Raw genomic sequence first — 144,179 nt, 5'->3', positions numbered from 1 at the left:
TGGTCTCATCACGGCCGCTCAAGGCCAAGGTAAATCCTTGATTTAGGTTTTGAAGAAAAAATGTTCAAGATCTTCCTTCATCTTTGAGGGGTCGTTCTTTGGAAACTTACTCTGTAATGCTTCCCGTTAATACAAGATTCCAATTGTTTTCCATTTATTCCAGGAACATAGAATGTTTTGATGAATGTAATAGTAACGACGCTAACTAGAATACACATTAGAAGTCTCATAATCAATGAAAAGACGGTAATAATTAACTCAATTAAATAAGTATATTTATAAACATCAAAATTTTCCACCAAGATGTGATCTAGTGTTTCTAGACGCAGATTATATTGTTAGGGTAATAAATTGAGGAGCAAAAGCACTTGCAGTTCATCACCACATTCATTTCAACCTTAATTGATTGAGTAAGCCTTTAAAATTTTTCATGTCTTTTGTCATGTTTTGATTGTCCCTGTATTTCATTTTCACAAATTGTTTGACAAGGTGCATTTTATGTTTAGGAGTTTTCTTTTGAATCATAAATTTAAGCTTGAACCAGAACTCATGTGTTTGTGTACCTCACCACATGCTCAAAGAGACTTCTATCAATATACTTATGAATAATGATCATAACTTTTCAATTCAGAAGCTCTCATTCTTTATCAACATTCTTCATTAGCTTCATGTTAAATGATCTTCAATAATGGATTTTCAACGTAGCAATAATCAATCAACATGAACATATTTTCATTGTGTGAAATGACTCATTTCATGTAAATGCCATAAACATGCTCTCTAGTACCAAGAGAGTTTTGATACCACTATGGGAAAATGGGAAACAAAAGTTTCTCACTATTTATATAGCTTAAAACAAACTTATAATATAATGAGGACGATAATAATAATAACAACAACCCTGATGATAATTTTAAGAGAATAAATAACATTTTTTTAATGTGAAAAACTTACTTAATGAGATAAAAATAAATCATGAAACCAATAACTAAATGTAAAAGTAGAATCATAAAATGATATCTTTAAATAGTACAATTTGATACAGATTTATCTTTCATTATTAGTTTTTTTACTCATAAGATTATTTATTAATTTATGAATGTCTAATATACGTTAAAAATATATATTTTAAGATAAAATATATTTATTGCATCTTACTTCAATTATCCTTAAACTAATTTATTAGAAAAATAGAAATTTATTTGAATATCTTATTGTTATTTAATTGGAAGTTGAGAGAATTTGGTTTTGGTGATATAAGGAATGGATGGCTTGGTTGACGGCTAAATATTATGTGAGCAGTTTGGGATAACAACAAAATGAATGATAGGAATTGATAGAGTAAGTAAGACTCTACAATCAGTTGTAGGAAAAACAAAAACAAAACTCTTAAAATATGATAAAGATGAAAAAGAAAATTATAACACAAATTAAATCAGAATTATTATCATTTTGTCCATCATTTCATACCAGAACGAAATTATTCTATTTTAGCTTCTTTCACATTTGAAAAGCTTAAATAGGTTAATGTGGACTAAATCGTATACAAGTTGCGGGCTAATAAATCTGATTTCTTCCATATCATTTGAGACCTCGAAAACAAGTCTATTAACTGACAACGTGAATTTAAAAAAAAATGAAAAAAAAAATTCTACTATTTTAATCCTAAATTTGACCATTTGATATAAACCACGATTTAGTATAATTTAACAATTATAAGAAAAAATTAAATATTAATGATTCAAACATATAAAATAATAATATATTAAAATGAATTACGAAATAAAATTTGGATTTGTATTTCTAAATATATGATATTAAAGAAATAATGAATAAAAAATTTAATAATATTCAACATATAAATAATAAAAATTAAATAAAAATGTAAGGTAGGTCTGTATGGACTCACGGACTTAAATGTCCAGCTCTTTTCACATTTTTTCACGGCGATTTTCAGGTCGGCCGAGACCGATACGACGTGTCTTGTATTATAAATTGTATCGATTCATAGATTTATAAATTAGTCTATTATATAAAATAACATTTATATTTTAAAAATATTATAACAAAATCTTAAAAAATATATTTACTTAAAAGCATGTCAAAATGATTCGACCCATATTTCCTACATAAAACCGATTTAAAAGTTACTATCCAAGAAATATAAACTATTTACCACCTCTAAACATGATTAATATATCAATTTATGCCTAATGTTTAGAGTTTAGACATCATAAAGTTCACTCTAAAATGTCAAAATCATAAAAACTAGGCAAAAGATTATTGGTCGATTTATATTTAAAATAAATAATTTAAACTCTCAAAATACACCATAAAATGTCTAAATCCAATTTAAACACGGAACACAACAGGACCATGTCTTCGCAAGTAGGTAAAGCTCACTTTTAAGCTTTAGAAATTATGAAGCTTAAAATTTCCAACGCTTATCCTCATTTTCTTTGGACACACACACACACACATATATATACCATTTATATTTTAAATCAGAAAAGTAAAATAATAAATTAGAAAAAAATTAAAAATATATATATATATATATATATATAATTATATTATGCTTTAAGTTTGTTATTTAATTATTATCACCACTATTTAAAGCATTTGACTAGTAAAATGATTAAACGTCTTTTGTAGCATTAAGGGGTGCTAACAAAAGTGTCAATATTGATTAGTCGATGGTTGCAACGACGTGAACAGAAGGTGGTAGCAGAAAGATATTTAAAACATACATGTTATGGAGGTTAAATAAGAGGTCCCTCTGAATGCTTCCATTAGTTGGAAAATTAATCACTGAGAAACAAAAGAGGATGGGCACACCGAAGATAATAACTAGAGGAAAAAGACAACACACGACCTAGCTAGCTACTAGAACCAACAAATTACATATTGCATCCTCAACATATCTATGCACAACACATGAAACCAGAACATTAAAAGACACAACCACCAGCCTTCCATCTTCATCCTTCAAACCATCAACAACACCAAATTGGATACAAACACTAAGGGTAAAATTCCACATACCACTTCTGTCACCACCCACTTCTTTCCCCACCCTCCATATTTCTTGTTCGCACCACTTGATGGTGTTCCCGTTGCAGAACCTGCAGAGAATTTTCAATCCCCCACATCGTTAAAATCAATCAAAATTATATTTTTTCAATGATTCCATGATTTTGATCCCCGTTTTATGTAATCGGATTCTAAAACTCCACACCCCAATTAATGCAATCAGTTTACTGTGAGGGTATCTCTAGTCTACATGGATCGCTAACACAGCAACAGCAAAAGCTAAGTTTTTTTATGAGTATTTTCTATTGTAATTGTGGTTGTGTTGACTGATTTTGTCTGTATATAAAGAATGCAGAAAACTGTATTCACAACAGCAACTACAGAAGAATGGGATCAAAACTGGATTATGCATAATAAAAGTGAATGAAATAGTATATATTTACCAGCAGGGCCCGAAGAAGGGCTAGTTTTGTTGGTCTGGGCTTTGTCAAAGCCTTCAAACACCTTAGCGTCGGGGGAGTTAGGTTGCAAATGCAAAAGATCTGAAACAAGAAATAAAGTTTCAAAATTTGGCAGGGGCACGTAAGAAATGAAGGGTGATTCATAGATTACAATACGTATGCACAAAAAAAAAAAGCGTAAAAACTGACCGACACACTGAGTTATGTTAGTGGGTGTTTTGCAAACTTCTGGGAGTTTAAGAGCGAGGGTAACGTTGATCTTGAGGCCAAGACTTGGGTCATCACGATCCTTGATGAGGACGCAGAGGCACCTCTTGCTCTTGTCGATAACTTGTTTAAGACCAGAGCAACAATCCATGGTGGGGGCTGAGGCTTCGCCACTGGCGTAGGTGAGACAACCAACGAGACCAACGAGTTTGTCCGTACAATCTGCTCTGTCTTGGTTAATATCGGAGGTTGCAAAACCGACCAAAAGGAGCAACAGGATTGAGGAGAGTATTAGATTGGTTGAAGCCATGATTTTTTTTCTTGGAGATGCAAAAAGAAAGAAAGAAAAAACCAAAAAGGACACAGAAAAATGGGTTTGTGGTTCTCCCGTTCTTTCTAATGCTGGTGAGCTTGCTCACTGCTCTGCTCTGCTTGCTTCACTGTTGCAACTTTATCGCACCTTCGTATTACATAGCTTTGCACCCATTTACTAAAATTGAATAGCTATGCCATGTTTTAATTCAGGTAATAAATGCCAACAGATACTTCTTGCGTTTAAAAATAACCCAGTAGTTTTTTTAGGTTAAGTAGGGTACATGAATGGTTGAGGAAAAAATATATATATTTTTTTAGTATTTTATTTGTGTTTTTTTTTTTAAAGTTTTGAGTATTTAAAGTGTTTTGTATTCTTATATAAATAATTACCAATTGTTTTTGTTGTTAATAAAATCATCTTATTGTTATTTTTGCCTTTTATTTTTAACTCATGGATTCGTCTTTTTTTTTAATTTAATTTGTTTTTTCAACTTGTTGATCATTTTACTACTTTTTTTTTCTTGAAAGACTAGTTAATTGATGAATTTGGTGATCATTTTACTATTTTTTCTTCCACGACTTGTTAATTCATGAATTTGGAGATATTAGAATAAAAATATACGTAAAGATATAGAAATAAAATTTGCTTATTTTAATATTAAATGTTTTAATATAAATAATTTTATTATTTTAAAACACATAATTTTTCTAGAAATATTTTTTTAAAGTTTTTTAACTTTTCTTTCTCTAAGAGTTTTTTCTCTTTATTTGTCTGATCGAAGAACCAATATCATAACATTGATTTTTGTGACGAATTCTTCAATTTAAACCAATCAATTTCTTCATTTGTGGAAGTTGAGTTTCAGTCTTTTTTCTTGGTATTTTTTGTTATTTGTTGCACACGAGCCTTTTTCTACTTGCATGCATTTTTTAAGTCTTCTATATGAGTCTTTGTTGATCATTGATTATACTGGTGTGCCCTAATCGTATTTGTGTTGTTCGTAAGGGATTTGGGATTCCGTGGAGCAATTTCATCGGTCTTTCAAGTAAGGAAAGCTAATTGCATTGTTTTTAAGTAATAAATACCTTAAAATGTCTAATTTTATGATTGTATGGTGAATTTGAATGATTGATCTGTGTATGGGTGTGATGTGTTGAATTATGGTTAGGTTCTTAAATTGCATGAATTGATTGTACGATGAAATTTAGGAATGTTGTCTTATTGGTGACATATGAGATTATTCGAGTTAACGAAAGTTGTGTAATTCGAATTTAGTATGTTTTGACATATATGTTTGTTATTGGATTGAATTTATAAGGTTGAAATGACATAAATATGGAGAATTGTGTTCTGCAGATATATGCAAACTCGTTGGGCAAAGCCAAAGTCAGAGACTTGGTGGTTGTTGAACGAGAATATACTTGTTGGGTGAAGTCAAAGTCAGTTACTCATTTGGTGGTTGTCGAGTATATACTTGCTAGGCGTTAAGAGAGTTTGATACTATTTATATATACTTTTCTAGTATGTTTAATGTAGGACTATGTGATGTTAAAATGATAGTTGGTTTATCTGAGAACGGTTAGTAAATTTATGAATAAATATGCATGCGAATAATGATGTGTGAAATTATGATGACGATGAGTTTATCAATGGATATGAGCATTATATGTGTTTGACATAATTTTATGGTGGCGTTTCTTTATGTACGCATTGATGCGGGAGTCTAAATGTTAGAGGTTATCTTGTCGCTCTAATAACCACTCAAGCTTAGGTAGGGTAGAATGTGGTATGTGGTGAGAGGTGTAGGAGGTCCTAATCTAACGAGCTTTTACCTTGATAAAAAATGATAATGAACTAGCTTTATGTGGTAAGATGAAACTCATTAGCTGAAGAGTAGTAGAAGTCACCATAAGTGCAAGACGCCCCAAAATTTCACATCAATGTTTGTATTCAAATAATTAAGTCTAATATGAATATTTAGATGTGATATGATTCTTTTTCTGAACGAGTGATGTATGATAATATCTCTATATTTGTTTTATGAAAACTTTTTTGCACATTAATTTACATTGTTATTTCTTTTAATTTTTCTTGTGTTTTTGTTTGTTTTTATTTTATAATCACTTATTAGTGTGGACATGTGAGGGATAGGTGTTGAAACATTTATGGTAAAAAACAATGCGTTATACTTTTTTTTATCATTTAATGGTTTTCTTTAATTATTTTAGATATATTTTATTATTACGATTTTTAAAAATAATTATATTAATATTATATATATTCCAAGATAATATGTTTTTTTATCAGTTTTATAATATCTTATTTTATTTTATCAATAGTAAAATATTACAATACACAAGTTAAAGACAAGAAAGCAAAACTAACAACTAACTTTGATAAAGAAATCAAACCATACAGTACTTGGACAAAAACAATAAATATTTCAACTAATCATTACAAATTTTTTAATAAAAACTCAATTAAAAGAATATAAATTTATAAAATATTAAAAAATTAGTTAAATTTATTAAAATTATTAAAATCTAAAATTTAAATATAAATTTAAATTTCACATTTATTAAGTAGAGATGAGAAAGTTAAATACATGCAAGAAACAAATTCCAAAAATTGATTCAAAATTTTGAATTAAAGTGAAGTAAATTTCTTATTTATATATATATATATATATTATTAACTCTATCTAATAATTCCATCATTGGAAAAATTAAACCAATCGGTATTTTTGTTTTCTTATAATTAGAAGTATAATTTGGGTACAACGTATTAGCTATTTAAACTGAAATTCTGTCTAATGCCTTTTTAAACATTTGTTTTTTTTTTGGGATTGTAGGAATTAAATCTAAAGTATTTTATTAACAAATTGAGACATGGGGAAAATACTTTGACACTTCATGAATTTTACATAAAAGCTGATCAATTCTATCAAAATCAATAAATAATAAGAAAGGTTATTGTACCTTTAAAATCTAGACATTAAAAGGGTTGGCAATTAATATTAGATAATGAAACAGGATTTCAGCATTAAAGACGAACAAGAATAATGAAACAATAAATAAATTTAAACTCAATTGGTGCAGTGAACGTCTAGAGAACATCCGTCTTCTTTCCTTGTTGATCACAATCATCACTGAAAGATGTTCTTGACAAAAGGATATTTATTATGATTATAATATCAGATTAATAACTATAATTTTATTAATTTTCTTTTCTACCTATAACTTTTAAACTCTGTGTGTACAATAAAAAATTATCCGAATTTAAAATACAGAATGTTTAATTTGAGTGGGTATATTTCAAAAATGAAGTCGGTATTAATTAAAGTATGCTACAGTACAGCTACGGCATACAGATTCACTGCTGTAATACCTGTTATAATAAATGGTTGTCAACTGTAAATTACTTTACTCGCCAATATCCAGCATGTGCAGCTTTAATTGTAATTTTATACTATATATATATATATATATTACTTAATTTTTAATCATGTCTAATTGTATTAAATTTTTATTTAAATATTTATAATTTGGCTTGTTATTTTGCAATTTATATAAATATTAACTCTATGATTGCATATATGTGAAGTTATTTCTTAAATGGCATGAGTTGTTATACTAGTCACCAAATCTTAGAATTTTAGAATTTGTTTAAAAAATGTCTAATGATGACTTAGGTGACTATATGTTGCTTAAATAATGAGAGTTTCTCATAAGAGAAAATTGATGTTATGTTTGTTTTGTTTTAATCCTTGACTTGGGCTTGAGTGTCTAAACTTTCTTTTGTGTCATCATTATATATAGTAACAATGAGACCTTTGTGTCAGTTACTTTGGTAATAGAGATATAAAATTCAATTGTTTTTTTGAATTTGATTCCTTTAATAGGTTTGAAAAGCCCTTTAAGATGGAATTTACATTAATCACAAGATAGGTGGTGACATTAAAGCATAAGTACTGTTTAATAAATATATGATCCATTCAGTTGGGTGTTAAGTTGAGCGGTGGATTACGCAAATGACTCAGAGAGATATGTATCATTCATTCATAATAAAAATGGTACCTTATGTCCACCACTGTCCCAGTTTCATTTAAGTAATTTCTTTCACTTAAATACAACAAATAAACAATTATTATATTTAATGAAGGTAGATATAAATAAATTAATTTCAATTACTTTACTTTTATTTAATATTACTGCTGTATCCGCATTTTTTTATTATACTTTCTTATAATTTTTATAAAAATAATAAATATAGAGAGAGAACTTTTATTTTGTGTGTAAAAAAGTAAAAAAGTAAAATAATTAAATATATTATTTATTGTATATTTTTATTAAAGCTATGTTGAAATTAAAAAGTAATTATATGAAATAAAGCATTTTAAACACTTGTAGTTTAATTATGTATTTATTTAAAATGTAAGCAGTTAATTATTATTTTTCTAATATATGGAGAAGTTTCTTCTCTTATGTACTTTTTGTTGCTTAGTTTAATATTTTTTATTTGGTGTCTTTCATAGTTTTATATAGGAATTTCACAATATCAAAAGAAAAATTGTTATATATTATTTTTAAATTGTTCTATTAATTTTATATAATTTCATTCTTTTATATATATATATACATAGAGAGAATAAATATAATATATAAAATTTTAGAAAATGGTATGTTAAAAATGGTAATAGTTTAAAAATAGTGAGACTCAATTATTTTAGTGTTAAATAGTTTATTTATAAATAGTTTTATTATAATCGAGTTTCATTATTTTAAAACGCATCATCTCTCTAGAAACCACTTTTTTAGAGTTATCTACCTTCTCTTTGAGAGTTCTAACTTTTGAGTCATCTCTTTGACGATCAGGAGGTACCTAATTGACTATAACAACGAGGTCTACGTTTCTACCCGATCAGTTTCTTCAATAGAGCAAATAAGTTTAAGCTCATTTTTCTCTTTTCATTCTTAATTGAGATCATGCTTAATTATCTCTTGTTGCATGTGAGTTGTAATGTCCTTTCTTAGTTTCTTGTTGATCAGAGGTCCTAAAGACTCTCTCTGATCTTTGTTTAGTGTTTTGTAGGCGTTTCTAGAGTTTCTTGAAATCTAAGCAAGGGTTTGGTGTTTATAGAGCTCCATTACTTCGGTGTAAGGTAAGGGAAGCTAGATGTTTTATCATTAACTATAATTGTCTTGCAAGTTTAGTGGTTGTTTGCTTATTAACTTGATTGAGTATTAATTTGAGTAATTATGTTATTCTAGTTCAACTATATGTTTATGATATTATATTGTATGATCTATGTTTGATATAATGAAATTGGATGTCTTTGTTGTCTTGAATGATGTAATATGAATTTTTTTTATGTTGGAAATTTAATTCAAAGTGTTTGAAGGGAAGATGGATCAAATACTTGGGTGATGAAGTTAAAAAGATAGGTTTTGATAGGTGAGTTTGAGGAATAGTTGTCAGGGTGAAGAAGCAATTGTTTTAGGGCTGTTATTTGGTCATTTGTAACTTGTTTGGGATGAGAATTAGTTGATATGTGTGTTAGAATGGAGTTATAATTATTTTGGAGTATTTATAAAGTTGTTTAAGTGTATTTTTGGGAGTTTGAACTAGTGAGATTTTGAATTTTAAGTCTTGTGTCAAAATGGTCATTTTAGACAGTATTGGTAAGTCATTTATGACTTGTTAGAGTCTTTACGTTAATAAAAAAATGAGCTAGAACTTGTAGAATGAAATTTTAGTCTCTAAAGTGAGGTTTAGGTTAATTTAGATTGAAATATTGTGGTAAAATAGTTTAAATACATTTGTTTAAGTCCATTTGAGTTTAGAATACAATTTATGAGTGTTAGAAGTTGAGAAAGATACATAGAATAGGTCATGAGTGGTTGAAGGGTGCAAATTATGTAGTTTTAGTGTTGCATAATTATGCAGTCTAGCTGAAGGAGTGTATTCTAGCTGAGCGAATGTAGTCACTGAGCAAGCAGAATCCATTGTTTATGTATTCACTGAGCGAGTCATGGTGGCTGAGCGAAAATATTAGATTCTCAACTAAGTTTTTATATATTTTCTTAAAGTGTGTTCAATGTATGTGAGTGTTTGAATGACTGATTAATAATACTTATGGTTAAGTATGAATTGATTTATAATATGAATTGGAAACAAGATTATGTATATGATTATGAGAGGGATATGATGATGATGAATATGTGGTTGATTGTGTGAATGGTATTGATGGACGTATTTCCATGATTTTCGTGGAGGGATTTCATGTTAGTGCCATGTATTGTTGTTGTATGAATGTATGGAGTTTTGAACTGGTGGTCTATTTCGACACTCTAATGATCATCAATTCTCAAGTAGAGAGGGGTGATACATGTGGTGAGAGTAGCGAGAGGTCCTTATCTCTAGACACCGGTCAGGACCATAGGCAACTGAAATGGATTAGCCTTGTATGGTATCTTGGTGTCAGCCAACTATATTATCATTACAAGTGCCTAAGCTACCAATAGTTCGACATTCATACTGTATCCGGATGGTCAAGTCTAAGTTTGTGACATGTTTAGGATGCATGTTTATCTTGTGTGTGTAATATAATGTATGATGTAATTTTCTTTGATTAAGATGAATTGTTTATCCACTAGCTTACCCTTGTTTTTGTGTTGTTTGTCTTTGGGTATGTTTTCTCTTTTGCAATGATAATCTAAATGATGTGAGCTTAGGATGACATCTTTTAGGAAATTCAGAGTTTAGTTGAGAGAAAAGCAACATGATAAATAGTCTTTGGTCCATTTAGGATAAGATCTCTTGTTCTAGTAACCTCAAGTTTTTTTGTAAGTTCCTATCTAAGTACACCTTATTTTAGTAGTTTTATACTACTAAATTGGGATGTTACATAATATTTTGGTTAAACCATTTCCGCAGTCCCTATTTATGTTGGGTTTTTCCAAATAGACCCCTTTCTTAATTTTTTTCCTCAATTGGGTCCTTAAAAGTGAAAATTTGACTCAATTGACTCCGGTCATTAAATTGAGTTAACAGGGTAAAGTTTTTTATGACCTGACAGCTTGACATGGTAAAATTTTAATATGTGGCATTAGCACAGGTTGTTACGTGGAGTTTCAGGCATGACGTTGCTACTGATCAATGATTCTTGTGTGTTCTCGATCTGGTTCCTTGCAGATGGTGATGGACATGGCTTCGTGACGCGATTTGGAGGTTCAAATGGGGTTCGCGAAAAAGGGTTCATGATTCGTGGCAACGCTCGCGAGTTGAGGTTTTTGGTTTTCGGGTTTTGTTGTGTGTAGGTTTCATGGCGACGAATGGAAGCAGTTCTTGAGGAAGATGATTCGAATGTCCGCGAATTGTTGTGGCTGTTGACGACAATGATTTGCGATGAAGAAGTTGCTATTAGAGGTTTGGTGCGTTTTGCGATTCTTGTGAGAGAACATAATTTGCTCGCGATTTAGCCTCGTCTCTCTGGTTCGCGATTAGGGTTTTAAAATTTTAGAGGACGAGATGTTGATGGCAGCCTAAAGGAGATTTTGTGGCGGCCTTAGCACAAACGCAATTTAGGGTTCATTTGCGTCTGATTTGGAGTTTTTTTATTCTGCAGGTTTTTCACGAAGATGATGATTTGTGGTTGCAGTAGCGACAACATGGTGTTTGGTGGCGTCATGAAGGTTGTGCGGTGGCAATGGAGCATTTACGGCTGACAGCACATTCGCGGCTGACGACGAGGTGGATGAGGAATGGCGGTGAAATTCCACATAACAACCCACGTATTAAACATTTACCGCATCAAGCTGTCACGTCATCTAAAACATAACCCTGTTAACCCAATTTAACGGTAGGAAGCTAATTGAGTCAATTTTTCACTTTTAAGGACTTAATTGGGAAAAAAATTGAGAAAGGGATCTATGTAGGAAACCCAACATAAATATAGAGTACAAAAGTGGTTTAACCTAATATTTTTAGACAATTTCAATAAAATATTCTGATTTTTATAATAAGTATATTATGTAGAAAATAGAAATTTTACTTTTTTATTTTATAAAATATAAAATGTTATAAATTTAACTAAAAATTTTAATGAGTGTGAAATTATGTAATTTTTCTTATATTTAAGTCTACGTAAATTAGGAAAATTTGCGATGTTTTTTAATTGTAAACTTTAAAAGTCATTTTTCAGTTAAGTTCAATTTTTATATTTAAAAACAGTTTTTATTTTAAATAAATTAGTTTAGAAATGTATATAGTATCTATATAAAATTCACAGCGATAGTAGTAATATTGTAATAATAATTGTACGGTATACGTTCAAGACCGGACGGTTAACACTAAGTACCATTCGGTCCATGTGCTATATCAATTTTGGGCCATAATTGGATTGATGTTTAAGTTATTACTGTTTAAATCATTATTGGACCAAAAGTCCAGCGGACGGTTAAAATAATCAAAGATATCTAATTAGAGATATTGATAAAGTTGTTTATGAGTAACTAATTGAATCTCTAGGTAAGCTTGTTTTTATTTGGTCTATGAAACACTTATAAATACAATGACAGGGCCAAAAGTCAGGTACGTTCAACTCACACTCTACGAGACTCAAATACTCAATTGTGATAAACAGTTCATTAAATCACTCCTAACTTGAGCATCGGAGTGCCTTTTGTAGGTACTTCCCCCCACTGATCAAGTATACAACCGAGCGGAGCAGGCGACAATCGAGCGAAGTAGGTGACAACCGAGTAGTCCAGACTGACAGTGAGCGGTTCAGACGATCCAAGCGTTCAGAAATAAGATGGATAGGTCGGAAAGGTTAGTCTCTCGGTCCTGAACTAATCCCTACTGAAACATTTTGGCGCCCACCGTGTGAACAGTTTTAAAGTTCCTTAATTTCCTTCTGCAGGCTGAAGACGAGGATCCTTCTCCTGTAAAGCTTCCAGATATAGTATTGATATGTTCACGAACCGAGCGGTCATGTTCATGACTCCGACTGCAGCTACGATAGTGCCTCTGATACGACCGTTCGAGGCTTCTGCACCGGGATTTTTCTCTGAGGGGCTTCTTGTTCGGTCTCTCTCTCTTTCTACATACTTTTGGAGGAGGCCCGCTCGGACGAGTCTCTCTATTTCATCCTTCAATCGATTGCATCCTTCAATCAACGTTTTTGGGCATATGTTTTTTTTGGACTGTAAGAAGTTCGGTATTAAGGGCTTCCTCGATAACTTTTGTCCTAGGTGCACTAAGGGTGGTATAATGATCATACCTGAGCGTCCGTTTGGAATCCCTCTAAGGAGGACCTCCATTTTTTTCGTTATTGTTGAACAATCGTTTTCCTTCTTTTTTGTTCCCGTTCGCAAAAGCTTCTTGTTGTTGCTTTTTCCTCGAGCATCTTATATCTTCAATACGAATAAACTCAGCCACCCTCTCCTAGAGCTCGTCCATAGTTTTAGAGGGTCTCGCATACAAATTTTCTGAGAAGTATCCCGCTCTCAGACACAAAGGTAAATTTCTAATGATGAAAGTATGGTTAATGTCTTTGACCCGTCGAGCGGTTTCGTTATACCTTTTCATAAAGGCTCTCAGAGATTCATCCTTCTCCTGCTTGGTATTTACTAGTTTTGCAGGTGTTAGCTCTTGTATTCGATTGAATGCATATTGTCTCTCAAAAAGGGATTGCATAGTGGCAAAACAATCCACTGTATTTGGAGGAAGGGTGTTATACCATGACAATGTCTCTCCCTTAAGAGATAATGAAAAGGCTCTGCACATAACTGGATCACTACTCGTGTAAAATGCCATTGCATTGACAAATGTCCTGATATGATCATTCGGGTCTGTTGAACCATCATACTTATCCACTGCGGGAGGATTTCTTTCCGGCATAGGAGTTTGCATGATTGCTGCTGTGAATGTCAATAGACTGGAAAGTCTTACGGTTTGCAGAGGTGTCGGTTCTCGGCCGTTCCGATTTCCATTTGGGTTACCGTTTGGATTTCCGTTCGTGTTACCGTTCGGATTGTCGTTCGTGTAGCCGTTCAGATTGTCGTTCAGGTTTCCGTTCGTGTAGCCGTTCGGATTATCGCTCGGGTTGGTATGGTGGGATTGCTCTTGGTTGTGGCGAGTTTCATTATTGTTTTCGCCATTGTGGCCCCGTTGGGCCGATGACGCTGAGTGCGGTTCGGACTGTTCTTGTTGAGTTCGTTTGAATCTCAGTATCACAATCTCCTCTTCGTGTTTTCGCTGCATCTCCTACTGAGCCCGGGTTTGTGCTGCTTGCAAGGCTCGTGTCTGTGTTTGCATTTGGGCTTGCAATTGTGTTATCAGATCTCTGGTGGTCTGCTACTCCTCCATGTTTCTCGTTGTCACTATTGGGTTTCTTCAGCTGCTCTCGGCCCCACGGTGGGCGCCAAAATGTTTCGGTAGGGATTAGATCAGGACCGAGAGACTAACCTTTCCGACCTGTCCTCCTTACTTCTGAACGCTTGGATCGTTTGAACCGCTCGCTATCAGTCTGGACCGCTCGGTTGTCACTTGCTCCGCTCGGTTGTCACCTGCTCCACTCGGTTCTATTCTTGACCAATGGAGAGAGATACCTGCAAAAGACACTCTAACGGTCAAGTTAGGAGCGATTTAATGAATTGTTTATCACAGTTGAATATTTGAGTATTGTAGAATTATAAGGAAAACTTTTCTAGAGTAGTTAAAATGTTAAACGAAACTATAGGAGGAGTATTAGGACATATATGAGAATGGAGACAAGACACATAAGTACAAATTTATCTATGTCTTTATACTCAATTAAAAAAAATTGGATATTATTCATGCACATACTTACTCATTCAATACGTGAATTTTTTTATTAAAATTGGAAGGAGTTCAAATAATACTCACAAAAATGAATTTATTTTTCATCCCTAATTTCACATGTCTAGAAATATTTTAATGGAATATTCTTTTAAAATATTTTAAGAATATGTTTTAGAAAATTTTCTAAAAGTTCTATTTTTTTCCAAATGTTCTAAAATGAGAAAGAGTTTTATAGCATTCTACAAAAATAATTTATTCTTGTCTATTTTGGCGTAGGCTTTTATCAAGTTCCTCTTCTATCTCATTAACTTTAGACCTTACCTCCTATACGTCTTTCCTTAAAAGTTTTAATTATAGAGGTGACTCAAAATAAGCATAACAGATTTATAATATGAATAGACATTTTGCTGATTTTTCGTGTCGAGATGAAGCTTCCTACTCGTATGAAAATAAAATTTAAAATTTAATCTTTTGAAAAAAACTTTAATTTTATATGTTTCAATAAAAAATATAAATATATAGAATTAGATTTTAAATAATTTTCAACTATTAATATTTTTTATAATAATTTAATTTTAATTACTTAATATTTTAATATTTAAATCACTAATAATAAAGTACAGTAGAAACAGGACTGCAGGGGTTTTGGCAGTTGTATCAAAAACTGCTGTAGAGTACACATGGGTGAAGTAATAATGAACGCTGAAACTAAAAGGCGTTTTAGTAAGAAGTTTTATTATAGTATGACTCCTATTACATTATAGTGAAGAGTTTTTCATGGATATTCTGAATCTTGTTTGTAGGATCTTGTTGAAGGATCCAAAGCTTCTAAATGCAGAAAACTTGCCATAAAAATCCATCACCATGGCCTCATCAGAACCTCATAATCCTACTGCTTAGTATGTTATAACCTTCCATTGTATACAAGATTTGGTGTATAAAACCTTGGGCACTCTTAAATGATACGCTTATATATATTGTTTTGTACTGATTAGAAGTATATAAATCAATTTTAAAGTTACCAATGTATTTTATTCTTCTACATAGCATAAAAATATGAAAGAATGAGATATTCGTTATACTAATTTCGAATCAAATAATATATTTTAGTCTTTTGCATGATTTACCAAAGGTGTGAAATATTGTTAAGATTTTTTTAAGGGGATAATGTATTTAAACTTCAATTATAATTCACAATGAATTAAAATAGTTAATAGAATATTATCCGCTATTTTCCTTAGGCATGCTTAAAAAATCTTTTTCATTTAGGAGATAAAAATAAGAAAAAAAACTAAAATTAACTTCTTTTATCTTAAAATTAATTTATACATAATTAATTTATAACAAAACTCTTTTTAATTAAGATATAAGTTAATTTTAACATTTTTGAAAAAAAAAACTAATTTTCTCTCTACATCCTGTTCTTCTAAACATAAAAGTTAACAACTTTCAATGCAATTTCCTCAAACATGTTTTCGAAATAAAAATCAAAATTCCAAAATGATTTTTCCAAAAAAGTTCAGTCATTTCTAACATATGAACCAAAGAAGAATAACTTTCAAGAGACTCAATGGAACTTTTAAAACAAGAACCAAAACAAAACTATAAGATGGAGCGAGAAAGTGATGACAAGAAAAAATTTAAGTTACTTCGTAAAATCTTAAAATAGCTCATGATATAACAATTCAAATGCTTAATATCATATAGATTTAAAAAGGGAAATATAAAACGGAAATAAGAGGATTCTTCAAGTTAACACTCAAGAAAGCAAAATAAATTTAAAATACGACCTGAACCAGAAAAAGAAAGGAGTATCAAAACAGGAAATTCAAAACTGATCACAAACAAACTAGAAATAAACTATAAATCATCAAATTGTACATCTAAAAAAATGTAAGGTTCTTCATTTATAACAATCATCAAGCTATAACAAAATGATCGTTTAAGTTTTGCATACTCCTCTAAAACCATGATGCATAAAACACTTGACACTAAAATTTCATGGAGTCTCGGTCTCAAGAGCATCTGTATTATCTATCAAAGTAAAGGGTCATCTGAATTATGCAGAACGCTACAAGACTGCAATGGCATGATAATCTTCCACCTGGTGGGTGGTGGGTATGATTACACAACAAATCCTCTGCATCATAACTCGAGCATTACCCGATGCTTCCAGTCCATCATATCTTTGGACAACTTGAGAATGAGAAATGATAGGGATTTTGTATAACTCCAAAAATTAGACTGTATCAAAGTATAAATACACATACACAAATCAGATCACTTAATAATTACACTCTAAAAAGCAATATAATATGATTCAAAATCAACAAAGAAGAATTTTAATGAATACAAAGTCTTGTAGCCAGACTTTCATATAAGTGGTGGTAGAATTTTCCACAAAACACGTATTAGTCATATCTCAGACAACTCAGTATATTTAGACTTCATCAATTGTAACTAAAATAATAAAAATAACTGGAGAGAACACACTTGCCATAGCTTCTTCGAACAACCCCTTGACTAGATCAAACAACAATGTAGTTCAGTAAAACAATAAAAGAAAGATGGAAATGGTATTAGTTATCCTTAACACTCTGTCAGTGGTGTTTCAGAGTAAGCTTGGAGCATAAGAAACTAAAATTTATTATAAATTAATTTACTAACCATAACTTCTTAGTATCTCAGCAAATTACATTTACAATCAATCACGTTGAATAAATGACAGATATAGATGTGGAATGTTTTTTCTTACTACTCCGCACGCACCACTAGCATACAGTTACCGTACTTCTATGACAAATAAGTTTGCACGCAACTGGTTTAGTTACAAATTACAACCTCCAAGCAATTTTGACTAAAGAAACAGGTTACAATAAATTATCGTGTGAGCAATGAAAACAGTTCACGATACAAATCAAACACGCCATAGAAAATGCTTATGATATGATAGGAAAGGAATAGGGACATCAAAAGTATCATAATATGCAGTTTAAAAGCTTTTAGTTGGCCCTGAATAACATAAGGTAATATTTTAAGGATTAAAACAAATATATGCAATAAAGCAAACCTACCATTATTGAAATGTTGGAATTTATATATAAAACCCAAATTCAAGTATTTTAGATCAGCATACACTTCTTTTTCACCGAATAAAAAATGTACAACTAAACATACATGTTTAGTCTGCTGCAGATATAGGATTTCATTTCACTGTACCAAACATTTTGTAACTCATCAAATGTATACGAAAAGCAATATATGAAGTTGTAGGTCTCATCAACAGATAATTTGTACCTCCGTAATGCAAAGACACTGAAACTAGAGCACAGGGACAAAATTCACTCAACTCTCTAGATAAATAAAAATATAGTAGGCAGTTGAGCAAGTCTATTTGATTTGTTGAGAACACAGTTGCAATTTGATATTTATAATAACATAGTATACAACACTGATACAAATTAATATAGAGATCTCACTCTTCCCAAGAAATAGCATTCTACCTGGTTCAAGAAAAGCTGCTCCATAACTAAAACCCTACACAAGTTAGATCCTCAGCCAGTGCAGATCATGCAATAGCAGACCTCAAACCGTATCTAAGAATAGATACAAAATTCCATTAAGCAGCTTGAAACGTAATAGATATGTCTCTGTGACACAAAACCGCCAATGCAATAGGAACTAAACTTATGAAAACCATGCCCTATGTAAGCATACTTACAAATAAAACAAGTTAAACAAACTAGTAAAGTCGACAAGGAAACTAACATTTTGGCCTATCTCTCAAGTGCCATTTTATCCTTGGCATTTTGTCGTTGCCTCTCTGCGATGTACTCGAGGAGTCTCTCAGCTGTTTGAGTCATCGAATCAAACATTTCTTCTGTTTCATCTATTATCTGTTTGGGGAAGTGAATTTCCAAGAAGTCAAGCCACTCACCAAGTGTCATCTTATTCAAATCAGGCCAATTCCTATCATCTTCATTCGAATTCCCCTTTTCTTTCCCATCACAAGCCTCTTTCCCACCATTCCCATCTTCACCTTCTTCATCCAATTCCCTCTCTCCAGCAACAACCATCTTTGTCTTCTTCTCAACATTCCCAGTTTTCGCAGTCACTCCACGCGTGTTCTTCGAATTCCGTGTCCCGCGCGCTTTCTTCGGTTCCTCCACCACCGGATCATCCAAATTATCATCACCGGAAACAGAAACCAGAACCAAACTCGGATTCCGCGTACTCTTCTGCTCCTCCACCTTCTCCGCAAGAATCAAAATATCAACACTCGATTCCTTATCCAATTCCCTCTTTCCAGCAACAGCCATCTTCGTCTTCTTCTCAACATTCTCAATTTTCGCAGTCACTCCACGCGTGTTCTTCGAATTCCGTGTCCGACGCGCTTGCTTCGGTTCCTCCACCACCGGATTATCCAAATCATCATCACTGGAAACAGAAACCACAACCAATCTCGGATTCCGCGTATCCTTCTGTTCCTCCACCTTCTCCGCAAGAATCAAATTATCAACACTCAATTCTTTAAGCACACTCCGTCCTCTGTTCGACTTCCGCGTAACCCTCGCGGGAGGATCCACGCACTCAGATTCCACGTCCACTACACTCGCCTCGTTTTCATCAACGCTCTGAACCTGACTCTTATCCCCATCCTTCACTCCCCAACCTTTTTTGCGGCCGCGTTTCTTAACCGGCTGAGAAGCAGCCGGAACCGGAGCCGGAGCTGGAGCTGGAGCCGGATCGGTTCGACCGCGGCGCGTGGGGTTCCGTCTGGGGGGTAGAGCGTGTTGTTGTTGTTGGGAAGGGAGAAAGATGACGTGGATGGAGGTGAATTCTCCGATCTTGATGGTGGAGTCGTGGTGGAGAGCGAAGGGAGTGTTCGGGGGAATATGTGAAGTGTCCAAAACGGTGCCGTTTGAGGAGTCTAGGTCGCGGAGCATCCATTTGCCGGATTCGTTGAGAATGGAGAGGTGTTTGGAGGAGATACCAGGGTCCTTAATGGGGAGGGTGTTGCCCTTCACGATCCGCCCAATTCGGACAGCGGATCCGGGTTTGAAGTCTAGGGTTTCGCCTTGGCGAGGGCCTTGCAGAATTTCCAGTCGCAGAATCGGAGCTTCTTCGTCCATTTCAAAGTGACTAAGCGATTTGAGTGAATCTGCACAAACAAAACACTCACCACACTCTTCTCCCGCCCACGCAAACTTCAAAATTATTCAAACCATTATTTTAAACATTCTATATTTACCTGCATATAATTAATATTAAGATTAAAAAATAACATGTAAATATGAAAATGTTTGTAGTAAAATATAAAATTAATATAATAATTAGTTAGTGTTCGTAAATCAAACAATATTTTTATATGATTAAAATTTAAAATTAAACTTTTAACTTATATATTATAAAGTATGTATATATTTTTTATGATAATATAATAATTAATATTATTAATGTAAACAAAATCATTGTTAATTAGCATGTATATTTGTATTTTTTAAATATTTGTAAATTAATTAAATTAATGTATAAGAGAAAAATAATGAAAATAATAATAAATAATTAATTGTTATTATTAGAAACAAACTATAAATATAATAAAAAGGTAAAAAGAGAAAATAAAGAGAAACCGCAACAGTTTTATATAAAATATTTTAAAATAACAATTTTATTTAAAAAAATCAGTTAATAATTATAAAAAATAAAATCTAAACAAAAGTGAAGTAACATATCATTTTAATAGTATAAAACTATTAAAACAAAACGTTACAAAAATGATAATAGAATAACTCAGTAAAATAAGTCTACTACAAAGAAGATGTCCACACATGTAGAACCATGTAATTATATATATGTTTCATCCATTGGAACAACTGAAACCATGTCCTCTTTAAGCTTACACCACTTAGAGTGATCATTGTAAAAGAAAAAACACAAATAAACAAGCAATACAAAAGCAAGAGTAAACTAATATACAAAGAAATCAACATATTACAATTTAATATAAGAAATCATATATCAATATTCACAACATCCCATCACACACTTGATCATATCACAACTTAACCTTTCCACTCAATAATCCAAATCCAATTGCTGAAGGATTGCACTCATGGTAGTATTTATATCTATGCAAAGTCATAAACAAGGGTCACACGACCTACTTACCCATGAGGTTAATCTTCCCTTACACGACCCAAATGGCTAGGTTAAGACCTTCTGTCATTCTCTTTGCCACCATATTCACTCAACATGAGTTAAATGTTTGGTAGAATATCAGGATATCTTCTCTCCAAATTATCAAGCATTCACCACACTTTCTTTACCATATAATCTTTCCTTGAGATTCTTCTCACAACACCCATATTTCATTCTCACAACATACTCATCATCATCATATCTATCCACCATAAACACACATATAAACATGTTCACAAATCATAAATATATGTATACACATCTCCATTAATCACCTTATAACAATCATCACATACTCAAGGTATTATAAGAGTAAAATCATTTATAATAATATGGAAATAATAATCACACAATAATACAATTTTCTTCATAGTAGTTTGATACACTCACTAGATACGGAAAACAGTCTAGAAACCCTCACCAACAGCTCTGAAAGGATCCAAAACCCCCAAAATGACTTAAAGAACATCCAAAACGCATGTTTGGAACCCCAAATTCGAGATTCCCCACAACTTAGTTATTGTTAGACAACTCCTCACCATATGACTCTTACCCATACGATCTCTTACAAGATGATCTCCTATCCCAAACGATCTCTTACCCAAACGACTCATTGTTAGACGATCCCTCACCAGAAAAATTTTACCCAAATGATCTCTTACCAGACGACACTTACTTAGACGATCTGTTACCAGACGATTCCTCACCAAGCAACTTTTACCCAAATGATCTATTATACCTAGACGATCTTTTACCAGATGATCCCTTACCCAGATGATCTCTTACCAGACGATTTATCAGATTTTTGTACAATAAGAAACCAACTAAGCCCCAAAACAATTCCCAAAACTACAGACTTTCCCTTAAACCATGATCTTAGAATCTTACTTGTTAAAACTTTCATTTTTATGCCTAAAACATATTAGCTCAAACTCACTAAATTTACATTTACAAATTCATCAATAAACAAATTTTAACAACGGCAAGCCAGACACCCAACATGCATCAATTTTCAATTCAATACACCACCTTTCTTATGCACCTAATGATACCAAATTTCACAATTTAATTAAAATTTGCAACTCAATCATCACATCATCATACAAACATTAAATATTACATGCATACCAAATCCAAACCAAACTAACTAACTTCCCTTACCTGGTTGACGCTCAAACGATTTTAAGAATTCTAAAATTCCTTCAACAACTCAAAGATCTCTATTTGCTCCTACAATTCATGATAATTTGATCATAATATACCCTCAGTGTCACTAATCAACAAAGAATCTTTAGAGAAGACTCAAACCCAAAAAAAAGTGAAGAAATTTAAGGAAGAATGGTAGAAACCAACTTACTCTATAACTGAAATCAATCAACTAGAAATGAAGATCCCGTCCCAAGGAACCCTCACTACTACAAAAAGGTACATAGATAGCGCTTTTTTTTATCATAGATAGCGCTATCTATGTGTGCGCTATCTATTGTCAGCCACCAATAGATAATGTAACACCCCTTACGGAGTGCCACTAGAAAATAACAAAATCCAAAATTTTACGCCAGTTTTTTTTTTAAAAAAAAAATTACATTGCAAAACTAAACCATCAAAAGTCTAAGCGTCTTACAACATAAGGTTAAAACCTTACAAATATCAAATTCATTATTCGAAGACATAAAATTACTTTAAAACATGATAAGTCCCCTATGGTTATTCCCATAACTCTCGTCATGCTACTTCATCTTTGTCTCATCTACAACGCCATCTACTCCCGTACAAGTACGATCACCGTAGCTGGAACCACAACCACAAAAGGAAAGGTTGAGTAACTAAGAACCTAACATAGCATATAATTTCAATATCAAAATATCACAACTTAGATTATCCTAGTCACAACCTTACATTACAACGCAATATTCAACTCATAACTCAGATCATCACCAATCAGACTATCAAAGTCACAATATTTATAACTCAGATCATCACCACTCAGATTATCAAAGTCACAATATTAATACCTCAAATCATCACCACTGAGACTATCAAAGTCATAATATTACAACACATCACAGTATTAAACTCACGACTCAATCATTTACTCAAGCTTTTGTTGTTTCCTTGAATTTTGTCGTACCAAACCTGTTTCGCAAAACAGGGCGATTCTAGTCGTCTTCCATCGCAACTTCAGACCTATCTCCCCGACTCCTCAAGGAATTACGAGTAAAAACTTCGATTAGGCGCACCCACCGAGCACTATACTCACACGAACCAAAGTCATTGGGCGAGACATCCAACCCTCTCTAGTCCCCGCGCACGAGGAAAGGGTGACACTCGAACCTCAGTCTCCGCAGAGACTCAACACAATATCGTATCGTAATACGAACACCATCGATTCGACAAAAATTCTAAGGAAATGACAAAACGCTTGCTCTCACAATTTTACCATCACAACCATCACCATCATATATAAAGTCAACTAAATTCATTGACTAATAAATAATTAAATAACTTAATTTAATTATTTATCCTACTGCCGTGCCCCTCTAAAATTACTAATTTCACACTTCCATTAACTAGAACAACATTTCTAGTGCACCCCCACTTTTTAATTAATACCCAACATCAAAGAAAAACATAATTCTAATACACCCTTTTTTTTTTCTTTAAACACACTCCTCTCATTCTCGTAATTCATTTTTTCCTCTTCCAACAATGGAAGAGAATTCTCAATACCCTCTTACCCACACTCTTGGTCAAAGAGTGTAGATAAGTGCTCCCAACGAGTAAAATTGAATGTTGTCCACACTGCCCTTTGTTTGTTATTTTACTCATAAATCTTTGTACATAACTCCAAATGAGTTGATTTCTTTTTTTATTGGAAACTAGACTCAAAAATATTTCTTTGGACACCAAACTCGAAATTTTTGGACAACAGGGCTAGCTGCAGTAAAATTATTAAAATCGGAAATTTAATCTTTGCTCTGGTATGCTTTGCTTTGACCTTTGATGACTATTTTGCTCATTACTCTCTCTACCGAACTCCAATTGAGTTGATTCTTGATTTTTTGGAAACTAGACTCAATTATCTTTCTTTGGATACAACACTCGAAATTTTTGGACTACAGGGCTAGCTGCAGTAAAATTATTAAAATTGGAAGTTTAATCACGCTCTGGTATGCTTTGTTTGACCTTTGATGACTATTTTGCTCATTACTCTCTCTACCGAACTCCAATTGAGTTGATTCTTGATTTTTTGGAAACTAGACTCAAATATCTTTCTTTAGACACAAAACTAGAAATTTTTGGACTACAGGGCTTGCTGCATTAAAATTATTAAAATTGGAAGTTTAATCACGCTCTGGTATGCTTTTCTTTGACCTTTGATGACTATTTTGCTCGTTACTCTCTCTACCAAACTCCAATTGAGTTGATTCTTGATTTGTTGGAAACTAGATTCAAATATCTTTCTTTGGACACAAAACTAGAAATTTTTGGACTACAGGGATAGCTGGAGTAAAATTATTAAAATTGGAAGTTTAATCACGCTCTGGTGTGCTTTGCTTTGACCTTTGATGACCATTTTGCTCATTACTCTCTCTACCGAACTCCAATTGAGTTGATTCTTGATTTGTTGGAAACTAGACTCAAATATTTTTCTTTGGACACAACACTCTGAAATTTTTGGACTAGGGTGACTCTTCGTTTCTCTCACCAACTTTGGACACAACACTCGAAATTTTATCCTTTTCAATTGATTTTAGTTTTAACTTTTTAGATTTTTATACATTCATATAGTGTTATTTCATTACCTTTTCTAGTTGCTCTTGTGAAACATATATATGGTCAGTTTAGATGAATGGGTACTAAAACTTTATAGTCTTGGAGATTATTATGTTTAACAATTGATCCTTTCATCCTGTCCTTCTTGAAGGTTGATAGATTGACTGCTAATTTGAGTTCCCTGTTGTTTGCGGGATATGGCAAATTGAATAGAGCAGAGAAAATTGAATGGAATAACCTGTAAAATGAACTGTATAGAAATTTGTTTTAATTTCTTTCGTTCATGATTGAATTTTTATGTTAACTTTTGGACATTTTGCCCATGCAGGGGATTCTCATATGTTCATGCTCTGTTTGTATCATTTGCGTCATTTTTCTTTCTGGTGTTATCAGACATCTTCAAAAAAAATTTATCCCTCTTACATATTTGATGGCAGCACCCTACCTTGTATTCTCAATCACGTCACTAAACTAGTTAGAAGAGCAATCCAAGAAGCTCACTCTCTGACTAAAAAGGAATATAGAGGTTCTAAATTGGAGGACGTTCTTCCTTCTATGACTTCTGATATTTACATTGTCAATTTTTATACAAAAAATGGAAAGATTGGCTTCATCAAAATGAAAAAATTAAACTAAATTGGCAATATCAGTAATAATAACGTGTTGGAGTGATAATAACATCTTAATAGCCGTTATCATCATTGCTAATTTCACATATATTTAATTTATGTTAGATAAATCATCACCTGAAAACTGAAGTAGGAAAGATATCAGGGGACGTTGTCACCATGCTCCTCAAGTATGTAACTAGTGTGAAGAATTAAATATTGGTGCTGGGAACTCTCAAGTTATGCAGAATAATATATTTCCTTCATCTTGTGTTTATTATTGGTCTATATTGTAGTGGAGATAGAGTATTGCCTTCTTGCTATGATATGTGGTGTCTTGTTGTCATGTAAAATTAATTTTTGATTTGTTAAAATAAGCGGTTAAGAATTTATAGACATGCTTATATGTATCACCACTTTACCATCCAAGGATCACTTTCTCAGTTTATATTGAGTAAAGCTGGAACCAATGATTTGTTCTTTTGTAAACACCATCATATTCTCCTTTCATTTCTTTTTATCTCGGGATGTATAGGTGTTGCTTGTGTTGGAATATTATTTACTTGTGCTGGTAAGCTTGTTTTAGAAATTAGTAGGGAAATTTATTTCTTCTTGAACAATACTAAAGTCAAAGTAGGAATCCCAGGGCCATCAGTATATTGTCACTGATGACAAAGAAAGACCAAATTCTGGTTAGTAACTTGCTAATCGATTCAAGTTTATATATCTTGATATTTAAGTGTTGTTTGATGAATCAGTCGTGGCCAATTTCCATGTGTTTTTATTATTATTATTTTATTTAAAATGTGGTTATGTATGATGTGAAGATAAATGTCTCATAATTTTTTCTAAAACATCATGGTAATTAACACCATGATATTGTGTAAGGTGAATGTAGTTATCTCTTAAAGTTTTGTAATTGGTTGAACGTATGGTTATTTATTGTTTTTTTTTTGTTGTAGAACTTGAGAGAAATCTTCTTGATGCACATGTAAATAACAGTTTAAAACTAGATGTATAACTTAGTCTTTCGTTATTGGTACATCTTATTAAGCATTAATGGTTAATCTGATATATACTTCAATGTTTTCAGGTATGTTTCTATTATAGAAAGTGAAGGACTTGAGATATCAATCACCACTTGATATATACTTCAATGTGCACAGGTTCTCCTGTTTAACCTTTTTTCTGTTGTTCGAAGAGCTGCTTGGCGTTGCGTTTGGTATACGATTCAGGTGCACCATTATCTCATTTTAATTCTACTACTGCCAAAACATTTATAAGCATTTCTTTTTTAAAATTTCACTTGCCAACACAGTTGAAGAGGTAAATTGTATTCTTTGTATGTTTCAGAGTATTGGTTTTTATCCTGAGTTAGATTTTTATTATTGTTTCTTAATTTTATTATTTTGATTTTGTTGTAGTCGTAAGACTTCTTTCAGACTTGAGTTTTTAAGATTTGAGACAAAGAGAGGTTCACATAATCAAAGAAGGAGTTTGATGCCCCTTGCTTTTAGACGAATAATTGGCAAATGTTCTGTTTCTTGTGCTAGGGAACAAGATTGACATCCACATACTGCATCAGGCAACAAGATTGACATCCATATACTGTATCAGAAGAAGAGTTACATTAGCATTTAAGTCTAATACAACTAGTGATGTTAGATGTCACGGTTTGTTTTTGTAGAAGTTCTCTTGTCAAGGGATATTTTCTTTTTGAAACACTTCATTTTGTTGTAGGGGCTATGTATAATTTTAAGGAACATAGTAACAAATCTAGTGATGTTTTCTTTTATATTTTTTCCAACTATTTTCTCTTGTCTCTTTAACTTCTGATATGATGATCTTGGTTGACAAATATTAAAATAGAGAAAAAAGTATCTAAATTAAAATTATCATAATTTGAACTTTTATATCAGTTAGGAACAATAACAGGTAAAAAAATTTTTTTTGGCATAGGTCTAGTGAATGCGGTTAGATCTTGCTAAAGAAAATACAAAAAAGATTTGAAAACTTGTGCTATATTTGGTGTCTATCTTGTAAGAATCATTGCAAAACCATAACTTTGTTGTATTTTGTTTGTCATCATAAAGTCTTTATGAATACCGAGATATTGATCCTATGTGTTACCATTTCTCTTGTAAAAGAAACACTTTTTTTTTCAGTTATGCAGTTATTAGTCTCAACTTATCAAGATAATGGGAAGCTAAAAAGAATATAAAACTGAATGAGAAAATATTTTAAAAAACTTAGCTTCTCATAAAATTAGCTTATTCTCTTAAAGGAAAATATTATAAACAATCATAAAGTAGATTTTGCATTTCTAAAAAGAATACAAAACTGAATGAGAAAATATTTTGAAAAACTTAGCTTCTCATAAAATTAGCTTATTCTTTTAAAAGAATAACTTAGGTTTTTCCTTGTGCACCTCAAAATTCTTGAGCATCTCCCCTTTTTAGAATATATTGAGGAATGGGGTGTCTTAGAATTTTATAGGTAGTAAATCCTCTGTTTTAGCTCCCTATGATTGTGAACAATTAAAAAGATTTTGTTTTTATGGCCTTTATTTTCTTGCATCCATAATTTTTCTTTAAGGACATTGTATATAGTAAACTAGTTAATATAACGCGTGAACTTAAAAGATTTTTTAAATGATCACAGGAGGAATGGTTACAAAGAGGGGCTCTTTTAGTTTGTTAGATTTTTGGAGGAATGATAATGAAGAATGGGTTGTTGAAAGTATGAGAGCAGTGTTAGAGGGAAGAGGAAAAAGGAATGGAGGTGAGGAGTTGTGGTTGAGAATAAGGTGTGAGAGGAGTTGTAGTTGAGTTAAATGAGGAGAGTGGATGATGTGCTTTCGGGTTTTTTAGATGGAAAAGGAAATTAGGAAAATCTTTGCATAGGGTACATTCCAGAGGGGGTTTCTTTTGTTGTATAGATATTTATGTATATGTTGGGTGTGGGTTCTACATAGGAAGGAAAAAGGGAAAAAGGGAAGAAGGTATTATTTATCATTGACTGCAAGGGTGGAAAACTCTCTGCTTGGAAGAATGTGTATTTTTTTTTACTAAAGTGGAGAAGATGTGTAGGGTCCACCACTATTTATTGGTTTTGGAAGGTTGTAGGCAGAGGAGTGAGTTCCCCATGGTTCTTGATTGGAAGAGTGAAAGCTATGTTTAATTTTCCCATATACATATGACTTATATATAAGGCACGAGTACTTATCAGGGGAAGAAGAGAAGAAATGTTAAATCATTGAATGGGGCGTTAATGTTGAGTGATAATTTAATACATAGAAAGGTGGAATATTTTACTTGGTTTTGACGTGTATTTGTCAGGGAAGGGAAGAAGTATGGATTAAACTGGTATGTATGTAAGTGTGGGGTCACGGGATTAGATTTTTGGGAGAGAAAGAGGTCCTCTGTGCTGAAATCACGTACCAGCATTGTTGGAAAAATATAAATACATAAATTTTCATTTACGGGTAGCGGAAAAAGTAGGAAGAAAGTGTTCTTATAATATGTATTGTATGATATTCGAGCCGAATGGTTGGTATTCAAGATCGATCAATCTATTTAGGTTTAACGCTTGTCAAATTAAGTTAAATGATATTAGATTACAATTGGATCAGCGTTTAAGTGATTGGGTTAATAGTTCAACAGAAAATAAAATAAATCAAAAATATCTCATTAAAAATATTTATAAAGTTGTTTATGAACAACCAACTGGATTTCTAACGTTTAAAGTAAGTTTGTTTTTATTTTATTAGGCTTGAATCAAATCTATGAGACAACTTATAAATACAGATCTAAGACTAAGAGTAAGGTACGTTCTATCTACATTTGATACCTAAAAACATTCAATTGTTGAATTATGAAATCTTAACTTATATTTTGGATTTTATAATTATAAACTATATTCATTTTATATAGTTTAGAACTATATTTTTTGAATAATCTAAAATGTAAATTATTATTTAAATAATAGTTATTTTCCATAACAATAAACATGTAACGCGATAGTATATTTTGAAATATTAATTTTCTCATTCATCTTTTCATTGTTCTTATTGTTGTCGGAATAGTTGTAGAAAGTTTTTTACTTCAGATTTTGTTGTTTAGTTTATAAAGCGTTTTTTTAGTCTTTTACTTAAAATGACTATCATTATTAATTATTTTAGATGATTTGAAGGATGAGAAACAGTAATACATTTCAAAATTTAATTATGTTTTCTTATATTATTTTTTAAATTAAAAAGTTAATACATATAATTGAAAATAAATCTAAAAATCATGAGTAATATTATAATTTATTTTGTGTTTAAATTTTTCAATATTAACACTAGAATTGATTTAATGAAAATAATCTAAATATTTTAGTTGACTCATTTTAAAGTTGATTTAGTCTATTAAATTAAAATTACTTAACGTCCATCTAGCGAAAATAATCTTTAATCAATATTATATAGTTTTTAAGTGTTTATGTGGTTTAAGTCGACTTATCTAACTCCATTTATTTTGATTGAAGCTACTCTAATAGTGTCCATACTTAACGTTGTCATTTTTGGAATGTAAAACCAACCCTTTTCTTTTGTTAGTGTTAACATTTTCAGTTTTGTGTAAACTTTTAGCTAACAACTTATTGTTTTCCTGTAGTGATTATAAAAATATTATTAAATTTTTTTAGCAATTTTTTAAATAAAATAAAACATTATAAAAATGTTATTAAACTATTTTTAGTAACAGCTTTTTTAATAGAAGTAACAATGTTACCAATTTATATTTAAAAATATTATTACATTATTTATTTTAGACAAAAATACAATATCTATAGGATTATACAAATAAAATTGCATTTAATAGATCGAAATTATGTTCATTAATAATTATTTCCATCATAATCAAAAGTAAAAGCGTAAAAATTAAACTTTATAATATAATATACTTAGTTGTCATCTCTTTTTTAATATATTTAGTTATCAAACTATATATTATTAATATATTTAATTATCAAATTATTGACTAATTTTTAGTGACATATTAATTTAATTTAATTAAGGTTGAATTAAGCTTAAATTTCATATTTTAAAATTAAAGATGTCAAAATAGATTGTAATATGAGTCAATACTGTTTACGAGGAATTTGAATCAGGTTAAATTAGAAAATTTTAGTTTTTTTAAATCAGGGCTAGAGTGAGTCCAACTTACATAACCCACAGGTTAAACATGTTTAAACTGAGTTGAAGGTGGGATGATCTAATCCACAAACAACACTTTATTAGTATTTTACTAATTTTTCATAAGTTTTAATTAAAATTATTTATAACTTCTAATTATATTATTTACAATTTGATTTTTTTAAGTACTAGAATCATGTTCAATAATATTTGAATAATTTAAATATTTAATTTATTTGTTTATCAAATTATATATGTTGATACTTTGTTTTTTAACTAGTATATATAGTGCAAAAACAATATATTATGTGTTTAATATCGAACCACTTAATAGCCAAAGTTAAAAATGACCGGTAGCATTTTTGTAAATAATTGTAATTATTAAACGTTGTTTAGAATTGTAATTCGACGTAAAATGATATAAAAAGGTCGAATGTCCAGTGTTAGACGTCAAAATGTTAGTAAATTCAATAAAAAATTGAGCGGGAGATTGAAAATTCATTCACTTTATCTTAGCGTGCGAAACCCTCTTCTCGGCTCAAACTTTTCTCCAGCGAAATTTGATGACCATCACATGTAATATTTTTTTCATTTGATACAAATGCATGTTAATTAACTATTTTATGTATGATTTTCGTTTGTTTTCACCGATTATTTATTTTCGTGTTCTTGTCCTTCATAGGTGCATTCTGCTTTCTCTCTCACTGGTGGCAACACTTTATTCTAATGAACTCATCTTTTCGAAGGTTAGTTTTCGTTTACGTTTTTGTTTTGAAGAACTTATTTGTTAAATTTATTTATTAATTTTTTTTGAACTTGTTTGTTGTTATTATTTGGTTGAACTTGTTTGTTGTTATTTGATTGAACTTATTTGTTGTTTGTTATTGTTCTTTGTTGTTGATCCTATATTACTGACCATAGTTCATGCTTTATAAAATACCAAAAACTGAAATTTCTTGTTTTTCTGCTTTTCAGGTCTGGTAGAGTTGTAAAAAAGGATCACAATCCATTAAAAATATAAAAAAATTGATTAACGTCATATATAGACAAAATTCGACGTTAAATTAACATCTTCCGATATAACGTCTCCCGATATCGAATTCGACGTGAAAGGCAAAAAATATTTGACTTTGTACGTTGTTTTTGTACTAGATATCTTTATAATAATATTTGGAGAATTAGATAAAACTTTGATTCCACTATTATAAACAAAATGAATCGACTTAATCAATTTTTATTGTACTATAATAAAATTATAAAATAAATTACAAAAACAAAATATTCGTAAGTAAGCAACTCATTAACATACCAACTCGTAATGAGTTGAACCGGATTACAAAATTTTTGACTCACCAAAAAGTGAGTCGGATTTAGTTAATCTATTTTAGCTCAACTCATGGTGAGCCAGTCCTATGAGTCGAGTTCTCTTTGATAATCCTACTCTTAAGATAATATTAGAGTCATCTAAAATCTATCTTATTAAGACTTATTTTTTGTTAGGTTTATGTGTCATATACTATGGGATGATCATTAATTTCTAGTCTTATACTCGATATGTATATATTTTTGCTTGACAGGATATTGGAGATGTCTCACCTTCAATTAAACTTAAAATCTCTTTATTAAGAACCAATAAAAGCTAACTAAGATGATACTTTTTTATTCTCCTTCATAGTCCCATCATCCCTTTTTATCCTTTTACATTCAAATTAAATTAGGATCATTCATAGCCAAATAAAAAAAAATAACAATTAACCACATATATACAAGATGTTATCGAGCTGAGATGCCATTTCAAGTAGAAAAAATCATCTTGGCCTTGATTAAGAACATGATTTAGATAATCAGAAGATTAAACACCCTAAATAGAACATTACATAGGTGACCCAAGATTATGCCTAATGAAAATCAATTGAGGAAAAAACATGTAACATATGTAAAAGAAGACATCAAACTATCTATGATCTTCTGATAGATGAATAGGGAATTAAGATTTCTAAAGAGAAGGTAGAAACAAATTTTAAAGAAGGGAGTTTTAGAGAGATAAAACTTCTTACATAATGAAACTCTTGATTAAAAAATTATATTTATACTGTTGATATTTTTGAAATAAAATAATGAAGTATCATTATTTAAAACACTCTACCACATCTAATATTCAATTTTTTAGGGTTTTGAAAATTATATTTTTACATTATTTCTAACAACAAAAATTTTCGTACTAAAAAATTCACTCACCAGGTATAAAGAAAAGATGCTTCCCACATCCCTTCTTATAACAATCACCTAAATGTGACCGAGATACTACTCCAAAACAACATGACGAACTAAAAACATTGTCTCTGCGTTAAATGCTCTAGTGTTCGATATTGTCAATTGATTTAGCCATTTAAAAAATGTGGATGATTGGTTAAATGAAACACAAGCATAAAATAAGACGCGATTTAATTTTACTATTAAATTGTCTAATTATTTCTTAAAATTTAATTTATTACCTAAAGTAAAATTATAAAATTAGTTGTTCTATATATCACATTTTTTAATTATGATAAAAAGATTATTTTTTATGAACACGTGTTATTTTTTTAAATTTCATTAATTAAGAGGTTTTGTTTTGTAACCTCCTCATGTTTGTTTTGTTTTTTTTTGTCTAAATTTTGTTTATCGATTTTATCCTTATTAATATAAATTATTTTATCGTAGATAATTGTTATTTATTTTGTAAATAATATTTTATTAAAAATAGTTATATATATATATATACTTGAAGTATGAATACAATGTATAATATTTTATTGTATTAAAATGAAATATGTATAATATATTATGAAATATGATCCGTGTACAAAATTAAAACAACATGAATTTAACCTTAAAGTTTTTAAATAAAAGTACATGCGCATATAGAAAACTTAAAAGGCAATGATACATTGAAATGTATTAACATATGGAATTATAAAAAAAATGAAGTTAAACTTAAAATATTATAAATAAAACTAACTTGTACATATGAATAATTAGATTAAAGTAAAATGCAAATATTGTAAAATGTAATCTCTAAAAAGAATAGGAGTAATATGAAATTGAGGTAAAAAATTTTAAACAGAAAATCTTGTTTTTCATTGCACATGTTATTTAAAATGTAAATAGTAAAATACTTTGTGACATTTCCTGCTATGCGGTTGGTGAATAATTTAATCATAAAATTTTCCTTAAAAAAATAATTTTGATAAAAAAGAAGTATTAATTAAATAATGTAAACAAATTTGAATTTAATTTGAGCATGAATGTAACTGGGGCTTATGTTTCACTATTAAATAGGAATGATAATGTAAGATCATTCCAAATAAAAATTACCTTATTTTATTGTTTAAGTTAAGCAAAACATTTTTTTAATCTTGGGAGAAGAACCCTGTGACTGTAAATTTGGAATCACCTCAGAAATCACCTCCTCCACCACCTCCACGAAGTGTTCCTACTCACAAAAGGGGGACAAAAAAATTAGACGGATTCAGGTTCATTACTAAGTAAAAAATATATGACCTTCCGTAAGTCTATCAATCCAACTTTTGGTTACGCAGATTATAAATTTTAACCTGTTTTATTATGATGAGTCAACCCGGCCTAATCTATTTTTAAGAAACTAATGACAAACCGTTTTGTCATCTAATTTTACCATAGCATTCCTTTATTTATTAACAACAATTAACAAATGTGAAACAATAACTACATATTTGTTTAGATTAAAAAATTATTTATACGAATTTCAATACAAATTAGCTAAAAAAACAAAACTTATTTATCGAATAAAAGTACATTTTAAAACTTCTCTCAGTTGAATCCAATCACATAGAATGTAAATTGTTGAAATATTTAACCATTTCCCTACCCGCCTCCACCAACGCGGGGTTCCAGCACCAATGACATGTCACTCCTACCATGAAAACCCAAAAAAACCCTACAGAAAAGAAAAAGAAAAAAAGAAAAGAAAAGAAAAAAAAGTAGCGTATTCCATTCTATTCTATTCCATTCGAAACTCGCACTGGCTTCGCTCCCCCTCTTTTCTCTCCCTGCTGCCTTCCTCTGCCCACTACGATATCAAACGAGAAAATCTATAATACGATATTCGATTTGTGTTTGATATGAGTGAAATCAAACTAAGATATTAATGTTGCAACTGCCAAGATAATTCTCCAGCAATGTTTGAAGGATTGGTTCATCAGTTGCTTCTGGGTTACCTGGGACGATATTTCAAAGATATCCAGAAAGAGCAACTGAAGATTAGGCTCGGTACGTGATTTACTCCTTGTGCTTCTTCAGTAATTATATTTCCTATTGTTTTGATACTAACCTTTTAGGAGTATGTTGGTGCGTGTTAGAATTACCCTAGTGTTTACGTTGACGCCATTGCTGCTGCCCCTCATTCTTGTGAACTTGATTTCAGTGGAAACTCAGTTTGGACTTCCAATAATATTTATTTGGTCCTCTAACAATATTTTCAACAAAATATTGCCTCAGTGTATAACTTTGACACCAAATTGCCCTTTTGAAAAGCTGAATTTCTGTTTTTAAGGTTGTTGAAGGACCTCTTTGATTTTAAAAATTGGTACTGATGAGTCTTTATGATGCGCTGAGCTGTTCAAACTGATAGGAGTTGTATCTTTGAAAGGCCAAAATGGAGGTTTAGTTGTTGATTCTGTCAGTCTGTGAATCAAAGTTAGCGCTATTGCATAGTGCCAGTCTCTCAGTGGCGAAAGGATGTAAACTTTCCTATATGTAAATGCTTTTTTGTGAGATTTTTCAACTTCACAGGCATTTTGAATTTCAGTAGTTATGCATGTTTGATTAAGGAGAAAGGTCAGCGTACTTACGGTGCATGAATATTTGCATCTTGATACGAATCAACTATTCATCACCTTTTCTTTTTTACTTTTCGTTCAGCTATTCTCATGAAAGAAATTGAATAGTCATGTAAACTTAAATTGTTAAATGAAAAGGAATTGAAGGAGCACAATTAAATTTTAATTAGTCCACTTTCCACTACTTCATTTGTCACTCATTCGTTCATTCAATTGGTGCACTTTATTTGGCTGTTAATTGCTTCGTTTCCATTCTTTCAAAATAGAGGATATAACAACTCAGATATAGCTAATAATTTTGTTTTATGAGACTTAAGTTTAAGTATTTTCCATTTATTTATAGTCTAAAATTATTACATCGAACACTGTATCATCTAAATAATATACTTGAAGTTGGTTTTTGTTGTCATTCGTCTTATGATTGAATACAAATTATGATACATAATGTAAAAAATTAGCATGGGGATTCACAGTTTGATAACTAAGATTGTCTAAATGCATGATGTGCTTCCATTTGGCTATACTATTTCATTTTACTAATCCTTTTAATCATAAATGCTTGCACTTTAAATTAAGAATTTTGGAGAACTGATTTGAGCTGACATTTATTATTGCTCAGAGGAAGTACTACTGGAGAATGTAGAGCTGATACTTGATGCATTTGATTATCTCCAGCTTCCCTTTGCACTAAAACAAGGTATAGCAAACTCATCCTTCTACAAATATATAATAAACAAATGCAGCTCATTTCCATAAAAAATCTGGACCTGTTTTACTATTCCATTATCTTTGTCTTCTATTTATAATTATGCGGTTCTGTTTTTTATTTTTTCTGATAAAGTGGTTGATTGAAATAAGTGGGTAGGAAAATCCTTGTCGGAACTATTTTTCTTTCCTAACATAGCTTGAAAATTTGGCTAGGTCGAGTTGGAAAGTTAAGCATAAAAATTCCATGGAAAAAGCCTTGGGACCCCATTATAATAATTTTAGAGGATGTCTTTATTTCTGCATCACAGCGAGGTGATCAAGAGGTACGTCTTAATTCCAGCATTCTGTGTTCAAGCTTCTTTTTTCAAAAGCAACCTATAACCAATGACTTGTAACCATTAATGAAAAAAACATAGTAAAGGAATTTTTGATTATTAGTTGTCATTTGTAGCCAAACATTTTGTTATATACTTTATTTATTGTAGTCTTTATTAGCTATTCTATGCTGTTGTAATAGTGGAGTGCTGATGCTGTTGAAAAAAGAGAATTTGCTGGAAAAAAGGCGAAGCTAGCAGCAGCAGAGTTGGGAAAATTGTCCAGACGTGTGTGCGGTAAGCCATTTAACTACGATTTGAAGCATTTATGTTCAAATATATTTTATTTATTTTCTATGTAAGAAGGCAAACTATTTCTCAGGCTCCAATAAGGATTTGGATTGTATCAAACCTTGATTTGAGAGATAGGGAATTTATTTGTAAGTTGAATGGAAGGCCTCAAGAAGTGTTTGCGGCTTTTTCCAAAGAAGTAAAAAATGAAATTTTCTTCTGTATGATATCAATTCTTAAGGTCTAACTTCTTGATAAGCTCTTTCTCCCTCTGCCTGTGGCTACACTGCCTTTACATATATTGAAGCCTAATTTTTTATCTGTTGGGATTTTTTTTTTCATATTCATTACATAACATAAGTTCGGTTGAGCCTTTGAGACCTGACTCATGGGTTCATATCCTGTAAACAACCTTTCTGCTTCTTGGGCTAAGGTTACGTATATCTACCATTGTGCTCGTTTTTATTGTTTACTTAATAAATAACAATTAACATTGACATCCTTTTCCATTTTTCCGTGGTAAGTTTCCTTCTTAATTCCAACATATCTTACTAATGAATATTTTTAAGGACTTTTATTAAGCTTAGGTTCTCATGTTAGTGAATGAATTTCAATTTCTTCATTTATACAAAAATCATCTTGGGCTTTCAAAAATATTTGAGCTGAACTAAATGAATTCTGAATTTACTTGTATTAAAAAACTGAATTGTTTAAAATAACTAAATGGAATTGTTATACTAGTTTGATTTTTAACGATTAAATTGTTCCTAAATAGAACTGTTTGAACTAAATTGGACTGTAACTTATGAGATTGGAAAATCTATTCTAAATTAAGATGTGCATTGGTAATAATTCAAACAATTCAGATAGTTCAAGCAATTCTAAAACAATTTAGAATAATTTAATTTGATTCAATTCACTCAAACCATGATGTTATTACCATTATACTATTTAGTTCAGTTCTGTTGATTCCTCTTTAAAATTCAATTTCAGAATAATTCAATTCATGCATTTGCTTAGCCCTAAACTTAGCAGGGAGGGATGCGTAGTGATCAATTGATAGAATGGAGAATAAGGAGAGGGCGTTGAGAGTGTACTGTTGAAGGAAAAGTAGAAATTAATGTAGTTGAGTTGTTTGGTAGCTGTAGGACAGCTGTTTCAGTTGGGAACAGAGGTTGCAGTTAGGGGAACACCTGTTGTGGTTAGTGGGACAGTCCTAGTGGAAAACCTTTATATTCAGTTGTTTGAAGGGGAGAGAAATTGTAGGTTTTTTAGAACATGGTAAGCCCTGTGAGAAAGGAAGTAATTTCCTTTGTTTTTCTTGTATGTTTGGAAGATTACGGAGAAATAATATTTCTTACAAAAAATTGTTTTGTTTTGTTTTTTTTTCTTTTTTCATTTCTTTCGTGTTTCACACCTTCAATTGAAGGTTTCCTATCACTAATACATATGTTATATAGACAAGATTGAGACCATGAATTTTTATTATTTATTGGCTAATCTGTTTGTGTGGTTTTCAATCCCGATAAAACAATGATTTGGGAGCAAATGTTTTTCTGTTGTTGCATATTTTGCTACAGAGGATACTAGGATACAGTATCCTCCATTGGTTTTTTACTTTCCTCTCTTCTTTCTAACAAACATTTGAGAATTTAATAATCTTCCACACGATTAAATTTCAACTTTTGACCTGTTTTCTTGTGCTAATCCATGATCTGGTCAACCTAATATTTGGGTGAAGTATTTGTATATTTGGATTTTATTAATAGTTTTTTTTCTGCAGGTAGTCAAGCTGGACAATCGTTCATTTCTCATGTCACTACAAAGGTACCATATTTCTTTTTTCTCTAGGTATTATTGTTGTTTCTGCCTAGGCTAGTCTGTTCATATCAATCTAGTCTAGTTTGTCCTAGGTGTCAAGGACCAAGCTCCTGTAAGGTTGTGTTATTTAGTACATGCCAGGAATGATTTTCATTTGTAATGTGCCCCTCATTCAATTTTCTTAAAGTGTGGATAGAGCATTTTTTGAACCATTGGGCCAACCAGTCAAACTAGGAACCAGTTTGGTTATGCCCTCGACAGTTGGCTATTGCGAAGGAGTGTTGGTGGCAGCAATTGGAGTTTTGGTTAAGTTGATGGGAGCTTCAATGATGTCAGACGTAATGTGAGCTTCAACGACAAGGATGGTAATGGGAGAATTAACAATAATGATGGGAGTGTTTGGAGAGTAATGGGAGGGTCAGTGAGGGTGATATGAGTGTTGACGATGGCCTGCGACAGTGATATAAGGGTTGTTGGTGGCCATCAGTGGCAACTGGAGAGCAATGGTGGATGTTGCGGTTGTGTTTGCAGAGATGTAGATACAGTTCTGATTCACGTTTATGATCCCTATCAGAAATAGGCTTGTGTTTTTTAAACTCTAAAGTTGGGTAAATGAACCAACCCGAAAAGCCGAATATGATTTGATTATTTATTTCTGTGTTAAAAAAACCAAGTCCACACAGACTCAGTTCATTATCAATTTGACTGACAATCATCCAATTTTGCAAGCAAAATCATGATCTAGCGACAGTTTGCGAAATCTCTGTATTGGCCCCCAAGTTTGCTCGCTTGGTCACCAAAACTCCCAATATCATGCCAGTTTAGGAGTATACTTGCGAATTTGACAACATTGGTTTAACCATTAAACCTTGATCTAGTGCCTTTACCAGTAAAATTTCTGGTTTATTTTTCAAAATATTGGAATAGAGAATATGTATATATATGTAGAATCATATCTGTTTTTAAACTTGATTTTTTAAGAATAATGTAGGTAGCAAGAACCAAAATACTTGGTCACATGATGTACCATGTCAATGACTACCTCTATTTGAAGCACTGTTGTTGCTAGGAAAGGGCGTAGGAATGGTTTCTAAGTTTTTCTTCTAGTATTAATAAACTTCTTATGGCTGTATTGGCTAAGACTTCTGTTTTACTTTTTTTTTTGTTGTATGCATGGTTGATTCCATTTTTTAAGTTTCTTTTTCTGGAACTTGGTACTGAATAATTTAAAAAAAACAAAGGAAGAAGAAAGAGTACAATTCAAATTTATATGAAGATTTGTGCCATGATAGTTGCTATTGAGTTCTGCTTTTGTGGTTTTCTGTTGTGGAAGATATTTTATTCTCCTATTTGTGTAATATTTTATATCTCTTCTTATCAAGCATCTTTTTCTATCTAATAAGACACTCATACTTGGTGCGACTAATGTTCTATGCTGATATTGTTTATGCCTTATTGCTTTTCTTTCAGATCCTTGACAGCATTCAAGTAGACATAAGGAATTTTCACGTATTATACAGTGATATGCAGAATGATATGGTATGTTTATGTTGCAAATATTCCCTTTCAGACCCAGGTCTTGCATGTTGCTTTCAAATCTACATATTTTAAGGATTTGCTTGACTGACAGTTGTTTATTTTTAATGCTTTTCAGGGGCATGTTATGTTTGGTTTAAAGTTTACTAGCTTGACCATGAAGCAAAATCTTATTGGGTAATGCTCTTTTATTTTCGTCTTACTTTTATAATTAGACCTTTTCTTTTTTTGAAGATTTGTAGACAGGTTTTTTCTGGATCTATTTCGGGGCTGTGGAATATTTAGTCTTAATGTTTTCATGATTGTATTCTCGAGTTTGTCATGATATCTCTGGAATATTTGGTTTGAAAGTTGGCTTCATTTATGGTGCCGTACAAAATATACAAGAGAAATTACGGGATATAAATAATTCTGTGTTTTGTACATGTGAGTATTGTTATTTATAATGGAAAAGAGATACTCTTGATAAACATGTAGAACTATATTTATTTCAATACTTATTATTACAACATACTAATGTATTTATAGGAGTAAAAGTTAGGCACCTCCTTAAGTTAGGCACCTCTAAGTTAGGCACCTCCTATGTTAGGCACCCCTAAGTTAGGCACCTCATACCTAAATAATTATAGAAAAATACTTAGTAAGTTTTTCTCTAATTACAACACTCCCCCTCAAGTTGGTAAATGAATATCAATCATTCCCAACTTGCTTACAAGATCTTGAAATCTTCCCTGAGGTAGCCCTTTTGTAAAAATATCTGCTAGCTGAAGACCTGTTGGAACATGAGTTGTAATCATAAAGCCTCTGTCTAGATTATCTTTTATAAAGTGTCTGTCAATCTCAATGTGCTTTGTCCTGTCATGTTGTACTGGATTATGAGCAATGCTTATGGCAGACTTATTGTCACAGTATAGTTGCACAGGACTGTCTATCTTAATTTTAAGATCATCCAAAATGATTTTCATCCAAAGTCCTTCACACATTCCTTGAGCAAGGGCTCGAAATTCAGCTTCTGCACTAGAGCGAGATACTCTGTCTTGCTTTTTGCTCCTCCATGTTACCAGACTATTTCCAAGAAACATACAATACCCAGAAGTAGATTTTCTATCAGTAATAGACCCTGCATAATCAGCATCAGTATATATTTTCATACCTAATGTGTCTTCCCTTTTAAACAACAATCCCTTCCCTGGACTTGACTTCAAGTACTGGAGAATTTTATCAACTGCTTGCATGTGTCTATTTCTTGGATCATGCATGAATTGGCTTACTACACTAACAGCATAGGCAATGTCTGGTCTTGTGTGTGATAGATAGATTAGTTTTCCTACTAATCTTTGATACTGGGTCTTCTCTACAGGAGTACTTTCTTCACTTCCAATTCTATGATTCTGTTCTATAGGAATTGTTGAAGTTCGACATCCCAGTTTTCCCGTTTCTTTGAGGAGATCAAGTACATATTTCCTTTGGGAGATGAATATTCCTTCCTTGGAGTAAGCAACCTCTATTCCAAGAAAGTATTTAAGTTTTCCTAGGTCTTTCATTTCAAATTGAGCTGCCAGTTTTTCTTTTAATGCCAACTTTTCTGCTTCGTCATCTCCTGCAATAATCATGTCATCCACATAGACAAGCAATAGGGTGAGTTTACCTGTAGATGAATGTTTTATGAACAGAGTGTGGTCTCCTTGGCTTTGTCTGTATCCCAAGGAAATCATTGCTTTTGTAAATCTTCCAAACCATGCTCTAGGGGATTGCTTAAGACCATACAATGCTTTCTTTAGGAGACAAACCTTGTTTCGTTCATTTTTCACTTCAAACCCTGGGGGAATATCCATGTAAACTTCCTCTTCCAGATCTCCGTGAAGAAAGGCATTCTTTACATCCAACTGGTGTAAGTCCCATCTAAAATGAGCCGCCAAAGCAAGAATAACTCGAACTGTATTCATCTTTGCCACAGGAGCAAATGTCTCCTCATAGTCAATCCCATAGGTTTGAGTATAGCCTTTTGCCACCAGTCTCGCTTTATATCTTTCTATTGTTCCATCCGCCTTATGTTTCACTGTGAATAGCCATCTACATCCTACTGCCTTCTTGTCTCTTGGCTTGTCAACAATTTCCCAAGTTGAATTTCTTTCTAATGCATTCATCTCTTCTTTCATGGCTTGAGTCCAATGTTCAAGTTTCATGGCTTCTTGGATTGAGGTAGGAATTCTTGTTGTATCAATGGCAGCAATAAAACTTCTATGCTTATCAGAGAGATTGTTAGTGCAAACATGTTGAGAAATGGGATATTTAGCACATGATCTCCTTTCTTTTCTCAATGCAATGGGCAAGTCATCAGTAATACTTACCTCTTCGATGTTGTCTTCAGGGATTCTCACCTCCGGATTAGACAATTTTTCTTGCTCTAGAGTCGAAGTGGGCTGTTTTCTTCTTTCATATTTTTGACCAAAAAATTTGTCTTCTTCTTCATCCTTATTATAGATCCTGATAGTTTCATTGCTCAGGTCTTGGGCATCCTGCGAAGATTGACATGGTAATGACAAGAAGGAGAGTTCATCCATTTCAAGTGTTTTCTCCCCCTGAAGTGGTGAACTGACATAAAAGGACTGTGTTTCATGAAATGTGACATCCATGCTGATAAAGATGCGACGACTCTGAGGATGATAACATTTGTACCCTTTTTTATTAGAAGGATACCCTATAAAGATACATTTAAGGGCTTTTGGATCTAATTTGCTACGATTAGGGTGATGAGAGTGAACAAAAGCAATACATCCAAAAATTCTACTAGGCAGACTTGATATTAAAGGGGAAGAAGGAACAAAAGACAATAAAGACTCTATAGGACTAATGCCGTTTAAGACACGGGTAGGTAACCTATTGATGAGATATGTGGCAGTTAACACTGCTTCCCCCCAGTAAATTTTTGGAACAGACATTTGAAAAAGAAGAGCTCTAGTTACTTCAAGGAGATGACGATTCTTTCTCTCTGCAATCCCATTTTGTTGAGGAGTGTTTACACATGTAAGTTCATGAACAATACCATTATGAGAGAAAAAATTGAGGAATTCATGATTAACATATTCAGTACCATTATCAGACCGAATTCTTTTGATATTTCTTCCAAATTGATTTTGGACAAGATGAAAAAATTTAACAAAGATTTGGAAAACTTCAGATTTATTGTTCATAAGGTATGTCCATGTGACACGAGTGCAATCATCAATAAAGGTAACAAACCATTTTGCTCCAGAAATAGATGCGACAACTGGTCCCCAAACATCAGTGTGAATTAAATCAAAAGGAGAAGTACTCTTTTTATTACTAATAGGATAAGATGCACGATGATGTTTTGATAATTGACAAATATCACAATTAAAAGACTCAACAGACTCATTGGTAAACAAATGGGGAAATAAAGACTTGATAACGTTAAATGAAGGATGTCCAAGCCTTTTATGATGAAGCCATATTTGAGAGTTTGCCCACGTCTCAGATGTAGCTTGTAGACTCAAAATATTTGTTGTGCTTTGGTCATGAGTCTCTAATAGATACAACCCACTTTGCTCCTTAGCAGTTAAAATCGTCTTCCCCGTGGCAAGATCCTGAAAAACACAATGAGTGGAGAAAAATATTACTGAACAATTTAAATCCTTTGTGAGTTTTTGCACAGAGATAAGATTATTGGCTAATTGTGGAACATGTAAAACGCCCTTTAATATAATGGATGATTCCAAAACTATATTCCCATAGCCACATATAGGTATACCCTGACCATTCGCAACAGTAATAAGTTGTTCTTTACTGCTTTCATCATATGAGTTGAAAGACACACGACAAGGTGTCATATGATCAGTTGCTCTCATTGATTCAACCATTGCTTTCAAGCGGTCGAGTTCTTCCTTATAAGCTTTCATGTCAAGATCTGGTGGTGGAGAAACATTAGATTGATTGGTGGCTTCCTGTTCTGAGGTAGTGTGATTTACCCATTTTTGAGTAGGCCCTTTGTTATTCCTCATACGCTCTAGAACATTACTTTTCCCATGGAGTCTGAAGCATGTTTCTTTGGTATGTCCAGATCTTCTACAAAATGAACAATAATCTCCACGATTTCCTGTTTCAAATGACTTTCCTCCAGTATAAGAATCTCCACGATTTCCTCTTTCAAATGACTTTCCTCCAGTGCTCGTTCCTTTGTGGAATCCCTTTCCGGTTGTCATGGCAGAGCCTGTGTTGGAGATCCCCCCATCAAGCATGACAGCTCTTCGAGTTTCTTCTCCTCTTACCATAAAAAATACTTCTGATAAGGAAGATAATTTTTCTCTTCCTAAGATCTGTACCCTGATTGGGTCATACTCTTGATTTAGGCCATGGAGAAATTTAAAGATTCTTCCTCTTTCCACGACTTCAGCATGTGCGGCAGCATCTGTCTTACACATCTTTATTGTTTGGTATTGATCTAATTCAATCCAAAGACCATTCAAAATTCCATGATATTCTGATACAGAATGTGAGCCCTGTTTTGTATTAAATATCCTGCTTTCAATGTCATAACATGCAGCAAAATCCTTTTTTAATGAAAAAGTATTTTGTAAATCATCCCATATCTCCTTGGCAGAAGAATGAAACATGTAATTTCGACTTATCTCAGGAACCATGGAATGCCACATCCAAGTCATAATTAGTGAATCTTCATTGTCCCACATTAGGAAGTTTGAGTCATCTGGTTCTGGTCCTCCACCATCTATGTGGTCTAGTCTTGAACGACCCTTGAGAATCCTTCGAATGTACTGGCTCCATTGTAAGAAATTCCGCCCATCCAACCGATAGGCACCTATCATATTTGGAAGATCATTAGGACCCAAAGGAATAAATTTTACCTCAGACATCCTTGGGAATGCAATCTGGGGACCCTATCTGCTGACGAAACAGTGGAAAACGGTGCCGGACAGCGGCAAACGGTGCCTGACAGCGGCAAACGGCGCCTGGACAGCGGCAAACGTTGTCGACAGCGACAAACGGCGCCTGGACAGCAACAAACGGTGTCTGGACAGTGACAAACAGCGCCTGGACAACGACAAACGGTGCCGGACAGCGGCACAAGGCGTTGGACAGCGGCACAAGGCGTCAGACAGCGGCACAAGGCGTCGGACAGCGGCAAAACAGCCTGGGCAGTGGAAAACAGTGTGGGCTACACAAAATAATATGGAGCAGTACTTCAAAACTCAGATTTACTCCGATCTGAGCCAAAATGGGTTGTCACCGGCCCTTGTAACGGAATGAGGAGGCTCCGGCGACTCCTTCTGTGACGTCGGCGGCGAGTGGGTCTCGCCGGAACTAGGCGCGTGGGCTACACGCGCCGGCAAGGCTGGTTGTGCGTGGCGGCGCGTGGCGGCGCGTGGCAACGTCTTCTCCGGAGCGATTTGCAATGTTGTGTTTGCTGCAGATAGGCGTCCCTTTCTGTCCTATCAGTGATTCCAATAGTTTCTGCTACAGTTGAAGTGGCTGGATAGCTGCTGTTGCTGGTGGCTGGTAGCTTATCAGTGCAGCGGAAACAGAGCTCCCAAGATCGGGAGCTCTGATACCATCTTGATAAACATGTAGAACTATATTTATTTCAATACTTATTATTACAACATACTAATGTATTTATAGGAGTAAAAGTTAGGCACCTCCTTAAGTTAGGCACCTCTAAGTTAGGCACCTCCTATGTTAGGCACCCCTAAGTTAGGCACCTCATACCTAAATAATTATAGAAAAATACTTAGTAAGTTTTTCTCTAATTACAACAGATACAATAAGAAACAAAATTAATATCTAATAATAGGAAAATATTTGGTAAGTTATTTCCCTATCAAATCATACTATATCTTCCTAGTTATTATAATCAAATCATATCTCTAATACCTCCTTTCACGCTAAAGCATATGTATCATATAATAAAAAACTTGTTACAAATGTCATTACCTCAAGGTTATTGCTTGAGAGAACCATGTAAGCCCTTTGGTTGTTAGAGCTAATGAGGTAAATAATATCTTTGACACCCAACTCAAGTTGGAGCATATGTATCATGAGTCAAACTTGTAACAAATGTTGGAGGGCATGACATTTGCATTTGAGCAAAACTTGCTTCGATATCTTCAAATCATACCACATCTTTCTATTTAATGTAGTCAAATCATAGCTAATGACATAGTGGGAGAAGCTATGCAAGAATCGTGACGAGTGAGTGAATCTTCTTTTTGCTGCAATACCTCAAACTTTTGGTTTCCTTGATGAGCCGAGTTGTATCACTAGATGAGACTTTCAAAAACCTCAGTAATTTGTAGTGGATAAATGGTATGGGCAGCACAACAAGGATGAGAATGCCAGGCATCTCACATGGATCAAGAATTGGAGGGAATGAAACCACTGCATTGAAAAATAAAGGAATTAGAAACTTGCCATGTTTGGAATATGTGAGGTGAAGAGAAGAAAGGTGTTTTCATTATGGAGGGGTGTATTGCCCAGGGCACTGTTTCCAGAAAAAAATTGAGTTATCATCTTGACTTAAGATGATGAATTGGGGGACATGACGGATGAAAAATCAAATGAGGTTAAGGAGTATTTGGAGAAAAATCAGGAGAACTTTGATCATGAATTTCAACGGTTGGACTTGTCCATCTTTTTGTGTAGGAGGTATGACCCAATCCCACACTATGAAGCTATAGGGAAGAGTGAGGGAAGACTCGTGTTGGTCCTAATTGATTGTGGGGCTAGTCACAACTTTATTTTGGTAGGTTAGTGAAGTCACTCAGCATGCAAGTGGAAACCATGCCACCCTACATCATAAGATTGGGAGATGGAGACAGAAAGCAAATGCAAGGATGTTTCAGGGATGTGAAAGTACAACGGGAAGAATACAAGGTGAGAGAGGTGTCCTTTTTGTTTGAATTAGGAGGGGTGGATCTGATCCTAGGTGTAACACGGCTAGCAAAGTTGTGAAGTAGGTAAGTTGAAAAACTCTAACAACTAATTTCTGCAAACAAGGTTGACCAATTAAGATTAAGGGTGACCCAACTTTGGCTAAATCTCTTGTGACTCCTCAATCTTTGAAGAAAGAAACATAAATTGAGCTTGTTTCAATCATATGGAGAATGAAGAATGTCGAGTTGTAGTCTAGGGATGAAGGGACAAACCACTTGATTGAGAAACAACAGAGTGAGTTGGGAAAGATTCTAAAGGATTGTAAGGGAGTTTTTTTTTTGAACCAAAAGGGTTGCCTCACATGGAAGTTGGTCATAAGATTCCGATCAAAGTTGGTGTGGATCCTATTAATGTGAGACCTTATCTATACCTATAAATGCTAAAAATGAAAATAGAAAAGCTAGGTGGGGAGATGTTGTTAGGGATGGAGAGTTTACGAGTGAAGGAATAAAACATTAAATGCCCAACTGCCTTAACTGCCTTAGCAGTTAGGAAGAGCGGGGTTATTGGTTGTATAAATAGCAAATAATCAATTGTAGTGGGGGGTCGATTGTTTGATTGTAGTCTAACAGGGTTTGTCATCCTGAGGAGGGAGGTTAGGCTCTCTAGAGGGAGGTTATGCTCCCAAACCCAGTCCTTGTAAAGAGATTCGTTTACGGTGAATAATAGCAAAACTCATTCTTTCATTTATGTTTCTATCTTTTGAGTGTTTTCTTGTTAGGTTCCAAACCCAGGATCCTAACAATTGGTCCGACCTGCCGGATATCCTTAGGAGAGGGGTCAAGAACGGATCAAGAAGTGGTCAAGAAAGGGGGAAGCATGGAAGGAAGAGACAATTCTTGGGAAAGGAGGATCATCGAACAGAAAAGGGAGCTAGCATAATAGAGAAGAAATATGCAAGAAATGCGGCAGGAAACCAGAGAACTCTTGCGAGTTCTTGGAGGAAGGGTGTGGAACCAGGAAAAGGGATTAGAAGGCAGTCCAGGGTTTGTAGATGAAGATCAACATACTGTTAACGAGAATCAGAGAAGGAGAAGGGAGTGCTCGGGGGAGGAATGAGAGCGAAGACAAAGGGGGAAAAAATTAAACGCACTAGAAGGAAGAATGGAGAAACGAATGGCGGCAATGGAGCGTCAATGGATGGACGAAAGGCGGAGATGGAGTCGTCAAGGGAGGAAATGAAGGTGAAAACGACGGCAGTTCGACAAGACTCAGCAGCCACACGCTAGGATCTTCAAGAAGTGAGGCGATTATCGGGGGGACGGCACCGCATTCAAGGGGAACTGTCTGACGACAGTCAGGCGCCTGTGAACGCCAATAAGAGTACGAGACGCAAGGACGAAATTGGGGGTGGAGAAGGTGAGCGGTTCAATTGGAGAAAGAGGGTGGAGCTGCCCGTGTTTGAAGGATTAGATACATTGAACTGGATCAATTGGGCGGAGCGATTCTTCGAATTTCAAGGAGTAGCGGAAGAGGAAAAGGTACGATTAGCGTATGTGAGCATGGAGGGGAGCGCTGGCTACTGGTTCAAAGCTTGGAAGGAGAAAGCCAAGAATTGTTCATGGGATGGTTTGAAGGAAGCCTTGGTGATAAGGTTTGGAACCATTGTTGAGCGGTTGACAGCATTGAGACAGACGGGGACGGTGGACGAGTATGTACAATACTTCAAGATATTGGCGGGTCGAACGAAGAGGGTACCGAACAAGCAGCTGTTGGGATATTTTCTTGTGGGATTGAAAGAGGACATCCGGAATCAAGTCCGACAGCATGAACCGCAGGAATGGATGGTGGCGATGCGGATCGCAAGGGATGTTGAGGAGTTCCAGAGAGTTGCCGAACGGTCTGAGGACAAGTATTATAGCCCGTACCGATCGGGAGTGGCCGAGCAGTCTAAGGCCATAGAAGACCAATTGTCTGGGGGACGAACGTGTGGTGAGGTGACACGGTTCGAGGCCAATTGCTATAAACCAAGCAGATCGAAAGTTGCCGAGCGGTCTGAGGACAAGTGCTACAGCCCATGCCGATCGGGAGTGGTCGAGCGGTCCGAGGCCATAGAAGACAAGTCGTCTTGGAGACGAACGAACGGTGAGGTGACACGGTCTAAGGCCGATCGCTATAACCCAGGCCGATCGAGAGTTACCGAACGGTCGGAGGCCAAGCGCTATACCCCAGGTCGATCGAGAGTGGCCGAGCGGTCGGTCGGATCCAAACAAGAGAAGACTGCTGGACCCAACGGGAGAGGCTTGACGAAGCCGAACGGGTTAGCACTACAAGCTGCGAACCCGAGAAAACTGAAGGAACCGAACGGTCCGGAAACGAACGGAAAGAACTGCCGAATCCGAACGTGAAAGGACAGGAGGAACCGAACGATCTTACATTTACAGTCAAAGGCCGAACGGTTTTACACTCAAAACGATCTCCTAGTCATTGGCCGAACGGTCTTACAGTCCAAACAATCTCTCAGTAATTGGCCGAACGGGCTTACAATTGGAATGAAGGCTAAGGAGGGAAAGGTGGAGGGAAGAATCAATGGTCGGGAGAGAAGGATGGATTTTGTGAAGAGGTGGACCAGTGAACAAAAGAAGGGCCTTGCCGTTCGTGAGGCACCTGCAGAGGGGAGAGAACTTTTTGAAGCTTTGAAAGACATCGAAGACCATTTCTTCAGGGATTATAATTCTGGAAAAGAGGTGACCAGAATGTTGGAAGCTTATAATTCTGGAAAAGAGGTGACCAGAATGTTGGAAGCTAATAAAATCCAAGAAGAATGGAAGTCATTGGAGGAGGAATTGCCACCACCCAAACCTCCAGACCTGAGTTGGAGGGCAGTTGCCAGAGGGTTCCATTCATATGAGTACACGATGATGAAGAGGAGCCATGAGATCAAGCCTCCCGTTTCCAACCTTGAGGACAAGGTTGTTCGGCAGCGGGGTGTAATGTTAGGGATGGAGAGTTTACGAGTGAAGGAATAAAACATTAAATGCCCAACTGCCTTAACTGCCTTAGCAGTTAGGAAGAGCGGGGTTATTGGTTGTATAAATAGCAAATAATCAATTGTAGTGGGGGGTCGATTGTTTGATTGTAGTCTAACAGGGTTTGTCATCCTGAGGAGGGAGGTTAGGCTCTCTAGAGGGAGGTTGTGCTCCCAAACCCAGTCCTTGTAAAGAGATTCGTTTACGTTGAATAATAGCAAAACTCATTCTTTCATTTCTGTTTCTATCTTTTGAGTGTTTTCTTGTTAGGTTCCAAACCCAGGATCCTAACAGATGTTGTAATCAAGAATCATACGACCCAACAACAATGCTTATCCCAGTCTTGTCATCTTAATCAAGAACATAGATGGAAGCTGGAGATTTTTTGTGGACTATTGTGCCTTGAATAAAGCAAATATTCTAGACAGGTTTCCAATTCCGATCATAGAAGAGTTATAAGATGAGTTACACAAGGCACAATTCTTCTCAAAGGTAGATTTGAGGGTTGGATATCATCAAGTCTGCATGTATGAATCTGATATCCAGAAAACTACCTTTCAAACTGATCAGGGGCATTATGAATCTTTAATCATGCCGTTTGGTTTTACAAATGCTCCATCCACATTTCAATGAGCCATGAACAGCATAATGTAACCATATCTTCGGAGGTTTATCTTAGTTTTTTTATGACATCTTGATTTATAGTAAAATGTAGGAGGATCATTTGGCATAGCTTAGACAGGTTTTCATGACACTACAACAACATCGGTTTTATGTTAATTGGAAAAATGTGAAGTTGGAAAGCTACAAATCCAATATTTGGAGCATGTCATCTCTCACAAGGGAGGGGAAACGGATTCCCAAACGATATTCGCCATCCTTCAATGGCCTATTTTGAACACCATAATGGCTTTGAGTGGGTTTTTAGGTCTTACAGGCTGCTATAGAAGGTCTATATTCAATTATGGGATGATAGCAAGACCTTTGACACAATTGCTTAAAAAGGGGAATTTTTTTTTTGTCTGAAGAAAGTAATTTGGTTCTGCAGCAACTTAAAGGGGTGATCACCACAACTCTTATGTTGTTACTGCCAGATTTCAGCCAACCTATCTGTATTGAATGTGATGCTTTTGGGAAAGGCGTGGGAGCAGTGTTGTCCGTAAGCAAGAAATCAATATCTTTTTTTAGCAAAGCCTTGGGTGAAGCTTCTTTGACGAAGTCAATTTATGAATGAGAGTTCATGCCTATGGTGATTGTCAATAGCGTGATGGTAGCCTCACCCGAACGATCTGATTGGGGTGGTTGTTGACCCGAACAGTGGCTTCGACGGTGGAAATGGCAGTGCCAACAACGAAAATGACGACGGAGACATCGGAAACAACGATGAAGACGGTACAAATGACGAGAAAAAAAAATGTGTAAATGGTTATCAAGGTACCCTGACTTTAGTTACCATATTTAATATAGTGAAAACTAGGTTTAGGGTTAATCTCCCTGGTGTAGAAAATACTCATAGGATAATATATTTTAATAATGAGAATGTGGACTAAAGTCCAAATACAAATGAATATGTAAAAATAACAAAATTAACATAAGGACTATGTTTTCTTAATTAACATAAAATGGAATATACCAACAACGATAAATAACGGAATCAATATCTAATAATGAGAAATTTTTGGTAAGATATTTCCCTATCAAATCTTATCATACCTTCCTATTTAATGAAATCAAATCATAATTCTGACAATCAAATCATATATCTAACCTCCTTTAAAGTTCAAATTAAATTGTAACATTCTGTTGGTATGGTTAATGTTATTGTTTGAAATGTTGTCCTGTTGCAAATGATTTGACTTAGAGGTGACTTGTTTTTTCTTCCTATATTTCAGGTCTGTAAATGGAAGGATGAGAGTGGGCCAAGAACATAAGATTGTAGAAGTCAAGGGGCTGGAGTTTTATTCCAGATTGTTTCATGGCTCCTTGGACTTGGTAACTATGAACAGTACGGGTGACTCCTACTCAGCAAGCAATATTAGGTTGGAAGGAAAACATTACTATTCTATATTGGCACCATGTGATGCAACCTTAATTCTTTCGGTATGGACATCTTTAGTAGAACCCTCATTCTCCATAATTCCATGTTAACTTTGTATCTTACTAATTGTTGTTTTATTTATGATTTTAAATCACTATTAGAAAATGAACTGTACTTTATATATCTATATCTATTACAGCGAAAGAGAGACAATGTGTATGATGTCCTGCTTATGGTCTCTTTAATTGTTTTTCTTAGTTAGCAATGCAAAGTAGTTGGCATGCCCTGTTACATGATTCAATATCTTAAGTTCTAGCTGTTTTCTTTTGTAATTTACTTGTCCGGATGTTTTATCCCCATGTACTTTTCGGTCAGTAAAATTTCCTATTCTATAGTAATTGTAATCAATGTTGTTTATATTGAGATCCTACCAAGGACTGAGATGGGGTGAAATATTGTAAATTTCAGAATCCTAACACATGGATTGTAGGATCCTATTCAAAATGCAAAATTATATATGCATGAAAAACGATGGAGTTAACAAAAATAACATCTAAATCACAACATTTAACTAAAATTCAAAAACTCATTATAAAAGGATCTCATGCATCGCACAACGAATTGTTATGATAACACAATTATAAATACTAAAACACAATAAAATGGTTCCAATGTACCCAAGCATCAAAACTTGAGGACATTTTTTGGCATGACAAGTTAACTCAGAATATAGATTGAGCTGAGATATAGAAACCAGATCAACATAAGTCAGAACAGCAGGTGAGAGATCAGAATGCTGATGGCCAAAATTTTAATGCAACAGCAGAAGACAGACCTGGAGAGATCAACAAGGGAGAGAGTGAGATAGATTTATGTGTGAAGAAACAGATAGTAGGGAACTTTATCTGTAACGGAACTAGAAGTATAGTTTATTTTTGCAACCTGAATTGTCGAAACCAAACACAACCAAGTTATTCAAATTGGTATTGGAAAGCAAAACTTACTGATTCTATGTTCTAACAAGCAAGATCAGTGATTTCACTCTGACCCAGCATGGACAGCCTCCAAAACACGTAAGATTGTGCGATTTTATGACCTTAGCCACAATTTTGACAACCACTAACTTCATTTCTTGCAATTTTTTGCAAACACTCCAACCTTCTTTTGTATTTACTGTATATTTCCATTAATTGTGCAGTGGAGGTGTTTGCATTCCCCCCCTTATTATTTTTATGCATAACCTTCTGGTCAGTATTTGTTTAATTTATATGAAGACCATGAGAAGCCTTTCTTCCTACTTACGCTTTGCTTTTTATTTTCTTTTCCAGGACAACAGATTGCAAAAGCTTGATGGTAATACTCCTCAGTATTCTGTCACTGCCGAATTGAGTGGCTTGGTTGGTACTCATTTTGTGGACTTTGTCAATTTAACTAAGATGTTGGTATTTATCTTTTTCTGTTCTGCCTGCATTGCTTATATGTAGTTCTAATATTGTCCCCATTTATCAGGTTATATCCTTAGACGAGGTTCAGTTACAGCACATGTGTCTTGTGTGGGATTATATTTGCACTTGTAGATTAAGAGAAAAGTAAGTTCCTTGCCAGAAGCTTGACTTGAAAATATGAGGATAAACATTTGTGTCATAATTGAGTCTGATTACAACAAATAAGAAAATCTCACCTAGTCAATTCTTGTAAGGAATAACTCAATCTTCATAAAGGAAAAAGGAAATAGACACATTAAGCTCATGCTGCACATGTTACAACAGCATGCAATAGTTGTTTTTGTACTTTCACATGATGCATAAATCGTTATTTTTTATAGAAACAAAATAACATTTGTTGAATATAATGAAAAACTATGTATGGATTAATCTTCCTTGTGTTGAATATATACATAGGGTACTCTATTTGTAATAGAAAAAATATTGGCCAAGTCCAAAATAAAAATAAGGAATAATAACAAACTAGGTAAAGATAAAATATAAAGATAAGATAAAAATAATATATCTAACACTCCCCCTCAAGCTTTGTGCATACAAATTGTATGTACCAAGCTTGTTAATAATATAATCAATAAAGACTTGTTGAAAATATCTGTTTCTGCACTCGAGTGACATTAAATTGTTAAGGTTTGGAAAAACGACATAGATGACGAAGTACGAACTCAGAAGACTCCCCTGAGCAACAAATTTGGGAGGTTGTTCCATGTAAATCTCTTCTTGAAAATCGTTGTTGAGGAATGCATTGTTGACATCTAGTGGATAAATAGGTCATTGTTGAAGAGCCACCATGATTATAAATAAACTAAAAAAAGCCATCTTTGCCACGTGAGAAAAACCATATATGGATGGGTCAAACACAATGGTGATAGAAGGGAGGTCAGAAGAGATAGCAGCGGAAGAAGTCATTGATGAATGAGAGAGAGAAACCTTAAAAATCCTACATTCTCCAATCAAGGCACCTGAAAAAGGAAAAAGAGCAACCTCGATGCTCTGAATAGCTGCCTAAGAGGAGACGGGACGTGTGACTACGCACGATGAACCTGATAGAGGAAAAAGAGCAACCTTGACACTCTAAATCGCTGCCTGAAAGGAGACGATACTTGCCACCACGCATGACGGAAAAAGGAGCAGATCCACAACTTCAAAAGGCATCGAGAGTGCATAGGAGCTCCAATGAAGCCTTTGTTGACAGCACGGTGGTTGCCTGGCCAAGACGATCAAAACCGTGTGATTGTTGGTCGAAACTAAAATTCCGGTAGTGGCAGCGGTAGACGATAGCGGTAGATGATGGCACCACTAACAGTGGTAGATGACAGAGGCAACAAAATTTTTTTCCTCAAAAGAACTTGGCTCTAGATGTGACATCCCAATTATATAGAAAGCATATATAATAAAGACGTCCTCATGCATAATATAGGAAAGCAATTGAGTGCAAATAGGATTACAGTCATCCCCAAGGTAAATTCAGAATCTAAGCTTAAACTCCAAAGAGATCTAAAATGTAAGCCAAAAGGGAATTAGTATTTCAGAATACAGAATCAACTAATAACATCCTAGGAGACTAGGTAGCAACATTGTCCTCAACTTCCAAAGCTGTTTCCAAAGGAACCTCCTCGCTATCTGCTCCCATCCAAATGGATGATCATCGCAAGAAGAAACATACACAAGCAATACAAACAAGCAAGGGTGAGCTAGATATAAAAATCATGTTATTCAATCACACACGACATGCAAAAGTCACTCAAACATGGCACATTGACATCACAAGACTCATTACTTTATAGACTGACTCGTCCGGACCGGAATGATTACCGAGCTATGGCGGGTTGTGCACTCGTGGTGGCCTCTACTGCTTTGCAAAGCCGTTGCCAATGGGTTCCACCCTACCACACTCACGAGGTTAGTCCATTCCGTGCCCTGGAGCATACTGGAAACCTCCAAGACTAGGACCTCCTGCTACTCCTCACCACATGGATCAATCCTCTCTACTTGAGAATGAAAGACCATTGGAGCGTCAGGAAAACCCCCAAGACTGAGCTACCATGCAATCATTCCACACATCACCAGGGCTCCACCATGTATCCTCTCCTTGAGGATCATGGAATTACGTCCATGAACCATACTGTCACTTTGAAACTTAACCCAAGACATGAATAATCATAAACCATCATATTATCACAGTGAATCCAACATATCTCATACATTCACGTGCTTCCCTCATAAATCACATCATACTATGCATTCCAAGCAATTGATCCAGTCAAAGATATCAAAAGAAGAGACTTGACCCAACAGGAGTCGCACAGCGCATCCTATTCGCAAGGCGAGACAAGAGGATCTCGCACAGCGCACACCTTAATTCGCTATGCGAATTAAGTCGCAGCATACATCAGACTTCAAACCTCTCGCATAGCGCACCCAGGTCGCTATGCGAGAACCCAGACAGAGACCAACCCCCCCAAAGCTCTCGCTATGCGCCCCACTCGCCCTTCGAATTAAATGGGCAGTGATCCCAGACCACCACCAGTCGCATAGCGACAGGATTCACCATGGCGAGTCCAGAAACAGTGAGCATCACCCTATGGTAATTCACACAGCGCACCAGCTCGCACAGCGAATTACCAAGACAATGAGCACCCTCTACAGGGTCTCGCTATGCGAGACAACTCGCATAGCGACACTGCATAATCTGCAGAATGCGAATTTTGCAGAATCACCCACTTACACCAGTCCTTACCATTTCTAGGACTCTTGGCTAACTTCTAAGACCTCCAATTCGAGTATTAAGTGTAATTATACTTGCCTGGATGATCCTAATTCTCCCCATTACTAATCTGAAGTGATTAAATTCAGTTTTATCTTTTAAAACATCAATTCCTCCAACTTATGGACCCAATTTCACTTCAACCATTTTGCTAAAGACTTTACTCAGTTTTCTGACCATAACCAGTTCTAATTCACTCTTCTAAACTAACCCAACTACCCAATTGGTCACCGGAGAAGAACCTAATGTCTGAACGCATCAAACTCACCTTTGACGCCAGCACATATGACTAGTCACAACTGACTGGACCAGGCCAGGGCTGCTCTATGATCAGGAATGTGCCAACTCAGGTTTTTAAGGTTCTTCTAACCTACCAACAAAGTGCTCTCACAAATTATAGTTAATTTATTTAAATCACCCAAACTGTCCTATGGTACTCTAGACCCCAATTGTCCAATTTCAATACTCTACTTCCCTCACAGTATCCTAAAACAATACATGTACCCACTCACTATTCATTTTAACTATTTCCCAGAGTTCTTATTCCAATCCAGAAATCCAGTACAGCCAACACATGCTCATCCAAGTCAAACAAGGTTCAGTACACCATGGATACACACTTTCACATATTTAATAAATTCCAATCAACATGCTCACCATCAAAATACACTTAACAGTAAGACAACTTAAATTATCAAACATCTACATCATACGTTTCAACAACACAAAGAAAATAAATAGCTAGCTCCACTTACCTTGAAGTTGAGCAGTGTAGCCAACTAGAGTGCCCTAACCGTGCCTTCACAGCGAAAACCCAAACAGTGCCCTACAACCACCTAAATGGTGATGAAACAGCTCTTAGAGCTAGAATAGACAGAGAATCAAAATGGAGCACCACCAGTTGCATGCAACCAGTAAAGTTGCATGCCCTAGGTTCAAGAGGAGTGGAGAAATTGACTTACCCGTCCAAATGGAAATCTAATCGGATAGAAGGGAAGCTCTCAACTCCGTGAGTGAAAGAACACCACCTAATTGGAAATGCAACTGTTCAAATGAGTGTAAAGGTAGAGAGAAGGCAGAGAAGGAAGAGGAAAGCTGAGTTTAGAGAGAGAAAGGAGAATTGAAAATTGGTTCAGAGTTGGGAAAATGAAGGAACCCCTTCTAAGGTCATGGTGCCTTTGGCCCTTTGGGCCTGGCTGCCTCAGAAAATAGGGCCCCCTAGCCCATATAGTTTCCAGGACCTTACACTAGATACCATGTTGAATATAATGAAAAACTATGTATGGATTAATCTCTCTTGTGTTGAATATACACATTAGATACTCTATTTATAATAGAAGAAATATGGACTAAGCTCAAAATAAAAATAAAGAATAATAACAAACTAGTTAAAGATAAAATATAAAGATAAGATAAAGATAATATATCTAACAACATTGATATATATGAAGTGAAACACGAGGCAAGGTTAAAACACTGACAATTATTTACTGTTCACTTAATTTTTCAAAAACAATTTCAATTTTGGAAAAAGATTGTAGAAACTCTTCAGCTGATCCGAAAGGTTTGTGAATCTAATATTAAAGTAAAAAATTGTCAGTCTGTCAATTTTTCTTATTGCAGTAGTTGGAATCAGATCAGTGGATGTGAAAATATTTGCAGTTATTGACTGCTCACTTATTCTAGTATTATATCAACAGTACAATTCTCTTTTATGAATTCCGAGTATATTCATTGATTTATTCTTTTCATCTATTGTTAATTGCGAAAAGATTTATCTAGGAAGACACGTGGTTCCACCAATTGTATAATTTTCGTGTTCTGCATAAAAGCTAGATCTAACTTCAGCATAACCATGCACTTTTCATTATACACATTGGTTATCTGAGTTAAAGCTAAAACTGGTTTCAGACTTCCATTCTTATGCGGAATAGTGTATCACAAGGATAAAAAATGAATACTTGTTTAGTGACTCAGGAGTTGTAATTTCTTGACAGGCTAAACTGGTTTCAGACTTTCAGTTGTTACATTTGATAACAGAAGTATTGTGTAAATACTTGGTACTTGCAGCAATTACTCTATGGCTCCTTCAAATCTTTGATTATCCAAATGTAATTAATTTGTTGTTTTCCCTTCCGTGAGCATTAAGTGGGGAAAATCACCTTTCTGGGATCGGCCTAATAGCATTATTCTAATTTTATGTTTCCTTTTCGTTCAGTTCTTGCTTCTCCAATGATGTTGTCTCTTATGTAAAAAGTACAGCTTTATGTTTTTAAAATTTTTAATCTTTATATTATATAGGTATGGACGCTTTCGCCCTTGGCATTGTCTTTTACCAAGAAAATGTGCAGGCTGGCAAATATTTTGGTGGCACTATGCGCAGCAATCAGTTCTTTATGATGTTCGTAGGAAATTGAAGAAAACATCATGGAGATACTTTGGTGATCGATTGTAAGTTCATGTATTATAGTATTGTTCTGAATAAGGGTTGTGTTTGATTTCGTTGTGATTGGAGACCATTTTATGTCTCTCCTCCCTTGTGTGGACTCTCTCTCTCTCCCGTTCTAGTTTTCTCTCTCCTCCACGTGAATATGGTAACTTCAGGAATTGCTTCTTGATCTGAATTTGCTATCTTTACTTTGTCGATGTCATACTCTGTATTAGCAAGTTAGATGGCAATAATTATGACACCTTGGCCTCTAATATCAAGGTATGGCATCAGGGACAAGATTATGGTAATCCTCATTTCCAGAAAAGATGTTTATGATGATATTATTCATAGCGGAGCAATTGCTCTTAAATACAATACATAGACATAATAACTTAAAATCCTAGTTTATAATGGATATAATCAAAGATCTTGTACAATAAATATATAATATGCTGCCAGCCTATTAATTTTCCTAATTATGAAATGTAATTAAATTTCTTAGTTATGCAATTAAAATTGTACACCGAAATATTAAATGCAGCATAAATCAAGGGATTTTGGCACTGCCCTCAAGTTGGTGAGTGGATGTTATCCATTCCCAACTTGCCAACAATAGATTGAAATGTAGCACTGGTTTTCCCTTTTGTCAATACATATGCAAGTTGATTTCCTGGGGAGTGGTGTTTATATTGACTCATTATCCAATTCTGCTTGAAGAAGTGTTTGTCTACTTCAACATGTTTAGTTCTATCATGTTGCACAATATTTATCGTTGACTTTTTATCACAATACAGTCTCATAGGCTTCTTCCAATAAATCTTAAGTCTTTAAAATTATTTTTAAACTTAGTATTTCACAAATCAATAACGCCATAGCTCTAAGCTATGCTTATGCTCTTGATCTCGTCACAACATTTTGTTTCTTGCTCTTCCATGCGACTAAATTTTCTCCAAGGAAAGTGTAATATCCAGAGGTTGATCTTCTATTGTCTATAGAGCTTGCATTGTCAGCGTTTGTCTAGGCTTCAAAGATCATCTCATTGCCCTTTGTAAATAGAAGGAGTTCCTTTCAAGTATTGTAGAATGTGATAAACATATGTGGGATGAGTCTCCTTTGGATTATGCATGAACTGACTTACAACCCCTACAACATAGGTAGTGTCTGCCCTAGTGTGAGGGAAGTAGACCAATTTCTCGACCAAAACTTTGATAAGATTGTCTATCCACAACTATATCATCAATTGATTCACCAAGTTTGTGATTATAATGAATAGGTGTCTCTATTGGTTTGCATCCTAATATACCTGTTTTAGCCAATAAATTAACACATTTTTATCGGGAGATGAAAATTAACACACATACAAATATATATATATATATATATATATATATATATGTATGTATGTATGTATGTATATTTGTGTATGTATGTATGGGATTAGTAGAGAACTTCCAAGTGAAAATAGTGAAAACTTGGTATAGAGTTAACTCTCCTTGTGTAGAAAATACACATAGTGGAATATTTTTATAATGAAGAATAAAAAAATATGGGCTAAGCCCAAATACACATTATTGTAACTAAAATAAGATATTGTAACCAACAATATCTAACAAATAGAAAGAGAGAAGATTACACTAAGATGGAGAGTAAGGAATCATTAGACCAGTAAAAAGAAAGGAAAGAGTTTGTAAAAGCAAAGCTTTAAAACCTATCAGTAAAAGGGCTGGTCACTTTACATAACAGAAATACTGATACCCTGAAATAGACCAACATTGTATCATTTGCAAATTATAAGTGTGAAAAGTAATTTCCTCAGTTCTAATATTTAGAACCTTGATTAAACCCCTTTGTATAGCTCTGGACAACATTGTCTGTCAAATTTGTTTGTTGTTCGTATTATGTAGAGTACTTGTATCTTTAAATTTATGTCTTCCTTTTCCTACTTAGAGGGCACAAATAGGAGAAATGTAGTATACCTGATTTCCGTATGATTTGTGTTGTTATGCAGTCTCTCCTTCACATTCATCTACCTCGTCTTAGTAATTCTTTAAGTTTCCTGGATGCAGAAGTTTTCGACGGAAATATATGAACTTGTACAAGATTAAGTTGGATTTTCTCCAACAAGAACAGGTGGTTTCTTTTCCTTCTTCTTTCTTTGAAAACATATTGATGGGAACCAAATATATGTTTATAATATAACCAAACTATATTTTTTGGTATTTGGAAATATAATTTATTTTGGTTTTATTTGGTATATATATTTTTCAATCTATTGTCCTTAACAATTATGAAAAGCACGTTTTTAGTCCCTAGTGAAGAATTAAAATCATGAGTTTATTAGATGGACTAAAATGGAATGACTTTTCAGAGTTACTGACAAAGAATTGTCATATTTTCATTTACAAGTAAATGACCTTTTTAATCTCTGAAACTGTCACTGACTGTCACTTTTGCTGTTAGATTGTGAAGAAAGTCTCTGGAATTAATTCATTTAATCTAAGTCCCAAAGTATAATCGCTTATTGTCATGTGTTAGACTGCTGTGATTTACATGAGAAATTTCTTTGGTTGAGGGACTATGTGATAGCACCCACCAACTTCGGAGACAAAATTGTAGAGATGCATTTAATTGCATGAAATACATTTAGGATGACGATGGTTTGACACCTCCATTTTTCTTTTACACTCATGTTACAACTTCGTAAGTTATTATTTTTTTTAGGTTTATATTATTATTTTACTATAATATTTTATTATAAAAGTTAGTTGTCAAATGAATGTAGATAAAAAAGATTGGTGTCCAAAAATATTTTTCCATACATTTAATTTGCGTGCAATATACATTTAGTGTTTGAGTGTGCTTTGAGAGTATGTAAGTAGTGTCTTAATTCACAATGTAGGATAAATCATGATTCATGGAAACACTTTTTTCCTTTTCTGAATAATTCAGCATCATGACACATGGGTTTCACCCTAAGTCTTGTGTTAACATTTTCTTTTTAAATGGTATTAGTGCTTGATGCAGACTAACTTATTTAGTGGTAGGTCCTTTAATTTTAAACCATGCTTCAACTTTGGTCTCTTGTTCATGATGCTATGCAGTCATTGCAGCAGCTTGAGACACTTTTTGATCTTCATCTTTGGTTGTTTCTGGCCACAATGAACTTTCATTTGTCAAAATTTCAGGCTCACAACACCTCTGACTAATGAACCTTGTCTAGACCAGCTCTCATTTCAAATCTTTAGAGACAGGCCGAAAAAAGCATAAATATGGAAAGAAACCCTCCCCTTACGAGTACAAAACCTATCCTAGATCCATTAAAAGGGCCACCTACCTATTACCCTGGCAAAAGCCAAATAGGCTTGGACATTGGGGGTGTATTAGGAAAAAGACCATGTCATTGACTAGGGAAAGAATCTGAAAAGATTATATATGTGAGGGACAACTTTTTCCAAACAAGCCATTTTTGTTGAGCTGAGTTAGTCCCAAATCCTAATTCTAACATACTTTTGGTTACAAGTTCTACTCACTTATCCCCATGGTCTGTAAGAACTCCATTTATCCTGGCACGTGCAACCAATTCATAACCTGTATCAAAGACTTCATATTTGTTATCACTTGCATTGATGGGCTTCTTTGCTCTCTATCTCAACAGGTTGGATATTTTATTTAGCTGTCCATCTTTATAGCAACCAATATCTTTGTTTTACAAGTAACTGAAAAAGCTGTAGTCAGCTGTCACCTGGCAGCTCGCAAGTCTAAACCTAATAATAAGTAGCCAAATATATTTTTCACATTCCTATACTAAAACAGAAAAAAAATTGTTCGTGTTGGGACTGCAGCTGATTGTTTAGGTATAGTTTCTAAAATGAAAAATTGGCACAGCGATAAAGACTGAATGACTGATTAAACCTTGTTTATTTAAATTATTTGTTGGATGTGTTTTAATGAAATCTTTTGGATTGGGTGGTCCTTTAATAAATTACAGTTAAACAACCTTGGTAAAAATGACTTGTATTAATTGCAAATGCTAATGGAATGATGTAATTTTGATAATTAGGATAAGTTTGATATTTGCCTTATAGTTTTTTCTCTAATAATTCAGCTCTGCTGTGTAGTTTAGCCACATACGGTTCTCATTACATTTCTCATTTTCTCTTTTGAACTTATGTTTTAGATTATGAGCTTTGTAGTGTTTCCTGTTAATGATGATTAGATTTGTGTTTATTAGCTAGTTGATGATGACGTTCTTCAAGATTTGGAGCAAATGGAAAAGGAATCAGATTTAGATGACATACTGAATTATCGATCTGCTGCAGAATCTGAGATGCAGGTGAATGTGCTCCAAGTTATTTAATGAAAACTCAGCGTTCATTTGGTGGTGTTATTTTCCTTATTTGACTTGCATATTTTATTCAACTTTGAAATCTGAGGAATGTTTGTTCTTGGGATGTTCTCTATTTCACAAGGGTTAAGTGTCTATCACCAAGTGGCAGAGTAGATGTTCTGTTTAATCAACATGGTTTTCCTTGTGTAGATTCTTTTCCAAATGCTTCCAATTCTGTTAAAGATCTTAATTTGTATTTCAGCATAGCTCTCACTCTTACACCACCTCAAAATTCTCCAGCTCCTTCACTAACAACTTCTGTTGTGCTTGAGTCTTTTAATATGCTATCTATCACCTCTAACTCATCATCTTCTGAGTCTGTTTCTGTTCCTAATACAACTACAATAGTTAAAACTCATCTTATGCAGACTACACCTATATCTGGTATTCTACAATCTAGAATTCATCCCTCATTGTTTCTCTCTCATTCTGTACCTAAAAATTTTAAGCAAGCACTTGAGGATGCTAATTGGTTGGCTTGATGCAGCAGGAGTACAGTGCAGTCATGCAGCAAAATACATAGGACTTAGTATCTCTACCTCTTCGTAGACAAGTTGTTTTGGCTTTAAGTAGGTTTTAGAGTCAGGGAAAATGAAGATGACTCTATAAATAAATATAAATTAAGATTGGTGGTAGGGGATTACTTGAAAAGGAGAATGATTTTTATTCTTATCATTCATGTCTTTTACATTTTCTTTACACTTATTTGTAACAATCTAATCTTCCAAAAGCGGAAATAAGAAAAAAAAATATGCTGAAAAATAAACTAGAAGATTCTACAAATATTTTCTTTAACTAGGAAGGTTTTATTCTAATTACAACACTCTCTCTCAAGTTGGTAAATGAATATCAATCATTCCCAACTTGCCTACAAAATCTTGAAATCTACCCTGAGGGAGCCCTTTTGTAAAAATATCTGTTATTTGAAGTTTTGTAAGAACATGAGTTGTAATCACAAATCCTCAGTCTAAATTATCTTTGATGAAATGTCTGTCAATCTTAGTGGGTTTGGTCCTGTCATGTTGTACTGGATTATTGGCAATGCTCATGGCAAACTTATTGTCACATTATAGTTTCACAGGGTTGTCCACCTTGACTTTAAGGTCATCTAAAATGATTTTTATCCAGAGTCCTTCACACATTCCTTGAGCAAGAGCTCGAAATTTAGCTTCTGCACTAGAACAAAATACTCTATCTTGCTTTTTGCTCCTCTACGTTACCATACTATCTCCAAAAAACACACAATACCTAGGAATAGGTTTTTTGTGACCTGAATAGTCAGCATCAGTAGTATATATTTTCATAGTCAACGTGTCTTTCCTTTTGAATAATAACCCCTTTCATAGATTTGACTTCAAGTACTGGAGAGTTTTGTCAACTGCTTGCATGTGTCTCTCTCTTGGATCATGTATAAATTGGCTCACTACACTAACTGCATAAGCAATGTGATAGGGTTTTAAAAGTATATGAAAGGAGGAAAAGAAATTAATTAGGAGGTTGTAGGCTGTTGGCCGGTTAGGAGGCTTAGAAAGTATGTTGGATAGTTAGAGGTTGGTTAGCAAGATGAGGTGGCTTTATAAGAGGGCAGGGGTGTCTGGTGACGGACATGTTTTTGTTGCTTGATTGTATAGACAGGACCATTGTGTCCTATGTGAAGGGAGAGTGTACCCTTGATAGTTATTGTACTCTGTATTCTTTGGTCTCAAGGTTAATAAACAGAATCTTTTCCAGTATTCTGGGTGCTTGTGAGTGTGTTTTACGAGTGTGGTTGATTTCTTGCTTAAAAAAATCTATCACAATGTTTGGTTTTGCGTGTGATAGATAAATAAATTTTCCTATAAATCTGTGATATTGGGTCTTCTCTACCGTAACACTTTCTTCATTTCCAATTTTGTGATTCTATTCTATAGGAACTGTTAAGGTTCTACATCCCAACTTTCCTATTTCTTTGAGGAAATCAAGTACATATTTCCTTTGGGAGATGAAAATTTCATTCTTGGAATAAGCAAACTCTATTCCAAGAAAATATTAGCTCTTTATCTGTCATATTCTTGTTCTTGATCAATGGGGAGATGTGCTGACCAGGCCTTAGGGGGAGAGGGAGGGAAGGAGGTTGTGTTAGAGTAAATACTGTGAGGTTGAATAATTAGTAATTGTTACATCTGTTAGCTTTTATACATGTCAGCTACTACTAAAATTAGCTTTTATTGTAAGCGGTTGCCTATGTTAATCTTCTAAGCTTCTTATTTTGTCAGAGTGAAAATCACAAATAGTGCAGTTTGTTAACTAAGTTTTCTATCATTCACTTTCTTTAAGACATTTTGTGATGTGTGATTTGTTTTCAAATGTTCTCCTTTTTATGTTTGCAGGAATTTCTCTCAAGGTGTTCAACTCCTAACAATGGCAAGATTAGCACTGATATTCCCACAGAGAAGTCTTGCAATGATGAACACACTGTTAAATCTCAGGGATGGTTAAACTGGCTTTCTCGTGGTATGCTTGGGGCCGGAGGAACTGATGATTCAAGTCAATTTTCTGGAGTTGTGTCATTTGATGTTAAGGTACATGCATCCTTCAATGTGCTTGCTGTTGTTTGGCCGAAAACTTGTAGAAATAAATACTACAAAAATATGATAGGGACTTGAGTACTATTGGGTACCTAATTTTACTTCTTCTTGTATAAGATGCTTGGTAGAATATTGAAGTGTTTGGTCATCCCCCTTATGCTATTAATATTGGTTGACACTAACTGATTAAAATAAATATCTCAAATAATCAATCATAATTCTTAACAATGAGAAGCTGGGTGTATTTGTTGGCGAGATAATTGTTTTTCTTTGCTATTCTTTTAGGTCAGGGCATTTCTATATCCAAATGAATTGTAAACATCAGAATCACATATTGCATTGTGTAATTTTCTGTTTTCTGTATTTTTGCAGGATATGTCTGAAGCAACTGAATTTCATCCTCTTGTATCGTCCAGTTTTGATTCTGCTGCAAAGCATGAATTATGCATTTTTTCAATGATGTTTGAGATTGATCAGATTTCTGCTACGTTTTGTAGCAAGTATGGCGCTGTATCCTTTGTTCAAAAGCATTTTAAGATACTTTTTTCATCTAAATCCTAGGGGAATGATTTCTATTATCACATGATTCATGTTAGAGTAATGCTTTGTTCAGTTCGGTAGCCAGTCATACCGTTTATGCTGTTTAATGTAATGTTTCTTTCCCAGCTGTTAGGCCTTTAGTTGGAACACAGTCCGGAGTATGAGTGAGATCATTTACTATATTTAAAGTAACCTATTAGGAGTTTATTCTATTTAAATTTTTAAACAGTGAAATCCGTGTTTTATTTGTCTTTAACCCTACTGTTGAAATAAAGAAAGAGAAATTCATTTTCCCTCACTTTCTCCTTGATTTTTATCAATTCAGGTCTTTGTGATTTTTATATTTATAAAATTATAACATAATCTCAATTTTAGAATGCTACTCATTTTTTCATTTACTAAACTTTGTCTCTGATATGATTTTTATGTGATATGAAATAGAACATGTAGCCATGTCCTTGGACTCTTACGTAGTCAACTAATTATGTTTATTTTCCCAATCTTTTTTTCATTTTCTAAGGCGGCATGGTAAAGGAATTGCAGAAATAATTGTTGAAGGTGGAACTGTCAAGTCTAAGATCTACAAAGATCGTGGAATTGTTATATCCAAATTCAAATCTGTCAAAATGGTTGATCTAAGCAACAAGAAAGTCGTTGTACATATTGCAGGGGTATCATTCCAACTTCCTTCTGGATACATGGTTCTTTATATTTCTCATTTTTTCTGTAGCCACCCAACCTGTAAGCTTTCTATTTGTTTAACAGATATTTTTGGCTGTTGGCTCTTTTACTGCTCAACAGTCATTGCCAGAGAGTAGTGTTACTTTTATGGGCATTGGATAGATTTTTCTCCAGTTTGATATAAACCTTGCCGTGACAATTTTCCTTTTGATGTTTTATTCCAAATTTTACTTCACTGGATTCCGAAAATTATTTCATTTCATCTTTCACAATGTAAATAAGATAGAACAAAATGCTAGGAACTTTAACCTGATAGTTATTCGACTTATCCTATTTCAATTTCTATTACCGACGATGGTTATATACTTTGATTTGCAGCCTGTTGCTGAAAACCATTTACTGGACAATTTGGATGATTGCTGCAGCTTTCGAGTAAAATTTTCATCCCATACAGATATGGACATGTCAGTGAAGGTATCCAACATTGTTGTAAGTGGCGAGCATTGGTATGCTCGTGTAGGTATGCATATTCAAAGCTGAAATGTCCTGCTATATCATATTTTCTTTTCCAATTTTGTGTTAACAGGGAATACTCGAACAACTGGAAGTTACAGTTGATGCAAACATTTTATCAAACTTGTTGGAGTTTTATGACGTCTTTACGTCCATCAAATTTCATAATGAAAGGGTATTAAATATTTTTACCGATGTCCTGCTTTTATTATTATTGTCCTCATTATTAATTTTGTATAGAACATGCTTTTAAACCCTATTCCCATTACGTGTCTTTTTAAAAGTGGGCTCATTCTTTGCTAATGTCCAGTGTGTACTAGTCCTTGCTGAATATTTTCATGAATTAAGTGGCAACTGACTTCTGCGTGTTAAGTTGTTAATGAGAAAGGTTTTGAGAATTTTAGAGTTGAAACTGTCTGATTTTCTTGAACAAACAACACTAAGCAGTCTGGATATTTCCGTACGCTAAAAGTCCTTACAACTTGCTAACATGACAATTAAGGATGATGCTAATTCCTGAGTGCTTGAATAAGACTATTTGGGTCGATCAACTAGAAAATAAATTATGGGACTGCTTCGTAAGGGTTTGGATAAGTTTCTTTATTAGTGCTTTTAAAAAAGAAAAATAAGAATGAACTTCTCCATTAGCTAAAATTAGCTTATGTATAAGCTACATTGTAGAAACTCTCATATAATTTTCAAAGTATTATTTCAACTTGTGTATAAGCTAAATTTAGTTTATGGAGAAATTATTTTATTTTCACTCCTAGAAGTATTTATTGATAAACTTATCCAACCATGTTTTATATCCAATACTATTTTGGAGCATACATGAAAAATGTACTGGGCTTTGAATAAGTATACTGAATTGAGGGTCCTTGAGAGCCTTTGAGAGGACATTTGCTAGTTTATCATTTAAACTAAAAGAGTTGGTGACGACTCTCTTAGAAAGGACTTTCTCTAGACGTAATGATGATTGATAGGCACCCAAGCACATTGGAACCCACTCTCAAAAGCTAGCTATTAAGGAGGGAGAACCAAACACTTAAATACTCTACCAAACATCCTATAGTACTTGATGTGGGACTTAGCTACCCCATAATACCCAAGTTCCTAAGTTAGCACTGCTCCTTAGAGCCAACCTCTTGGTGGATTTCATTGAACAAGACTTCACATGGTGACATTTCTTTCAACCTTTCTCTAGTCAGAACCTTCCAATAGTCAGAACCCTCTGTAGGTAGTCCTCTCCAAGGTACTCACAACTAGTTCCAATATGAATTGATAATCACCCAACCATTTGGGGAACCCAGCCTCAAACTCGCAAGGCTGGATATTGCATTCATTGTAAGTTTGGTTGGCCAATTTATAATGTACTGTCCAAGAGAAGTTCATTTAGAAGGCACTTGTATAATTTTGCAATACCTTGACTGGGTACCAAGAAGAGCAATTTTATATAAAAGAAATGAGAATACTTTATATAAAAGAAATGTGAATACAACTCATGAAGCTTATTTATGGTGACTATGTGGTGTTAGTAAAATTCTTTAGCAAAATTAATGAAACTTTTATTGCAAGCTGTTCAATATAATAAAAACTATGTATGGATTTAATCTTCCTTATGTTGAATATATAAATATAGGATACTCTATTTATAATAAAAGAAATATAGACTAAGTCCAAAATATAAATAAGGAATAATAACAAACAAATTAAAGATAAAAAATAAAGATAAGATATCTGTTTAAAATATCTAATAATCTAATATATCTAACACAAACAAACGGTGTTAAAACCCTGAAATTTTCTTGTTAGCCATAGACACTTGTATCAATTTGAGCCCTTTAGATATTTACTTTTCAAACTTCCGTTTGATTTCTGTTTATAGGTCATTTAAACTCAAGCAAGCTTTCCTTAAGTTCTTTATCTCATTCATTCTTGGCCATGTTAGATACCGAGTACTATAGATTCACTCACAAGATGTTGAATTAGCCGAAGGCATGTGAAATAATTTAGTGAGGTTTTAGAATTTGGTTTAAGAACTATCTCAGCTTGACAAACCTTCTAGGTTGTCTACCCTTCAAAGTTGGTGTCTTACCACTGCACGGTGTGATGCTTCTCTCAACCTTAGCTTGTTCATGCTTATTGCTCTGGCATTATAAGCTCTAATTATGCTTTCTCTTGAATCAATGCGGGCTCTCAACCTTTTAGACTTGTGGTCTCAGCAACTGCACAATATGATGCCACACTGAACATTTCTGGTAGCCCCCTTCCTAGATAGCCCTTTTTGAAACATTGTCTACCAACATTTATAGGCTTCGAGTATGGCAGTGCAGGTGGCCCAACTATATATAAAGGACACATTTTGATATCATAGAATTTTAAGTTTGGCTGTGTCTAATTCAATCTCATAAAATTAGTTTGTAAGATGATGATTGCTCTAGTTTTATGAGCACTTCTTAAGCCTTATCTTCAGTTAATGTAGGATAAGAACAAACTCTCATACATAGTACAATGAAGGTGCTGCAGTTAAGGTTGGCCTGCATTGACCAAAACTAACCAGCTCTCCAGCATGAGACTAACTTTGAATATGTGATGCAGTACACTACCACTTATATAATAGATTTTTAATTTTTAATATACATTATAAATAATCTTGCTTTATCCACTAGTTTGGATCAAACACATTGTCCAAATGACAATATTGGGCTGTATGTGGTAGTCAGAGCAACATGGAGGGTTGTAGTTTATCGAATCAGTCTTTATGTTTTCTCTATCTCATTGAGTTGAAAATATGAAAATGTTATTGATGATTAATCTGTGTAGGGTTCGTCCTTTTTGTAGAGGATAATTACATTAGGTGAAAGTAGGAAACCAAATTCTAAAGAGGAAAGAAAATATTACAACAATGAATTATCTAAAAATTTGCTAAAGAAAAACTGTAACAGAGTATTCGTACAGAAAATTTCATAATTACCAACTATATTGGGAAACAATCAATTTCACAATCAAAATTATTAACTGAAATATTTCAGAGGATCTAGTTTCTCTTTTGTCACCCAGTCGACATATTGTAGTTCCAGTTGAGGATGATATAATTTTTTGTTTGTATTTTGGTCATAAATCTGTGTTTCTGTCAAAATGCAGGTGTTATTGTCACTGAATGGGATTGAAAATGACCATACTCGACTCTTGTCCAAAGCAGAGTAAGCTGTGGTGTCATTACTCAAAATCTTTTATGTGAAATCTCTCTCAAACAATGATGGTAACTTCTGGGTTTCTTTCCATCTGCAGATATATTTCTGTAAACAATAAAAAAGTTGTGTGGGATGTTACTATTCTTGATGTTTCTGTTAATTTTCCTTGGAGAAATACAGCATCAGAGTATAGCAACTTGGTAACTTCTCTATATTACCAAACTAAATATATTGTGTCCAATATTTTTTGATGAGATCAGTGGACTAATTAGTTTAACTGTGATATAAAAAGGTATGCAGTCTTTTCTTGCACTGTGAGTAGTAGTGGCAATTGAATCCATATATTCACTAGCCTTCAAACCAACATAAATCCAACAAATCTGCTCAATCATAATCATATAACTTAATAGATTTGACTTTTTGTGGCTATGGTAAGCAAATGTGTGCTCTTCAACTTTGAGGCACTTTTCTTGGTTTGGTATTACATTTGATCATAACGGAGTGATTCAGTGTATTTTTGTTGTTTATGCTGTCAGGTAATGTATTCTGTTGGAATGAAAGGATTTCACTGATATTACTTAAATATCTGATTCCTTTTTCTATTTATCACATATTAGTTTAGAGGATAGAGGGTATCCTTCATATCCTTAGCAATCTGAGAATTGCAAAAAATCTTATTTGATCTGTAGTTCAGTATTAATGCCCTGCTGTTAGCTATTTAAGGGATCATTTATGATAAGAGCGTATATTCAAACAAAGATTTGTAATGAGTTTTAAGAATTTCAACTGTGGGATGTTTGAGCAAATGCACTCTGCAGAGAATAAATATTGACTGTCTAATAGACCATTCTTCTTTATTTAATGGCAATTAACAATATTTGTATTCTTTTTCTCCACAGTACCTTACAATATTTTTTCCAGAAAAAAACTGTTTTTTTATATTATTCATAGAGGAGCAATTATTCTTAAACACATAATACACTGACATAAGAACTTAAAATCCTAATTTATGATGGATATAATCTATTCCTAGAATTCAGGATCAATGGTCTTGTACAATAAATATAAATATACTGTTAGCCTATTAATTCTCCTAATTATGAAATGTAATTAAATCTCCTAAAAGGATTCTAACACTCCCCTTCAAGTTGGTGAGTGGATCTCATTAATTGGCCAATAATAGACTAAAATGTAGCACTGGTTAGCCCTTTTGTCAATGCATCTACAAGTTGATTTCTAGACGATACAAATGGCGTACATATTGTTCCATTGTTCAATTTCTCCTTTGTGAAGTGTTTGTCTACTTCAACATGCTTAATTCTATCATGTTGCACAAGATAATGCGCAATATATATTGTTGGCTTGTTATCACAATACAATCTCATAGGCTTCTTCCAATGAATCTTCAGGTCTTTTAAAATTGTCTTTAGCTATAGTATTACACAAATCCCTATGGCTATCGCTCCAAGCTTTGACTCTACACTTGATCTTGCTACAATATTTTGTTTTTTGCTCCTCCAAGTGACTAAATATCCTCCAAGAAAAGTGCATTATCGAGAGGTAGGTCTTCTATCGTCTATGGAACCTACATACTACATAGTCAACATTTGTGTAGGCTTCTAAGATCATTTCATTCCCCTTTGTGAAAAGAATTTCTTTTCTAGGAGTTCCTTTTAAGTATCGTAGAATGCGATAAACAACTCTGAGATGATTCTCTTTTGGATTATGCATGAACTGACTTGCATCCCCTAGAACATAGGTAATATTGGGCCTAGTGCCAGACCACTAGATCAATTTCTCGACCAACCTTGATTAGATTTTCTACCCACAACTATGTCTTCAATTGATTCACTAAGTTTGTGATTCTGTTGAATAGTTGTCTCCACTGGGTTGCATCCTAATTTACCAGTTTCAGCCAATAAATCCAGCACATATTTTTGTTGGAAGTTGAAAATACCATGATGGGAATGAGCCACTTCAAATGCCCAAAGAATATTTTGATCTGGCTAACTTCTTAATTTCAAATTCTGTTGTCAAACATTTTTGTAAGGCTTCCATTCCTTCATGATCATTCCTGTTACAACTATATCTTCTACGTAAACATAATGCTTGACGTACATGATAATTTGTTGTCCTGAGACTGTTATTTGGGGCAATTTTATGAGGAGAGAGGCTTGAGTTATATTTACCCAATTTTTTGTTTTGCCACCCCACTTTGTTGTGGGGTGTTCATGCAAGCTGTTCACGCAAGAAGGTTAATGAATTGTCTCTTGTTCATTGAATAAGGAGGACAATGTTTGGGTGAGAAAAATCTTTTGGCATTATCTCAACAAACTTTTTTAATGGTTGTCTCAAACTAATTTTTAATCATTTGGATGAAGGTTTTGAAAACCGGGCTCACTTTGGTTTTTTGTTTCAAAGAGAAATACCCATGAAACTCAAATGCAATCATCAATAACAAACCAACAAGCCCCAAATAGAGTAGGAATATTGGAGGGTCCCATGCATCACTATGTATTAATGCATAAGGAATAGTCATTGTATTATTACTAGGAGGAAAATTTGTGTTCTGCTAATTCACAAGTATCACAATGAAATAAAATGAGATTCTGGTTTGTGATAATATCTCATTTTCCAACAACTGTAATGAAAGTACTATCTGCAAAAGGAATTTAAGGCATTTGTTGCACAAGAGTAAGGAATATTACCTGCAAATGCTAAGGGGCAATTACCTGAGTCTGCAGGTTTTGTTGATGTGGCTTTATAATTTCTTCTGTGCCGATATATGGTGGGTTGAGTTTTCTGAGTATCAGAACTCTGTAATTAAATTTCCTAATTATGCAATTAAAACTGTACAAGGAAATATTAATTACAGCATAAGTCAAGGGATTCTGACAGTTTTAAAGTTAGTAATTTTTGAATTACACTTTGTTTCATAATTATTTTTTCTTTTTATGCTTCTTATTGATGATGTTTTAGCACAGGTAATGAAGTCAAAATCTATATGTTTTAAGTCCACAAATGGCCTTGTGTCTTGTTCTTCAAAAGTTGAGGAGCAACCCTATTCTGTGAAGAACTTTTTAACTTCATTATCTACATCTGGGATTTGTATGGGCATCCAACTTCAAGATCTATATCAATTTTTTGATGTTACATTCGATGATTTTATGGTAAGGCTCTTAGTCCGCATGTAGTTCTTGTGCATAATTTTACATTTGTTATCCTTTCTTTTTTAGTGTGGTAACTATTGAATTGCTTCTAATTACTTCAGATCACCATGATAAACTCTGACGAGTCAAAAAGAATTTCTATTATTGAGAAATTTAATGTTTCGTTCTTCCTGGCATTTTGCATGATCCCAGAAGAGACCATTTTGAAGCAATTAGAGGTGATTACTTTTTCAGATATGAAGTATTAGAATTGTATTTAGCTGTTCAGACTTGTATTTTGTTCTTTTCCTTTCTGTTATGTGATGTTCAGTTTACACTTATTTTCTTTTCCGTTTTTTATATAGTTTATAGTTTTCTGTAAGTTGTGGCAGTTCATTTATTTTTTGTAACTGTCCTTAACTGCTCTGTTTTACTGTTGATCAGAGTGTATGTAATATAGACTCATGTATTTTTCGTTTTTCTGTAATGATTTTGACTTAATTAATGAAACACTTTACTTAAGTTCACATTTCTGATTTTATCAAATTCTATTATGAAGTAAATTAACTTGAACAGGCACTTAATACAAACTTTTCTCCCATGCAGTAATTTTCTGTTCTTTCTTAGTCTTCCGTTCTCCTAATCTCTTGATTTCTTATACTTCTTAATTTCAGGTTTATGTATCTATTGAATCTGTTAAAGCACACTTCTCTCCTTCAATATATGGTTCTTTCATGGAATTGATGAACCATATGAGCACATTACATTTAATGGGTGAATTTGGAGTCTTAAACTCCTCGCATCCTCCCAATACTGTGTTAGTTGAGCCAACAGATTCTACTTTTGGCATATCTATTGTTTCAAAAGTTGATTTGGTTGATCTGGAAGTTGACCTTGAATATGATGGAGATAGCCACTCAGAGATCATGGTTTCCTTACAGAAAATGGTCTTACGGTACGTTCAACATATGCATTCGGTTATCTTTCATGGGGACTGTAGCTTTGACTTCAACTTGCAATTTGAAAAATTACTTGTCATTTTCTGCATAATTTTATATTAAATTGTGACTATTGACAGTTTTACTTTGTTATTTAATACATTTTGTATGGTGGGGCTGTTCTTGTATGTCATTATTGTGTTTGTTTTATTTGAAAGGCGGTTAGGAACCCAAAATTGTAAAGAGAAAGAAGAGTAATATTCTTTATTGTATAGACTGAAAAGAACACAAAATAGGAGAACACTCTCTCCTCCAAGGGTTTCCCCTTCACAAAGAGCTTAAGTTCAATCTACAAGATTATTCCCAAAAGTGCCCTGCATACTAGGACCCCCCAACTATATAAAGAAAACCTTACTCACCCTAACAACTTAACTAACAACTACTTCTTAATCTGTTTCCTCCTATCATACACATTATATCCTATCATTACACGCTGTTGTAGAACAACCTTGTCCTCAAGGTTGGAACAGTGAAGCTTGATCCCATGGTAGTGTGATATTGTCTTATCATCGGAAGGGAACCCATTGGCTATTGTTTGCAATTTCAACTCTGGAGGCTTGGGTGGCGGTTGATATGAGAGTGGTTTTTGTATACCAAATTTTGAACCCAGTAATTTGGAATCCCAAAATAACAATGTCATTGTGTTGGAAGTCCCACATCGACTAGAGATAAGGCCAATTCATAGTTTATAAGTGGGTACAAACCTCACCCTACAAGCCGGTTTTGTGGGGTTGAGTTAAGCTTAAAGTCACTCCTAACATGGTATCAGAGCCATGGTTAGAGCCTATCCTAGCGATATTTGTTGTTTGTTGGACATATTGTTCCACCCGCTATCGGGCCGCTATTGGACCATCCATTAAAAATGTCTAATCCCACGCTCGAGATGTATATACCTCGGCGTGTGGGGTGTGTGTTGGAAGTCTCACATCGACTAGAGATAAGGCTAATTCATAGTTTATAAGTGAGTGCAAACCTCACCCTACAAGCCGGTTTTGTGGGGTTGAGTTAGGCTTAAAGTCCACTTCTAACAGTCATTGATGTTCCAATCATTATCACATCTAAGTTCAATCATGAATTCTTATTCCTATTACACAAATTTGATTTTGGGAAAAATTGTTGCTTGGCTGCATATCCACCTTCAACTCTCTTTAATTTTGCATCCCCTTCCTCCTCCATCATACTATATTTTTCTATTACAAATCTCTCTTTTGTTTTGGTTTTTTCTTCCCTATAGAGGGTGTGATTCTTCATTACTGGCCTTTATCCCACAACTAGAGCAATTTGCATATCTCTAATCAAGTTCTTTAGATCTTGTTGTGGCAATCGTTTGTGAATGTTAGATTGTAGCCCTGCAAAGAAATATCCTTGCAATTGATCTTTTGGTGTTTTATTTGCTTGTGACACCAATATCTTGAATTCTTGGATGCCAAACTCTCAAGTAAAACTCTCCATGCATTTCCACCCACCGTTGGCGCCAAGAAATCAAACCCATCCTCCTCAAGAATGCGAATAACTTTATGCATATAAAGAATATCCATGTCCCATAAACCATCATGTTGCATTATTACTATGCGGCACATCAATAGCAGAACAAAATTCAGCCCTATTGTTGTTTCGCATTTCAAATTCTTGAATGTAATCTTCTACCCTTTCTTGTTGTTTAATTGTTGCCCATTTTCCAATAATGGCGCTCCATTTTCTACCCCCACACTCTCCAAAAATGGTGCTGCATTCTCTGCCCTTCAACTCCTACAGAGGGCTTTAGAAAGATCTTCCCAAGAAAGGTTCTTGGATTTTTGTTGCCAGGTCTTGAACCCTTGGACTGCATTTTCTCCCATGTTATTGACTGTTGGGTGTACCTTTGTTGATATTTTGATGTTCTGAACTTCAAAAACATTTGTTGCCCTTGTTGTTTGACCTTGGTTGCCATTCCCTTCAAATGTGAACAACTCCACTCCTTCAACCCACAGGAAAAGTGGTTCTTCCTCACCCTTCCTAGTTCCATTATTGTCAATGGTATCCTCTTCTCTTTCCTCCTCCCAATTGATTGAATTTTCTCCTCCATCTAAGGATTTCTTTGCTTTCTTGATGTCTTGCAGACTATTTTTCTCAACATCCATACCCATCTTTACCTCTTTCTTTCCTTTCATGATGTCTTGCAAAAAATTCCTCACTCCTTCCCTTTCTTGCTCAGTAAACATATTTCTCACTTTCTTTTGAGCCCCTTTTGTGATTCTTGAATTTCCGCATCATTTCTTTTATTTCTTGGATATCTTTTCTTATCTCTTGAATATTTCCTCTCCATTTTGCCATCACCTTATCCTGTTTGCTGGCCCTCCACTCCAAAGTATTGACTTTTCCTTCCATGCTTCCACTAGTTCTTGATCCGAGAGGTCGGACCAATTTGTTAGGAATCCAAAATTGAAAAGAGAAAGAAGAGTAATATTCTTTATTATATAGACTGAAAAGAACACAAAATAGGAGAGCACTCTCTCCTCCAAGGGTTTCTCCTTCACAAAGAGTTAAAGCTCAATCTACAAGATTATCCCCAAAAGTCCTTTGCATTCCAGGACCTCCTAACTATATAAAGGAAACTTCAGTCATCCTAACAACTTAACTAACAACTACTTCTTAATTTGCTTCCTCCTATCATACACATTATATCCTATCAAAAGCTACATTTGATTAGAATTTTGTCAAGGTCCAGATTTTTTATTTTTACTGTGGTAATGAGTACCACCATCCATCTTTTCACCTGTTTACTGCTGAGACTGCCTAGATCTGTCTTGTCAGTTGTTAATGTTATTTAGTTGAGTTTTGGAACTAGAGTTTATATGTACCTCCATTATGCGGTTGAGGAATAAGTTTGAAAAGAACCATATCAAGGAGTTATAACTTGATAATGAATGTTTCGATTCATTTTGAAGCCATTGTGAAAGATATAACTTGCTTTAACATAACTTTTGCATAGAGGAAAATTCTTATTTTTCTAAACGCAAATTCAATGTAATTGTGAACTAGATTTTCATCACACTAAAATCTGGTATAATTTAGAAAGGTATCAGTATTGAAGAGTTCTCATCACATTTCTATACTCCCTCAGTTCCTATATTTAGGGATAAAATACTTAATTCATCAAAACCAATTAAAATAGTTGAATCAGTTGATTTTTTTTTTTTAATTTAAACTCATGCTAGGCATCACTATGATCCTTGGCTTCTTAGCTAGGATGACACCCTAGAAACATCTATCATTTGCCATCACAAGAAAATATCATTAGAAACAAAAAGAAAGATACAAAGAACTCATGGGGGACCCAACCAAAACCCATGATCAAAAAATAGGCCAGCTGTAAGGCTATACACAGTCTAAGAAGACCCAAACATAGGAAAAAGAAACCTATTATGATAAAAGTCAAGTTATAAAAGCATTTGACCAGCAGTTTATTTTAATTAGTAATATTATATATATTTTTCAAGCATACTAATAAGATTAAATGATTTAAGAAGTTATTTGTTATATTTAATGACACTAGTAACTTAAAGAGTAATTCTTTCAACCAATAGGTGTGTCTTTTATTAGTAATAGCCCAATGAATGTAATTAGTCATTAACTGTTTCTGATTCTAGGAAATTAGATTAGGATCATTATCCCTGATTATTAGGCAAGAATATAATGATTTGATTATGTAGATTAATATAAATACATACCTGTGGCCTGCATTAGACACAACATTTAAATAAGTCTTAGTTATAGAATGTATCCACTATGGTGGGAAATGTGTGACGCATTAATAGACTAAAATAAATTAATAGTATAAGAGATAATTAGCAATTAATACATATGATAGTAGGTTGTGTTTCTTATAATTAGGTCCAACAAGTTTCTCTCGTTCATTCTTTTAAATAAAAGACTAGAGGTAGTATCTACATTCTTTCTCAGGTTTGTAATTTCATTTTAACTTTGTTGTACTCTGTTTTGAAATTGAAACTGAATCTCTTAGTTTGTTTAATTCTAGTAGCTCTCTTCACCTGTGCATGTTTTGCTACCTTAAACTCCTGTGTGATATGTTTATACCTTTTCTGTGTAATTTAAGTCTAGTTCCTCCAACATGATCAAATTAAGGAAAACCTTTTTGGTTCTAACTCCTGCCAGATTGTCCAAAATCTCATTTGCAGTGTAGTCCTTCATTTGACTGCATTACTTTTTCAAAGTTAACGCAAATGATCTCTTAATGGTGTTGCTAAACGTAACAGTGCATTGTCTTTTATTGTTTGGGGTCTCCCATTCAGTGACCACTTTACCTTTTTATTGCATTACTTAGCAATGTCGATGAGAACCGATCAGATTTGTTGTTGGGGGTTTAAGGCCTAACTCATACCTGGCTAGGCCTAGTTACTAATTAAGTTAGGCCAAGGTTATTTTAAATCCCTATTTAGTTAAACATGCTAGGAATTATAGGCTGGTCTTTTTAAATAAATAAATATAATATATTTGTTTGTGTTTAAAGAATTTATGCTTAATGACATGTGCATAACTTTAGACTCATTGGTCTATTTAGAACTAGGTATGTAGGCTTATTTAAAAGGTTTTCAAATAGACCTGGATATGTTCTTTTAAAAAAGGCTGCATCAATAAATTGGTCAGTGTAGTTTAACCCTATTAGTAAGATGGTTTATGCCTAACTCAATCTCACAAAATTGATTTGTAAGATGACGTTTGTCAACACTTATATATTGTAAATAGGTCTTCAGTCTAGTCAATGTAGGATTTTCAACGAACTCATTAACAAAAATAACCCAAACGGTTGTTTGTAGGTTTAATAAGGAAAGTAGGATTACATTAGTCCCTTTGAGAATTGATTATAGTAAATTGAATTGATAAATGTTTTGAAAGTTATACTCTGCTTTGAGCTTCCTTGATAGATGAAATGTGTTGCACATTAGTTTATTTTAGTGTAAATGAACCGCATAATTGTGTGGATGAGTAATAAAGGGAATTTTCAAGGATTTTTCTTCTATTTTTTTGCAACTTTTGATGTCAACACCCTATTGGTGACTTTATGGCTTATTTGTAGCCCATGGGCTTGTAACCTGACAAAACAATCCCCTTCCAAAATCCTGTAGTTGATAGTAAAACTTCAAATGGCATGATGCTCTGAGAGTTATAGTGAACAGAAATGATATTGCTTGAAAGTTGTGTTTTGGAGGGAGAACAGTGTAATTGTTTAATTAAAGATCACGTGCTAAGCATCACTAAGCGAACAGTGTAATTTAAGTATCCCTGAAGAGAGGGAATATAATATACTCTTTAAGAAAAAATATTGGCTAGTTATGGCTTCAAACAATTTAAATGAACTAGTAATAAGAATGTTCATCAGAATATTTGTACTTATTGTTTGTGCATCAATTTAAGTTGTTCACCTTCACTGTTTATATCAGGCAGGATATGCATGTTTATTGTTGTGAAACTTTTAATACATTTTTGTGTCAAAATGGAATGAAGAGAGCATGCAAAGGATTCCTAATGATGGGTTCAATGCCGGGTGGATGAATTTATCCTCTCTGAAAGCAGAGGTGAAGTCCTAATACTTGGATTTGTAATTCCGTTGTAAGAATGTTTGAATCTCACGTAAGAATGTTTGAATCCCACGGCACTGTTCTGTTTTTAGATTGGTTTGTGTATTTTTTTTTGAGTGCATATGGAAATTTGTCTTAACCATTACAGCCCCAACAAAGCAAATTGTAGATGTTCCCAAAATACCAATCTTCACATTTTACTTTACTATGTGCAGGTATGTTTCTACAGAATTTGAAGAGTTTTTGGTCAGTACGAAATCTTTAGTTATTCGTGCTAACAAAATGAAAGAAGACAGCCATGTGCTTTTATCTGGGAATATATCATCTCCTGGTTCTACAATTGGAGAAGACCGTGTTCCTGAACCAAATATTGAATTCAATCAACACTCAGATATGGCGTTGCTTGCGGATTCATGTTTTATTGTGCATTATGAATCTTCCAAAACTGATGTGGTTTGTCATAGGACTTTTATGTACTTAAGTAATACTGATATCCACTGCTATCCTCATATTACTGGACTGCTCATTGGATTCTTTCATAGGTTGTCTTCCTATGGTAGCAGTTTTGAGAAATCCCTTGCCAGTAATACTGTTGACTTTGCAAAAATTTTCTCAGGTTTTGGCTTACGGAAGTTTGGCTTCTCAAATTATTTTGATTTTGGTTCTACTGATTCTTCTTGCATTCCAATGGATTCCTTTCCTTTTGTAACAATTCACAATTCTGGTTCTCTTGGTAATCTAGAGAGCACGCTTATACATCCCATTGGTGACTGGAAAAATTATTTTATCGTGAGGGACAGAAAAATAAAAAACTCCAACATAAACATGGGGATAGGGTCCGAATTTTTCCAAGTCTCTCCCTCTAAATCCAAATCTGATTTTGTATATTCTGATGAATCAGGGATTGTGAACGACTTTGATATTTTCCATACTGAATTACACCTATGTGGAATAAGAGCACATTTTCATGACTCATCATGCATTATTGGGACAATCACGGTGCCTACATCTAAGTCTTCTCTATTATTTTGTGAAGAGAGCATGGATATATCCTCTTCTTCTGAAGGATTGATTCTTACATCATCTTGGGGCCCACAAAAGTTTCAAGATTATCTTTGGGGTCCCTCTTCACCAAATTTGTCTCCTATTTTAAATATACGGATCAGGAGAGGACAGAATATTTCTTCAACTTCTGATTTGGAAATAACCATTGGCATTCAGCATGTCTACTGCATGTTACCTTCCGAATATCTCTCCATTATTATTGGTTACTTCTCATTATCCGATTGGAATGGTCCTTCTTGTAATCAGTGTTCCTCTGGAGCGCACAAGGATATAGATGATGGAAGTGAAATCAAAATTATGTATAAGCTTGAAATCTTGGACTCTAATATAATTTTTCCAGTGGAAAGTAATGACCATCAGTTTATAAAGATTGAAATGCCACAGCTTTATTGTAGTTTCATTGAGAATTCTGGTGTTGATGATGTATTAAGGAACATCCCTCCTGAATGTTCAGTTCCTATTGATAAGCTTGCTAAAAGAAATGATTGTTTAAATGTGTTTGGGCGAGACTTGTTTGTATCATTCCTTCTTTACAAGAATGATTTTCTTGGATCAGCAACAATTGAACGGAATACAGAATTTCTAACTAGTCCTTTAATTGCACCCATAAATGCAGATGTTTGGGTTAGAATTCCATTGGAAAACAAATCTGATTGCAAAGGCACTTCCTCAATATGTTTCATGACAAGCATTGGCAGTTGTCATATTGTTGCAGAAGGTATTTTTTTCTACTTATTTTTGTCATCCCTCCACCCCTTCCTTTTTTGATTCATGTGCTTCACTACCATATTTTAGATCTTGAAATTGTAATAAAGAAGTTTTCTTTCCATGACAGATAGCCACTTTTTTGATGGATGTATGGCCATATGGTATGTTGTTGAGGAGTTTTCCTCAATTGATGATCAATCCAAATATTTTAAATCAGATGTTCTGCAATTCCTTCATTCAAAGAGAAGCATGGTGGCCACACAAAATATTTCTCCAATCCCGATGGCTTCGACTATATCAACAGAAGTTAAATGTTGCACACAATCTTTATTTATAAGCTTCTATCACAGAAAAGAAGATTTTGTGGAGTTAATGGCCAAGGGTGATTTGGGGTTCGTTTGTTCTGCGTGCATATTGAATGATTCATTGACATGTTTAGATTTGCTTTTCTCCACCTCTGTGTTTTACTCTGCACATGGTTCTGTTTTAGGAAAATGCAACCCAACCTCCTTTTCCCTGTCAGTACTTGGTATCTCTTTTTCTCAATCTATTGATGGGAAAAATGAACTTGGCCTTTGTCTTTCATCTGTTGATATTTGGCTTCATTTGTCTGAGTGGATTGAGGTTGTTAAATTCCTTAATAATTTTCATGCAAATTTGGAAAAAACTCCAGGGCAAGCAATAACAAACAGTTTGCCTATGAATGCTTCTGAAAGCACCTCTGTACCTTTTACTTCAGAAGAGATTAAGAATGATGTCCTAATAATTAAGTCAGAAAATGTGTGTATTACATTTCACATCCCTGTTTTGGTTGGCGAAGAAGTTTGTGTGGAATTACAGCATGCTGAAGGTCTTAATGTGAAACCTTCGAGTGTATCTTCTGATATAGTTGAAGCAAAGGATGTGAAACTTGTTAGTGTTTCTTTCAACATGAATGGTTTTGAATTAGTCATAAGAAGTGTAGATATCCAACTGAAGTCTAAAGTGGATAAAATAAGTAGTGTATTAATTATAGTTGAGGACGGAAAGCATATGTCTTGGCCACTTCTAGATGTAATTCAGGTTGATGTGGTTGCTGTACTCTGTAAGAATCATCCTAATGGCATTAAGCTCAATGTGGAGATCATATGTGATAATGCCAATATATGGATTTCACATCCTGCAATTTATTCATGGGGTGCTGTAAAATTTGATGTTCTGGAATCTGGATCTTCTCAAAATTCAACTAGCGCCATTACTTTCAAATTCTGCATGAGGAAGGTTTCTATTCTCATAACAGATGGAAGGGTATGCTGATATCAGCTTATACTACTTTGCATTTCATTTTACTGACATTTGTTTCATCAATTACTGTTGTAATTAGAGAAAACCTTACTAAGTATTTTTCTATAATTATTTAGGTATGAGGTGCCTAACTTAGGGGTGCCTAACATAGGAGGTGCCTAACTTAGAGGTGCCTAACTTAAGGAGGTGCCTAACTTTTACTCCTATAAATACATTAGTATGTTGTAATAATATGTATTGAAATAAATATAGTTCTACATGTTTCTCAAGATGGTATCAGAGCTCCCGATCTTGGGAGCTCTGTTTCCACTGCACTGATAAGCTACCAGCCACCAACAACAGCAGCTATCCAGCCACTTCAACTGTAGCAGAAACTATTGGAATCACTGATAGGACAGAAAGGGACGCCTATCTGCAGCAAACACAACATTGCAAATCGCTCCGGAGAAGACGTTGCCACGCGCCGCCACGCACAACCAGCCTTGCCGGCGCATGTAGCCCACGCGCCTAGTTCCGGCGAGACCCACTCGCCGCCGACGTCACAGAAGGAGTCGCCGGAGCCTCCTTATTCCGTTACAAGGGCCGGTGACAACCCATTTTGGCTCAGATCGGAGTAAATCTGAGTTTTGAAGTACTGCTCCATATTATTCTGTGTAGCCCACACTGTTTTCCACTGCCCAGGCTGTTTTTCCGCTGTCCGACGCCTTGTGCCGCTGTCCGACGCCTTGTGCCGCTGTCCGACGCCTTGTGCCGCTGTCCGGCACCGTTTGTCGCTGTCTAGGCCGCGTTTGTCGCTGTCCAGGCCGCGTTTGTCGCTGTCCAGACACCGTTTGTTGCTGTCCAGACACCGTTTGTCGCTGTCCAGGCGCCGTTTGGCGCTGTCCAGGCGCCATTTGCCGCTGTCTGGCACCGTTTGCCGCTGTCTGGCGCCGTTTGCCGCTGTCCGGCACCGTTTTCCACTGTTTCGTCAGCAGATAGGGTCCCCAGATTGCATTCCCAAGGATGTCTGAGGTAAAATTTATTCCTTTGGGTCCTAATGATCTTCCAAATATGATAGGTGCCTATCGGTTGGATGGGCGGAATTTCTTACAATGGAGCCAGTACATTCGAAGGATTCTCAAGGGTCGTTCAAAACTAGACCACATAGATGGTGGAGGACCAGAACCAGATGACTCAAACTTCCTAATGTGGGACAATGAAGATTCACTAATTATGACTTGGATGTGGCATTCCATGGTTCCTGAGATAAGTCGAAATTACATGTTTCATTCTTCTGCCAAGGAGATATGGGATGATTTACAAAATACTTTTTCATTAAAAAAGGATTTTGCTGCATGTTATGACATTGAGAGCAGGATATTTAATACAAAACAGGGCTCACATTCTGTATCAGAATATCATGGAATTTTGAATGGTCTTTGGATTGAATTAGATCAATACCAAACAATAAAGATGTGTAAGACAGATGCTGCCGCACATGCTGAAGTCGTGGAAAGAGGAAGAATCTTTAAATTTCTCCATGGCCTAAATCAAGAGTATGACCCAATTAGGGTACAGATCTTAGGAAGAGAAAAATTATCTTCCTTATCAGAAGTATTTTTTATGGCAAGAGGAGAAGAAACTCGAAGAGCTGTCATGCTTGATGGGGGGATCTCCAACACAGGCTCTGCCATGACAACCGGAAAGGGATTCCACAAAGGAACGAGCACTGGAGGAAAGTCATTTGAAAGAGGAAATCGTGGAGATTATTATACTGGAGGAAAGTCATTTGAAACAGGAAATCGTGGAGATTATTGTTCATTTTGTAGAAGATCTGGACATACCAAAGAAACATGCTTCAGACTCCATGGGAAAAGTAATGTTCTAGAGCGTATGAGGAATAACAAAGGGCCTACTCAAAAATGGGTAAATCACACTACCTCAGAACAGGAAGCCACCAATCAATCTAATGTTTCTCCACCACCAGATCTTGACATGAAAGCTTATAAGGAAGAACTCGACCGCTTGAAAGCAATGGTTGAATCAATGAGTAAGCCCTCTGGATCATGTACTCTGTCCATGAAAGGTAAGATTTGTCTCAATACTGTTGGTAATATGACTCAAGGTATTTGGATTCTTGATTCAGGAGCAACTGATCATATGACACCTTGTCGTGTGTCTTTCAACTCATATGATGAAAGCAGTAAAGAACAACTTATTACTGTTGCGAATGGTCAGGGTATACCTATATGTGGCTCTGGGAATATAGTTTTGGAATCATCCATTATATTAAAGGGCGTTTTACATGTTCCACAATTAGCCAATAATCTTATCTCTGTGCAAAAACTCACAAAGGATTTAAATTGTTCAGTAATATTTTTCTCCACTCATTGTGTTTTTCAGGATCTTGCCACGGGGAAGACGATTTTAACTGCTAAGGAGCAAAGTGGGTTGTATCTATTAGAGACTAATGACCAAAGCACAACAAATATTTTGAGTCTACAAGCTACATCTGAGACGTGGGCAAACTCTCAAATATGGCTTCATCATAAAAGGCTTGGACATCCTTCATTTAACGTTATCAAGTCTTTATTTCCCCATTTGTTTACCAATGAGTCTGTTGAGTCTTTTAATTGTGATATTTGTCAATTATCAAAACATCATCGTGCATCTTATCCTATTAGTAATAAAAAGAGTACTTCTCCTTTTGATTTAATTCACACTGATGTTTGGGGACCAGTTGTCGCATCTATTTCTGGAGCAAAATGGTTTGTTACCTTTATTGACGATTGCACTCGTGTCACATGGACATACCTTATGAGCAATAAATCTGAAGTTTTCCAAATCTTTGTTAAATTTTTTCATCTTGTCCAAAATCAATTTGGAAGAAATATCAAAAGAATTCGGTCTGATAATGGTACTGAATATGTTAATCATGAATTCCTCAATTTTTTCTCTCATAATGGTATTGTTCATGAACTTACATGTGTAAACACTCCTCAACAAAATGGGATTGCGGAGAGAAAGAATCGTCATCTCCTTGAAGTAACTAGAGCTCTTCTTTTTCAAATGTCTGTTCCAAAAATTTACTGGGGGGAAGCAGTGTTAGCTGCCACATATCTCATCAATAGGTTACCTACCCGTGTCTTAAACAGCATTAGTCCTATAGAGTCTTTATTGTCTTTTGTTCCTTCTTCCCCTTTAATATCAAGTCTGCCTAGTAGAATTTTTGGATGTATTGCTTTTGTTCACTCTCATCACCCTAATCGTAGCAAATTAGATCCAAAAGCCCTTAAATGTATCTTTATAGGGTATCCTTCTAATAAAAAAGGGTACAAATGTTATCATCCTCAGAGTCGTCGCATCTTTATCAGCATGGATGTCACATTTCATGAAACACAGTCCTTTTATGTCAGTTCACCACTTCAGGGGGAGAAAACACTTGAAATGGATGAACTCTCCTTCTTGTCATTACCATGTCAGTCTTCGCAGGATGCCCAAGACCTGAGCAATGAAACTATCAGGATCCATAATAAGGATGAAGAAGAAGACAAATTTTTTGGTCAAAAATATGAAAGAAGAAAACAACCCACTTCGACTCTAGAGCAAGAAAAATTGTCTAATCCGGAGGTGAGAATCCCTGAAGACAACATCGAAGAGGTAAGTATTACTGATGACTTGCCCATTGCATTGAGAAAAGAAAGGAGATCATGTGCTAAATATCCCATTTCTCAACATGTTTGCACTAACAATCTCTCTGATAAGCATAGAAGTTTTATTGCTGCCATTGATGCAACAAAAATTCCTACCTCAATCCAAGAAGCCATGAAACTTGAACATTGGACTCAAGCCATGAAAGAAGAGATGAATGCATTAGAAAGAAATTCAACTTGGGAAATTGTTGACAAGCCAAGAGACAAGAAGGCAGTAGGATGTAGATGGCTATTCACAGTGAAACATAAGGCGGATGGAACAATAGAAAGATATAAAGCGAGACTGGTGGCAAAAGGCTATACTCAAACCTATGGGATTGACTATGAGGAGACATTTGCTCCTGTGGCAAAGATGAATACAGTTCGAGTTATTCTTGCTTTGGCGGCTCATTTTAGATGGGACTTACACCAGTTGGATGTAAAGAATGCCTTTCTTCACGGAGATCTGGAAGAGGAAGTTTACATGGATATTCCCCCAGGGTTTGAAGTGAAAAATGAACGAAACAAGGTTTGTCTCCTAAAGAAAGCATTGTATGGTCTTAAGCAATCCCCTAGAGCATGGTTTGGAAGATTTACAAAAGCAATGATTTCCTTGGGATACAGACAAAGCCAAGGAGACCACACTCTGTTCATAAAACATTCATCTACAGGTAAACTCACCCTATTGCTTGTCTATGTGGATGACATGATTATTGCAGGAGATGACGAAGCAGAAAAGTTGGCATTAAAAGAAAAACTGGCAGCTCAATTTGAAATAAAAGACCTAGGAAAACTTAAATACTTTCTTGGAATAGAGGTTGCTTACTCCAAGGAAGGAATATTCATCTCCCAAAGGAAATATGTACTTGATCTCCTCAAAGAAACGGGAAAACTGGGATGTCGAACTTCAACAATTCCTATAGAACAGAATCATAGAATTGGAAGTGAAGAAAGTGCTCCTGTAGAGAAGACCCAGTATCAAAGATTAGTAGGAAAACTAATCTATCTATCACACACAAGACCAGACATTGCCTATGCAGTTAGTGTAGTAAGCCAATTCATGCATGATCCAAGAAATAGACACATGCAAGCAGTTGATAAAATTCTCCAGTACTTGAAGTCAAGTCCAGGGAAGGGATTGTTGTTTAAAAGGGAAGACACATTAGGTATGAAAATATATACTGATGCTGATTATGCAGGGTCTATTAATGATAGAAAATCTACTTCTGGGTATTGTATGTTTCTTGGAAATAGTCTGGTAACATGGAGGAGCAAAAAGCAAGACAGAGTATCTCGCTCTAGTGCAGAAGCTGAATTTCGAGCCCTTGCTCAAGGAATGTGTGAAGGACTTTGGATGAAAATCATTTTGGATGATCTTAAAATTAAGATAGACAGTCCTATGCAACTATACTGTGACAATAAGTCTGCCATAAGCATTGCTCATAATCCAGTACAACATGACAGGACAAAGCACATTGAGATTGACAGACACTTTATAAAAGATAATCTAGACAGAGGCTTTATGATTACAACTCATGTTCCAACAGGTCTTCAGCTAGCAGATATTTTTACAAAAGGGCTACCTCAGGGAAGATTTCAAGATCTTGTAAGCAAGTTGGGAATGATTGATATTCATTTACCAACTTGAGGGGGAGTGTTGTAATTAGAGAAAACCTTACTAAGTATTTTTCTATAATTATTTAGGTATGAGGTGCCTAACTTAGGGGTGCCTAACATAGGAGGTGCCTAACTTAGAGGTGCCTAACTTAAGGAGGTGCCTAACTTTTACTCCTATAAATACATTAGTATGTTGTAATAATATGTATTGAAATAAATATAGTTCTACATGTTTCTCAAGAATTACTAATTGTTTGATTCTCGTTTTGGTTTATCAGACTAAATTTTTAGTTTATACAATCAAACTCTTAGTTTTTTAACTTTTGCTGACTGGTACTGATTGAAATTGAACCGTGGATCCAAATACAGTTGATGTTGGGCCCAAAAGTCTCTTATTAAGTGTTTTGTGTTCCTTGTAGTGGAGCCATAATGGGCCTGAGCTTGAAGTTCTTGTCAGAAACATCTCGTTTCATATAGTTGCGAGTGGAAAACAGATGGAATGTTCTGTCAATGGTGACCTTCAAGTCAACTACAATAACATAGAAAAGGTGTATTTAATAAAAATTCTCTCTCAATACATACCATTGTATTGTTTTAATTATTTTGCATTAACAATTTGCTTGTTGTGCTATGCTAAATTTAAGGTGTCATGGGAGCCTTTTATCGAGCCTTGGCAGTTTCTGTTGACATTAGTCAAGGAACAAGAAATGAGTGTTCTGCCGAACAGGTCTGTTTCGACAAATATTGTTCTCAAATCTACAACTCAGCTGAACATTAATATCACAGAACCCTTAGTTGAGGTATATAATATTTTGTTGTCCGTTTTTAGGAGTTTTTCTAGAAACCTGTTATTTTAAGTCTTTCTAGATCATTTCTTTCCAGCCAGTTTATGGGCCACTATGGAAATAACTAGTTCAGGTTCTTTGTTTTTGGTGACTGATCATTTTGATAGGCTTACAATGTAATTATTTTTGTGACTGGAAAATTAATTTGAAGCATCAGTCCATACATTCTCCCAGTAGTTATAATATGTAATACTGTCCACAAATATTAATATATTTTCTTGGCATATCAAATTTATAGTGAACATTTCAGTTCTGTTTGTTTGTGTTTTCTGTTCGTGTTTACTCCAGCTAATTTGTTTCCTTTGAATGGGTGAACAAATTTGACTTAAAAGGATGGTCCTTACATTCTTTGATTACTGTTTCGTCTGATTTTTCTTAATGTCTATTATTTGTCAATAAAAAATAAAATGAATTTAACCTTTGAGTACTTCTTTTTGCAGTGTTTTTCACGTGCTACAGAGATGTTCTTTGATGCTCCAGGTCTAATGGGATTGGATGATCATAAAGGCAACAAACTTTTGCATTCACCATGTGCAGAATATATGTCTGCTAGAAAATGTGGTGCTCCTTATGTTTTGCAAAACTTGACTTCTGTGCCTCTTTCTTACCATGTATATCGTGGGCTTGTCAATCCTGATGAACTTTGTGGTTCTAATGAGAGTCATGCAAAATATGTGCAACCAGGTTCTTCAATTCCGATATACATGGATGAAAATATGGAAAAGAAACTTTCTCGTTTCAGGCCTTCTCATTCTTCTGATAGTTTAAGTGAGCAAAGGACAAATGGATTTGCCCATCATTATATTACTGTACAGCTTGAAGGAACTTCAAGGTCATCTGATCCAATTTCAATGGATTTAGTGGGACTAACATGCTTTGAGGTTAATTTCTCCAAGTCTTATAATGAAACTTCCGAGGATGGTAGTCTAAATACAGCCCCTACTTTTGTTGTTCCAGTTGTATTTGACGTTTCAGTGGTGCGCCACAGCAAACTAATACGAATATACTCTACTGTATGTACTAATTGGTTAAAAGTTTTCTCTGACTCTATATTTTCTGTTTACAAAGACTCGTCCGTTTTACCATCTTTATTAATTAGCTTTTTGTTATACAGGTTGTTCTTCTAAATGCAACCTCAACACCTCTTGAACTGCGGTTTGATATTCCCTTTGGTGTATCACCAACGGTACACAATTTTCTCCCACTATTTAACAATTTCCACTGTTAGTGTATTGTTACTTTTATATGATTTTTTTTGTGATGTATTATTTCATTAATTCAGCTATTAGGTCCAATAGAACCTGGGCAACAGTTTCCACTTCCACTTCATTTGGCTGAAGCTGGCTGTGTAAGGTGGCGACCATTGGGCAACTCTTATTTGTGGAGTGAAGCTCATAATCTCTCCAATCTACTTTCAGTTAACAGCAAAGTTGGAAATTTTAAATCTTTCATGTGCTATCCATCTCATCCAAGTAGTCTACCATTTCGGTGTTGTCTATCTTTTAAGAATATTAGCTTGACTTCATCTGGATGGCTGAAAAATAAGGTCCCTGTAGATGATGTAAAGAAGCACTATATTCATCACTTGATCTTAAGTGCTCCACTAATAATTAACAATTACCTCCCTAAGGAAATTTTGTTGATCAGTGAGAGTGGTGGTGTAGACTATACTGTGAGAGTTTCAGAGGTTTGTGCTTGTTGTTTTTTATTTTATTTGTTCATTTAATTTGTTTTTGTCCGTGTGTAGCATCTTCATTACAGTGGTGCAAGTCTAAAGACTTCACATATTTTCTTTTTGTAGGTGGGAACTTTTGTATACCATATTGATCCCTCACATGACCTAGGACTGGAGATCTGCATTGATGGATTTAAATGTTCTAATTTTAAATTTCCTCGTTTAGAAACTTTCTGCACAATGGCAAAGTTCAGTGAAACCAAGTTTTCATTTTCTGAAACCCTTAAATTGGAACCAAATAATTCTAATGGTAATTGATTTATCTGTAAATTTTTGTCTTGTGTTAGTGTTTTTAGTTCACCCCTAAAAGTATTGTCTTGTTCTTGTAGGTCCAGTATATGTTACTGTAGAGAAAGTGATGGATGCATATTCTGGTAGTAGGGAACTCATCTTTTTCGTTCCCTTTATTTTATATAACTGTATGGGTTTTCCCCTGTGTGTGATGGAACACACTGGTGAAATGAATGAAAGGGGATTTGTCATACCTTCTTATTGTGACATGGGTGAAAATGTAATGTTATCTTATAAAAAGGGTGGTCTTTCCTTGCTTTCATCCAACTATGAATTACCTGTGGAACATAATCCAAGGAGTGATATGAAGAATCATATTATTTCTTGTAGAGAGGATGGTAGTACAAATTCTATTGGCAATTACCATAAGAATTTGGGGAGGCACCAGAGGAAAGTTGATTCTATATTTCGAAATCCTTCTTCAGGAAGATTGAAGAGTACTCTGAGCTCAAGTATCCAGTCCACTTGGAAGGATTCAGGTTCTGGTAATCATGAGCATGAAAAGGTTCAGCCCTGCATTTATTCTCCAAGCCCCGATTCATCTGTAAATGATGCTTTTGTTAAAGTCAGTAGATGTTTTCCTGAAGATATTAAGCAACGGATGCCATATTCATTGTGGTCAAATCCATTTTCTTTGCTGCCACCAAGTGGTTCAAGCACTATTCTTGTTCCTCAGTTGACTTCGAATTCTGCATTCATTCTAGCTATGACATCTAACTCGGTTGCTGAACAATATGCTGGGAGGACAAATGCAATCACTTTCCAGCCTAGGTACATATTGGTCTTCATAAATATAATTATTGATGAAATCTGGTAGTTAACCTACCATTGAAGGTGTAAACTTTTGATGTGGTTGGTTCCTAGACATGCCAGTAAAGCCTCTCTGGTAGTCTGATCTTACCCTTGATCTTTTTGGACCAGTATAGAAAGTTTGTATTGACCAGCATTATTCACCCTTTAATTCAAAAAGGATGTTTAAGCTGGGATGTGTGTTGTAGTTGAAAACCATTCTGTTCCCTTGTTGTGAATACCGTTAGGACAACAGCTTTCTGGACAATATACATAATTGTTTATATTAGTGTCTTTTCTTGTAATCGTTGTTATCTAAATGTGCAGATATGTAATCAGCAATGCATGTAGCAAGGAAATATCTTACAAGCAGAAAGGCACTGATGTTATGTTTTATTTAGGGATAGGAAAACATGATCATCTTCACTGGACAGATACAACCAGGTACTATCTTGGATAGTTTGTATTGTGCCTTTATTTTGGACAAAGTGTAGTTTGTTTCCACTAGCAGAGATGGTTGCTTTCAAGCTGTTATACAAATACCAAGCCAATAGTGCTGGATCTAAGAGATGGTATTTAGAAAAGCCAAAGTGGCATACTGGCTAAAGATAATTTCATAATATAGTATATCAGTGTGGACAATTGTTACCTTGTAAATTGGTTTTGTAGGATTGAATTAGGTTTAAATTACTTCATAGGAAGGTATCATAGCCTATCTTAGATTCATTAAAAGGATCATTCATCATGTTATTCAGCCTAATAGTTCGGGAAATGAGAGTGTATTGGGAAAAACTCAAATCGGGGAGTGCCAAAATACAGTATATAAGTGAGGTAAATTTTATAAGCCAGTTTTGTAGGTTTAGTTAGACCTGAACCATTTTAAAACAGGCATACTGTGTGCACTTTGTATGTTGTCTTTTCTTTATCTCATTCTTCAACCTGTTCAAACTATTTGTATTCTGACATATGACACAGGGAGCTGCTTGTTTCAATTTGTTATAATGAATCTGGATGGCAGTGGTCTGGAAGCTTTTTGCCAGATCATCTGGGTGATACACAACTGAAAATGAGGAACTTTGTTTTTGGGACATCAAACATGATACGGGTTGAAGTGCAGAATGCTGACATATCCATGGGAGATGAAAAAATAGTTGGAAATATCAAGGGAAACTCAGGAACCAATTTGATTCTTTTGTCAGATGATGACACTGGGTATATGCCATACAGAATTGATAATTTTTCAAAAGAGGTCTGTCTCTAGTTTTGAAGTTGCATTACTGCTCTCTAGTTCCCCCTTTTTTATATGCATGTTGATATGTTTGTTGAGTCTTGTCTAGATTTTCATCTGAATGCATCAATTTTAATACAAGGCTAGAGTGTTATATATATCGCACGGGCCATTTGGTTCTGTTAACAATCACTGCTTTAGGAATATTCATTTATGTTAGGGTTCTTGGTGACAAGAAACCCAGATTGTCCTCTGGATTGGACAAAACAGAATGAATACACACACAACTCATAAACGACGAAGTTTCTTTATTGCTGGTAACACAAACATGAAAGCAACCAGGGAAGCAATCCTTCCTTCACAGGATGTAATGTTCCTGTTCACACTCTCTACAATACAAAACGTGTCTCCCACAAACACTTATTTCCCCTTATATATAAGGTACCAAAACTAACTAACAACTGTCTAACCAACATCCCCCACCCCTCCCCCCTCTAACCGTTATGCCTTGGTTTTATCCCCTTTTTTCCTTACATAAACCCTTAAGATCCTATCATTACTTGCCCATCCTTGAACAACCTTGTGCTCAAGGTGAATGTTTGGGAATTAATCCTTCATGGTTGTCTCATCCTCCTAGGTAACCGCCTCTGGTCCTCTTTCCTGCCACTCAATAAGAACCTGTGGCACTATTTCTCCTTGTATCTGCACTGTCGTTCTTTCCAGCACCCTGAGGGGACAACAAACTAACCCTCCCCCTTGTAGGTCCTTCGGCAATGCTTTGTCTACAACAAACTAACAACAAACTTCTAGGAGATGATGGTATTTGTTTGGGGCGAATTTTCTTAAGACATTTATGCTCTCGGTGTGATGCTAGTGTTGGGCTCATCCCTTTGGCCCAACCCCGACCTATGGTAGCAACGATGATGTGTTCATGTTTTGTTGTTTTGTGTGCACTAGAAACTGAACTCGCAAGATTGGGAGCTCTGAAATCAACATGAACTACACAGGGAAACAAAATAATTTTACCGATAACTATCACAACAATTACAAACTAAGGACTTGGGTCTTCTTAGGTATTTCTTCAATATTGAAGTTGCTCAATCATTAATGACATTGTCATTTCTTAGCGAAAGTATGCCTTAGACATCCTCATTGAATCTGGCATGCTTAATTACCACCCAAGTGTCACTCCCAAGAAACATTATTTTATTGTATTAATGATGCATAAATAAAGAATATTTTGTTCCTTCTAAACTATTATTTCAATAAATATAAAATGTTGTATTGTGATTATCGACTTAAGAATTTTATCATTCTATCAGTTCTCTGATGTATGTTTAGTTGAAAAATTTATCCTTTCAATGAAATATACTTCTTGAAAAATGAAACAAATTATTGAGTTTGGAAATTATTTTTACTCATAAATACAAAGGTCACTATTAGATCATTATTACATATTCATTGTATTTTTTTTTATATTTACATTCAAATTCAAAAGTCATTCCAAATAATTTATAATTATTGTCAATGCCACTTTATATTTCATTAATGGACGAAACAGTATGAATTTACTGGCTGGAATTGTGTACTTACTGAAGATATGCACTGAAAAAAATTCTTAATCTGTTGTCAATTGAAATCTTTTTGTTCTTTTGGTACTTTTTAGAGATTGCGAATATATCAGCAGAGGTGTGAAATGTTTGACACAGTCATTCACTCCTATACTTCTTACCTGTACACCTGGGATGAACCCTGCTATCCTCGTCGACTTATTGTGGAGGTAATTATTTTTTTCTTTTTGCACAATGGAAACATCAAATTACTTTACCTTAAAGGGATAACCAAAATTGAAGGTACCTGGAGAGCGAGTTTTGGGATCATATGACCTTGATGAAGTTAAAGAATATATGCCTGTCTGCCTACCTTCAACCTCTGAGGTAAACCATTTAAGATTTACTGAGTAAGTCATTTTTTCAAACCAACTGAGAAGTAAACTTCATGTTCTGTAGGCAATTCACAAAGCACTATACGTACACTCTTGCTATCCTAATTAAATAGGGAAATAAATTATTATTTGGAAATGTGGATCTCAGATGTCATGTTCAACTATTTTGTGGTGTATGTAAAGGATGTGATTGGATAGTAAATAGGGAAATACGTTCAACTGATAAATTGGGATGGTCTCCAAGATTTCCCTATAATGCTTTGAATGATTATAAAATAAAAGGTTTACACGTGTTACTAAACACACAATTCACAAAATTAGAGAAACTTTTTATGAGATATCATTCAAATATTCTAACATCCTATTTTCTAGTTATGCTATTTGGTACAGCAGTAATTAGGGTATCACCTTCTATTCTCCTTGTGCTTGTCAGCTCTTAATATGTAATGCATTCATTCCTTGTGATTTACATAGTGTAAAGTTCTACATTTAGAATTTTTTATATTGTTAGATATTTTAATTTTGGTAATTATGCAATTCTATCATTTACATAATTATGTGTTGTAATTAGAGAAGATATCTTTAGAATCTTCCTAATTAGAGAAAATAGATATATAATCTTCTATTTTATTTTGTTTACCTAGTTTTCCTATTTCCCTGTTTAGGAGAATTAGATTATTACAAATAGAGGATATGAGAATGTAATTTTTCATGATTGAGAATAATAAAATCATTCCTATTTTCAACTTTATGGTAGCTAGGTGATTAGGATACCTGTAATTATAACACATTTTTTTAATTTCTATTAAATAAGTGCATTACCTATGCTAAAACACCAGATTTTTAGTCTTTTTCTCCTACTTTGTGGTATCTTTTATCAACAAAAGAAACAACAAACAATCGTTCCTAAGAAAATCCATTTTCAATAATTATAAGAGGTTTTGGCAGTTGATTTAACAAGATGATCAGAGCTATTTTGTTGACATGAACGATTTCTTTAGTTGGTATGTAGATTTTACAGATACAAAATTCTTGAACTCAAGTGTAGGTTCTACAATATCGATTTTCTTACCTTAGCTTATGCAAATATTGATTTCAGAAGCCCGAGAGGACTTTCTATTTATCAGTACATGCAGAGGGAGCAACAAAGGTGACTAGAGTGTAGTTAGATTTGGTCTTATCTGACCTGAAAAAAGTACATTTACTGACCTCATGGTTATATATACATATATTTTAGGTCCTTAGTGTTCTTGATTCAAATTACCATATCTTTAATGACACGAAGAAGTCAAGTGTTGGGCATGCTACAGGGAAAAGGTTGTATGATCACAATGTAGTAAGGGCTTCAGAATACATGGAGAAAATATCAATTTTTATTCCATATATTGGGATTTCATTGATTGATTCATACCCACAGGTAACCGAACTGACATTTATTTTCAGGATCTCTTTCCACTATCTCTGTTAATCATACTTTTATTTCTGTAGGAATTGCTTTTTGCCTGTATTAAGGATGTTCAAATGAATCTACTGCAAAGTTTGGATAGGCAATGTCTTTCCTTGCTAATATCATCCTTACAAATTGACAACCAATTGCGCTTTACTCCATATCCAGTATTGTTATCCTTCGATGGTGGATATAGATCTGGCCAAGTTGATAATTTGAAATCTAGGGATGATGGTACAAGAACAAGAATCGAAAATTTAAGTCAAATGAGCAGCTCTTCTGTTCCTGTGTTATGCCTAGAAATATCAAAGTGGAGGAAGAAAGACATTTCATTTATTTCATATGAATACGTAAAATTGAGGTTCCTCTTTTCTAACTTTGTTGCATCTTTGCATTTTACTGTTGCTGCTTTTGATTTTTTGTTGATGTACTTTGAAGTCAATTCTTATGTATTATGCTTAATTCTTGCAGGATTGAAGATTTCCGTCTTGAGATTGAACAAGAAGTCATATTGAGCTTGTTTGAATTTTTCACAAATGTCTGTTCAGTGCTGAAATATGGAATAATGCCATCTTCAGATCACTATGATGGGGCATCATTAGAGAATTCATCCTCATTTGTTCAAACTAGTGAGAAATTCAGATTAAGTGCCGATCAATGTCGTCCAACAATTGCTCCGATGTTCAGTGGAAAACATAAAAGGATTGCATCTTTGCCTTCCATTGTTCCAATTGGAGCCCCATGGCAGGAAATCTATCTGTTGGCCAGAACCCAGAAGAAAATTTATATTGAAGTGCTTGAAGTAGCACCAATCAAGTTGACTTTAAGGTCACTAGCTCATTTTAGGTTTTTTTTCAACTGCAGTATTCAGTTTCTACGTGTACTATTTCTGAAACAATGATACAAATTATACAAATGCAGTTTTTCTAGTGCCCCATGGATGCTTCGAAATAGGATCCTGTCACCCAAGGAATTTCTCATCCATGTAAGTAGAAATCCATTTTTCTTTTGGAAGTAATATTGCACTGGTAGAGTACCAATGAAAGTCGAGGTCTTTAGGAAAAGTCTAGGAATATATGACTAAAGTAATTCTTATTAGTTTTGGGCAATGCTTTCCCCTGGCCACTAAGAAATGTCTAGTTCTGCAAACATGTACCAAATATTTAGTCCTGGGCATGGGGGAGGATGTTGGACATATAAAGTGGTTTATTTTTTAACAGCTTATTTTTAATAATTACAGAGAGGTCTTATGGCTCTTGCTGATGTTGAGGGAGCACATATTTATTTGAAGGATTTGATCATTTCACATCATATGGCTAGTTTGGAATCCATTCAGGAGATTCTGATTAGGCATTACAACCGCCAACTACTTCATGAGACTTACAAGGTATAAAAATGATTTATATTTCAAAATCGTGTATCTTCATTATTCAGGTTAGAAATGCTAATTATGCATGAATTCCCGAAATCAATAAAATCTTGTCAATTATCTGTTGAGTTTTGTAGCTTGTTCGTTCTTTCTACTCATTTATATCGTGTATTGATAAATTTGAATTGGGATTGAAACTTTTTTGTTGAAATATTTTACTCTGCTTCGATTGGAATGATTAATATCCTTATAATTGAATTGTAAGATTTCAAGGAAACATACGGAGCTAATCTTTGTTAAATTATTACTTACTACTATGGCTTAATGTATTGCATTAAACAATCCAGTTTCATATCTGTATAACACGATGTTCCACTGTTTGGTAAATTTGAAGTTGTTTGGTTCGGCTGGTGTCATTGGTAATCCCCTGGGCTTTGCACGGAGCATGGGCCTTGGCATTAGAGATTTCTTGTCTGTGCCTGCAAAGAGCATTGTGAGGGTAAATGTCTTATATGCTGCCCCTTTTTATTTACTTATGATATTCTTGCATAACAAACTATTTTAGCACTATTGGATCAATTTACAGAGCCCCACTGGACTTATCATGGGCATGGCTCAAGGCACCACTAGTCTTTTAAGCAACACAGTGTATGCTATTAGTGATGCAGCTTCTCAATTCAGTAAAGCTGCACGCAAGGTGTTTCTTGGTTTGAATTAATCAATGTTTGACTTGTAAGATTTAGTGATTTACTTTCTTGTAATCACTGCTAGCCTATTTTGTCTAGGGTATTGTTGCAATTACGTACGATGACCAAGCAGTTTCAAGGATGGAAAAACACCAGACAACTGTAGCTTCTGACAGTAAAGGTGTAATTAATGAAGTTTTAGAGGTATGTCAATAATTTCATGTTTAATCCTTCGCAAAAATGTGTTGTCCATTATCTTATCTCTCCACCTAACCTCTCATACTTGTACTGAAGTTCTTCAAGATATACTCCACTACCTCCTGGAATTAACCTATTTAAGTTCCACTCGCCTGAATCGAGTAAGTGTGTGTGTGAACCCTAAAAATATTAATAAAGGCAATATTAACTTATATTTTCAATTAAAATAAATGAAAAATTAAATACAATCCTATTCAATTAAAATAAATTAAAAAATTAAATTAATTTTTTATTATAATTTTCTGTTATAAAAATATAACAAACAAATTTGTATTTTGATTAAAATTACATATTAAATAAATATTTAAATATATTTATATTATTTAGATTACATGCTGAATAGAAATCAAAATTATGCATTAAAAATTAATGGTACAAATATATCTTATTATTTATTATATAATTATCTATTAAAAGTAATTAATATTTTAAATAAATAAAATTTATATCATTAAAAAAATAAATTATTAAAATATAATTAAATATTAAAGAAGTTAATAATTTTAATAAATTCGCAATATTATATTAAATTTTTATATTAAATTATTATATATATGTCCATTATAGTGTTAATGTTATCAATAGGTATATCCAAATATATTTAATTAGAATATTATTATAATTAAATTTAAAAATAATTATAATGTAACTATATCATATATATATATATAAAAAAGAAAGTATGATCTTTCGTGAAGGTAAACTTTTGTTTTCTGTCCATTTCTGAGTAAGGAAGATTTTCATTTTCATACCACTCAAAATAGTTATTAAATACCTATTGCGAAGAGGAAAGAGAGAGAATTTTGCAGAAGAGATATATTAAGGATTTCCTATGAAAGGCTAATATCAAGAGTAAGTGGATTCCTATTCTCTATCCATATATAGTATGAGCAAAATGTAAAAGCATATCTTGGATTTGGTGGGATTATGTTTCTGGATTTCTTAATAGAGGATTTTCAGAGATTGATTTGCTCTACATTGTAATAGGTTTGTTTCATAATGAATTTTTGCTTTGGTCCCCTTCTTTTTTTTCTGTTTTTTTTTTCTTCTATAATATTTTGCCGTGCTTCAAATGATTTATGGTGTCAACATAGTTGGGATGACAAACAACATAGTGATCAATATCTACCATCTTTAGTATAAACAGTGGGAAGAAACCAATTTGCAATTTCTCTAATATCGAACATGAATAAAATTTGAAGAAAAAACTCAAATACACCTATTTCCCTTTAGAAAAGTCCAAAATTATAAACAAAAAATATGAGCTTGATATCACTTTGCCAAAATTCAATTTGAAATGTTCATATTATAATTGAAATGGAGAAACAATAAAACTAAAGCCTTTTATCAGCTACTAGCAAGAGCCATTTTATTTTTAGTGTGCTGCTTATCCTAACCACCATCTCTTTGTAATTGAGTTTAGACTTAATTTAATCTTATAAAACCAGTCTGAAAGGTTTGTATTTACTTATAATTTGTAATTTAGTTATATCTCTAGTTTAACTTTTGTAATTTGGCTATATTTCTTGTTGACATGAAATTTTTGATACATTTTCTTATGTTGAGAACTGGATATTTCTAACATGAAACTAGATATGATTGTAGATAATTTGGTTACTGTTTCGATGACGCGATAAATGTAACAAACTTCTTTAGTGTAACTTATTATACCATCTAAAAACTCTGGGTTTGGAGGGTTGAGTAATCGTACAATACAAATTATATGTATAAACATTTTAACTTAATGTAAGAAAGTGTGACACTTGTTATACGTATCATCTTCTGCCTGTGCAATTTTGATATTCTGCATTTCCACTACTATATCTATTCCTTTTTCCATGTACTCTTCTTGTTGTTATTGTTCTTAATGTTATTTATCTGAAATATTTTTTATAAGATTTTATTATTGATGTTTCTGCTCACCTATGTTGTTGATAGGGACTTACTGGTCTTCTCCAGTTTCCTGTAACAGGAGCTGAGAGGCATGGTCTTCCTGGTGTCCTCTCTGGTGAATCAATTTGAATGAGTTGTTTACAAGTTCCTTAAACATTTCAAGTAACATTAAGAATTGCCTGTAGCAATTGTTGCTTGAGATGGATTATTCTCTGTGCTTGGCTACTGACCGTGTTTTCTTTTTCTTCTTTTTCTATTGAAGGAGTTGCATTAGGGATTACAGGACTTGTGGCTAAACCTGCAGCTAGTATACTTGAAGTAACGGGAAAAACTGCTCTCAGTATTAGAAACCGTAGTAAACCCAGCCAATTAAGACCTCAACATTATAGGGTTCGGCTTCGAAGGCCACTGTGCCATGAATATCCACTAAAACCTTATTCGTGGGAAGAAGCAGTTGGAACATCCGTCCTTGTGGAAGCTGATGATGGTTTGAAGTTTAAAGATGAGAAATTAGTGCATTGCAAAGGCCTTAAAGAAGCTGGTAAATTTGTTGTCTTAACAGAAAGATTTGTACTGATTGTTTTCAGTGCAAGTTTGATAAACTTAGGCAAGCCTGAATTTTGTGGCGTCCCTGTTGATTTGGAGTGGATAATTGAATGGGAGATTGGATTGGAGAATATAATACATGTGGACTGTAGTGAAGAGGTTGTACACATAGTTGGTAGCAGACCAGAGTCCTTATTGAGGCAAAATCAGCATTCTCCCAAGGGAGGTAGTGGTGGCAGAACAAGATCCGTACGTTGGAACCAATATGCCACTCATCTTCCATTTCCTCAGACAAACTTGGAACTGGCAACTAAGGAAGATGCAGCCAATTTGTTACAGATTTTATTGTCTGCTATCGAAAAAGAGAAAGGTAAAGCATGGGACTGTGGGCGTATTCTGCATCGTGCTAGAATGAAATAGGTTTAAGTTTAGTTATGTTTGTATTATGGAAATATAGTTTCTACCACTACAATGCAAATCTAGATTGGCAGGCCTCTATAAATTGGAATCACCAAGCTTTCTGGCTTTGGGGAGGAAATAAGATCAGCACTTACATATCGCATTTCAAAGATGTATACATTTCTTTGCGGCTCTTTACGGTATTAGGTTCAGAGTACCTTACCTACCTACATGGATGTGAAGAGAGGTAAATTTTAATGTAGAAAATCAAAGCATTGAGCAGACAACTTAGTATGTTTTGTCCGAGTTATGCATTTGTATAGAAAATAATTGTGTATATTTTGTCCTTGCCATTTTTTTCGGCGATGTTAATATTACCAACCATTGCGTAAATATTATTGTTTTGATTTTTCTTGTGTAAGAAGATTTGTGCTTAGCTACTATTGACCGTTGTTGTGACGATTGTGATCACATGTTGGTAGTTATTGACGCAACATTTTAAAGTTAAGATAAATATATATTCATAGTAATTGTGTTTGTTATATTACTAATATTTATCCAGTAAACCTTACAAAATAAACAATAATTATATATATAAACAATGTTATTAATAATATTATAAATATATTATTTTTATTGTTTATACCATATAACATAATATATAATACATAGTATTTTCAGAATCATTTGTATATGAACATCCATTTTTAGAACTTGATTGATGGAGAATGATGCAATGCAATAAAATTGAAATCTCAGAGAAAAAAAAAAGATATATTCAAAATAAAATATAATACTTTATTTAAAGAAGAATGTGAACTTTGAATATTTTTGTCAACAATTTAAACGTTGAAATAAAATTCACATCAAATATATTCATAAATTATCCTAAACACAAACATAACATTGAAAAAAAAACGTTACATCATATCAATATGAATCAATAAGAATAAAAATTAAAACAATAGAAGTTATAAAAAAAATTGAACTCCTTACACAGATTATAACAATATAATTTGAAATAAAATTACAAAAAAAATTACAAATTAGCAAAGTGAAATTATTAATGAAAAAAAATTAAAACTATTACACATGTATTGGTACAGATAAATTTTTGGTTCCAATATCACACATGCACAAGGTATTCATGCAAGGAGTGAAGTGCAAAAAGTTGAAATTAGACTCGTGATTTCAAAATTTATTAATTCTATTATCACTCAAACATACTCAAACTATATCTCTAATCATTTATCTTTAACCCATTTTAATTTTAGGTTTAAATGTCCTCATATTTGTATGAGAATCTCAGTTGGGTTCTCATATTTGTAACTGTCTCAATTAGGTCATAATATTTGTAAAATTGAGTCAATTTTACCCTATCCATTAACAAAAGTAAAATGCATCAAATTCAATTGACAAGCACGAAAATGAAAAAGAATCGAAAGCAGTTAACATTATGCAGTTAACATTGTTCCTGCTCTTGGTGTGAGGAGTGAGTGAAAAATTTTCTGGTCAAAATTTGAACACACATGCAAACCCAATTAATAGCTATTTCTTATACTTATAGTTGTATTCGGGTAGTGTGGGTTTTGAATCAGATTTTCCCAAATTGGGGCTGCGCGATTCTAGGATTTCCTCGTGATTGGCGTTTTGAATCTATGTGCAAGTTTAGAATGGAGGCGCCGACGAAGTTCTGCGACCAGTAGCTGGCAACCGACGACGAGGTCCGTGGGGGATTGACCAGATCTGGATGAGCTTTGTGAGGATGGATTAGGAACAAATTCAGGAATAAATTTTCACACGTCAAAAGTTCTTAATTAAAAAAAATTCACCTAATAAAACACTTTTATATCAGTTTGCACCATGTCAGCTCAAGTTAACGCCGACAACTTAACGAATAGGGTAAAATTGACTCAATTTTACAAATATTAGAACCAATTAAGACAGTTACAAATATGATGACTCACTTGAAATTTTCATACAAATATGAGATCATCCAAGAGTTTAAACCTTAATTTTAATAATATATATAATATCTCTAATCTTTTATCTTCAGTCTATTTAAATTTAAATATTCACTTAATGTGTACGTAAATTTTTCATATCTCCAATAATATTTTATGTGAAATCTTGGTATATTTTCTCCTAGTTAAGCATTTGTATATAAAAAAATTATGTATATTTTTCTGTTTTCATTTTGTTATTCACTTGATAAATAATAACTATAAATAAATAAAAATAATGTTATAAACACATTATTAATAAAATAAAAAAAAATTAATATGTGGTTATCAATCCCTTACAAATAAAATAATAATAATAAATAATAAAATATATAAATAATAAAAGTTAAAAATTGTACAATTATAATTGAAAAAAATTTAATTAAATCGTAATATTTAATCTTCAAATATTTATTTATAATTAAAGTTCAATCTCCATCAAAATAAAATTGTATTTGTCAGTTTTTTCTCAAATAGTTTTACACATTTTGCATACTAATCAAATATTTTGTTCTTGTTACAATACGTTTTAAATATATGAAATCACTCTTAGATAATTTAATTGAATTGAAATATTTCAGAAGGTTAAAATATAAAAAAAAAATAATATAGTAATTTTAAAATAAAATTAAAATCACGTTAATTTGAATTTAGCAGTGTTTCCGAGGGATTGTTTCCTTTTTGTAGCAAACACGTTTGAGTTGAAGAATCTTAGAAAGGTTGTTAAGTATCAGGAGTGATTCAAATATTCAAGGAAATATTGGCTAGGGTTGTTGAGTACCAGGAGTGGTGTTAATACTCAAAGGAAAGCTCGGCTAGGGTTGTTGAGTACCAAAAGTAGTGAGAATACTCAAAGGAAATCTCAGCTAGGGTTGCTGAGTACCAGGAGTGGTGCTAATACTCATTTGTAATCTGTGAAAATTATAGTGGAACCCTAGAGGAGATTGGACGTAGCTTAGTTTAAGCGAACTAGTATAAAATCATTTGTGCAATTATCTCTTCTCTAGTTTAAACGATTCTCTTACAAAGACATGCAGTTGCACTTTATTTCATAACACAAGAATCTTCCAAGCTAAATGATCATTTTTTCACAAAGGAAATTCTTACAAAACGCTATAGTATATATTCTGAATAGCACATCAAAAATTACTATTGTTCATACATATTTATCAAGTCAAGTGTTTAAGCATTTAAAGGAAAATTTCAAGAGCTCGACAACGTGCTATATCAAGAGGGTTGCGAAAAGTTTTCCATTAACACTATTCATCCCCTCTTTTAGTGTTTTTTAGGTACTTCATCCTTGCCTCTGTTACCTCATTCTCCTCTCCCTAATCCTTTCTCTCCATCCCTTTTAATGTTTATCAAATAAAGGGGAGAATAGAGAAAGAGTAGACGCGTCAACATCTAGGAGCATGTATTCAAGGGGAGTACACCAGAAGTTAGGATAATATAGAATCAGGGGGAGTTTCTCCCGATTCTTAGGGTTCATCTTAGGAGTCCATATTTACATTTAATTTGTTTTGTGTTAATAAAATCTTGTCATGTAATCTATTTTCTGTTAATAAAATCTTGTTGGTTGTTGTTTATTCTTTAATTTTTGTTGATTGTTGTTTATCTTGTTGCTAGTTGTTTATTCTTTTAATTTTTGTCAATTGTTGTTTATCTTTTCTTATGCTTACATGTTATTTGTTGTTTAATGTGTTATAATTTTTATATACGCCATATTGTTTTTCAACTGCATTCACTAACCACATGCAAAAGATAAAAACAATAAAAGACGTAAAACACACAAAAATTAAAACTAAATGCTAAACTAAGAAAGATTATATCATTTAAATGTGTATTTGTTAAACATAAAAAAGGGGGAGATTGTTAAGACAAAATCGTCTATGCGCCAAAATGTTGTCATGTTTTAAAGTTTAATCAAATAACATTAAAACGGGATAATAATCTGAAAACAACTTAGGGTGAAAACACAAGACCTAGAACCTGAATCCCCAAACAAAGAAAACCTACACAAAAACTTAGAACTACAATCCATAATATAGAAAAGCTTAGGAAAACACTTAGGATCTTAGGTAATAGAAAAACATCTAGGTTAAAACACCTAGACGCATGGCTAAATGCTATTGTTCCTAAAGCGTCTAAGAGAGTTAATGTTAAACGCTTAATTTTATCATACCTAAAAGAGGTATTCAACATAACTCTCGAAAACAAAACAGTCAAGACGATGTCTCTGAAAAAAACACATTAAAAGACATTAAATATTAAAATATAAAAAGAAAGCTTAAACAAGTTAAACGCTATCTGTTTAAGAAGAGACAAAATCCAAAGAAGCGTTTACTTGACTAAACGATACCATGAGCTTAAACAATACTTTGTCCAACGATGAAGTCTCTTTACAACGCTTGGTATCTTTAGAAAATAGCTTAATTGTAAAATGCTACCTAACGATAGAAAATCAAAAAACACTTTTTTGTTCTGAGAGAGTATGAAATGAAATTAAATGCTCAACGTTCAAAAACAACAAAAGTGATAAGAAAAAACATATATGCTACATGAATAACTTACTCCACTCTTTGCAGATAAGTTATTCTACACGCATCCACAAAGCTACAAATCAAATATTAAAAGTGGATATTAGAGAAAAAGGACATATTCACAGGAGTACTCAAAGGAAATCTCAACTAGGGTTGTTGAGTACCAGGAGTGGCGCGAATACTCAAAGGAAATCCGACTAGGGTTGCTGAGTGCTAGGAATCATGCTAATACTTAGAGACAAGGAGTGGTGTGAATACTCATTTGTAATCGTGTGAAGATTATAATGGAACCATCTACGAAGGAGACTGGACATAGCTCAATTGGAGCGAATTAGCATAAAAACACTTGTACAATTATCTCTTCTCTTATCTCAACGATCCTGTTACAGAAACCTTCAATTGCGCTTTACTTCTGATAACTTTTTTGGCAAGTATACCAAATCGTTCCAAGTAATATAGAGTAAGTTCAAAGTATCGTTCTCCCAAGGGACTTGTGCAACACATGACAATTCTTCCTTTTATAACTCAATTAGACATCAAAGTGTACAAAAAAACACAAAAAAACTATTTTTGGTATTTTATCAAACAGTTGGTGTGCAAGGAATTTATATTTAAAAGAAACTTCGTTGGAATTGGGTTTCATGAATCATATGAATATAAAACTCTATTCAATATTTCATTACTTCATTCAAACATTCACATCAAGGCATACTAGTCCTAATTCCTTAGCAACTAGTTCTAAAATAATATTAAAATGATAATCCCTTAGTCAATTTAATATACAATTTGCATTAAGTCTGATGTTAAGAATGACCAAGTTATTGAGTCTATCCCTAGATCCCAAATCACTTAAGTGCTCTATCTACGTTCGTTCATGTTCAAAGTTACTTTCCAGTAATCAAAGACATTCAAATAACATTATATTTTCATACAATGATAATAAATTCAAGAAAGAGCATATGAACGAACAACGATATATTGAGCAGGAAAATTACAGTGACTTCATTACATCCAATCCCAACGAAAGAGAAATTTAACTACTCCTAGTTATCTAAAACGTACACATTTGAAGCAATCCCTTGCAACAATGGTGTCTTGATGCCTTGAAGTAGTCTCCGGAAGTTCCTGAAATGTTTTCGTTTCTTTTTTTTGTTCGAAACTTCTATCTGAAGATCCTGTTTCTGTCGCTCTGTCACGTCTTTTAAAGCCACTTAAATTCATTAATTCACTCAGCGCACATGTACTGGTGCGCTATGCGAATTTTTTTAACTGCTGCACTTTAATTGATGTTATTCGCTCAGCGCACAGGTACTGGTGCACTATGCGACTTTTCTTCTTCTGGTAATGCGAATTTTGGCTTTCGCTTTGCGAAAATTGGTTAACAGTCTAAATAATACACCATTTCCTGTACAATATTTTACATAACAATCTACTACCTATTACAACTTTTCAATGAGGAACAACATGAATAATTACAAGATTGAGCTCATTTATAAGTATAAAAACAACTCTTTTTCACACTTATCAACTCCCCCAAACTTGAACTATTTCATGCCCTCATGAAATCACATAAGAAAATGAACATCACAACAGACATTTGACATTTTGATTAAATGACTCTGCACATCAGAATAATCATATGCATTCCCAAAGATTTCAAACAAGTATGACATGGTGCATCACTCACAAAATCATAGGTGCATAGAATATGAACAACCAGATCAGCATTTATCATTACTCACACTCAAGTGTTTGTCCTCACATGACATTAGAATTGACACAGAACTTCATTAGCTTTTGCATTTCATTTGATTCACACACTTCACACACTATTGGTTAAGTCCAAAGGTTAAGGCTTGGCTTAGTTAGAAAAAGAATCATGGTTTTTCTTGGATTCAAAGACACCAATTAAGAAGAGAACAACTTCAATTCCCAATCCAGTACTCAAATCCCAAAATATATCATTTATCACATACCATTTTCTTTCACTACTCAACCTTCTTTTTCATTTTGAGCTTTTTTTTTATCATATTTTCTTTTATTGATCTTTTCTTCCCACAAACTTGAATTCAACCTTAACCTCTTTTAAAGCATAATACATGTTCTCTTCTAAGGTGTAAGGTAGGATATCATCTAATAGGCTCAAGGTGGAAGGAAAACATTTTCAAGGCTCAAAAGGGTTCACAAATGTATCATGATGTGTTAAGGTTGGCTGTTTGACCAAGTAGCTGTATAATCAATATCAAACAATGCCTCTCTCATCCTTAACCACACAAGTGTGTATGTATGTAGAATCACAATCATGCAAAAGTAAACTTCATATCTAGAAAACTCATCATATTTCTTATTCTCAACACATGCTCTCAACACTCAACAGATCTGGTCATACATACTCACACACAGATAAAAATATATGAAGTACATTGCAACCGCAGTCATATGTGTTATCATTTTCAAGAATCACATCAACTTAATCAAGACAATGCATAACCATTAAATCAAAAAGTCACATGTCTTTACAACTAACACATAGTTCAAAACATATTACAAAACATAAATAACATAACTAAACATTGAAGATAACTCCATCTGCACCTGCATAATCATCATCTGCATATAAATCACTTGCAAAAAGTAACATATAGAGAAGTGAAATAGAAAAATAAAATAAAAACACAAACAAAGAAATAAGGAAAAGAAGAAAAAAAAATTGCAGAACGTGGTGAGCACACCAACCAAACAACAATTCCAATATGCAAAATGATTGAAATGGATTTCCTAAATAACCTCACTCAGATCCCTCTTGTTGCAAGATCACTTAGTACTCCCCTTTCAGGTGTTGAAATCCCATCCCTAGGATCTTCCCACAACTAGAAACATCTGTAGACTGCATAAAAGAAATTCAAACAAAAGAGACATACAATTGGCAAAGAATTCCACTTTCCTTGTTTTCTGAAGTTAGAACACTCAGATCCCTCTTGTTGTGCCTACCTAAGTATGACAAACCCTCACCCAATCCCTTGGTGTAAGAAGTCCATCAAACTTGCCTTAAGTTCCAAAACAGTGAATCCAAACACACAACCCCATCCCTGGTGATTTGCACATTTGGTTTGATTTAGTTAGTTCCGCTACTGAAATCTCATTCCTAAGAACTTTCAATAACAACATCAGGCTCTAAAGCGTACCCCAAGACAGGCATTAAGTTCAAACTAAATCAATGGAAAATCTTAAAAAACTAAAGCCAACTGCATACACAACAACATTAAAAAGGAAAATTCACAACAAAGTCTAAAAGAGTCATAAATGCCCAAATTACCTTGTGTTGGAACACAAGTCCCCGGCAACAGCGCCAAAAACTTGATAACTTTTTGGCAAGTATACCAAATCGTTCCAAGTAATATAGAGTAAGTTCAAAGTATCGCTCTCCCAAGGGACTTGTGCAACACATGACAATTCTTCCTTTTATAACTCAATTAGACATCAAAGTGTACAAAAAAACACAAAAAAACTATTTTTGGTATTTTATCAAACAGTTGGTGTGCAAGGAATTTATATTTAAAAGAAACTTCATTGGAATTGGGTTTCATGAATCATATGAATATAAAACTCTGTTCAATATTTCATTACTTCATTCAAACATTCACATCAAGGCATATTAGTCCTAATTCCTTAGCAACTAGTTCTAAATTAATATATTAAAATGATAATCCCTTAGTCAATTTAATATACAATTTGCATTAAGTCCGATGTTAAGAATGATCAAGTTATTGAGTCTATCCCTAGATCCCAAATCACTTAAGTGCTCTATCTACGTTCGTTCATGTTCAAAGTTACTTTCCAGTAATCAAAGACATTCAAATAACATTATATTTTCATACAATGATAATAAATTCAAGAAAGAGCATATGAACGAACAACGATATATTGAGTAAGAAAATTACAGTGAGTTCATTACATCCAATCCCAACGAAAGAGAAATTTAACTACTCCTAGTCATCTAAAACGTACACATTTGAAGCAATCCCTTGCAGCAATGGTGTCTTGATGCCTTCAAGTAGTCTCTGGAAGTTCCTAAAATGTTTTTGTTTCTTTCTTTTGTTCGGAACTTCTATCCGAAGATCCTGTTTCTGTCGCTCTGTCATGTCTTTTAAAGCCACTTAAATTCATTAATTCGCTCAGCGCACATGTACTGGTGCGCTATGCGAATTTTCTTAACTGCTGCACTTTAACTGATGTTATTCGCTCAGCGCACAGGTACTGGTGCGCTATGCGAATTTTCTTCTTCTGGCAGTGCGAATTTTGGCTTTCGCTTTGCGAAAATTGGTTAACAGAGTCTAAATAATACACCATTTCCTGTACAATATTTTACATAACAATCTACTACCTATTACAACTTTTCAATGAGGAACAACATGAATAATTACAAGATTGAGCTCATTTATAAGTATAAAAACAACTCTTTTTCACACTTATCAACTTCCAAACACAAGAATCTTCCAAGCTAAACGACCATTTTTCATTAAAGAAGTTCTTACAAAACACTATAGAATATAGTTTAAATAGCACGTCAAAGACTACCATCGTTTATTCATATTTATCAAGTTGAACGTCTAAGCTTTTAAAAGAAAATTTCAGATCTCGATAACGTGTTATATCGGAAGGGTTGCGAAAAGTTTTCCCTTAATATTATTCACCCCTCCCCCCTTTTAGTGTTTTTCAGGTACTTCAATGGGAACTCTTCGTCAATTGGTCCACTATGACCTAGATAACATCGTGATCTCTAACTGATCATGGCAAATGGGTAACAAAGCTCATAAAAATGTTATCACATTTTCACTCGACTATCTCCGACTGCTATAATAACCCACTAGGTCTCTGATTCTCCACGTTAGCTTTCTGGAAGGTTAAACAGGCTGCCACAAACTGCATCACATCCCTCTTCATACTATACCACCAAAAAGACTCCTTGAGATCTTGATACAATTTAGTGATGCTTGAATGGATGTTAAAACAAAATTTGACCCTCTTAAAGGATTAACCCCTTCAACTCTAAATTACCTTTTGTTAAAATTATAATAAACAGGTAAAAGTTACCCTTGCATATGATGTTTTTAAAATGTAATTCAGATTATATAATCTGAAATATTTATCCAACAAATATTTTCAGATTTTGGAAATTATTTTCAAATTTGAAAAATATTTCTAGATCAAAACCATGTTCTAGAATATGCATTTTAAAACACATTAAAAAAATACATTTGATAATCCAAAACGCATGTTTATGTTTAGATACCAAAATAGTTTTTAAATTACACAATTCAATATGTATTTTATATAATAACATTTCAGAATGTATTTCTATGTCATCCTAGAAATATAGTATTAAAATTATAGAGGGATCATCACATAGTTAATAAAGTAGATCAATTAACAGACAAGAATATAAAGTTAATTTACAGTTATCTAACATAACCATAAAAATAAACTTTATATACAAAATACTAAGATCAAAACTATTTACAAACAACTAGTCTAGAATCACTAAACATATGTTATTCCTCTGTCCAATGCTTGCTCCACAAAAATCCCATCGCTCTCTACTCACACCCAAATGATCATAGACGATGTACAAACAAACCATACAATACAAGCACAAAGAAAACAAGCAGGGTAAGTTAGTGTAAACATAATTATTCTAGAACAATTATTACATCAACACAAAACATAATTCCAATCCAATTAATCACACATCCTATTCATTTAATCAACCTAGACTTGATTCATCCGAATATAGTATGAATGTTGAACTATGGTAGTTGATGCACTTATAGTGGTGATACTACTGGCCCACCCCAAGCTACTATACAAGGTTAGTCCTTTAGTAATGTCTTTGGCCAAGGTAAAGCCCCTAGACACCGTCTTTGGCTAAGGTAAAGCCCCTACATGAGGACCTCCTACTACTTTCACCACATACATCACCCCCTTTCTACTTAAGAATGGATGATTATTAGAGTGTCAAGATAAACTCCAGTACCTAGCTCCATACATTCATACACAAAATACTTTGTAACCATCAATAAGAAGTTCTTCCTTGGAACTCTTTTCCACAAATTTTCATTCACAGAGATAACATCATATAAACATCACATACAAACACATGAAACTACTAAATCTCCATCAAATGATAAAAAACAACCCATCAAGTGCTCACAAACATACTCATCATCATCATATTCATTAACCATAATCATACACATAAACATGTTCACTAACCATAAATATACATATACACATCTCAATTAATCACCCTATTAAATTATCATTATCATCACATACTCAAAGTATTTCAAGTATATAAAAAAATCATTTATAATAGTCTGGAAATAATAATCACACAATAGGTAAGGAAAACATTAGGTAAGGAAAATAGCTTGGACACCCTCACCAATAGCTTCGAAAGGGACCAAAACCTCCAAAATGACCTAAAGAATGTCCAAAACTGATATCCAGAACCCTGAAGTTGAGATCCTAAACCACATAGTCATTTACTAGACAACTCATATCATCATACAACTCCTTATTAGATGACTCTTGATGAGTGCATATTTATGCCGTCATTTAACCTTTAATATTATATTCTTAATTGGTTTTTGTACTTTAATAAAATATTTTAATTAGGATTTGTTATAATTGGGTTTATTTAGCATGAGATACAAAAACATGTTAAAAATAGCTTTTTCGTTGCATAAATGTTCTTTGGATATTTTGATGTATGTTAGTGTAGCTGCAGCTAAGTTAAGCTCATTAAGGTGTGAAAATAATTGATTCAATTTTCATGATACCTTAAAAATAAATCCAAGAATGACAAATAATCAAGACCACAAGGAGTCAATCCAAGCATAGTATGAAAAAGTGAAGAAATTTAGTTAAACCAATAAGAGGGAAGATGCAACAAAAATTGGATCTTGCGGTTTTCTTTATTTTTTTCTACTAAAAGCGCTTTGATAATTGATAAATGTTTATGATTAAAATAATTTGAGAAAAATATATTAAGATATTTAATTTGATATTGTAAATTACCTTATTTAACTATATCAATAAATATCAAAAGATAATATTTACCAATTTTGTTTTAATCTAGCATATATCTTCTCAAATAATTTTATATCTCCACAACAATCAAATATATTTTGAAGATATTGGATTATTTAGGACATAATTGGAAGAGATTACATTATCATAAAGAGGATTACAACAACAAAAAAGTTGAAACAAAGCTCAATCCAATTTCTATATAAAGAGACTTAGACAAACACATTAAGGGAGCCGAGGAACCCTTTGGGGGTTCAAATTTCGTCCACCCTCTCTTCTCTCATGTTTTCCACCCCCTCTTCTTATATTTTCATATTATTTTTACATTTCATGTAGTGTTAGTTGATTCTGTTGTAATTTCTTACTTGGATTCTGAGTTTAGATGAATAAATTTGTTTGTTCTTGTTGTGATTTATTTTTATCTATGTCTTTTACTTCTTAATAAAGTAAAAGTAATGAATTTTACATTATAGCAAGTTCACATGGTGTTAAATCTACATAACATATCAATCGTATGAGTCCAAGAGTTCTTATTTTTAATTAAGAATCTACTTTGATTAAAGTTAGAAACTTTCATGTGATTGAATGAAATTTGCTATAATTGAGAATGTATTTTGATTAATGGTTAAAACTTTAACAAGAATTAATCAAGAATGTACTTTGGTTAATTAGCTTTTTACTTGACATAGAGGTAAGAGAATATACATGATTATGCATAATAATATTTAATTGAGAATGTACATTGGTTAAATTTACTATGATTAATGTTTTTAATTAAGAATGTACTTTGGTTAAGAGTGAGAACACCAACAAATTAATTGAGAATTTACATTGATTAATTTGAAAATATAATATAATAATTAATTGAACAATAATATTTAGATAACCAATGATGAGTCCTATTTTGAAAAGGCAGTGAAATCAACTTATTTTCCTTATCATTGTTTTTTTATCTTTTTAAATCTCTTTATAAACACTAGAACAAAAATATCGTATAACGTCGTTGTTTTTTGGCCTTTCACGTCGAATTCGAGGTCGACGTCATATCGGGAGACGTTAAATTGATGTCGAATTTAAAAAATTCGATGTTAATCTTGTTGACATCAAATTTTGTTAATATTCGACGTTAAACAATTTTTTTGTTTTTTTTAATTAATTGTAATCCTTTTTTACAACTCCATGAGACCTAAAAAGCAGAAAAATAACAAATTTTAATATTTGGTATTTTATAAAGCATGAACTATGAACGTGTAGTATAGTATCAACAACAAACAACAATAACAAACAACAAACAAGTTCAATCAAACAACAACAACAACAAATAAGTTCAACCAAATAACAACAACAAATAAGTTCAACAAAAAATAACAACAAACAAGTTCAACAAATAAGTTTTTCAAAACAAAAACGAAAACTAACCTTCAAAATGTGGGTTCGTCGAAATAAAGTGTTTCCACCAGTGAGAGAGAAAGTAGAATGCGCTTATGAAGGACAAGAACACGAATATAATCGGTCAAAACAAACAAAAATTATACATAAAGTAATTAATTAACATGCATTTGTATCAAATGAAAGAAAGATTACATATAATGGTCGTCAAACTTCGTTCGAGAAAAGTTTGAAAAGAGAAGAAGGTCTCACGCGCTAAGATAAAATGAATGAATTTTCAATCTCCCACTCAAATTAAAAAAGGGAAACTTTTGGCTGACAAATAATACGTCGAAGCTCCTACAAAATTCGACGTATTATATGTGGTTTAAAAGAAAAAAGAAAAAAAGAATTAAAAAGCGGTTACTTTTTGGCTTCTGGCTGACAAATAATACGTCGAAGTCGTTACAGAATTTGACGTATTATTTGTTGTTTAAAATAAAAAAAAATAATTAAAAAGGGTAACTTTTTGGCTTCTGACGGACAAATATTACGTCGAACTCCTACAGGATTCGACGTACTATTGGTGGTTTAAAAGAAAGAAGAAAGAGAATGACGCATTGGTTTAAATAATTACTATCATAGAACGTCGAATTGAATGGGGCTTCGACGTTCTACAATTTCATTTATTTACAAAAATGTCACCGGTCATTTTTAACGTTGGTTATTCCGTGGTTGGACATTGAACGTGTGACGTTATACGCTGTTTTTGCACTAGTGAAATTTTTTTCTTTCTATCTTTTGTTATTTTGTTCTATCTTTTTTTACTTTGTTCTTTAATCCTTTCTTTATCTTTATCTTCTTTATTATTTTACTAACACTTTTGTATAGCATTTATAAAAATTAATTTGCTAATAATCAATTTCATGTTCGTTAGGAGACGAGTTAGTGTTAAATTTACCCTTTCTGTTTTGTTGGCTATTATTTTAGCAATACCGAGGTTGTTATAATTTAGTAGTATTAATTTGATCATGTCAACGACAACATTATCAACTCCTTATCAAATGACTCCTCACTAAACGACTCCTTACCAGACGACTCCACACCAAATGACTCCTTACTAGAAGATCTACTAGATTTTTGGTACAATAAGAGACCAACTAAGCCCTAAATTGCACCAAGACAGTTCCCAAAACTCCAGGCTTTCCCCAAAGCCATGATCTTAAAATTTAACCTGTCAAAACTCCCATTTTTATGCCCAAACTCACCCTTCTTCTAATTTATTCCAAACCCAAGTTTAGTAAAAATATATCAGCTTAAAATCACTAAATCTACATTATTAAATTCATCAATAAACAATTTTTCACATCGGCAAACCAACTACACACCACCCTTTTTAAGCACCCAACTTACCAAATTTCACTATTTAACTAAACTTCACAAATTAATCATCACATCATCATACAAACATCAAATATTACATGCATACTAAATCTAAACCAAATAAACTAGCTTCCTTACTTGATTGACGCTCCGACGATTCTAAGAACTCTAAAATTCCACCTATGGCTCCAAGATCTCTATTTGCTCCTAAAATTTATGACAATTTGATCAGAGTATACCCTCAGTACCACAAAGCAAGAGAGAGTCTTAGAGAAGACTCAAACCCAAAAAGAGTGAAGAAAACTCCTACATGCAAAGACACCAAACTTTAAAGAAGAAGGATAGAAACCAACTTACTCTATAGCTGAAATCATTTGGCTATAAATGAAGATCTCGCCTAAAAGAACCCTTAGGCGGTCTCTGATCTTCCGATAGATGAGTATGGAGTTAAAATTTCTAAAGAGAAGACATAGAAAATTTTAAAGAATAAAGTTTTAGAGAAATAATGCTTCTTAAATAATGAAACTCCTTATTAGAAAATTCTATTTATAGTGTTGATATTTTTTGAAATAAAAATAATGAAATATCATTATTTAAAACACTCTACTACATCTAATACTCTATAGGTCTTACAATTTTTGAATCTAAAAATAATTTTCAAATTGTGTAATCTAGCATGTGTTTAGAAAAAGTACTATGAAGTATATATTTTGAAAGATATTTCTGAATCCAAAAATATATTTAGATTATACGATCTTGAAATATATTTTGAAAAGAAAAATGATGGAATATATACTCTAATAAAAAAATAAACAAAAAATATAAATAAATTTCGAAACAAAATAAATCAAATTTTAATATGAAAACTTTCAAACAATATTAAAGTCAAATTTAATAAAGGAAATTAAAAAACTCCATTAATAAAAGTGAATCATAAACTTAAATATAATAACTAAATTATTAATTAAGCTAAAAAATTAAAATAAATATATATATTAAGCAATCCAAATAGAAAAGAAATATACACTAAAACTATTGATTGTACAATTTATAATGTTACATTTCGATAATCCATATTAACACTGGATGAACGGATTATATAGTGTAGAATAAATAATCCAAATTGATGGATTTCACAATACGCCATACAAAATTGTATGTTTAACTTAATCTTATGAATTATTTAATGCGTAACTTATTGTCGATACCAAAAAGCATATTTCAATATTTGGAAATCCAAAAGTGAAAATTTGAATTTTACGTTGGATAATCATTAATATACGAAATTTCACTTCTAAGTTGTTTAATCCGAAAAAATATCCGAATACATAGACAAAAAAACTTTGAAATTATAATTATCAAATGATAATAGTGGTTATTTGAGATAAGAGACCTGGGTTTATAAAAGATTTATATAGGGACACAATATTAATGAGATCTAATCTCAATTACATAAGATATTGGTTCCATTTTTATAAAAACTTTATAAGACAAGTGATTAATAAGTTTTCAGCTTCTTATTTGTATTTAATCTAAGATTTAGACTCATATTTCAACTTAGATTATAAAAAATGAACTTAGATTATTAACCTGATATCCATCAACCTAAGTAGTTATTGGAAATAGAGAAGGAGAAAAAGGTTTAAGAAAAAGCATTATAAAGCAGAAAAAGGTTTAAAAGCATTATAAAACAGTAATAGTTTGACATAGAAAAATACAATTGAAGGGTTTTACAAGTTTAATTACCTGTACATTAAACTTATAGTAAAACAAGAGTCAAACCAGGGTGAAATGGTTTATCCTTCTCCAAATATGTATAGAATAAATACATTATATATAATAAAAAAGCATCAACATATCAATTATATTATATCTAGCAAGAAAGTTTCTGAGAAAGCTATTTGGTGTTCAGCCTGGCTTTGGTGGCATCCATTGCTAAGCGAATGAAAGAAGAGCTATCACCTTGCATAACCAAATTTGGAATAAGTTGAGGTGAAGTTTCCCTATTATTGCGACCACCCACATGCTCATAATTTATGAAAGAAGGGTTGTTGTAGTAGTCCATTAGAGTTGCACTTCTAGGTACTATATTATCATCATCGACAACACTCTGGTTAGTCAATCTTTCTTCATCGTACAGATCCTGCTTTATGATCGAAGTACCACATTGTCGAGGCTGTGTTTGGTAGAACACCTTCGAAACCACTAATTCTCCATCTTTCTCTTCTTCATTGCTGCCAAGATGGTACTGATGCATCACCCAGTTCGTCTTCTCCGGCTTCTTTTGCCTCCCGTAGTTGGTGTACAGGACCAGTATTTTCTTGAAACCCTTCACAACACCACCAACAAAAACTGGTCTGGTTTTTCCTGTTTTGTGCCACCTTGTCTCGCTTCCCTCTTCATCAGTGTGAACCTTTCTTCTCTTCCTTGTTCCGGTTGTGTATGCTTTCGACGGCCTATGAAAGAAATGCCGGATCTGTCCATCTTTGCTTACACCTGCAACTCTTCATCGAATGTATATGTTTCATTTATCTTGTATTTGCACGTATGAGATTTATGCATAACGACAAACATAACAGATTCAAACCAGGAACGCAAAACAACCTTACAATTTAATTTGAGGATATATCAATAGGGAAATATAAGGTAATTAAGGACAACATAATGGAGAGAGTACGTAATAGACTCGTTCTTCTACGTGCATGAGCATATATAATGCATGGGGATTGCAATCTTTAGATTGAGGACATATAATATGGCTTTTTGGTGAAGATATGAAAAGCTAAGTTGCTTCTCCACGACTTGGTTTTTCTTTTTTCTTTTACTTCTTGTCTTTATTAACATCATCAAGTCATTCATCAAAATAAATTGTTTCCCTTTCTTGTCCCTTTTATCCCCAAATTAAAAAAGTACACTATAGCATTAAAAATTAACAATAAGAAATTAAAGGGTGTTAGTTACATTTAATCAGTTCCAAATAGATCTTATTATCTATTTATTTATCTGGTAAGCCTAATAGAAACTCACCCAATAAATAAAGAATATGTTGGAAAGAAACATCAATGAGCGTATCAATTGCTAGCATTTTTTTTTTCTAGAAGTATTGAATTTAAGAAAAGAATATATACATTCACTTATGCCACTTGGGTAATGTAAGATGAGATGCCACCATTGAGTTTGGTGGTCATTGACAACACAAATAAATTATTTTTCCTTGTGACATACTTGAAGATTTACAGATTTGGTTTACTCCTCCCATTTGTTCTCGATTTCTTCGAAGAAAAAAGACTGACACATATATACTCCTAAAGAGTGAAATTTTGTATTGCTACGTTATAAATTCAAGAAAAGCAAAGCCAGAAATAGTTTTTTAGTCGACTGGTAAAGTATCTTATTCAAGGGTATCTGTTCATTTTCGCCCCTAATTTTCACGAAAATAGCCTCCTATATATATTACTTTTAGAATATCTTCCATGACAAGCATAGAATTTCAAAAATAATAAGCAGATTTCTGCATAATTAGTGGAGAGTATAAACGAATTGGCATGCTTTCTCCATCAACCTAAGCTTCTTTTTTTTCTAGCAAACTTATTTTCATCACTAGAACCTTATTTCATGAATGATAAAACAACACTAAATATGCATCAAACCTCTACACCGTGGTTTGAAACCGTAGGCAACCGCGCATATCAAGGCTTTTGGAGTTACTTTAACCGTATTTATTGGTTACGAGGAATCACAAATGAATTCCATCCTAACCGTAACCACAACTTTTGTCACAAACCATCCGAAAAATTGTAAACTTTTACCCTATTTTATGGTAGATTATGGTGAAGAGAAGATAGAGATGATGAGACGAGAAAAATTAGGGAAATTACTATAGATATGATAGAGGAAAAAACTAAATGAAAGCTTATAACTAGAAGCATCAAACACACGGCAAAATAAACAAAAAAAGTTGAAAGCAAAATAAAAATATCAAACACCTGGAAGCTTTTCTGGGTGTGTGTAACAGATCCCGTTCTCCCCTTCAAGCGTTGGTATGAACTCATCAATGAGGGGATGGAGCTTGGGAACATCAGAAAGTACCTTCGCTTCCAAATGCTCTAATATCTCTTGGTCATTCGGATCAAATTTCACACCAGATGGCAACCCCGGCAAGTCATTGATTCCTGTCTATTGATTCATATGCAGCCCAAAGACATAAAAAATAACAATAAATTAAAGTTTGTAGGATAAACAAAGGCAAGTTTTCTTCACCAGAAACAAAACAGGCAAGGTTTTATAAAATAAAAAACACACAGCACATATGGTGGTGAATGATAAAATCAAAACCTCTTCTTCAGTACCTGATCTTGGAATTCAATGTTATGGCCACATGAGGGGCAAGTTATGGTACGATTTTCGGTTTGTTTTGTGTCAGTAACAAGAGTGTTGTTAGTTGCAGGAGTAACAGTGGGCGCAACCAGTTCAATTCCCCTCTCCTCATCTGAGTCATTGCACCATGTCATCTCTTTCTCCTATATGCCCATATATCCAAAAACAGATCCTTGATTTCCTTCAAACCTCCTTACAAATCAGCTCCCTAATAATATAAGCAAGAAAGAAAAAGTAAACACAAAAAGAATAGCAGAGAATGAGCAACACAAAAAGGAAAAGATAAAGCTCATATACCCTTGTCTCTTTCGAGACAAGTTTTTCCCGATTCACCTCTTGTTTTTGGTAGGGAGAAAATAAATTCTATTGGTATCCCACTTTTGCTTCCCCTACATGTATTCTCTATGTATAATTGAGCTAGGTTTGGTTTTCCAAACTGTTTGCACTGTACCAACTTCTTCAGAGAGAGAGAGAGGGGGCAAAGGGTATAACCGATAAAAGAAAGGTGGGACTCAAAAGTGGGTTCTACATATAGAAAAGGATGCTTGGACGCCAAGTTTGCTTGTGCCCGTATATACGTTTGGATCAGGGACTAAATTATGAGCTTTAACTCTTGTCTTAGTGAGTTAAAAAGTTATTATTGTTATACATGAAAGATTAATTACACTGGTTAAGGAAAGAAAATTAACTATAATTGTGTGAACAATGAGAAAACTAAATAGGAGAAAGAAAAATAAAAAGGTAGAAAACGGTGGTGGGTAAGAGTGGAGATGGGGCAACCTGATTCTTTGTAGGACGTTTCACCTTTTTAGCAAGAACATGTGTGCGTGTTAGGAGTTCAGCTGCAGTGTCAAATTAGAGTGTCCTTAAAGCTTTATAAAATTCACAGACATATCAGACATCTACATACGAACCGACAAAGAATGTAACATGAACAATACGTTTATGATTAATGTATACATCTTTGCAACAACCAACAAAACTGCTGTATATATAGTGTATATACCCTTTTATCCCCTTTCTCCACGTAGACTTTCTCAAGTATAACGAACTTTCTCTTTCTCTGTTTTCTCATTCACATTCGAGCGCATAGAGTATTATAATTAGTATTATTCAAACTTCTCACTTAGTATGAACCTTCATGTTTTTTTCTACGTGATTCTGTTGATCTGATATGGGTTAATGAATATCAGAATCAGCTAAGCATATTATTATTTAAAAAATTAATTCAAGCGATGCTAATGCGGTGTGTGACGCTTGCTGCTTAAGTTGTTGAACATTTTCATGATGCCACACCTTGTTGCGGCGTTTTTGTCAATTAACATTGAAATTTATGTGACGTGGAATGATGAAACCCAATGGTTGAGTATCGAAGTACCAAGACATATTGGCATAACATATATAACTATTCATTGAGAATTGTAAGTTGATATTTTTATATATAACCCGACACGTCTTTTTCAGCTTCTCAAAGAAGCTACGTAACACGAAACTTGGGCATTAAGCTTCAGCTCTGCTCGTATTTGTTTTTTTATGAAAACTTCAACGTCTGGATTTAGGGTTTTATGGCTTTTTGGTAATGTTGTTTTTTCCAGATATGAGGGCATGGTGACTTTGAGGTGTGAAAAATGTTCAGTTGCCTTTCAGTTACTGTAGATAAGGGTTGTTTGTTTGGAGAAAGAGGTAGTGAGAAAAAGAAGGAAAAAAACATACCGAAACGTGATATGTGCCATGGCATGGATACGAACGTAGAAGCACCACGTTGACACGCGATTTGCCCTAAGCTACACGTTTCCATTTTCTATATATATATATATATATATATATATATATATATATATATATATATATATATATATATATATATATATATATATATATATATATATATATATATATATATATATATATATATATATATATATATATATATATATATATATATATATATATATATATATATATATATATATATATATATATATATATATAGATGAATGAACTCTCTCAATAAATTATATAAATACATTAACGTTATATTTTAAAGTATTATGTACTGTTTTCGTGTTCAAATTGGATTCACAAGATGAAATTTACTCGTACAGCTCCATGTAGCATTCATAAAACACTCTGATTTGTATACGCTTCACGTTACCTTTTCATATTATCTATGTTACTTTAGATAAATACGCTTTTATGAAAGTTTAAGGAGTTAATTATCTCAATGCATGAAAGATTAAAGAGTAAAGCATGAATTGTATGGTTAAACAAAAGGTTATGTTTAAAGTTCATGCATTAGCAAGAGAATGATCATAAAAAAAGGCGTGTTCTTTGATTATATCAATCTTTTGTAAGCGAACCTTCTAGTTCAAATTAGAAAAAGGATCATAAATGAAGCAAATTAGAATCAAGAACATTAATCCTAAAACATGCTTTAAAGGAAGGAAGATGTATTTAAGAGAACCAAGCTCGTCCATCTTGAAATCTTAGGAGATGATTTATTGACCTACACATGTGACACCATCCTCCTCACATAGAAAAAAGATTTTATATACCGATTAAAAAAACTTTTTATACCAGTTTTAAAATTGGTATAGAAGCATGGACAGTTGTAGAACTTGTATAAAAGTAACACATTTTATATAGGTTAAATGTAAAACATGTATAAAAAACTATTTCAAACAATGAACCCATCGTCGAATCACCTCGTGACACTAATGTTCAACGCATCACCACTGCCCAAACACCACTCCATTGTGAACCTGACCACTGAAGCAGCTTCTTTCCTTCATCACTTCGCGCCACCGTAGTTACCTAGCATAGATTGAAACAAAAAGAGGATGCACCACCCTTTCACATACATACACATCGCGAGTTCTCCCTTGCAAAAATCTCGTCGTTACCACGACAACTAAAGAACACAACCAAGCACCAACAATTAGTTGTGAGTTTATGTATACACAAATCTAAAAGTATTGTGTGGTCGAGTTGAGAAGCATGCAATTGGAAGGGAAACTGAATAATAATATATATACATACAACAATTCTTTATGCATGTTTATTTCACTATTTACTTCGAATTTTATATTGTTAATTACTTGAAAGCCATATAACCAACATACGTGTTGATTCCACAAATTAATAAAAGAGCAATGGTTTCAGTTTTATTTGGTACATATCTGAATAAGAAATGTAAGATTACACATATGTACTTATATGACAATAAAGCTCCTTGATCAAGTTTTTACATGTATGAAGGTTGTTAAAAAGTGTAATCTCATCCATCTTTTCAACACAAAAAGTTAGCAACAATTACACGAGTTGGGATTGTCATTTATTTCATTGTTTTTTTAAGGTATTGATGTCAATCACGATCTTCAAGAAGTTATTTTTAAGGGCTTATCAAATTTTGATAAATGGACTTTACTAATTTCAGAGGTTGAGAAATTATATCCGGATGTTTGATTGCAATAACTTAAATACAATTATGATACTTTACAAACTTTAACTTATAGTGTTAACGTCAATAGAGGAGCTTTAAGTGTAGATATTATGTCATGAGACACATTCAGAGAAGTATATTCACAAATGTTGTTAATGTTAAGATATGTCAAATATTCTATTAATGGATATTAGGTAATCAAATATTGTGTAAGTTATAATTTAGATATTATTGTATTTTGTGCAAATTTGTGCACATGTCATTACTTTAATAGACGAAGAATTATAGGATCCTTATATGTGTATATATGACTTTTTGATGATATGTCTCTAAAGGAGCAATATGTCATAAAAGATGTTCGGGAGCATTGGGTTGCATTTCTTTAAAATGTTTGTAGATGATTCGATGTATTCAATAATACATTTTGAGTTTACCAACTATTTTATGTGTAACTATGTTAAGTAAATATATTTAGGAACCTTGTTAAGTAAATATGACATTGAATGCAGGAATTACTTTGATGTGTTAATAATACAAATAATGTTGATTATTTTGCTCGTTATTGATTATTTATACTATTTTCTAATATTAAATTTTCTGCAACCTAGATATGGACAGTAACAAAAACAAATCAACAGGTATAAAAAATTGAGACTTTTTATACCTATTACTAGCACCAACAGGTATAAAAATCATATTTTTTTTAAATGTAAAATGAGATTCTTTATACCTGTTCGAAAAAATATCAAGTGTAAAATCAGTATTTTTACCTTTTTTGGGGGCGGAACTGATATATATAAAAAGTTTGTTTCTATGCCGACTCTGAAACCGGTATAAAAGGTCGAAAAAAATTTTAAACCCTATGTTTTTATACCTGCTCGAAAATCGGTAAAAAAAATTTTAATTGGTATAAAAAACTTTTTGTATAGTGGTTATTTATCATTTTCTTATTAAAAAAATGTTGCACTATAAATTATCTTACTCCGTTATTTCTTTTAACTCTAATGTTTCCTTTATCTTTACTCCAATCACTAGTGCAATCAAAGGAAATGGCATCGGTTATTTTTGCTTATAAGCACCAGTTCTGCAACCGAGACATATACAGGCAAGGTAAAAACGGATAAGCTTTATGCCTCGGTTCTGAACCGAGTCAAAAAGGGGTAGATTTTCGCCTCGGTTCCTTCTTAACCGAGGTAGTATCTTAGAATTTACTGTCTCGGTTGGGACCTTAACCGAGGCAGTAGAGTATTTTTTATTTTATGTTTTTAACATTCGGTTTCGCCAGCTTTTCCGCCTCTTGCGAGACCGATCGGTTGTGACTTGCGTCCACCTTTTCCGCCTCTCGCGAGACCGATCGGTTGTGACCTGCGTCAACCGTCTAGGTTGCTTTTTCGCTTGCACTGTCGAGAAGCTTGATAACAAGTGCCCATCAATCTTCAACACTCCATTCTCACATCGGACCACCACCCAACAACCATGCCACCTTTACCGAACCACCACAGGCCACCACGCAAAGTCTTCTTCTCCAACTTGAGCAACCATCAACAACCCTCATGGACTAGAACAGCGCGAAGGGATCCTCAAAAAGAAATTCCCCAAACTCAAAACCCCAAGATTCTCAATCTGAACTTTAACCTCAATATCGCAACAATACCAGGCCAACAAGAACAGCAGCACCAATGGCGGATGAAGAACGGTCCCAACCACGGCAGTGGTGCACCTGGCAGTGGCGACGGCGGCAGTGGTGCAACCTAGAGAGCAATGCAGGCAGCCTAAAAAGAAATGGAGGTGGATGCTTCGTTCACGAAATGCAGGCAGCGAGATGGAAGCACCGACGACACCAATGACGCAACAACAACGGAGGTGGCAGGAATGAACGCCGGTGGCGAGACCCACGGCAACGGAGCGACAAAGGTACAAGGCTAGTAGAACCGCGAGATATGAGCGAGTCCTCGCGAGGGAGGAGTGAAGGAGGCGGTCCGACAATGGCCACGAAGGCGGGGCGAGAACGTTGACGGAGGCACGACGAACGCGGAGGGGGAGGCGCGAACAGTGGGCAGTGCTGGAGAATAGTGTTTGCTTAGAGGATGAAGACAGATCGCGTGAAGAAAACTGTTTGCAAAAGTGGATGTGTAGTGCTAGAAATGCTCTACTACCTCGGTCGTTCGGTCAACCGATGCGTAATAGTTTCAGTGAATGGCATTTTTATAAATAATTTAAACCTATACGCCTCGGTTAGGCGCTCAACCGAGGTCGTTCGATCAACTCTTGCCTCGGTTCTGCAAGCAAGCGAGGTCGTTCGGTCTGTTCAGTCTGTACGTTAGTAGTAGAGAGGTCGTTCGGTCTCTTCAGTCTATACATTACAGTGGCAGCAGAGGGATTTGCAGGGATGACAGGACTAAAGGCCTCGGTTAGGCGCTCAATCGAGGTCGTTCGGTCAATTATTGCCTCGGTTCTGCAAACAAGCGAGGTCGTTCGGTATGTACAGTCTGTACAAGACTAAATGCCTCGGCTAGGTGCTCAACCGAGACCGTTCGGTCAACTACTGTCTCGGTTATGCAATTAAGCGAGATCGTTCGGTCCACCCAGAAAGGGTTATATCCCTCGGTCACTCAAACAATCAAGGCATTATTGTTTTTAGGCATCGGTTCATCAATAATCGAGACATATAAAATAGTTAAAATTGTGATATTGCCACCGCGTTTTGATACGCTTCTGCATGTGCGAGTTAAAATATGTTTTTTTTACTACTGAATCTACTCTTCATTGCTTAGTTTGAATTTTGAATTTTGAATCAAATGTATAGAATATTTGTTAACAAAAGTTTATATATATTAAGTAATTCATATGATTGCTACAACCATTATGAATTATCATAAGTTTTTATGTCCTTGAATTGTATTTTAGTTAGCAAATAACAAGTTTCTGTGCATCGTATTATGTTCAACAAATATGATTATTATATTGATTATTTAAAAGTGACAATATTTTTCAACATGTTCAAACCATTTTGCAATTACAACATTGGTTTGTCTTTATTCCAAAAATATTTCCCTTCATAATTGTTCTTCTAACAGATTACACATAAAATTTGTCACTCCTAGAAGACTCAACAATATTTGTTTTGTTCATCCTTTTGGAATGATACTATGACTTTATATTGAGATTTCTATTTTTCAACATGAGAAGACTATTTGTTCGTATGATCTAAGTTACCCCATCAATCCTTGAAAAGTTATGGTTCACAAAACTTAGTTTCTTCTATATCAATCAACATAGGATCAAATTATATATTCAGTCAAACTAATAAAAAAATTATCAACATAATTGTATTTTCATGGAAATTCATTTAATTCATCAATTTAGACAATTAATTTAAGTATTCATTCAAACTTTGATTTTTATTCATTCTTCCATTCTCAAAATCTCTTTTAAGAGACTGAAGTTTTATCGTTCTCAACTTTGAATCTTCTTTGAACTCTTGTTAAAGATTATCTCTCATGTTTTCTTGCTCTAATGATACTTAAAAATATTAATGTTCTGTTTGTGACCATCCTTCTTCACTTTCATTTACTTTTTGATTGAAAAAAAAAAACTAAAAAGATAATTTGTAAGCTCAAATTCGTCCATGCATGCATGCTCAGAAGCTATCAATAATCCAAAAGAAAAGATGTTGACCATATGTACGGTTTTATATGTGGTGTAAGAAAGGGTTTCCAAAGGACCAACAGCCATAGTATTTAATTTTTTTTTCTTATGTTACATACTTATCTTATCATCGTGAAATTTCCAATGTTTATTCTTTTATAAATAATAATAAAATAAAACATACTTATATTTATTTGACATATATCATAAAAATAAAATAATCATGTAAATTTTTATATTTTTAAAAAATATAAAATAAGAAGAAGATAATTTTAAATAAATATAAAATATTTGTATATATGTGAAAATATTATTTCTCTTATTAGTACCCTTACTAATTAAGGGAATGTTGATTTTACAGTAGGGAATTCGCTTTCATTGAGTGTCATTTTCCGAGAGAAAATATCAATTGGACCACGTTCGTATAACGACAACTAAGACGCAATTATTCAGTGTGAATGCAAGACTTTTAAGACTTTTGCTTCAAAAATACTATTAACTACAGTTCAATCATTTATCCAATTTAAAAATATTTACTTTCAGATATTTTCTTTTAGCTATTTTCAATTAAAACGTTAAATAGAACAATCAACACGTCAGTCACTTTTTTAATTAAAAAGTAGTAAAATAAACCGTTCTAAAATGTAAAGTATCAAATAAAAAAAAGTTAAAACTTAATGTAACAAAATTAAAAAAAAAAAATACAATGGGACAAAGATTGTTTACTTATTCTGTTAATGGTTAGAAACTTAGGGTAGATTTAAAACTGCAAAACTCGTAGACATAGAAAGGGATTTGATCTGCAACAACTATTTTTTATAACCCTATTTATTATTGTTATTATTATGAAGTTTATTTATGAGTTTTGTAGTAATTGTTTTTCCCAGAAAATGTTGTTACCTGTAGCGATTCTCCCTTCCCTGCTTAGGTCCGAATATAAATTTTTAATATAGATTTTATGATATTAAATGTTTTTTCTTACTAAATTTGTGGATTATATATTCAACTAGATTCACCAAATCCAATTCAATCTTCTTTTTTTCATTGGACGGACTTTTTGTTAAAGAATATACAATTTTAAAAGAGATATTTGAAATGTTCCAATCGGACACAAAATGTATTACGTAAAAAATTAACATAAAATATTAAATCTAACCTAACTATAGAGATGGCTACATGGTGGGATGGAAACTGTTTTCATTATTTCATTTTCATTCTCAAAATAAAAATTCATTCAAATACTTAATGAATATAAAATTTAATAAAAACTCATTCAAACACTTAATGAATATAAATTTTTTATTTCATCTTCATTCCTATCATGTAAGATTTAGTCACATAAGTGTTCGTATGTGTTTTTCTAAAATATTTCAATACCAATTAATTACTTTTTTATAAAAAAATAAAAATCATATTAAAGAAAATATTATATTTAATATTAAAATAACGTATTTTTATTTTTAAGTCATAAAAAATGGTTATTTTTATTAATAATTATTAATATAATTTGAAATATATTTGTAAATTTAAAAATGTTAATATATGTTTAGATAAAAAAAAATTAGATTTTTATATTACTCAAATTAAAATATACTTTTGAATTGGACAATTTAAACTACGCTTTTTAATTACAGATCGTATAATCTAAATAGATCTTCAAATTACAGAATTTAAAATATTTTTCACAATTTAGACCTTTTTCCACGAGTGCAGGAATAAAGTATGGGGGTGCCTAAAGAATTTCCCTAGTTGAGTTTGAATAGGCTTGTAAATATTTGATAATTGGGTCACCACCCCAAGTGCTCTTACACCTTCTCACTATTTTCTTTTATTCCAAATATACTTCACATCTCTTCAGTATTTTCTTTTATTCCAAAAATACCCTACACCTCTTCATTATATTCAACAATCTTTTTATTTCTCTCTCCACATTAATGGAGCATTCACATAGCTCAGATTTACACTTGTGATATATTGCAAAATTTTATTTACACTTTCCCTTAAATAAGTTTGATTCAATCTTATTTTCACTGTTCAATATTTTTTTCTCTTCAAATTACTTAATAAAAGGTAAAATTTTGTTCTAAATTTCTAGAAAAATGTTTATATATATTGTGTTTTTTTTTTACATTTAATATCTATAATTTTTACATTATATTATGTTTTAACTTACCGACATGTTTGACTCAAATAACTTGAATAAAGTATTTAATTTATTAGATAAATAATATAAAAATATTATTAAATACTTAAAATATAAAAAAAAAGTTTTTTGTTAAAGATTTGGAATTTATTTAGTTCTTTGTCATTATAAAGTTAGTATATAATAATAATAATAATAATAATAATATATTATTTACTATTAATATTATTATGTTTATTATTTTGTATTTGCATCTAACTTTTAAGTTTATAAAATGGAACTAATATTGAAGTTTCCTCTAAATTTTATATTATTCAATATATCATAAGTTTAAATCTAAGCCATATGAATGTTTCATTAATGCAGAGAGAGAAAGAGAAAGATTGTTGAGGATAGTGAGGGAGGTGTAGGGTATTTTTGGAATAAAAGAAAATATTGGGGAGGTGGAGAAACACTTGGGATGGAGGGAGCAACACCCTTGATAATTTTACTAAATGTTTATACAAATTGGGCCTAATTGAGGCAATCTATTTTAGCACTTGCATTGTTTCTTCTTCTACCCACACGATGTGTGCGAGAAAAATCTAAATTACTAATGGATTACAAACATTCATGCATATTTTGGAAATTTATTTCGATTGAGTCATCTAGAATTTAAAAACATATTTAAAATTACATAAAAAAAATATTTCAGATTATAAAATTTATAATACATTCTCAAATCTAAAAATATATTTTAAATTACATAATTTAAAATTTTGAAATATATTTTTGAATCGAAAATGTATTTCAAATTATGCACTCCAATTTTATTTTCAAATGCACTTAAAAATAAATTATGTATATAAGTAATGCGGAATGAATTTCAATGCTAGAACAAAGAATCCTCACTCCAAAGGGGACCATAAATTACCATAAATGACGAAGCCATAGTCCAACTTTCTATTTCAATATGTGAACCTGCCATAGCTTCTGTACAAAGTCCCTCACTTATAGGCAAAACACTAGCGTCTCAAGTCAGTAAAACTTGTATTTTACAATAAATTTTTTTCATTTGATATTTTTTTTTTACTTTTTATTTTTTTCTTATCTAAAAATAAAAATATTTACTTTTTATGACCATTTTTTCTTATAACGTCTAATAAATAATGTAAATGTCTCGTTCTACCCTTAGTCTTATCTGAGATGATTTTTATAATAGGAGAATGAAAAATAATGTATGAATTGAGTATAGAAATGTTTAAAGTATATTTTCTCATCTTCTTTACAAATAAGAAATGTATACCAATTTTATTTCTCATATGGGTAACGTGTCTCCTTCGGCATTGTCCAAAATTGAAGCTATAAAATTCAGTATTAGACTTGATCGTGAAGTATTTTACAGATCAGAAATGCACACTTCCATCTCTAAATTGTTCAAAATAGTAGCCACTTGTGCTATGGAAGGTCTACACTTTCTTGAATTACCAACACAAGCCGAAGCAACTTTGGCTAATCTAACTACATTCTTCATATCAGAAGGAATTACCAACCTAGGATCCAAAACTTCACCAAAACCCAATGCCTTTATCAAAGGCAAACCCCACTCTACTATCATTCCTTCATTGCATCCTCTACCACTTATTAGCTCAAGCAATACAACTCCCAAACCATAAACATCACTTTCCTTGCTTCCACCACCCCCTCTTTCATTCCAATACTCATCATCCACATAACCTACTAGCTCTCTCTTTTCTCCTGCTGCCAAAAAGTTGAGACCATAATCACAAATCCTAGGACAAAAGTTGACATCAATTAAAACATTTGAAGACTTGACTCGCCCATGTACGATGTTTGGTGTTGCCACTTCATGCAAATACTGAAGCCCTCTCGCTGTTCCTGCTGCAATTCTGATCCTCTTGTTCCAATCCAAAAGTGATGCCCCATTAACGTTTTGATGCAAACAGAACTCCAAGCTCATCATGCGCCCAAACTCCATCACTATAACTCTTTCACCCGGTGCTTCTGAGAATCCAATTATAGGAACTATGTTGGGATGTTGCACTGAAGAGAGCCATTTCAACACTGATGAGAATCCTAACCCTGCGTTGCTCAACACAAGCACGGGATGGATCCTTTTCACAGCCACAAGCTCTCCATTCTCTTGCACCCCAACATACACGGTTCCCAGAGGACCCTTTCCCACTACTCTCCTGTGGTTGAAGTTATCAGTGACAGCATCAATGTCCATCAGTGAGTACACTCTAGCACAGTGCTTCACAGCAACAGTTTCTTCACTCTCAACTGGTTTCTTCTTGCATGCAACAAAGAGGACAACACCGAGAATTATGAGGGACAAGGATAGAGTGATCATAACCAAATCATAAACAATGTACCCATGGTTCATTGTTTGAGATCTTTTTTTAACTTGGGGTGGTGCAATATGTTGCAGAAAAGATTAGTTTCTTTTGCTTGTGATGTTGGGCTTATTGAGTAGCCAAGAAGGGTAGAGAGGTGAAGGAAGAAGGTGGGATAAAGGGAGAGATTGGATGGCATGTCAAAGAGAAGTGTGGAAAATAGGTATTAATATATATGATTAGAAGTTGGTGAGAGATGAACGCGTTAAATAGAAGGAGTCAAAGCGAAAATAGTGGATTTGTTTGAAAAAAGGGTTGGATTGGTGAGAAAGTTGAGAGGTTTATAATTGGATTTAGTTGTGGATGTTCATCGTTTGCTGCCAAGCAGCCCTGCTTTAATTACTGAAAGGATACTTTAAAATGACATGACATAACAAGGGTTTTTTGTGTCTACTTCGTTGGGATAAGACTTATATTTCAGATTTCGGTTTCAATTTAATTCTCGTGAAGACCAAGTTAGCGAGTGAGGTCTTTGTAACTATTGCTTGAGTCAATTTTAATTCATCTCAAGACACAGTTAACCTATATTTTATGTACGAAAACTACATGATTCCTACAAGACTTGGGAAATTAAATTGTAGTTTTAACACCCGATTGTCAGTTTTGGGATTTGTATATTATTTTTTACAAGGGCGAGGTTTTGATGTCCATTTAAGAAAAGAAGTTTTGGTGTCATTGAACGTTAATCCAACCAAAATATATCATTTCTAATAATTTTAAATAATGTAGCACACTTTTAGTTGATAGAAAGATTAAAAAACATGTTAGATATATTAAATTATTATATATATTATATAAGTTTTTTATTTATATTTAAATTTAATTCATATCTCTTCTATTATAAATATAATATCATATATATTTAACTTAATAAAAATTAATTTCATACATAATTTTTACTTATCCAGCACTCATTGTCGTTGTTATCACGCCAAATCATGGAAAGCTTCTCTTGCCACTTTTTGTACATTCTTTACTATTCCAACAAAGTAAGTAATTTTCGATATCAACCTAGTTTTTTAAATTTGCGTGACCACCAAAGACATGACAATTCACACATGACTAAAATATAAACCAAACATCCCTTAATGTTTCCAAAGTTCGCACTATAAGAAAAAATCTCATTACTTACAATAAAAATTTGTAGGTAATTCACATAATTTGTAGGTAATTATTACCTACAGATTACTTACGAATAAAAATCTATAAATAAAGTATCGTAGAGAATGTTATCTATACATAAATTCATATGTAATTACCTACGATTAGTATACAACGGATATATATCCATAGATAATTACATACGGTTATATTCGTAAGTAATTACATATGAAGATATTTATAGGTAAATTACATGAATACGAAAGGTTTTACCACTTCTTGAAAGCAACCTTGTATCTTCCAAAATTATAAATGTCACATCCTTTACACATTGAGCTGGTACAAAAAGCAGGATACTTTTATGCTCGTTTCCTCCTGGTATAAGGATCAGCACAAAACAACTAAACAAAAAGAAAACAATTTCGACCATCCACTCTGTTACATTTTTTTATTAATAGAAACTCAATTTCCTGAGTTCTAACAAGAAACAAACTCGATTTCCCAAGTTATAACCCAAAACAAGGTCAGTTTCCCAAGTTTTAACCTCGAAACAAGGTCGATTTCCTGAGTTCTAACCTGAAACAAACTTAACTTTTCGAGTGCTTACCCGGAACAAGCTTGATCTCTCTCACAACCTCAATCTTTCTAAACAGAAAAGAATCTCTTATTTCCACTAACACAAAAATGAAAATAATAAAGACCCTCTCATGCAACTAACATACACTAGTAAGTTTATCAATAAACTAATTAATAGTCAAGTGTTGAGTTTGAATATATTTTTAAATCTACATAATATAAGATTTTTATTATTCCAAATGATATTAAAAGTTGTCACGCAGACAATACAACACTCTATTATCTACGTATCAACTTCAATTAAAGGTAAAGAAAAACATTGCATATATTACTTTCTATAAATATTAAAGGGAATCATCCTTAAATAAAACACGACAACTATCAAAATTTATGGTGTAAAATGCTTCGGATTGTCCAAATCAAGTACAAGAATGACATTTTATGGGTTTCAACATAGACGCAAACATCAAGCTTTGATCAATATAAGAATCTCAAACAAATAACTTGAGTTTCCAAATTCTCACTAGTATTAAATATAAATTGTACGAAGAAATTATACCATTTACCTTTTTTATTAATGTTGCTCTAAGTTTAGGAATTCTAGTGCTCATCAATTAAAGCAATAACAAGTTGATAGAGATACCATCTTCCACACTCATCATCATCATCATTTATCACAGAGTTTTCATTCTTTATGATGCCTCAACTCATTTTCTTTTTCCTTCACAACTCCTAACACCATCATCACTTTCACTTTTTCCTACACAATCAAGAATTGTTCTCAATATCATTAAAATTTTAGTAGACTTACTCATGATTCGAAGATGTACAATATGAATGTATACATGTTTGAAATCCGAGATATAATGATTAATAATTATTTGTATTTTTAATAATAAAATATTTATTAACAAGTTTATAACAATCTTATATATGGTATATTTTTGGTCCTCCATTATAATCCAAAATTGGAATTAATTTTGTTCGAAACTTGGATTCGGTCTCTTTACTTTAGAAAGCAATGAATTTAGTATCTCCTACTGAACACCATTAAAATTTGTCTAACGTGGCAAATGGTATTTGTAAGACCCATGAAAACAAATAAAAATATTCTTTTTTTTATTTTATACTTTGTGGTGTTAAATAATTAATTATGATGTGTATTGGCCTGTAAAATGTGTTAAGGAAATGAATGTAAATTAATTAATATTGGTTTTTATATTAATTTTCGGAAAGCATGAAATACGGTTTAAGTATTAATGTTTGCACTATATTATCAACGAAAATGAATTGGTGTAGTTTTATCACGGTTTTATTGGCAGAAGAAACTAAAATAGTTTTGTCTCTTTCTATCTTTATTATTATTTCTTTTGGATGGTATGTAGGAAGGGAAATTGGGTGACGGTGGGCGCCAGAAATTCTGTTTTCTGACAGGGGTACGAACTTAGTAATTTTAGGAGGTGTGTCAGAAATTCTATTTCTGGACAGGGGTGTGAGCTTAGCAGACCAGTGGGGGTGCGCTAGCAATTCAGTAGGAGTATGAACTTAGTAAATCAGTGGGGTGCACTAGTGAACTTAGTAAACCGAAAAGGGGTACTTCCTGCATCTTTGCATTCTTTCTAGATTTATTTGGGGACCCTTCCCGAAGTCTAGAATAGGCGTATGAGTAATCAAATTAAAGCCCTTTGAGTCTAGTTTTCAATAAAAAAGAATCAATTCATTTGGAGTTCTGTAGAAAGAATAATGAGCAAAATAGTCATCAAAGGTCAAAGTTGAGCATACCAAAGCGTGATTAAATTTCTGATTTTATTAATTTTATTGCAGCTAGCCCTTCTTTCCAAAAATTACGACTTTGGTGTACAAAGAAAGATCATTGAGTCTAGTTTCCAACAAAGCAAGAATCAACTCATTTGGAGTTCGGTAGAGAGAGTAATAAGCAAAACAATCAATAAAGGTCAAAGTTGAAAATACCAAAGCATGATTAAATTTTCGATATCAATAATTTTACTGCAGCTAGTCGTGCTGTCCAAAATTTAAGAGTTTGGTGTCCAAAGAAAGATTTTGAATCTAGTTTTCAGCAAAGCAGGAATCAACGTATTTGGAATTATGTACAAAGAGTTATGATCAAAATAGTAAGTAAAGGTCAGTTTTGACAGCATCCTATTTTACCAGAGTACTTAGGTTTTGATGCAAAAATGAGGTTTTCTCTTCCTTCTAGTGGAAGAGAATGATGAATGGGTATGAGACTAAAAGCTAAGAGAAGGGAGGAGAGGTGTTTTAAGGTGAATGAGTTTGATTTTTAAGTAAGGTGTGATGTTGATCTTGAAAACAAAATAGTAGAGAAAAGTAGAAAAATAGGTTAAGTAGAGGATTAGTTGTTTGTAGGTACTGGTATAAAAGTGAGAATGAATTTATGTAAGTCATGGTGAAAAGAAAGAAGAATGTTTTTGAGTTAGGATTGATAAATGAGAACAGAAGTAAGTGAAGAAGTGTGCATGTGAGTCAGATGAATTTTGAAAAGAAGGGAAATTAAGTGTTGTGAATATGTGATAATTGAAATAGAAAAGAAAATGTGAAAGATGATAAAGATGGGGTAGAGTTAGTAATTTTAAAAAACTAGAACTTGTGAACCCGTGTGGGGCCCACGTTGATGAGACACACTAATTTTATTTTCATGAGTGTAAACTTAATAAGTTTAAAGAGATAGCTCACTAAAGTTATTTTAAACAATTATTGAGAATTAGTTAGTTTTATATATGTCATTGAAAACATGTACGAGTTTGGGATTGAGCATAGTTATCTTGTGTGACACACTTTTGGTTGAGTTATACATGTTATTGAGAACATGTATAGGTTCATGATTTAACACAGTTATTTTGTTAATCCTACTTTTGTTTGGTATTATATATGTTATTGAGAACATGGATGAGTCGTGATTGAGCACGGTTGTCGTATCTAGAATTGTTTGTTAATTTGTTTAATCTACTTTCGATTAGTTTATACATGTTATTGAGAACATGTATGCGTTTGTGATTGAGCAATGTTATTTCGTTAGGCTTACTGTTGTTGCTTGGTATTGTACATGTTATTGAGAACAATGTATGAGTCGTGATTGAGCACGGTTATCTTATCTGGTCTACTCTTAGTTGAATTATACGTGTTATTGAGAACATGTATAAGTTCGTGATTGAGTATAGTTAATTAAGTTGTTGGTGTAGTATACGTAGACTAAGTTAATTGTTAATAGTTTCCTCGAACGCGAGAGTATTTTGTTATGGTTATAGTTTTGAGTTTTCAAGAGAACAAAGATTCGAGTGTCACTTCCTTCTGCGTGAGGAGGTGGATGTCTCGCCCATGACTTCGGCTCGTGCTGAGTATAGTGCACCGATGCGTGTAGTATCAGTGTTTTTACTCGTTAATTCTTGAGGAGTCAGGGAAGATAGGTCTAAAGTTACGACAAAGGACGACTCGAATCGTCTGCTATTGAGAGTAGGTTGTGATAACGAAACGTAAGGAAGATTGGTCCACTAAAGGGCATGTGATATGTGTGTGAAGAGTTTATGTTGTGTTATATAAGTGATCTTTTGACTAGTTAGTTTGGGTGTAAATTTTATTTTATGTCATGTTATATTATAAGATATTTTCTGGTAGTTCACCCTTGTATGTTGTAGTTGTGGTTTTCTCTTGCGATGATCGTACTTGTACGAAAGTAATTGATGTGCAGATGATGTTGGTTTGGAGTAGCTCGACGATAGGGAATAATTGTGTGGATTTTTTTTGTATTTGAAAGAACAATGTATACTATTTATACTTTAAAATTTTATTTTTTTATGCAACCTCCTACTGGGGCATTACAGTATTCAACCGTAGCATATGCATTGTTTACACGTAGTTGACATGTTATCCATATTTTAATTTTTAATTTTTCTCAAATGGAATAAAAAATGTTAAAAACCTTCATGGTCTCACAATTGCTTTTTCTTCTTCTTCAAAATGAAATCATTAAGTGTTTCCTCCATATTTATTTTTGCAAGGAAAAACAATCAAAATGGTCTCTAATCTCTAATCTCTTTCTTTTACAACACCTCCATTCGAAATCCTAAAATGGAATCTGATAGTTACCGCATCCCACTGTCGCTGCTATACCCTTCTTCTCTCTTTTTATAGATTTTTAATAGTTTTAAATGGTATTTTTTAAAATATTTTTAAACATGAAAGTTATTATAATATTAAAATATTAGTAATTTATATTTTTTATTAATTAATATATTAAAATATTTTTGGATCAAAGACTTTTAATTTTTTTTTTCAATTGATGTCAATAAAAAATATTTTTAATTAACATCAATTGGGAATATTTTCAGTTTACAAGTATTTTTGTTGATCTCAATTAGTGTTATTTTATGTCTTTGGTTGGAGTTATGTTCTGGTTAAATTTATCATTGATGCTCCGAAGTGAATTCATAGGTTGGTCAAAAGTTTTTTCCAGTCAACGCTCGGACAAAAAATCTTGAATAACTTTAAACTAACGCTTGTACCAAAAACAAAATTGTTAGCACACATCTAGAGAAAACGATACCTACGAACGTCAAACAGAAAGGACAAATGTCTTTATCTAAGTGGTCAAAAAAATTCCAAGTGACATTAATTGAAAAATTAACTTAATATATTAATAGAAAATTAATTTTAATAATATAAAAAATAATCCTTATTATCATCAATTAAAAACATTAATTTAAATTAGTTAAAAGATTATTTTATTAAAGTCAATAAAAATATTGACTAAAATGGAAAAAAATACCTTTATAAATATTTATTAAGTAAATCTTACTTAACACTGTATTTTAAAAAATAATATTAAATTATATGGAATAAATAAATTACTTTGATGATATCAATAACAGATAATTATAATTCATTTTAATATAAAAGAATCTCTTACCTATATCAATTTAAAAGATTATATCGAACTAACCACTTTAATTAAGATTGAACTCGTAATATCTTATAGTGATGGTCAAGATAATAACATTTTCAGGTTTAATAAAAAAAAGAAATTTCAGCATTCCTACTAATGTCCAACCACAATATTACAATGATTCTGTAATCATAAAAATTCAATTAAACTTGAATTAACTAAATTAAGAGTTTAATTATTCAAATAATCCAATCAATATAATAATGTATTAAAAGATTATCAGAGTGCTTGTGGGGAAATTGAGTGGATAAGATAATAATCACCTTTTTTAAGTTTTAAGTAACAACTACGTGTCCATTTACATTATAAATATTTATTGTATATAATTGTAATTTACAATAGATAAAAATATGTATTTATATGAATTATTTTTTTAATCTACAATAAATGGTTCATATAAGACTGCTTTTAGTTTTTTATAATTTTTTTTTAAAATAATATTACCAAATTAGTGATAAAAAAAATAATTTTAAGACGAAGGAGAGAAAAATAACCATAGCTAATTCGAGAGATAAGATAACGCACCTTTAAAAAAAATCTAAGGGAATAGAAGAGCGGCACTCTATAAATTATATATGTGAATCTTGATTTTAAATATTGTATTATTACTTTTTTTTAGCTTTTTAAAATTAAAGATGTCAGTTTTGATCCCTAGCATTATGTGATACAAATTATTGAGTTATGTGTTGAGCCTAAAGTTAAATAAAAATTTCAAGTGATGTAATTAGTGTTGTACTATAATATAAATATAAATGTGAATCAGTTTAAGAAAGATTCTCAGGTTTCGTAAAGTAAATGTCAATCTATTTAAAATGAATAATTTCTATTAAAATAAAAAAAAAAATCACACATTTTATAAGTATTAAAAGAGATCAATTCAATTTTTATAAAATTAAAATATATATATATATATATATATATATATATTATAATGACCAAAACCAAAGTTCGCTAATTTTAGAATATATTTTAGCCTACTTTCTATCTATTAAATGCTAACGCTTGGTGAATACAATACACAGCACTACAAAATATCAGTGCTGAAAAAAAAAATCTATGTTTGTATTAAGGTAACGTGAACCGGGTGTGGAGTAAGGAGCGCATGGGTGTCAGGAAAAATTATGGGAGTGTATAAAGAAAATGAATAAGAAAAACTAAATTGAGCCCAACATGGGCATAGTTGTTTGGATGCCTTAGCAGGAAACGAACCCAACTTCAACAACCTTCTTCCAATTTTGAAGAGAGTGTGATTAAGATTAAAATTCCACTAAGTTGTTGGTACATAAATTCTCACTATTTGGTAAACAAAGAGCATTTGTCTCATTAAAAAGAGAAGAAATAGATCCTCAAATCGTTATCCACATTAGATTCAAATTCCATGAGACCAAGCTTTTAAAAGAGAATAAACTGAATTCACATGAATTAGTTCATCCTAAGTTCTTGAAAACTTTCATTTATACATGTTCGGATTTATTTTTTCAGCAGAAATTTCGCAAATTTTTTTTTTCATGAATTAAAGCTAACTTACATAAAATTTCTTAGAGAAACTATATATCTACATATCACACTAATTCATTTGGGTAACAAGTCAAAATTCACAATCCAATAAAAGAATATCATGGAAGGTGGGTCGATTTAAAAAAGATCTTCACGAAAATGCAATAGAAGTTTCACAATAGATATGGACATCATCCACTCATGAGAATGAGAGTGAAAGGATAACCACTTGTTATAATTTTATTTCAATAACCAAACTATTGGATAGAAAATTTGAATTCTATGGTATGGATGAGTAAATTTTGGTAAAACATCGTGGAAAAAAAATAGCAGAGGTACCTTTGCGAATAATATAGACATATAGTAAACGACTGAACTATCTCATCACAGCATGGTCCTACAACCTAAACATTATTAATGACCCATGCATTTTCAAAACTACATGCATGATTGGCACGTTTCTGGAGTCATTAAACAAGATCCATAAAAAGCTGGGTGAATTGTAATGCATTTGGCAGGAAGTATGGAGCATTGTAGCAACAAGTCATCAGGGAAATTAAGGACACGTACAACAAAGCAAAACACAGCCAAAGAAACTCAACAATCAGTGATAACAACAGTACACATTTCTTAGTTGGGTGCTTTGCTACTCTACAGAGAATTTTAAAAAGGTGGAATGGTTAAAAGATCAATCTTGCAATAATTTAGTTTACCTTCCTTCAGACAGCAAAGTGGCTCTCATAGAAATTACCACTGGATATAATAAGAACTGGCAAAGACTTGTGAAAATCCTGTGCTAGATGCTGCAGCAAAAATATCACTACAACCACGTCTCCAAACGGATATATTTAATAACCAGTCAGCATTAATTATTAACAAATAAAATAGAAGTTAGCCCCAAATGGATGAAACCAGCAATTTAAAGAGAGGGACCAGAGACAAGCCTGCCTAACAACCTCATTGACTCAGATCTTATAGCTGTACCCAGCACATTTGTTTGAGCACCGTGAGAAGTAAATTCTCAAGCTGAGAACTGTCAAAACATTTAATCTGAAACATATAAAAAATTATAAGCATTTAAGCATGAGCAGGCTATACATTCACCTAACAGGAGGGAACTGAAATAATTATACTGTGTGCTTACAGAATTTCGAAGCTATTAAATGGGGAAACAGTGCTCAGTGCTTAACTGCTTTTGTCCTTTACCTTAATTGTGGTTTCTCATTTCCCCATTTCAGATTCTTCGTAGGTTCAAAAGCACACTCCTAGAACCAAAAGTTTAAAAGTTATAGAAAATATAAACAGGATTTGGAAGTCATTGTCACATTGATGTTGCAATTTTAAAACTTCCCTGGCCCATGCCAGTGTCAGCTAAAAGTCTTTCCAATAAATGTACTCACAAAAGAACTTTTGAAGGATGGAAATATCATTTCTGATTTCTGATACAAGTTTGTAATGCGAAAACGCCAATTTAATTTTGGTAGGGAAGCTTCTTGATATGGACATACTTTTATAGAAACATCAATTTCCTCAAGCCTCTATTTTCCCCCACAAAAAGAAAAATCCTATTCTCTAATTCTCTTTTCTTTAGTCAACTTTGTAAAGCGTGCGCTGAAAACACGGAGGGAAGCTGGCTTAGTAAAAGAGAAGCTTCGAACTCCCCCTTCTGGATCATCAAATGCTCCAACCTTTGCAAGTATTCATTAAGCAACACTTCCATGATCCGAGGCATCGTCATAGTAATAAGGGGATAGCTTCCCATCTTTTTTGGCAGGCTTGGTTTGGTTCTCTGTGCCCACCTCTTGCAACATCTTCACTACTCTTCTCATTGAAGGCCGGTTTATAGGAAGAGGACTAGTGCACATGAGTCCAATGTTGAAGACCTTGCAAATTTCTTCTTTGAAACAAGAATCAAGCCTTGAGTCAATTAGATGGTCCACGCCTTTCTGGTCCAAGGTAGTGCACACCCACTTAACTACGTCTTTCTCTCCAAATTCAGGGTCCACCGGGCGTCTTCCAGTAACCAACTCGAGTATGACAACCCCAAAGCTGTATATGTCGCTCTTCTCATTCACTCTAAGCGTGTATGCATATTCTGCAGTAGGAGAAAAGGATCATGTTTGGCTCCAAAGAAATAGTTTCAATGTTTGATTGTAAAAGAAATTCAGAAGATGATAGACAACCTGTTTCTAAAGCATGTAATATCCTATACCTATATTATAATCACAATATCAGTACAAAGATCTATAATGCCAACAAAAAAGCAAACAAAAGCAAACAACTTGTCACTAAGCAACAAAAACATTAAAAACAATTGCCATGCAGGAAACTACCGTCGTGATTTGTAGGGCGTGAGGAGGATAAGACGCACACTTCTAGTTCTAGAAGTAATGGACCAACAATCAAACTACTAGTGACCCGCCACGCCATATACTACGAGTTAAGCCCCAAATGCAGAAGTAATCACTACTAAACTAAATGCATCTCAAATTCATCAACAACAACAAAAAAATTAAAAAAAAAATGTATGTATTCTGCTAACTAACCTGGTGCAATATAGCCACAAGAGCCAGCTATGACGGACATGGATTTAGTTCCTTTTGCTGTGGTTTCAACCGCCTTAGCTACTCCAAAATCAGCCACCCTCGCACCAAAGTCCCCATCCAATAGAATGTTGTTTGATTTCACATCTCTATGAACAATTGGGGGAACACAGTCATGATGCAGATAAGACAGGCCTTCTGCCGCATCCACAGCTATCTTATACCTTGTTGGCCAATCCAACAACCCTCCTTTACTACTATGCAGTAAATCACCAAGACTTCCATTAGGCATATATTCATAAACCAAGAGCTTGCAATCCCTGGTGGTGCAGCAACACCACAGCTTGACTATATTCTTGTGCCTGATCTTGCCCAAAGTCTCAACCTCCGCGTCAAAAGCATTGTCCTGAACCCTACCCTTTTCAACATCCCCACTCTCTACCTCCTTCCTAACCCCTCCCCATATCTTCTTCACAGCAACAACCTCCCCACTGCTAAGCACAACCTTGTAAACCTTACCCGAGGAACCACTTCCTATCACATTATCCTCATCAAGACAATTCAAAATCTCATCTTCACTAAAACCCAGTTTATGAAACGACATCAACGTCCACTTTGACTTATCAATCGCCCTCTTGGCGTCCTGGAAATTCTTATACCTAAAGTAAAACCAAACCACACCTACAAGGAAAACCAAAGTGGCTACAACAAAAATCGCTCGAAGCAGCCAAACATAACCTACATTCTTTGCCTCACCCCTACCATCACACAAGCCCTTCAAATCTCCACACAAGCCAGGATTACCAAGGAAACTAGACCTATACATATCCTTAGCCAAGAGAGGGGGAAGTTCACCCGTCAGACGGTTATAAGACAAGTTAAGCTGATTCAGCTTGA

At 33.4% G+C, this 144,179-nt stretch overlaps 7 protein-coding genes across 10 annotated transcripts in view; 2 read left to right on the top strand and 5 right to left on the bottom strand.

The window, feature by feature from the left end:
* Positions 1 to 2,753: 2,753 nt before the first annotated feature.
* LOC108332521 (non-specific lipid transfer protein GPI-anchored 14) lies at positions 2,754 to 4,149 on the bottom strand. The gene is made up of 3 exons (XM_017567824.2): positions 3,684 to 4,149; positions 3,477 to 3,575; positions 2,754 to 3,125 (listed from the first exon to the last, which is right to left on the bottom strand). Exons 1-3 carry the CDS (start codon positions 4,009 to 4,011, stop codon positions 2,989 to 2,991), a joined length of 564 nt encoding a protein of 187 aa, XP_017423313.1. The 5' UTR covers positions 4,012 to 4,149; the 3' UTR covers positions 2,754 to 2,988.
* A 12,579-nt stretch (positions 4,150 to 16,728) lies between these two features.
* Positions 16,729 to 20,079, bottom strand: LOC108333998 (FHA domain-containing protein At4g14490). Of its 3 annotated transcripts, XR_008246354.1 has the most exons (3): positions 18,613 to 20,079; positions 18,348 to 18,440; positions 16,729 to 17,088 (listed from the first exon to the last, which is right to left on the bottom strand). XR_008246354.1 is itself a non-coding variant. In XM_017569561.2 (2 exons), the coding sequence occupies exon 1, from the start codon at positions 19,974 to 19,976 to the stop codon at positions 18,621 to 18,623; it is 1,356 nt and encodes a 451-aa protein (XP_017425050.1). In that variant the 5' UTR covers positions 19,977 to 20,079; the 3' UTR covers positions 16,729 to 17,088; positions 18,613 to 18,620. The 3 variants fall into 3 exon arrangements, 2 of the variants coding, with proteins under 2 accessions (XP_017425050.1, XP_052727310.1); XM_017569561.2 differs by lacking the exon at positions 18,348 to 18,440; XM_052871350.1 differs by lacking the exon at positions 16,729 to 17,088 and having other exon boundaries at positions 18,243 to 18,494.
* A 14,429-nt stretch (positions 20,080 to 34,508) lies between these two features.
* Positions 34,509 to 102,604, top strand: LOC108341238 (uncharacterized). Its single transcript, XM_017578934.2, has 47 exons — positions 34,509 to 34,896; positions 36,085 to 36,162; positions 36,387 to 36,496; positions 36,691 to 36,784; positions 38,562 to 38,605; positions 40,070 to 40,138; positions 40,254 to 40,312; positions 51,966 to 52,173; positions 53,440 to 53,508; positions 53,621 to 53,700; positions 58,682 to 58,831; positions 60,878 to 60,941; positions 63,043 to 63,144; positions 65,568 to 65,759; positions 66,138 to 66,265; positions 66,826 to 66,976; positions 67,365 to 67,460; positions 67,573 to 67,674; positions 70,644 to 70,702; positions 70,791 to 70,893; positions 73,678 to 73,863; positions 73,965 to 74,081; positions 74,517 to 74,797; positions 80,635 to 82,202; positions 82,320 to 83,479; positions 89,184 to 89,312; positions 89,409 to 89,564; positions 90,050 to 90,622; positions 90,724 to 90,795; positions 90,892 to 91,296; positions 91,411 to 91,594; positions 91,674 to 92,406; positions 92,752 to 92,868; positions 93,400 to 93,673; positions 95,319 to 95,432; positions 95,506 to 95,589; positions 96,697 to 96,747; positions 96,835 to 97,014; positions 97,086 to 97,405; positions 97,516 to 97,872; positions 97,966 to 98,029; positions 98,285 to 98,431; positions 98,808 to 98,912; positions 99,000 to 99,110; positions 99,199 to 99,303; positions 101,296 to 101,365; positions 101,513 to 102,604. Exons 1-47 carry the CDS (start codon positions 34,806 to 34,808, stop codon positions 102,214 to 102,216), a joined length of 10,416 nt encoding a protein of 3,471 aa, XP_017434423.1. The 5' UTR covers positions 34,509 to 34,805; the 3' UTR covers positions 102,217 to 102,604.
* Positions 49,564 to 50,408, top strand: LOC128194907 (uncharacterized). Its single transcript, XM_052871349.1, has 2 exons — positions 49,564 to 49,791; positions 49,831 to 50,408. The coding sequence occupies exons 1-2, from the start codon at positions 49,597 to 49,599 to the stop codon at positions 50,071 to 50,073; spliced, it is 438 nt and encodes a 145-aa protein (XP_052727309.1). The 5' UTR covers positions 49,564 to 49,596; the 3' UTR covers positions 50,074 to 50,408.
* Positions 102,605 to 118,276: 15,672 nt separating the features above from the next.
* LOC108336209 (NAC domain-containing protein 73) lies at positions 118,277 to 121,465 on the bottom strand. 2 transcript variants are annotated; one of them, XM_017572573.2, is made up of 4 exons: positions 121,256 to 121,465; positions 120,931 to 121,166; positions 120,568 to 120,757; positions 118,277 to 119,077 (listed from the first exon to the last, which is right to left on the bottom strand). In XM_017572573.2, the coding sequence occupies exons 2-4, from the start codon at positions 121,090 to 121,092 to the stop codon at positions 118,479 to 118,481; spliced, it is 951 nt and encodes a 316-aa protein (XP_017428062.1). In that variant the 5' UTR covers positions 121,093 to 121,166; positions 121,256 to 121,465; the 3' UTR covers positions 118,277 to 118,478. The 2 variants fall into 2 exon arrangements, with proteins under 2 accessions (XP_017428062.1, XP_017428054.1); XM_017572565.2 differs by having other exon boundaries at positions 121,292 to 121,465.
* Positions 121,466 to 131,506: 10,041 nt separating this feature from the next.
* On the bottom strand, positions 131,507 to 132,711 carry LOC108326132 (serine/threonine-protein kinase-like protein ACR4). Its single transcript, XM_017559424.2, has one exon. It carries the CDS (start codon positions 132,575 to 132,577, stop codon positions 131,570 to 131,572), a length of 1,008 nt encoding a protein of 335 aa, XP_017414913.1. The 5' UTR covers positions 132,578 to 132,711; the 3' UTR covers positions 131,507 to 131,569.
* A 9,343-nt stretch (positions 132,712 to 142,054) lies between these two features.
* Positions 142,055 to 144,179, bottom strand: part of LOC108320605 (receptor-like protein kinase HSL1) — a 4,148-nt gene continuing 2,023 nt past the window's right edge. Inside the window, exons 1-2 of the mRNA XM_017552069.2 lie at positions 143,286 to 144,179; positions 142,055 to 142,834 (exon numbers count right to left, since the gene is read on the bottom strand). The exon at positions 143,286 to 144,179 is cut by the window's right edge and continues 2,023 nt beyond it. Of these exons, the coding sequence (XP_017407558.1) occupies positions 142,443 to 142,834; positions 143,286 to 144,179 (1,286 nt within the window). The 3' untranslated portion in view covers positions 142,055 to 142,442. The remainder of the gene's footprint in view (positions 142,835 to 143,285) is intronic.

The sequence above is a fragment of the Vigna angularis genome, chromosome 1 (genome assembly GCF_016808095.1).
Source record: "Vigna angularis cultivar LongXiaoDou No.4 chromosome 1, ASM1680809v1, whole genome shotgun sequence".
In the NCBI taxonomy this organism is placed as follows: domain Eukaryota; kingdom Viridiplantae; phylum Streptophyta; class Magnoliopsida; order Fabales; family Fabaceae; genus Vigna; species Vigna angularis.
Note: the sequence above shows the minus strand (reverse complement) of the source record. Positions and strands in the feature narration are given on the sequence as shown.

Excerpts from the sequence above, each read along its gene's own strand:
- LOC108332521 (XM_017567824.2), bottom strand. The coding sequence starts at position 4,011 with ATGGCTTCAACCAATCTAATACTCTCCTCAATCCTGTTGCTCCTTTTG. Across the intron at positions 3,576-3,683 it reads TAACATAACTCAGTGTGTCG|ATCTTTTGCATTTGCAACCT; the intron begins GTCAGTTTTTAC and ends TTCTTGTTTCAG. Across the intron at positions 3,126-3,476 it reads CCCTTCTTCGGGCCCTGCTG|GTTCTGCAACGGGAACACCA; the intron begins GTAAATATATAC and ends AATTCTCTGCAG.
- LOC108333998 (XM_017569561.2), bottom strand. The coding sequence starts at position 19,976 with ATGGACGAAGAAGCTCCGATTCTGCGACTGGAAATTCTGCAAGGCCCT.
- LOC108341238 (XM_017578934.2), top strand. The coding sequence starts at position 34,806 with ATGTTTGAAGGATTGGTTCATCAGTTGCTTCTGGGTTACCTGGGACGA. Across the intron at positions 38,606-40,069 it reads TTTCTCATGTCACTACAAAG|ATCCTTGACAGCATTCAAGT; the intron begins GTACCATATTTC and ends CTTTTCTTTCAG. Across the intron at positions 83,480-89,183 it reads TTCTCATAACAGATGGAAGG|TGGAGCCATAATGGGCCTGA; the intron begins GTATGCTGATAT and ends TGTTCCTTGTAG.
- LOC128194907 (XM_052871349.1), top strand. The coding sequence starts at position 49,597 with ATGAAGGCTAAGGAGGGAAAGGTGGAGGGAAGAATCAATGGTCGGGAG. Across the intron at positions 49,792-49,830 it reads ATTATAATTCTGGAAAAGAG|GTGACCAGAATGTTGGAAGC; the intron begins GTGACCAGAATG and ends TCTGGAAAAGAG.
- LOC108336209 (XM_017572573.2), bottom strand. The coding sequence starts at position 121,092 with ATGACATGGTGCAATGACTCAGATGAGGAGAGGGGAATTGAACTGGTT. Across the intron at positions 120,758-120,930 it reads ACATTGAATTCCAAGATCAG|ACAGGAATCAATGACTTGCC; the intron begins GTACTGAAGAAG and ends ATGAATCAATAG. Across the intron at positions 119,078-120,567 it reads ACACCCAGAAAAGCTTCCAG|GTGTAAGCAAAGATGGACAG; the intron begins GTGTTTGATATT and ends GAAGAGTTGCAG.
- LOC108326132 (XM_017559424.2), bottom strand. The coding sequence starts at position 132,577 with ATGAACCATGGGTACATTGTTTATGATTTGGTTATGATCACTCTATCC.